Source organism: Argiope bruennichi, chromosome X1 (genome assembly GCF_947563725.1).
Source record: "Argiope bruennichi chromosome X1, qqArgBrue1.1, whole genome shotgun sequence".
Lineage (NCBI taxonomy): Eukaryota > Metazoa > Arthropoda > Arachnida > Araneae > Araneidae > Argiope > Argiope bruennichi.
The window spans coordinates 73,373,445-73,517,623 of NC_079162.1; the positions used below are offsets into that span (position 1 = coordinate 73,373,445).

The following is a 144,179-nucleotide window of genomic DNA, read 5'->3' on the forward strand; positions in this document are numbered from 1 at the left end:
TCTAGCTTTTTATGTTTTAGACTTTCACTGTTAGACACTGTGAGTTCGTGACTGAGAAGTTCCAAATAAAGAAGTAGGTTCCCTCTAATTTAGTTAATATAGAAGTCGCGTTAGGTTGAATAACCTCCACTAAAAAAGTGGATCATCTCTCCTACGGGAGGGGTTAGGCAGTGGCCGGTGAACCCAGCTGGTGTTCCAACCGTGGCTATTAAGGCTTCACCCTCAGCCTCCCTCTATCCACAAGCCATCATTCAGATCACCTGAGATGCCTAAACAGGGCGTGAGTAAATCAATCCTGTTTTACCCTTTTTTTCGTGTTTTTGAGAATTTTATTCACACTTAAGTTCACTGAGGGACAAGCTTAGATCTATATAAAAATGGAGAGAATTATCGAGATGTCGAGATGGCATTTTCTGATGATTAAAGCATTTTATCTATAATTCTTTTATGAGAAAGTAAAAACAGCATAGGCATATTATTAACAAAAATACCTGCCATTTAATATCCTAAAATTTGTTGGAAGGAATGAAATTTAAAGCAGGGATGAGGAAAAATTGGTAAAAAAAATTACGTCCCAAACGACAGAAGGTTGGCTGCTGTAGCAGTACTTAATTAAGGAACGAGATAACGTAAATCTTTATACATTCTCAGCAAGATTTTAAATTTAACTTTGTTTTAAATAATACTATAAAATATATAAGTCGTTATTGTAAGGGCATTTAATGTGAAAAAAGGAATCTCATATAAGAAGCATTTTAGCATTTGTTTGAAATTTCTGTATAAAAGATACAAATATCGTTATTGAAAAATATCTGATATGAAAAGTCAGATCTCAAATAAAGGAAATCCAGTAGTCGTAGCTACACTCAGTTAAAAAAGAAGGATAAAAAGTTAAGTCACTCAGTTAAAAAAAAGGATAAAGCCGTTATAGCCTTCCATTTAGTATTTAACTTTCGTTTTAAATTTTTCTAGAAAGGAATAAGAAGTTTTTACCAAAATGGCTAAGAGTCATATTTGAAACCAAATATTTTCTTCATTCTTGTTCTTGCAGGTTCTGAATTCATGCATGCTTCGGAGAACACAGACCTTCAGAGCTTGAATTCCCAACATACGTCTCTCAGTCACGACTGACTGCCTCCTAGCAGGACTGACTAGTTAAAAACTAGTTAAATGCTTTCCCTCCGTTAAGTGAAATTCATTAACAATGCTGGAAGGAAGAGGGGCAACTTCTAGCGCGGTTCTCTACCATTGTTGTTCCTTGGGAAATGGAAATACAAATAAACGAAATTAGGATGTTAGTCTAGCAACAAATATTTCATTGTAAACCGAAGCAGAAAGAGTTAGAAAAGGAAAAGACCCCTATAATTATAAAAGAAAGAAAACTCAGGAGTAATGTATCCTCAATCTTAGAATTGTGCAAATTCATTGTGCAAACTGGTGTTTGAATATTTAAATTTCAGTTGCTTACGGATAGCTTCTTAAGAACTAGGACACGGCTTAGGAAGAAAATCTTTGATATCGGTGAAGACTTAAAGTTGTAACGGTGTTTTCTATACATTTATTTCCTAATCCAATGGTTCAGTTGCTTTGTTATTCATATATTTCCGATATTTAGATCATAGTTTTGTTTTCATTTTATTGAATATTTAAATTGTTACTGTTTGAATATTTAAATTTTAGTCGAGTTTGCACGATTCCTAAAGAAGTGGGTTCACATTATAAGAAGAAAATTCTTGCTATCGTTGAAGACTTAAATATTAAATTAAGTCATTTTGTTTGTAAAAATTAATCGAATTATTCTACTGCGATGTTATTCATGTATATTTGATCTTTACATCGTGGAATTCGTTTTCGTTTTAATCAGTTCATTTGTGAAACGCAAAGTTTAGAACGTTTGAAGAAAAGAAGCTTCATTTGCATCAAAATAGAATACGAAATTATTCAATAATCTATACTGAATTTCTTCCATAGAGGTAAGGAACTTGTAGATTCTTATGAAAAGGTAATATTTTGTTCCCCTCTTTTTAGCGGTTTACTGTCATAAACTGCTTAAAATTTGCTTAAAATTTTATTTTTAAACTATCATTCAATGAAGCACTTTTAAAAGGCATTTCATCGTTTTTTAATCATATGAAATTTATTGCTAAGTAGTCAGTTTTTAAGTAAGAAATAGAAGAAACATTATTTGAAACGTTTCTGTGAACTATTCAGTGACCATAAAATATTCCACGAAAGTTTGTTTGTATTTTTTATATTAATATTGAGATAGAGAATGTTAGTTTCTATCAATTTCACAATTGTTTGGATACAAAAAGTGGTAAGTAGTCTTTAACCCTTTATTTACCGACGGTGCTTTAATGTACGCAATTCGAATATTTAATTAATAATAAAAAGATTTTTATTGTTAATTAGCTAAATTGTTTTAATTAATTAAAAAAGTTTTTTTTCTTTTCTTCCTGGGTTTATTATGTTCCAAAACTTAACTAATGGTTCAAAAATAAATTTGAAAAATTGATGATAAAATAATTTGATAAATTAAGGGTTAAGCAAAAGCAATTTGTAAAACTTAATTGTAATAATTTTAAGATACATAAACAATTAAATTTCTTTACTTCACCCACATACCTTATTATTTCCTCTCCCTTTCAATAAACAGAATAAGTTTTATGAATTTATAATCGTACTGTAAAATAGTTTTTTCTCTCTCGTACATAGCTGTGTAAAATTTTAATAATATATTTTTTTTGCTACTGAAAAGCCAGATGAAGTCATATAAAAAGTAATTTAAGCTGAATATGTTTTTTTTTTAAATTTCATTTCAATAGGTAGAATAGATTTCTAAAATTCAAAATTTTTTTCCATTTAAAGAACTTTTCCCTGATTTCGTTACTATGGATACCAGTAGCACTATGGATACTAGTAGGGATGTGAAGAAAGATACTAGTAGGGATGTGAAGAGGGATACTAGTAGGAATGTTTTGGGATTCCAATAACTTTTGCGTTCATTGCATTCCTTAATAATTGTCCCTCATTTGTAAACAAAAAGCATTAAGAAGGTCGTTTTGATTTAAAATATTTCATCAACATTCATGAATGTTTATTTTAAGTGCATTTTCTTTTCATTATCATAATTAATATTTTATTTGTTACTTATTTGAGAGACACATCAAAATAAAAGGGAACTAAAATGACTGGGATCGCTAAAAAGTTTCAGAAACTTTTATTCAAACCAAAACTAAGACTATTTGTTGCAATTTTCAACTTTTAAACTCGCTTTCCTGTTTCAGATGTTTTTATACTTTCTTTTGACAACTTTTTGAGTCTTATAAAGATGGTAGCTCCATTTACTTAAAATTTTCAATACATGTTTAAAAAAATTAATTTATATATATGCTTTCTAATAATATATAAATGTGAAATTCTGGAATTTTTCAACAACTGCAATAAATATCATAATGATATAACATAAACTAAAAAATTCACAAAGATTCACACGATCGTTGATGAAACTTTTATTTTGAAATTACAACTCAAAGAAGGTAGGTAGGTTTGGCTAATTAATTTCCATGTATTGTGTTTGATGTAAATTTGGAAATTTTATATAATTTTTTAAAGAGTTATATCATTTTATATCTGTAAAAATAAAATTAATTATGAAACTCATGTTTCAATTGATATTTTACGTGTTTTAAAAGCATATTATTAAAAAACAAAAACGCTTATTACCTAACTATTTTTTTAAAAAAAATCACCACTGTAGGTGTTTATAATTTCTGAACTTTCTGAAAAGTATGAAAAATTATTCAAGAATTTTTAACTGTTTTATTTGTTTAAATAATTGATATCAAAACAATAGAAAACTTTATTTAGTAATTTAATCTCTACAGCATATTTTATTCTTAAAATAATTTTTTGCTTGCAGATTTATTAATAATTTTTTTTTCTTTGTGATTCTTTGCGTAATTCTAATAAAATTTATTTTATTACAATAACGTCTTATGTGCTTGAAGTTATTGCCATTTTATGATGTTTTTTTTATAGTTGAAACATAGAACTCTTGGCAAATTTACCTCCTTAACTAAATTGTTTACGTTTGATTTCATTAATTTATAATAGAACAAATATTCCCAAGATTATTATTGCTAATTTCTTTTTACTTTTTTTTCACCCTGTGTATATTTATGTATTAATTTAAAATCGTTTTATTTGTAAAATATCTTTACGTTACATAATTTTCATAATTTTTTGACTATTATTAATGTGTTTGCTTTCTGTTTTGTTCTTGAACATTATTTGTAAGCGAATAATTAAATACATGTCAATTTGAACAAAAAAATAATTTTTATTTATAGAATTTATTGTTCCCAATTGTCTCCTTTTTGCATTTTATTTATCATAGTCTCTATTCAATGGTTAATTTTTTCATAACATTCAATTAAAAATTACTGCATTTACAACTTAATTACGTATGTTATTATCGAGCAATTCATGTTGATTACTAATTAACACAAACAAATAACAAAGGGCGATTTTTTTTCTTATTTTTATTCAATAAATGTTTAGTTAAAACTTCTTTTTTTATATGATAAAAAGGGAATTTTTATAAAGACTGTTATTATTATTCCATAGCCGCAAAAAATTGTTATTTATATACTACTAAATATATTTATTTCAGTTTCTGTTTCTCCCGCGATTAATTTTCTTGTTTGCATGCTCTTAATTAAAAACTATCAGAAGTACTTTTTCTATTAACAATCAAGTCTCTGAAATACGATAGATTTATATAGTTTTACATGAAACCGAAATTCCGTTAATAGGATACTTATTAATTAATTTCAAAAATTAGTTTATTGTATGTTTTTTTAATGCAATAATTTTATATTTTATTTCAATTTTATGCTTACTTTAAATAAAAGTAATTAATTATTAAATATAACAGAAGAAATGTTACAATATTGAGAAAGAAAGAAAAAAATTCTTGTTTCACATCGTCATTGTTATATCAAAATGTCTTATACTGATAATCCCACATAACAAAACATACAGAATTTTAATGTATTATAGGGAATATGGGACATTTGGCATTTTGTGGCAACATACAACAATCACACAACATATGCAGAAATTTGAAAATAAACAAAGCCAGCAAGTATTTTGGTTAACGAAACATGATTATTTTGCATCAATGAAATGACTTGGCAAATGTGCCATGCGACATTTTTATATTGGTAGTGATATATAATTATGATCTTCAAGCTAGTTTATCATTATCCTCATTCAAATAATTGAAATCATTTAGCAGCTTGCTAACTGTATTTTACTTCATCATTGCAATGACTGAAGTAAATCTTTGAAAATGAATTTACTTCATTTATCTTAAAAAAATTGAAGGAAGATATAATTCGTTTTAGAGAAAAATAATTTCAAAGTACTATCATAAAGTGAAAACTGAAAATACTTTAGTTAATGAAACTGAAGTCGAATGATAAACGAAATTAATTAAATGTATAAAAAATAAAATAGAACTTACCGCACTTTTAAAGTTAAATGCTTATATAATTGATTCCTCAGTAGTGAAAAAAATATCTCAAAATATCTTCATTGTCTAAATTCCTACTGAAATTGATGAAATTATTGAATTAATCCCTACTCTAAAGTTTGTTCATAGTTACTAGAAACGAATCCGGTGATAGTGAATCTTATCAGATTACAAAAAATGCACCTGAATTGGCATTCTGCTCAACAAACTTCCAAACCGCATCAAAGTAATAGCAGAACTTCTCAACTCGGTATTTGATTTAATTTTTTAACAATTACACGTCTTTTTTCATCGTTAAATAATAAAGATCTGTTAATCTTTAACAGCGCATACCGTCGTTGTAGGGTTAATGAATACTCGTGCGTATGTGACTTCCTAGAGAAGATCACTTTTTGATTTTACGTTAATTCGCATACGTTGGAGATTCTTCCTCCTCCCCCCCCCGGCTTTTTAGGGCAAATTTGGAACCCTTCGAGATACAGATATCGCTGTTTATTATGTCGCTGTTTATTATGATCGCTGTTTATTATGTCTTCATTGTTATACAGATGTTTCGCATGTCAAATTTTGTCAAAGCATTTTTATAATTAGTTACATCTGCTTTCAAACAGTTGAGCAACTGCTGGATGTCGCAATTGGTTCCAGATGTCACATCGAAATTTCGCGCTTTTATCTGTGAGGGAATTTTACACATATATTGAAATATCGGCGACGATTTGCAAAGGATTAGCTTTTTAATTTAAAGCTTTCGATAAACGATGCGTTTTCACTGGACATAGTAACCAGCCCATTGGTTGGCCTCTTCATTAATATTGCCGTTACCATGCTTTTGAAGCACTGCTTGCCATCAGCAATTATCTGCTTGCATTCTCATGATGCTGAAATTATGCCATGATTTTAAAAATACCTGCGGAATCAAATGCCAAATAGGTAATCATAGGATCTTTAAAATCCTGTATTATCATACGATTCAGCGCTCATGATTCTAGCCATTTCCAGAATCCAATGAGACTGGGTTGAAACTGGTGCTGTTGGCAGATTTCACATCAAGAGAATCAAGCAAGAAAGTGAATCATTATTATAGAAAATTATAACAAAATTTTGTAGTAATTTTTTTTCTAAGAAATATACGCTGTTTCTTTGAAATGAAGTTACTGTATTTCAGTGTTGAATATTCATAGTTGAAGAATTATTATGTTTTATCTAAACGTATATAGTAGCTGTAAGCATAAGCATTTCCCTATTTTTGTTGAGATTTTATAAATATTTCTAAGACTACTTTCTACAAAAATGAAATTAATTAAATAATATAAGAATGGCAGACGGTAATTTGGAAGTACAATAATTGTACAGGATGCCTGAAAAAGGTTTTCATACTTCAATAGCTGATAATCCCCAGAAAATTTTTTTAAGTTAAACCTCTGATAACAACGAATAATTTGAAAATAACAACATATAATTGAGTTTTGAGCAAACTCAATTATATGTTGGAGGTCTTTTGGGAATACAAAGATGTATTCCCAAACATGTAGAATCCTTTGAGGAATCATTTCAAATATATCTGCGCACTGTACTTACCATTAGATGAATTAAAGCTGAGTTTGAAGCATGTTCGTAAATTAAAAGACATTAATATGTTACGAATAATCAAAGAAAAAAACATTTCGAAGAACTAAACGAGATTATTTTTGATGTGTATATTTCTATCGCTTATCACTGCCAGTTAAGTTTAGACAAAAATGGTTATCAATCTGAAAGCAGCAACTTAGTAAAAAAATATAAAATGCACAGGGAACTTTTTTAAATGATAAATTCGATTTGCATGCTGATAAATATAAATCTCAGAAGCAGATCCATAAACTAAAACCATTGATGAATTATAAGTAACCGTTTAAAAAGAATGTAACCCAAGTACTACTAAATAAAGGGATTTTTGACATACATTTTTTCATCGCTTATCGCTGACAGTTAAGTTTGAAAATGATTTTCAGTTCGAAAGCAGCAGCTTAGAAGAAAAGAATATGGAATTTATCAAAATAAGAGAAATACATCTTGTATGGAGTTAATCTTAAACGTTGGACTGGAACTGCATGTTTAAAATTTCTAGTGATAATTCTAAAAAATTGGAGTATAATTTTATGCGCAATCTTTATTGCTTCAAATGCAATTAACTTATTATAATTCAAAATAATTCTGATTTTAGATTCCCGAATTTTAGCATCCTTCTTTGTTTGTACCCGATAATTTCAGTGACTAAAAATTTTGAAAAGTTATTAAAAATTACTATTTTACTTACATTATTTCCTGAAATTACCATCATACTCATTTAAAGACATTCGTTATAGTATAATTTTTTGATTCCCAAAGTTAAAGAAGAAATATTTAAAAGGGATGTTTTTTTCTTTCATCAAGTTAAAATAAAAATGTTTGGATTATAAATATTTCGAAATATTTATTCATTTATTTAGATAAACAATTTAATAACATAAATTTCGAAATTTTATTGAAATGGATTTCTAAATTTCAACTTAACTAAATGGATTTATTTTAGTTCATTTTTTATAGAACCAGGACATTGTGAACTTATAGCAAAGTTAAGAATTAATTAAAGGAAGAATTATTTATAATTTTGAAAATTCTCTAATTATGCGAGTTAAAATTACAGTGGTATAAATCATTTCTTTAAATAAAAAAATTAGTTAAAATTGTAGCCAATGTTCAAATTTAATTAAATCCGTTTCAATAGTTTTGAACTATGGGATATATTATTTTCTGGGGTAATATTAAAAAAATATATGGCCTACATCTCCACATTTTTAACTCGTCCATTGAGATAAATATGTTGTCAAAAAAAAGTTTCGTTTATTTAAAACACTATTTTTAGGAAAATAAATCTGCAAAAGTTATTAGGAATGACTTAAAAAATTTCAAGAACTAAGGCTTTCGATGAATTTTATTCGCTTAGTTTTCATCTCATCTTAAACATTTTGAAGTGTATCTTAGACAATTCAATTAGCAACAGTAAAGCTTTTACTTTTGAATCTCTAACCTTTTTTCTGTAAATTTCAAATCTATAATTTGCCTTTCAAGTAAAAACTTTTTATAGCCTTATCTATATAAATATGTATATTTTCAATGATAATATTCAGATTTATATTCTCACAACAAGCATTCAAGTTTATGTCTGTAATGTTGATTTTAAAATATACAACAACTAAATAAAATTAATACAAATTCCATCTTTTTTATTATACAAATTACTATACAGATTTTGAAATGACTATCATAATAAATGTGTTGTTATTTTTAGTTCATGGCTCCAGAGATTGAGCTTTGGACGTCATAGCTTTGTCTCCTGTTTCATACTAAAAGATGGCGCAAGAGACTTGCAGCGGGTTCAGTTGCCTTTTGACTGAGGCAGGTGTTCCGAATCCCCTAGCCACCTACAGAAGGAAACAGAGCTTTAAATGACTTTGTATTCAAAAATTGTCAAAGTTTTCTGTCCTGTTTTAAAATAAGAAATTTACTGAAGGATCTAATGTTAAAAAGTGTATTTAAAAAGAGATGCACATAATTACATGATGTTTTCTATAACTTAAATAATTTAAAGGGATGATTTGAAATCAATAAAAATTGACCAAAAACGCAATTCTTGTTTTAATATTTTATGTATAAAATACTGCTTATATGTGAATAAAAACAGCATTAAAATACATGTTAGTTTAAATTGAATAACTAATGTTTTTGGAAGGTTAATATATTCGTCTTTGTAATACTCCGTGTGTTTTTATTTTTAAAGAATTTGTAATAAGAATTTTTCTTGAGTCTTAAAATAAGTTTTTATGTCCATTTTATGTTTCGACTTAATTTTGATATTTGAAAATTAATGATAGTTAAGAAAAGAGCGGAAATTTAATCAAAATTATTCATGCTTGAAAATATTAAATTATAACTGAATGCCAATCGAATATACTAATTGAATGCCTAACAGAATATTCATGCCCCAAAAATTAAATTCTAACTGAAACAACTAAACAATTTATTTTGTTGTTCTGTATGTAATCTTAAATAATAATAATAATAAAATAAATAACCTTAAATAATAATAATAAAATAAATCATCTTAAATGATAATAAAATAAATAAAAATTGAGATTTAATGTGCAAACAGTATTAGATTTGTAACCTAGTCTTTAACAATACATTTAAAATGTTTTTAAAAATTAAATCATTTTAAAACATTTAAAATTATTAATTAAAAAATAAATTAAAAATTAATATATTTTAAATTAATAATTAAAAATTAAACTATACTATAAAATATTTTTTTAATTATTTAATATAGTTATATTTCAATGTATGCGCTTTAAAATTTCCATAACTGTTAACTGATAAACAACCGCAACTACTTAATAAACCGTCACTTTTATGTCATGAAATATGGAGGGGGGAAAGTCTCAATAAAAATACAAAAATGGGACTGAGTCACGTAGGCATTAGATTAAGTGAGTGAATTTTAATGGATTAAGGTAAATTTCTTAGTCAAATTATGGTATAAAAGACCATCATGCCGTGTGAATTGCTCTGTGGCTATAGAGAGATTAAGGGTTGGGTCCTTACATCTCTGCAATCTTCCGTATATTAAGAGTTGTTTTATAAGTTTTTGGTATTTTAACTATTCTGTGCCATTTTTTTTATTGTTTTGAAGAATCCATTTTTAGGCATTTCTCTGCGGAACTGCTAACATCTTTCCATGGGATCTCAAATTTTCTTAAGTGCCTTTAAGTTTCTTAAATGCCTTTCTTCTCAGCTTTCTTAGGTAGAACATTCCTAGATTGAACATGAGATAAATACTAAAAATATGCTATTATCTTTTCGTGACCTTGCTGTTTCAATTAAGCTATGTATTTCATGCCGAAAAATATTTGATTTAGTGTACTGTATCCCTTAAAATTTTTTCTCTTTTTCTTAAAACCCCTGCATATAAAATCAATAAAAGAAAAATTGTAACAAAATGGATTTTGTGTCTTGAAATCAATTATATTTTTGTATATAAGCTCGTTAAAAAATATTTCAATAAACGGAAATGTTCCCTAATTCTTAAGAAAGGCACAGCCTAAGCCCAATATCAAAACATTCAGAGATATTTCTAAAGTTAGATATTTGAAAAATGTTATCACTATCAAATATCTGAAATAACTGAAAAAAAACATACAACTAAGCCGTTCAAGTACGAAATTAAATTATACAATTAAAGAAAAATAAAAATAAGTAATTTTTAAGCAGATATATCGAATTTATAGTCACCCATAATTTTAATCACACGGATTAATCCATTTTGGGATTATTAATTTTACTAAATGTGCACACAAGAGAAATTAAAACTCTTATTTCTTACTATTACTTTAAGAAATGTTGGAGAAAAAGAAGAAAGATCAAATTTTATATAATTGTAACATAAAATGGATCGATCCAACCAGTCCTATCTCAGATGAATAATAAAAGACATTAACGCAAACTGGATCTACAGTTTCTTTTAAATAAAGGTTTATTTAATACAATTTGGAGAAAAATACATTTAGTAAAGAAAGCGCCTGACTTACAAGTTTTACAAAATAACAGAAGAGATTTCAAACATTTTGCCGTCATACTCACTTCTTTCAATGTCCCAGAAACTTCATTTGTATTCTTATAATAAAAATATAGATCAAAGTACTTACCGATTATTTGCCAAGGCACGCCGTGTTATAATCAGTCTGTATGAGCAAAAATCAAAGCAAGAAATTTTAATGATTTTTTTTAAATTTAAATTTCTCTTAAGTTGGAAAAAAGCATCTCAAATTCATATATAATAAATGCGAAAACTTCGCGAGAAAAAAATACAGTTTAAAATTTCTGATTAATTATCTATCAAATAATATATAAGGTGAAGAATGCCGCCAAATTGAAATCTGTGATGACGTTTCCATGAATAGGCAAAATAATAATAATCATAAAACGGATAAATTTTTTTGAGTAAAGTAAGCAATAAATAAAATAATTGGATAAATTAGACTGCATTAAACTGTAAAATAATTGGATAAATTGGACTGCATTAAACTGTAAAATAATTGGATAAATTGGATTGGAATGAATAAAATTGTAAAGTAATTGGTTAAATTGGACTGAATTAAACTGTAAAATAATTGGATAAACTGGACTGAATTAAACTGTAAAATAATTTGATAAATTGATTGGACTAAATTTAACTGTAAAATAATTGGATAAATCGGATTGGACTGAATTAAATTGTAAATAAAGCCAAAAACGTGGAAAATACATCAATCAAGACTGGAATAAATAATAATAAAGTTAATAATGCTAAAATACTACACGGATTAAAACTGCAATTAAATGTGAATTTATGCATTTGCACAGATAATTTAAATTTTTCTCAGAAAGCCGCTATTTTCATGGGAAAAGTTTTCATAATTCCACTTTCATATAAGAAATCTTCCCAAGAAGATCTCAGAATTAGAATGGTTAATTAAAATAATCCTTAATTATTCATAATTTTAAAGAACCTAAACTTATTAACTATCCAAAAAATTTTTAATCAAACACTTTATTTTAAACGGATTTCCTTATTTGTGCTTAAAAATATTGCAAAAAATTTGGTGGAAAAAACTTGTAGGAAAGCTTTCGAGACTTTTTAGGTTTTTGAGATTCTTCTTGAAATCTTTCTCGAAGTTTAAGGAAAGTAGTTATTTATTGGGAGGTGGGTTATTATAAATTGAGACTGAAATATATAATTGAAAGACTAAGACAAAAAAATGGTCACAACAAATTACTTTTTTAAAACTCAAATCTATAAAATTTTTTGCTTCCTAAAATAATTTTTTGTCAATGTGAAGAAAACTTAATCTCAAAGTATCTGATTTTCTTACATGTAGAATATTGCTTATAAATATGAAAGAAATATTTTGTTTATTAATTTCTTATTTGTATCATGTATTGTCCATTTGTGTATATATTTCCACTTACATTTAGAATGCTGCTTATATACAAGCTTGATTGATTTCAGACTTGTATTTTGTGTTTCCATGAGTATTTTAAACTACTACGCTTAAGAAATTTATCTTTATTTTTTACAGAACACTTCCCGAAAACCACTTAATTTTCCAAAAATATGGAGCAAATTTCAACAATAAGTGAAATCTAAACGTTGTAATATGATGAAAATTATAACTATAATTTTTATATACGTATAATACGAATATTTTGTTTTTTCGCCAATATACGTTTTAATGCTATTTTTTTTTTATTTAAAGTTTGTGTTTATGATGCATTTTAATTATAAACTAAATTTAAAAAATTCTCAAATAATTACATACGTTCTAATGATAATTTTAATTGTTACGGAAGAATTAAACAAAAATAGTTTGATTTGTATATTTTATATTTCTTTATTTCAATAGTTTTATATATCCTTACTTCAATAGTTTTATATATTCTTACTTCAATAGCTTTGTATATCTTTACTTCAATATTTCGATGTGAATATGTGACTACATGATAATAATGTTCTAAACTTAGATAATCACAGGAAATAAAACTTAGCTAAAAGCAGGAAGAACATAAAAAATTAAAAATCTAATAAATAATTTAACCTAAAATTAATAACATTAGAGCTTTCGCTAATTTTTTCCCTCTCCACTGGAAATTATATTTTATTTATTAGCTTATTTATTGAAATTTCAACAAAAAAAAAAACTGAATATAAGTTTACCTTTTGAAAGTTTAAGAGATTTAATTATGAAGTCTACATTTGGTAAGGAAAGATGTTGCGACAAAAATTTCATATATTAAAAAATAAAACTATCTTTTGAAATAAATTAATCTTGCACTCTAAAAAATTAAACATTTTTTGAACCCTTATAATTTTCACGCATCTGTATAAGAAATGAAGATTTCGTTATTTCTATAGATAACTAAAAATTACATGAACGAAAGACAAAACCGATTAGAAACTTTTTTATGCCTCGAATTCATCACATAATTAATACATTTTTGAATATTCATTTTAGATTTGGTTCATAAAAAACTGTGCTAAAAGTTCCCTTTAAAAAAAATTCTCGCCACACTTTTTGCTGTATTTCCCGTGAAAAAAAATTCATTGGAAAACAAGATGCTTATAAAGTTAAATATTAAAACTTGACATACATGTCTACCTATAAAAAGAAGCCTCCAGAACTGTTTAAAAATTTACCTTTTTTATAGTTTTCAAAATTCGAACAGCTGAAAGAAGGAAAAAAAAATGGAAGTCTTTTAAATATAATTTGAATAACACGCCATGCTGAGGCGATGTTTTCTTAATGTTACCATCCTCTATGTTTGACAGGACAAAAAACTGTATATACTGCGGAAAGATCTTTTTTTATTAACTAATTATCAAAGTAAACTTTTCTTCTTTGTAATGATCTTTAAAAAAATGCAATGTAAACATTTGAAACTTGGTTTTTGCTTCTTAGAAACTCATAAAATAAAAACCACCATACCGTAGATTTTTACATATTTTTTTTAACGAACCCTACGTATTTTTGCTGATGAAAAACACCACCGTTAATATTACTTGGAAATTCTTGAATATATTGTGTAAGATGCATTTTTTATGCGCTTCTTAGCAGTCATGACTTAATAGTGAATGATATGCATTTATAAAGCGATGTTTAATTGATTAGAGGTAAAACAGAATTTTTGACTGAAAGCAACAAATTTAAATTTTGATGCTTTTAGTCAAAGAGAGGGACTTTATTATTTAAAAAATTGTATATCTTAATCTAAGGGAGCGTGATATTATGAAATTATTTTATTATTTACATATAAAAATTTCTGACGGCGTAATGGTAAGGTCTTGGCTTTAGGCCTAATGGGTTCCTGATCCGATACCCAATTCCTCCAACTATTTGGAGAATATGTAGGCCTAATGCATGTTGAACCTGATGCCGAAAATCAAATGTCCACTTGCCAATGTGGCTTGAAATTTTAGAGAGAGGTGTTCTATATGATGTGTCATCTTTATCATCTAATCATAACACAAAATTAAGAAGTTCATCCAAGAATAGATTCCGAATTATTTCATATTAGGATTTTTGTTAAGCTATCCGAGAATAAAAACATAAATATGTTCGGGCATTAAATAGGATAATAACGAATTATTGGAACTTCCCCATAATCATTTTTATTAACTATTAATTTGATTCCCATAGAGAATAAATATATTAATAAAGAAAATGAGGAAGAAAATCAAATCTAGTTGAATAGAACTTCTTAACATTTTTCTCCCGAAATTCCTTTCAGAGAACTTATTTTCTAAATTTCCACTGTTAAATACTTTTAAAACACTTTCGTAATTCTAGGTGCTTACATAAAAGCGAAAATAAAGCACTCAATGCCCCATTAACTAACATAATGTTATATTAGCTGATTAAAGATAAAAAGGAAATTAATTAAAATGCCTTAATTTGTGCTATTTTAAGGAAATGTTCCGTCCGAAGATGGATCTGGATTTAATGTTTCATCTCAAGAATATCAATCTGATACAGTTTTCGTGACCCAAAATCATCGTAAACAAGCGCCGTTAGATGTCGGGACCAATACTTTAAGACGCCATGAGATAGATATTCTAATAAGGCATTAAAATAGCTGGACAAGAGCACCAACAAGTAAAAATTAAATAATTCAATAATTCGCATTCTTGATACTACTTGAGCTTATAATAATCAAATATTTACCAAAAGAAAGTACCGAATTTAATTCTAATTTTACCTAGAAAATTCTAAATTCTAATTACTTATACTTCAAAGACCATTGAGATAAGCATTGCAAAAGAACATTTAAAAATTCAGGATAAAAGTAATTATAAGTTTAGATTATATATTGTATTCCTGATACTATTTTAATTTATCAAAATAAAATAATTGCTAAAAGCCTATAGCCAAATTTCATTCTAATTCAAATTTAGAGCACTCAAATTCGAGTTATCCATGATTCAAATAATAATAATAATAATAATAATCTTGCAATATATATTGCAGAAAGATATCAAAAATCACAGTACAAAGCAATAATAATATTATTCTTGATATTATTTTTGCTTAACGTAATCAAATATTTGCCAAAAGTCTGAACCGAATTTAAATCTAATTTAGAACTCGGTAAATTCTAGTTATCCACACTTCAAAAAATCCCGAGACTGATATTTCAACAAAATAATAAAAATAACGTTACAAAAGTAACAATAAGAATAATTATATAAATCACATTTTGATATTACATATATCTATCAAAAGGATCAACGAATTCTAATTATTAATTAGTTCTAATTTAGAAAATTTTGAAATTGGATATCGGATACAACACAATTTTCAACCAAGTGCTTAAAAGATTTATAAATAAAAATTGATTAGCAATTTGGAACAATAAATTTTTTAGATAAAGATTTCCAAAAATCACTTTAAATACTTTCTCTATTTTAACTTATATAAACCGACTTTTAACTCAAGCTGCCCCTACTAATTTCATACTAATTCCAAGGCGTCTTAATCCTATGAATTCGAGCATTTTCTAAAAATGTTTTGAATAAAAAAATTTTCAAACATTCCTTTCTATGTCGAATCTTCGGAAGGGGGATGTCCCCTTGACTTTCTTGTGTGTTAAAATATGGCGCGTTTTTAGTTTAACTGAAGAGAATAGAATAGGTATTTTAAATTTCTATCCCATTATTGATATGTGGAAGACATCTAACAAATTTAATGCTTCTAGCCAGGTGGATTTTTTTTTACCTGCTGAACTCCCATATATGTGAATGGACAGACAGACTTTCCTTTGATGGAATTCGTACAGAATTTGACAAAAATCTACAATTTTGGTCGAAAGACCAAATATTAAATTTCACATGCCTGTCTAGCTCTCTAAAGTGTAAAGCGTTCACTAATTGAAATTCTTCATTTTTTTTTAACTCAAGGAGGTCTAAAATTAAAACACTTAGATTCATTAAAACGCTTCTCTTTACTTTATATACGAGAAAATACATGAGCGTATTTTTCTATCTGAAATATCTTTCTCAAAGCTGAAAGTCATCTGATTAAAACAAAGGGATATATAAATCAAAACGAACGCAGAAAATTTCTCGAAACATATATTTCTTAACTTTGGAAAACATGTTACCGCTTTCGAAACTGTATATACTTATCATAAGATTATATTGACAAAAAAAAAATGGTCTATTGATTCGTTTACATCACCAAAAATGTCATCATGCGAATTAGACATTACGTCTGATAATGATTGCAACATATTTTCGAAGGTACGTATAAATTTTCAATTGACGTAAAAAAAAAAGCATTTGCAGATATTCGCGAACTTACTTTCGCAGACGATACATTCAGCCGTATTTACGAACGCAGCTGCTACTTTGCAAACCGATTTCAAATTCTGCTTCCAGAGTAGAGTGTTTTCATGTGTGAATAGTTTCAACGATTTTTGTTTGTGTTTAGCACTCTGCTTTATCACTTTCTTTTTGAAAGATGATGTAACCTAATATTTGAAAGCAGATTTATATTTGCTTCTTATTTTTACAATCTTAATTTTTAACTCCTAAAAATTAAAAGCTTCAGCTTTGAAATAACAATTGTAGATAGTCTATGACATTGATTATAGCATATAAAACTTAATAGCTGCAAATATTTGCTGTTTTTTTACATTTATGAAAAGAAGTTCATAATACTCAAAGAAGAATTATCTATTATGTTAAAGTCACGGATTGAAAAAACAGTGGAGCTATTTTGATATGAAAAATATGTATTATTTAAAGGAAATAATGAAATTCTTTAACTTTTGTATTGCTCTATTTATGCAAGAAACGCAATAAATTATGCATCGTTTGATGATTTTAAATTGAAACCGTGCCTTAAGATTCTTTCATGTTTCTGTGCGAATCTCAAAACCAAAACGCTAATTCCAAATTTTATTAATTTCAATTTTGGAATGATTAGTATATCCTATAATGAATCCCGTTTCAAAAGTACAATAAAGCCAGATGACGCCTAGATTGCATATTCTAATATATGGTGAATTTTGAAAAAATTACTAAAAGCCATTTTGTGCCGAAATTTTTCATCGTACAGCTCTTTAATATCCATTGTGATTAGTCCTCTTCCTAATTGGAAATGAAATCTTGCTTTATGACAAGTTTATCTTTCGATGTCTCTTAAATTGTAAAATAATTCATTTCTTTGGATTTTTTGTCGTGCAGACATTTCTCAATTACCAGCAGAATTGGCTAGTGTAAGCTAAATAGACAAACGAATTCTGCGCACAGTATTCAAAATGAACGAAAAAAGACACAAATCAGCACAAAAATGGTTTAGAACAATTTTTTCTTAATATTTGGGAGCTTGCAAACATAATTATGACTTAATAAACAATAGATTTACTGGACTTACAAATGCGTTCATTTATTTTTTACAAAAAAATTGCTAATTTTTTCTGTTAAGTTACATCTTTTTTTATTGTGATTTAAGTATTTATAATTACATTTTAGGATTAATAATCTTGGATAATCGAGACTTTATTATATGCCTTGTTACTACGAAAATTTGTATACATTATTTGTAACATCATTATCAAAGTAATTCAACATTATCAAAATAATTTTATAATGTTAATAATTTAATGATGTAAACATTACAAAAGAGTGATGGGTATAATTCTTATAAGTGTTTGAAGCATTTCATAGTTTACACATTCAGAAAGGTTTAGTTATATTGCTATACTTCGAAAGTCATTTGAAATTCTAATCTAATGAATAAACAGCACGCTGTTTGATGAATTAGATTAGAATCTTGATTTGAAGACACATTAAAGCTGTTGGATCGTAAACCTCATAATTTTGAACCATCGTCAAATGTAAGAACTGATCAAACTTTTACATTGCACCCGGGAGAGAACATTTATTCCCGATTAATTGCTAAACTTACGTGGCTGAGTTAAGTTGGAATAAAACCGCGGAAACAGTAAATACAATCAGAACTTGAGCAGAGGTATCCAAAGAAAGGTATTTATTAAATGAATGGCTTCAGTTTAAAAGGGAAATTCAACACAGAAAAATAGTAAGAATAAATTTATCGTAAATTCTGTAAAATAATTTATATGATGGATTATAAGGTAAAGATCAATTTAATATTTCAGATTCTTCATCTAACAAATTATTAAAAAAGAATTTACACACGTTAATATACATTCACGTATTTTGCAATGTTTTATGCTCAAAAACAGGACTTTCCATTATTTCATATATATAGAATATCCATTCTAATCGTAGCACAATGGCTGTTTTCTATATTGATAGGGATAGACATATTCTTCAAGTTAGAATGGTGCCATAAATGGCTTAATTTTTTATTGTATGTCGCTTTAGTCAGTAAATTTGACGATAAAAATATATTAAATCTAAATTTTCATAAGCACCCTTGCCCTCTCTGTTATATTTAGAAAATACATTTTTCTGCGACGAAAATTAAGTTAAGTTATCTCAAGAAATCCGCCAATTAAAGGGACCATGTTTACCCGAATGAGCCTTTGATTGGTTTTATAACTCAGTTTCGTTGCAGAAAAATTGATTTATTTTTTTAATAATATTAGTATGTGAAGAATACCTTCCTTAAATGTAACTAGCAGGACTGAATCCTATATAAAAATTTAGCACAATATAAAGACGCTATATAAAGATTTAGATTCGCAATTTTTTCAGCTTTGCATTTATTGACTCCAACATTTATAGCCCTGTCTCTATCGATTTAGAAATTAGCTCTTAGGTCTAAATTAGAATGGATACTCCTTTATATATTTGTATCTACGTCACATTTTAAAGACCCATGCAATGACCTATTAGGGATGAATTTCATAATTTTGAACCGTAGTTAGATAATTGGGATCCATCAGAACCACCAGTCCTCTCTCCAAAAGAGGATTGTTAATTTTGAAAAAAGCTTCCGAAAACTTGAGAAGCAAATTACAAAGACGGAATTTCTCATTAAAACTGAATAAATTACGCCTTTATCTCGGATGATACCAAAATTTTATCCTCTTTTTGATTTAATATCTCATATATAAAAAGCACTTGATATTCTTCAGTTTACGTCACAAATTGCAGAGACTAATTACGAAACTCAAAAATTTGAACTTAATAGTTTTGAATCATTGTGAAGAAAAGAAATTATTTTGACGCAGCACAACTCAGTATTAATTAGATAAAAGAAAGTATCATATGAAATAAAGTAACCTACATGTACAAATGCAAAAAGGATATAATTATGAGAAATTACTTAGATATAATTGAAAAACGACGTTACATTTTTGTAATTAACAAGACAAAGGATTGAGTAGATGAATTGATTCTTTCTTTAATTATCTGACTAGTGACACTATAATAAAAAGAAAATTAATTGGATTATACACTTCTCTTTTTCATGTGTGAAATCTTTGAATGGTGAATAATTTATTTTATTAGATATTGATACTGAATGTATAATTAGGGAACATTCAAATTTAAAAATCAAGTCATGTTTCCTCGAGTTAAGCGACATTAATTTGCTAGTTTAATATACCAAAACCTTTTCATTTGCCCTAATTAAAAACTAAAAATAACTCTACTGAAAAAGTAGAGCTTTATTTTATTAATAACTAAGTCATTTCTGATATTAACATTTTAAATGCTTCGCAATCTGGAATATATAATTTACAGAAAACTTGTCAGCGATGGAAATTTATCATATGATGATTGCCGCGACTTAAGAAAAATAATTCCAGCTTGAGAATATTTTTTGGTTAATTTTTATTAATCAGCAATCCCTGAGAGTCTTTATTACATGGATATTAATCTCGAATATTTTAAGGCATTAATTATTTTTATATAAGGACATTTAGCGTATACTAAGCAGAAAACATAAATTTAGTCAATAAAAATGTAAAACAGAATCCAGTCATCGAGGTAAAAGTGTTATAATAGTTAAAATAAAAATTTAATTTGTTCTTTAATTTTTTAAAAATCGTTGTGCGATTAAAATCAAATCTGAGGTAATATTTTAGGTGAATTCCAAGCCATTATTAAAAATAGGAAAATACAGCCCACGAAGTTGCGGTTTCATCTGTGAAAACGAAATCGAATAAAAGAGGAATTAAAATTTGAAGACCGATTTATATACTAACAAAATGAAAAATCCTCCAATTTAGAAAGTGAAATTAAAGAATTGCTTATTCACCAATTTTAATGAGGCTTCCAACTTTAGTCAGTAGGGAAGATCCATCTTAGAAATTGAAACTTATTTGATATTGAAAGGAGTAGAATTTCTTACTCTTACGCATATAAATTTATTATTAGTTTTCTTTCTAATAAAAACTATTAAGTATGTAGGTATGAAAATTATAAAAATGCTCCTAGATAATTAAATACATTTATTATGTACACATTTGCATTATTTAAGCATACAAACTGTAATTTCACTGGAAACTTAAGTAATCAGTAAAAGTTTATTTAGTTTTTATATTTTTAACTTAATATTTGGATCATGTTAAGTTTGTTGAAGGGAAGGGGAAAGTGCATTGAATTTCTTAGGTTTTTAATGGAATAATCAAAAATATATATTAAAGCATTTCGTTAGCTCTGATTATAGTATGTTTCTCATTAGTTTTAATCATTTTAATTTCAAAAATAATTATTGTTATATTTTTGAAATTTAATATTATTTTATTTAATATTTGCTGATAATTAAAACGCATTGAGCTCGGAAATTTTATTTTTATGTCTTAAAATACAAGTACATGGATATTATTGAAAGAAATTAAGGATTCGTTGCATGAAGAAAATATTATTGGCTTTTTCTTAGCAAAATTACTTTGTGTACTGCATTTTAATAAATAATTGTTATTTACGGTACAACATTTAATAAGTCATAAATTCAAAAAAGGGAGTTCGTCTAATACTAAATATTTATAATATGCGAATAATAAAAATGATGATAATGTATGAATAATAATAATGATAAAATAATGATAATGTATGAATAATAATGATATTAAAAGGATGATAATGTATGAATAATAATGATAATAAAATGATGATAATGTATGAATAATCATGATAGTAAAATGATGATAATGTATTAATAATAATGATAATAAAATAATGATAATGTATTAATAAAAATGATAATAAATGATGATAATGTATGAATAATAATGATAATAAAATGATGATTATGTATGAATTATAACAATAAAATATTTTTTAAAAATTATTCATTTCAAACCAAGATCCCCGATGGGCGTCTACTGAGCCTTGCTTTTTATTTAATGAAAAAGAGAGAATTTATTAATATTATAAAAACTTTCATCAACTCAGTATTTGTAATTTGTTTTTATGCAAGCTTTATAAGATTAAAAAATTAATAAGTAATAACTCAGCTTAACAATGCATAACAAGCTTTAAGTAAACTTATTGCTCAAGCATTTTAGGGTTGCAAGAACTCAGTGAAATGAAACAATTTTCATTTTAATTGTAGAGTTTCTAACACAGTATATTGATTATTTTTGTTTAACATTAAATTATGTGAAAATCTATAAATTACTTGGGGATACAATACTATCAAATTCGGAATATCTTAACAAAGCAGTGATCCTCCGTGTGACTCTTCCCATACTGTCAAAATAAATTGTCACTGATTTTAGAAAGATAATATAATTTTACATTTATTTAGTTTGGGAATCTTCATTTATTTAATATTCACACTCAGCTATAAATCACTTGACTATTGAATTATTTTCCATCCTGAAACAGTCGTAACTATCGAATGTCACATTCTTGCATCAAGTCTTAAAATTGCAGAACATATATAAATTTACGAAGTTACGAAGGAATGCAGTGTTGTCAGAAGCGACAATTTACGACTAGATTAAATTCAACTTGAGCAATCAAATCTCAAGATAGAGTGAAGGAACATTAAAAATCTTGAATCTCGATAAATTAAGTAAGGAAAATCCTCCGTAACGCTCAATTTGAATCATAAATCTCTGTTTACCACCCGTCGGCTACTTATGTTTATAGACCTCAACATCCTAGTATAGACTTAGCGATGCCGTGGCCATGATAACGGTGTGAGACAACACTCTGAATAAGAAAGTAAATAACAGAGCGATTGTTTCCCTTCTTCGCATTTCCGAACTAACACGGAATAGATTCATATTAATAAATAGATCGAAAGATATTAGAGATAGAGGAAGCGTCTGTTTGGTCAACAGATAATTTTTACAGCTTCCACAAACAACACTTTTCCTCTTCCGAAGTAAATAGTTATACAATAAGTTTGTCTCGAAGCTCCAATAGATTCGTCTGTAACCTCTTCGAAACTCTAATCTCATTCATCGTTTTCAAATTGTACCAAGATTGAGTGATATTTGAAATCGGAGGAAGTGTTTATTTGGTCAATAGACAAGTTTTACAGCTTTCACAAACAACACTTTTCCTCTTCCTCTTCAAATAGCCTTAGAGCGGATATGTCTCTGATCTTCTAAGCTATTTCATCTATATTTCTCCTTAGCCTCTTTAAGGTTTTAATTGCAGGCGCCGCTTTCAATTTGCAACCAGCAACTGTTCTTTGAAGGAAAAGGTTAAAAGCCTTCATGAATGAATGATTCTCATCTTAATCAATGCAGAAAGTTAAAAGAGTCTGCTTTATATAACGTAATTAACCTCTCATAACCAACAATTCTTTAATGTTGCAATGAGATTCGCCATTCTTTGATGTTTCATTTTGATTACATTAAGTGGTATTTAAGCTATATAAGATTTACATGGCTAGTAATTTTCTTCCATTATTTCATGAATTGAAACAAAGCATGGATTTCATTCTTCAGCTGCATAACATTTCGAATCCAAGTTTTTGAAATTCAAAAGATGTTAATTCTTTAAAAGGCCATTTTTTTTCTTATCATGGTGCATTAAAATATTTTTAGGATTACTAATGGCTTAATAAAGGTGATTCATTTTGCTTATTAGGAAAATTTTATTTGATTAATTCATTAATTTTGTTGTTTAATAACAAGTAACAAATCATGACACACCAATTTGTGCGAGATAAGGTATTGAAGCATTAATTAGGATTAAGAATCACTTAAGAAAAGTGGTTTCATTAGATAATTTTTGATTAATTAATTAATTTGGTTAATTTATAACAAAGTATCAAACCAAGATACACCAATTTGTGTGATAAGAAACTGAAGCATCTAAGTTTCTGTCTTATTAAAAAATTCGTTAGAACTTATGCAAACCTACATAACTTCATATAAATATTGATAAATTTAATTTGGTGAGGAGCCTACTTCCCATAGCCATAGAAAGAGTTAATGTATGAACAAAATTCTGCAAATCATACGAGACCCAACATCACCGAGAAACTAGCGGGTTTTTTTTTTTTTTTTTTTTTTTTTTTTTTTTGTAAAAGTAGAATAAAATGAAACAAAGCAAACATTTAATTCTTCAGTTGCATAGCGATGCGAATGGGTGGCTGGAATTCAGAAGACATAATGTATAAATAGGGTTTTGTTATTGCATGCAAACCTCTAACTGAATAATAAAGTCAACGAATTCTTCATTTGCATAGAGGTAAGAATAGATGGTTGGAATTTTAAACGTATTAAGGGATGAACATTAGATGAATTCCTAATCTAACGTCAAAATCTAATCTGACGTGTGTGTGTATGTAAATAGGTGATTTTATGATAAGTTACTTGTTGTTAATTATTCACTAAGAGCATAAGAAACAAGAATTGGAAAATAATGTTGACTCTCAAAACATCTCATAAGCCTGCGCTGGAAGCAAAATGATGCATGTGAACACGTATCAAATTAACTGACAATGTGAGAAATAAAATTAGCAAATTACATAATATACTACTAAATTTAATTTTCTGATCAATTAGTAAATAATAAACTAAGACATTTTTTACTATTATTAGTTTACTAATCAGAGTATGATTTAACTGGATATTTAGCTCTTTTCAAAACTATTTGAAGAACAACAATTTATTTATTATTTGGTCTCAATTATTTATAATCAATTTATTCTCCATCAAGAAGATCAATTGAATACTCGAAGGTAGATATAGCTCATAATTTTTAATCTGATCTGAAATTCTAGAGCAGATGTCTTCCTTATCAACTCGATGTTACTATCAACAGTACCCTTTCCGATTACCTACGTTTCGCTTGAATACGGGACGTTGATCTAACAAACCAACCCAAGGCGGTTTACTAACACCTTCAACGAAGTCTAGTCAAACTTCAAAACTAATTCTTTTTAAACAATGTACCTACCTATTTAAGAGTAAAGAATCGTTTGAAATCCATTTGACAGATAGGCAGACGATGTCGCCAGTGAAATGCGGTTGGAAAACTGGAAACGAAAAAAGCAAAGAAGAAAAAGACAACATTAAAGATATCGGCCTGCGTTGTTATAAACCACTTATTTACACAGCTCTTGAAAATCAGCGGAATCTCTGCACTGGAAATGAATCGATAATCTCCAGCCATTCATGACGGAAAGATTAAATTTCCGTTTAACAGTTGCTGTTGGAAAGGAACAAAAATCCTCTCGTAGAGTGACTACTTACTCCCACGACACCATCTTCTTTCTCGCGCACTCCAGTCGAGATTAATTGGAGACCTGGTTGAGAACCTTCACCTCCAAAACTCGCACGTCAATCAATGGGCTAGAGTTTCTTGGTCTCACAGCTCTGTTCAATTCAGTTTCACATCTGCTTCGACTTTCGTTCAAAAGCGTATCAACAGTCTTTTTTTTTTTTCAATTTACAATGAATATATTTTGATAAAATTATTTTAGGATAAGAATGAGTTATGTTATTTACTATAAGCATCTGTTTCCGTTGTTTTTTGTTATTGTGTTATTAGTGATTAATTCAACTGGCAATTTTTGATTTTAAAGTCGTTTGATGAAAAGTAGACTCCTGTTTTAACTTTCTTTTAAAAACATAGCAATGCTGATTTCTGTTTCCCAACCAACCGAGAATATATTTGACTACTGATAAGACTCGTTATAAGACTGTGTAATGTAACGCAATATTTGTATTTGCCTTTGCTGAATTTTGTTTCATTTGTCATTGCATTCATAGCACTATGTTAGGTTTCCGATTCTTATTGTCTTAAGCAATTGGTGAATTTTAGGCATGTTCTTTTGACTTTTGCTCAAAAACATAATGCCGGTTTATCCTTTCATCTACTTTGAATATATTTTGACTATGATTAAAGGGAAATATCTGTCGAAAAATTCAGTTCTGTATTATATTATGGGAATTTATTTATACTCATTTAATGACAAATTTGCTCAATTGCATAGTTACTAATCAATTCAGTAATAATTCTTAATAATTTAGTGATCAAGTAATAATCTGTCTGTTTTAAGTTATATATTGAGTTCTAAAAGTTAAATTCAAACCAATATTCTTGAAATCAATACGACTTGTTTAGTATAGATTAATTAAAATTTGTAAAATCAAAAATTGGTAAATTTCCTCTTCCTACAACCGTTTCAGCTGTTTGATATTGATTTATTATTTTTAAATATCTTCGTTTTATGTTTGAATCTAATTTAATCCTGAATATCAAAGAATTAAAATTTATTTACAGTTAATTTTAAAAAAATAGTTTATTTAAGACAATTAAGTTTTTTTATGCTTGTAATTAGTATTAAATTGATATTAATAAAAAAATTTTATCTGGAAATTAAAAATTAATTTATACAAATTATTTTCCGACTTTTTTTATCAAATAATTAAAACAGTTATTTTTAAAGTAGTTTCGCTTGTTATTATAAAATAACTTTTTAATAAGTAAGCATGAGCAATACAAAATCATAATTTTACATAAACTCACATCAAAGTTAGCAATCATTATGTAATATTTATGAATTATTTAAGTGGTTTTGACAGGAAGTTTGTCGAACAGTTTGATCCCTTCTATTGCAGTTTAAATATCACTATTAATACCTTTCTCAATATTAATGCTAGAGGGACTGAGTAATGGTAAATGCTGCCGTCCCAATTTTTAAGAATTAACAGTTTTTTAAATGTCGCTGTAAAATTTCAATGCAAAATGCACGAATACTGTTCCATTTGAGATTTGAGTCTAACACTCTCTGGTATGCGAGAGTTAGACAATAAGGTTTCAATAAAAACTAGACTATGCTTTCAATAAAATTTTCTGACATTAATTGCGAATTTTACTTGATTCTTACACTAAAATAGCTTTTCCTTCTGCCAATCGTGATTTTATGTTTGAATATCTATATATTTAGAAAACTGTTTGATTTTACACTTCACTATTTTTCAATATTGATACACTTTTTCGATATTTTTATACTAAAATTTTTCCTTTTGCTTTTTTGACTTCTTTGTACAGGCTCTAATCCTTCGAAGGGCGCAACTGGGTTTCTCACATTTTGTTTAAAAGCAGATAATTTGTATCTAAATGTACAAATATGTCTGAAATATTTTTAAATGTTTTTAATATTTCAGATATATGGTTAAATACAAATATTTATACGCATTCACTTTGAAAGTTAAATTTTCTAACAAGAAGCTTCAAAGTTAAATTAATTAGGCACTCATGAGATTAAGTAACAACAGAAAGCGAATTCCATGATGCGATTTGTCTTATTTCGATGGTTTTCGAACACTAAATATAACGTTTGATTAGCAGCTTTTTAATTTTCGACAGAATGAAAGATTATCATTTACTCGGTTTTTTTAATGTTGTAGATTTTTTTTGTCATTTCTTTACTTACATGTTTCCGATCAATATAGGCTTTATATTTTAGGCTTTAACAAGAACCTAAACTAACCTTACCTTATAAGTGTTTACAAATACATCTTTTGAACTTTTTTAATATCCGTACATTTTGTATTTTTTATATACTAACTCATGTTCAAGATTAAATTGCACTTGCTATCGCAAATTATGATAAAAGTAGTTATCAAAGACGATTACAGGTTTGTTAACGGAATAATTAAAAAAATTCAAATTTAATTCAACACGGACCATTATAGTTATCTTGTAAAGTTGACTATCATTATAATTGAAAGCCTTATTAATATTCATTATTTAAAGAAAAAAATCTGGAAAGTTTAAATTTGCAATCTAATAACATTAATTCAATTCAAATTTCAAAACCAGATTCTAAGCTCTATATTTCTACAGCGGATTGGAATCTCAAGACATGAATGAAATGCAGAATTCCAATACAAGATTAAACGCTTACCCAAGACCGTAAGATGCATACTACTTTTTTGCAGAATTTACATGTTTTACAGAAATTTTATGAAAATATTTTAATAAGTCATCTGCAAACACATTATGACAGTAGAATTACTTGAATAATTCAACTTAATACTGTACGATTACAGACTTTTTAGTATTTATTACGTAGAGCTTAAAACCAAACCTCGCGCATTTTTCCTATGATGTATATCTCCTATTTTCAAAATTCTTTTCTTTTTTTAGCACTACTCTAAATAATTTACCCCGCTTTGAGAGGGGACAGCACCAGGAACCAGGTGCATTCTCTTGATCTCTCCAGTGAAAAAGTCAGAAGAGCTGAAAGAAAACCCACCCTTTTGTCAACACGACCACAAAGAAAATGGCCGACATGTCTAAATGATTGCTGCCAGCTAAACCGATCTGTAAACACAGTGCTTCCGCTTATCAACACCTGGTCGAGGGAATCAACCAAAGACTGATGCTGGCTTAACTTTATCGGACACAACCTTTGACTTGTTGTAACTTTTGCAGTAGAAGCAACCTTCTATCATGATCAAAGCTTTGTCTAATAAACAAATATTGTTTATATTGGATTCGTATATCTGAATACATGGATGTAAGACCTTTGATTGTTTGTAAATTTTATAGATAAACTGTTGTTAGCTATGATTTGAGCTTGGTGTAACACACTAATAATTATGATGAATTCACACCATAAGATATAATTTTTTTTATAAAAGAAGTATTGCATAACTTTTAAAGCAGAAGCAGGCCTCCTTCAGCAGACATGTTTTGTCTCTCAAACTTATATTGTTTGTTATAATACATGGATATGAGGCTTTTAAAAAATAAATTCATTACCAAAGTTTCAATTTGTACATTGCTAACTACAATAAATTTGAAAAATAGAAAATCAATCATAAGAATAAATCAATCAATAATGAAACTATTCTAGTGTTAATTATACTGCTAGTTTAATTTTCATTGAAACAATAGACGATAAGGAAGCTTGACGTTTGGCAGTAGTATTTTAGTGACTTAAAATTATAGTGTTGACTGCATTATCATTTACAAAAAGTTAAACATAGAGGAGTTGAAAATTTATAATGCCTTGGATGTGAATTAGGCTTATTAATTTCTAATTGTATTGCAAATAAAAAATTCCTACATCCAGCGCTGCATATGAACAAATCGTTTAATTTTGATTGCATTTTTGTTATAAATATTTATTTCATGTATGGTAATATTTGATAAGTATCAATTAATACATCTTTCAATTAGTCCATTAATATGTCTAAGAATAATTTTTTTCTATTATTTTGGGATATATTCTTTTAGAAAGTTCTGCCGTTATTTTTAAAAACTATTTTATGTTTTATGTCGTTTAATTTTATACTCGTTATTTAATATTACGAAAATAGAAAACGTTTTGATCTAAATTATGTTTAAGATTTTTTTTAAACATTTACTTTAATTCTAAGATGCTCATTCGAGTGGTTAGGAAAGATTAATTGCCTATAATTTTGCGGTGAAAAAAAATCTTTTCTCTGTTGAAGAGTTACAAAATACGAATTCAACATGTCTCGTTATGCTCTCTGAAATAATAATGAAATGCTTCTCAAGATTATAAAATCTCGAGAATATCAAAGAATTTATTATCATTTCCGATGATAATACTAATAATGAAAACCTCAAAAAATCAGATATGATAATATTCAATGATGCAATGCACGAATATATTAAAATATAGGTATTTATTAATGAATGATAAGGCAGGAAAGCTATGAAAAGTTTAGTTAAACATACACATTTTCACAATTCCATACTTTTTTGCTGTAGAGTGATGCAATTTATCATGCCATTCTATGATTGAAATCTATGATGGCATTCTGTGATTTGTTGAAAGTTGGAATAAATTTGAAACGAACAGAATTTTGCTGAAATGTTGCATACAAGATACTTTTCAACTTTTTGTAAACTTTTTTTTTTTTAACTTTAGCCCTATAAATCAATGAAAAGGAGAGTCGATTCAGAGCATTTAAGAAATATGATGCAAAAATATTTCATGCATTTAATTTGAAACTAAATAAATTGTGTAAAAAAGTCTAAATTATAAATTTTATGTTTAATTAAATAGGTATTACATTAATCTATTCGTCATGTAACATATGGATTACGTAATCCCATAGGGCAAAATTTTACTTTGATATTTTAAAAATATATAAACAAGGTAAAAAGTCGAGAACATATTTACTAACAAAAGAAAAAATGCCAATATTAATGAATCATTACCTTTACAGCATATTTACTCACCGTTGTTCACCATTGTCGTGTGTTCACTGTGGTATAATGTGTCATAATTTCCATATAAATATAATTCAAATCATAAACAAAATTCTTATTAGATGGTATTCAATTTATAAAACGGATTTTTAAGATAGAAGAACTTAAATTTTCATGAAATTAACTATACACTCAAAATAAAATATACTTCACAACAAACAATAATAATTTAAATGCAATCGAATAGCTACATAGCAGTAACTGCCTGTCAGTCTATTTTTATACACTTTTATTTAACTTGACATATTTCACGAATGTAATTTGGAATCTTATACTCATTTTTCACTCACCTCCTGAGGTGCTAGGTTTTGAAATTTTGAATACTTGCGAGTTCTTTATAATAGTACTCTTATTATTATAATATTTTCAAAATTTAATTAGGAATTAGATGTTAATCTTTAATCTAGTTAAATTTTAGCTTCTTACGAATGGCATCACTTTCTAGTAAATTAGAGAACTTGAAAAAAAAACTGATTTTATGATTCCATAATATTTATAATAATAAATAATGTATTCAAGAACAAAAAAATACGAAATAATTAAAATAAAAAGAGTTCTAAACTTTAGTGCATTAATAAAACAACGTTTTTAAATACCTTTTTTATATTAAATAAAATTTAATTAATTAACTTAATTTAATTAATTTATTCTCAACTATACTATTAGATGACGCATTCTGCTTGAGAATGTGCTGTTGTTCTGACTGAGCTTGATCAGAAACGTGCATGGATTTTGCATGAATTTTTAATGAATATTAAAGTGTAATAGCGACATATTTTATTTAATTAGTTTCATAATTTAAAATGCGATAATTTGATTTTTAATCAGTTAAAAAAATTCTTCATTCGATGTATATGCCTAATTCGTCAAAACTTGTTAAGAAATCGAAGCATTGTAGAACAGAACCAGTAGCACATACAAAGAAGTAAATATTACATTACTTGCTTCGAATTAGAAGAATGTGATAAAAACATCGATTTTCAGAAACTTGATCTTGCGGAGTCTGTAGACATATCCTGAGGGCTTAGATTTTGGCTTCTTTATATAAACCAGACTAATGTCGTTTTCCCAGATGTTCAAAGGAAATACTTACATGTTTTCTTTCCAAAATTATTTAAGCTAAAGTGGTTTTTCCACGTTGAAATAAAGTGTTTACTTATTGTCCGTTCCAAAATTAATTTCCTGCCCTTTTCTGCATTGCCACGGATTTAGACAAATGCTGCGGGCTTCGATTTTGGCTTCTTTATATAAACCAGAATAATGTGATTTTCCCACATGTTGAAATGAAATATTTTCCTGTTTTCTTTCAGAAATCATTTAAGCTGAAGTGGTTTTTCCCTTTGAATTAAAGTATTTACATCCTTCCAAAATTAATTTTCGGCACTTTTCTGACTTACCGCGGATTTACCCAAAAAATTGCCGCCAATTGAAAATATAATTTTACGTAACAGTGTCGAATACATATTATATAGTGTTTCTGCCAAAATTCTTTGTCGGTTAAATTCCTCGTATCAGCACAATTTGAAATTCATTAATCTTCTTAAGAGCGACCTTGACGATTTCGTAAAATACCTCCCCAAAGAATTATTCTACAAATTTTTCTATTTCTTTTTTCCGAACCATTGTTGTTCCGTAACCGTCAAAAGGCGGTCTTATAACAACTTCCTTTATTGCGTTATTGGTAAAGGATACATGTATTCATTGTTCGCAAAATTCGGTTACGTCTACGGGTTTTCCAACACAATTCATTAGCACTGAGAAATTTTCAAAGTCTAGGATTTTACCTTTTATAAATAAACACTTTATAATTGTACCGACAACATAAACGCCCAGATGTCTAAGAGAAATCCAAAATTCTTCAACATAGAAACTAAAATTAATCGCCGCATTTCTTTATACGAAAGAGATTAATTATGTGTATTGTTTATTCTCACAATTTTCAAGCTATGGCCATTAATTGAGTGTCGTTTTTAATGATATCATTTAAAAACGAACCCACTTTGAAAGCGCGCCGATGTAAATATTATCTTAAGCGCTGCATCCTATTGTGAAATTTAATTATAGTTTATATCCCGTAATTTGTTTACATTTTGTTTATTTATTGTTGTCACTAATTTACAAATTAGTATACTGCATATTTTCAGGTACTTTGCTTATTTTGATTTTAGAAGTATTGTCTATTTTCAAAAAATAGAATAAAAATTTATTAAAATATCATTGTTTAAATTTATCAGTGAATAGCTGTTAGTCTGCTGCCTTTATTACGTTTATGGATTTTTTAGATTTGTTTTCAGTCAGTGAGATTAAGTTTATGAAGGGTTTTTTTTTTTTCTTTCCTTTTTCCTCTCAAAGCGATCCGGTAAATAGACGATCAGGATAATTGGAGTTCGAATAATTGTATTTCCTCGGTAATATCACTGTGAAATCGTTAGAGCATATATTCTAATCGCCATATTTTTTCATTCAGAATTTGTCATTAATACAGAAACTAAACGCAAATCAATACACATTTCATTTACGTTTGGTAGAAGGCAGAAAAAAAAAAAAAAAATCCCACGAAAACGCTTTTAAAAAAAGTGGGTGATATCGGAAAACGCGACTGATGAGAATGAGTGAGGGAAATCGAGGATTTTATAATTGAATAACGCTTCCGTACTTGGCCCCTTAAACCGCAACGTCGACTATTTTTTAGGGGAGAACGGATTTCAACCTTGTGTATCATTATAGTGAAAAGGTCCCGGGTGGTCGGGTGGCAATTTGTCGGTAATAGAGGGGGCGGTTAGAGTCATTGTGATTTACTTTTCAGTCACAGCGGGTTGCCACGTTGAAAGCCCCTTGTAACTTCTGTGGCACGTTTCCCATTTTTCATTCACCCCCTCCCCGTTTTGACTGAGGAAAGGTCCAGTGGTGCACAACCCCATTCTGTGTAAATGATCTGTGACTGTCAGTTATCACGTGGTGTCATGTGAATGAAAAGTGGAATGGGAGAGAAGGCGTATAGAAAAAGAAACTTTAAAATCCCATGGATTTTTGAATTATTTTCAACCACCTAGCGATTAAATTCATTCGAGATCGCTAAATAGAGACATTTGAAAATATATAAAGAAGCAAAGTATTTAAATCAATCATTAAAATGCAACTTGAAAGCACATTTTTTCATAATTAAGACAGTAAGATTTTTACTGACAAACTGAGGACAATTTTAAAGGCGAAGTTGTAAAAATTTCTTCACTTGTTCAATTCATTCCATATTTTAAAGAAAATTGATATTTTCTTTACAGATGCTGAACCACTAATTTTCTTTTCTCTATTTACAGACTAGTATAGCTATTATTTCACTTTATCACTCTGTTTACAGGCTGGGATAGCTATTATTTCAATTTATCCTTAGCGTTTCCATCCATTCTTGTGCTCTCACAACTCTTTAGAGGGTCCATTTTCCTCGAAATTTTTTTGTGGTATTTAAAAGTTATTCATTTAATTATAAAGACCATTAATCAAATTCATTCCAATTGAAATCAAGCGTTATTTAAATTAATTTTCGAATATTCCTAATTAATCAATTTTTATTTCATTATTATTTTATGTAATTCTATAATTCTAAAAAAATGTCGTGTTTTATATTTAAAAAAAAAAACGTCGGCTCTTATTATTAAATATTATTTAGACAGTTTTAAGAAATGTTTTGTCATTTAAAAAGAAATACTTTAAGTTTCAGTTGGGATTTTTTTTATATGCTATGTACAGTAGATTTATGTTACTTTTTGGTAAGTGATCTGCTATAAAGCGTTTTACTATTTACTATTATAAAGCGTTTGTCAAAATTCTCTGCTTAAAACAACTTAAATAAAATTGAAATTGAAATCGATAAAAAAAAATATTTAGTTTTGGAAGTTTGAAAGGAGAAAGGGGTCCCAAGATTAGCTTTGCTTAAGTCCCCATAAAAACCTTAATGCGGTCCTGCATTGGTGATACAAAAAACTCAGTAGGTATCACAAAGAAAATGCAAAGAAACGTTCACCTCGTCAAATGACTTTGCATGGAGAAAAAGCAAATTGCTGATTTTTTTTCCTTCTTTTTCAAACTTCTGTTTTCAGAATATATTTGAAATCGTCTATTCATAATAAAAAGTTCAAAAGAGGTCAAACTGCAGTTATCTTGATAATTTCCAAAAACATCATTTTAAGGGGATATTTAAAATTTTATCTTTCCGTAATCAAAAGCTTAGAAGATATGAGAATGAATACAAAATACTAATATCTTTTCAAAGAAACACTGTGATGTTAGAATTTGTTTTTAATTTTGCACAATTTCGTGCATTTAATTCTTTTATTCATCGATTTGGCACGATTTGCAACACATTAAAACCGTGCAAAGTGAAATTTAGGAGAAATAAAAATCGAGAGTATTCCATTTCGAAATCGTGTTAAAGAAGTATTGTTCTTAATCGAAACCATCCTGGAAAAAAATTTAAAACAACGCAATTTTAAAAAATGTGTTTCATATTATAATAAAACCATTTAATGTATATAGTGCAGTTATGCAAAAGCGAGGAAATTGTTTTATAACATGTTTTCATGCAAGAAGTCATAAATTAATTGCTAAGTTCTCATTCATATGAATTACATCTGGTTTAAACAATAGAAAGACAAGTTCAATAATCCGACCTCCTTTGTTTTTAACGTTTTTGGTTTATAAGGATTAATGAAATCTATCAATCTGAACATTAACTGAATGCAGTTATTTTAAGAATGCCGAATTAATGCAGTTATTTCTTAAGTTTCTTGATACTTCTTTCTTACTTGCATACCTTCTGGATTAAAGAATTTTTGAAAGTTTTGCAATAAAGCAATTAGCTTTGTACAAAATTATTTGCATGTACAATATGCGTACTTTCTTAATTCTCTTAAATATTGTCTTTCCACCGTTTTGAGTTGAATTGAAATTTTTTACAAATCATTGTTGCAAAGGGACAATTTCCATTAGCAGCATTTCTGATATTGGGGAAAAAATTACTAAAAAGTATATATGAAAGAGAAATGTTACTTGTAATAACAGATTTACTAGTTTCAAAACTCAATAATCGGAAACATAATTTTCTTGTTAGTAATAATTATTATTTAGCAAGATAATATCTAAATAAGGATAATTTAATATTTAAGGAAAAGAGAGAGGAGATAAATTATTTAAGTTGAAATATTTTTTTAAAGCATGGATATATTTTTAATTACAGTTTATATTTAAACTGATAGGTTTCAATCAAGATTTGAAATATGTTATACAAAATTATTTTTAACTTTGGCTATCTAGATTATTTATTTACTATTTTAATTTTTGTTTATATAAATTCAAAATTTATTGAAATAATTTTTTTTAATACAGATTCCATATACTAGGGAGGTATCTAACCTTAGTATATTGCGCTAAGATCTTTCTCAGTAAATTACATCATAACGTTTTTTTAAATTCCTTAAATATATGAATAAACGATTCTCAATTAAATTATATCCATATGCCAATTTCATTTTACTTCTTTATCCTGCTAAATACGTTTCGCATGATTATTAGCTGAGTAGAAAAAAATCACTAGTTTCTAAGAGAATACTCGCAGTATGAAAGAAAAGTATTCCTTTTACATGGAAGTGAGAAAATGATTAAATTTTTCACTTTAATATATTTTCTTTTAATGGCCCTATGTGATCTCATATCAAAATATTTTTTTGTAAAATAAAAGATGCATACAAAAATTAAAAATATTCTTTTGATTCTTTTGCACAAATAAGAAGTATTGATTATTTTCGTTGGCGTGTGTAGGTATTTCCCAGTGTGAGAAGAAACAAGTATAAATATTCCAAATAAGATACCTCCACCCTGCCTCGGCACCAGGGGAAATCTGAATGAGTTTTTTCGGAAGCGCAAACGGAACTGGGGGTTGGAGTTATAACGACCAAGTATACCATGATCAAATCCCTTCTGTAAGAAGTAAGAGTAGAAGCAACCCAATCCCACACTACGAATTGCTATACTAATCAAGAGAGAGAAAACCTGTTTATTTATACAACAACTTCTAATAGAGAAACCATATGGGAGAATTAAGTATAGATAAATAAAAGAGTGAAAAAGTACAAAAGATTACTCTGGGTGAATTTATTACTAAAAAGTTAACCAATAATTTCTTTTTCATTCAACCGTAAATTATATACTTACGGATGGTCGTAATAATTTTCATTTGTGTATGTGTTTCGAAAAACTCATTATCTCTGTATTAATAAAGTATATTTGACGTGCAAATGCTTTTATGTGTGTATTCGTTTTATTTCGATTGCCGAAAAATAGTTTTAAAGCTTTCAGAATTTAATTTTCATTCGCACATTTTGCTTTTAAAGGTCTTTTTATTTGTTTCCGAATTCTAAAAATAATCATCAGTTGCGAAACGGATTATATGGTAAATTTTCATCTTACAATATGCTAACATGCTTTTGAAAGGTGAATTCATGAATATTAGATGTATAAAATTATTTACGGTTTTGATTTATTTTTAAAAAAAGAATTAATTCTAATAATTTCAATTTTGCATGTATTTTTCAATATTTATACAATACTTCACTGGCTAAGTGTTATAATTTTTCCATAAGCTCTAAATTACAAGTTCTTTTTCTTAATTATATTATAGGTTTGTTTATGGGATTCAATCAAATAAATGGATAACCGTTTTTATAGTAATATCAAATATAACTAGTGTGTATGTTTTTCTATAAGTAACTAATTTAAACTAGTGGGCTAAAATATTTGTTTTGGACAATGCGTACAAACTATGCTATTTGAATCAACGGAATGCAGTTGAAAATATTGCGGAATATTCCTAACAGTTATCTAGTAGCATTGACTTAGATTCGAATTAAATAATTGGACAGCAATGCCACTTAATCAATTTATTTACGACGACAAAGTTACGTATTATTTCCATTACATTGTTGAGCATAGTAATTGCTCAATCCAATCTAAACACAATATTACGTAACAATTATTTTATTTATTTTGCGTGACTCAAAACAAATCTGCTATGTATATATTTGCTTTGTTAAGCAAACTGTATTCTTGATATTTGTGTTTATACTTGTGATATAAGTACAAACGCAAATATTCGCCCTTTCTTTTTTCTTCTCTTGTTTTATAAACCTCATTCATTTCAAAGTTTTAAAAATAAAAGTGAGTTTATTCATCTTTTCTTATCATTTCCTAGAAAGTTACGTACTTTGACTTCTGATTGCAGGACGCAGAAGAAGTGTCTGAATTTCTTTCGCGAAAGATAAAATACGTTGGTATTCAGTATAATGCTACCAGCGATGACGTTGTTGGTGAGTGGCGTAATACATGTTAGAGTTAGTATCCTATTAAGATCACCATGAAATGATGCTACTTTCGTTTTGAGCTCCGCGCAGGTCTTTTCATTCGCAGCCCAATTATACAAATCTGATTATTTGCACCGATTTTGTGATAGAAAAAGAAGAAACACAAAATATCAGTATTGGAGAAACAATAATGGGTGCAGTTTATTCGTTTTTTTCTTATCATTTCCAAGAAGGTTATGAACTTTGTCTTATGGGGCAAGGCATATTATAATCAGAATTTCTCAAATAAATGATAACTCAAGTTAGTTATCTGTAGAATGCTATGAGCGGTGACGTCACTAGCTTCACTATTATCCTAGAAATAGCTTCGAGAAATACTACTACTTTCGTTTAAAATATAGTTGCATTAAACTTATCTGAAGCCCAATTAAATAAGTCGAAATTTGGAAGGAAGAAAAAAATGTCCAAATTGGAGAAATAATAAAGGGAACATAATCTACAAACTTGACAAGTCCTTTTCCAACTGAAAGAGGTTATTCTTAGCAACTAGAACTTATTACTTAACTAAAAATAAAAACTTCAGTATAAACTTATCTTGTTGCTCACATGTAATTTTAAAATACATGCGGATATGTAATGAGCCTTCAAACACAATTTAATTTGTGGCGGGTTTTCTTTATAAATCATGCAGCATTGATAATTTTTTATAGCTCATGTCCTCTAAACTAAATTTCATGAACTGAAGGGTTATCTTTTTTTATAAAATTTCTGAGACTATCTCTATCTTCTAAATTAGCTCGATTCTCGATTATTTAAGATAACGAATTTGTTTTATTATATATTATTTTATTACACAGAATATCGCGTAATGGCGTTTAAAATGAAAATCTATTATCATATAACGAATATTTTTTGGAACATAAGATTATATTCAAAACTATTTAGCTTAACGCTATCGCTTAACATTATCCATCCCATAATATCAATTTAAATTGCTCTTTTACAAAAATTTTATTATCTTCATCGTTCTGCACGTTCTTATAAATGCTCATTTCTTCATGAAAAGAGCCAGCAGTAATGTTATTTCTCTCGATTTTCCCTCTCTTTACAACATTGATCATTGCGTGTTTCGTATATAGCGAAGACAACAGAGTACAAGCTTTAGACCACTTCCGGTCTCACAATATAGACTCACAATACATCAAATTTGATTTGTCAAGCTCGTTGTGCTTTTGCGTTATCTCATTTACATATACGTGAATAGACAGATCTATAAACAATCAAATCTTCGAAAATTCGAATAGATCTGCAATTTTTAGCCTTTGTCAAATATGTGTTTTGTATAAAGATTACATGTCTTATTAGAAGTGCTATTCAAAAAATATTCCATCTCAGTTTAGTTAAATAAAATACTTCAGTTAGATTGACATCGTAATTTCAAATGTAGTCCAGGTTTTTAAAATATTTTAAAATGAGGTTTATAGCAAATTTGTTAGGACTAAAAAATGAAAATTAACAAGTCTCTACAATAAAAGTATCCACCCATTGAATACATTTAGACAAAACTGTAATAATTTGGATTTACAATGTTAGGATAGTATTTCAGTGAATTATTAAGTCAATTAAATTGTTCTGGATGTTACCATATGTATATTAAGATGGTACCTATATTACGCAGACTTTAATTTCAGATCTAAATTATCGTTATTCTATATAACCAATCGCTGGATTTAAAATAAAGTTAGTTAAATCCATAAAGCTTTTTGTACAGCTTTAATGCCCATAAATACAAATCTTAAGTCATTCACCAGAAATATGGCCGCTCGTTGGTAGCTATCAATGCAGCATCAACTTACGTTGTCATTGGCTACGTTTTTGCTTTACGTAAAGTACGGTATAATCCTTATTTAATTATCGTTTTAATATTCATTCGGTGAATATTCACTAATCTTTCTTTGTATCTGATAAATCTTTTCCTTAGTATAAATCTAGTTCGGGAACCATTTAAAAAATCAATAATTCAATAAATAGGTACAATTCAGAAAGCTGTTTTTAATCAAGCATTGATGGAATCAATGTAGCTATAAAAATTGACCTATTCATCAAACATGGAAGTAGAATTTATTTTGAATTTTGGCTTTTTGAACCTATATAAAATGCTAACTTCCACTCCGATCAAAACACTATGTTTCTGATCAAAGGATTATATAATCAACATTATATTATATATCACTCTATCTACGAAACAGGTAATCTGCAATTACTTTAAATGTTGGCCTTAATAAAGTGCTATCTTATGACAAAACACTTTTTTATGCCTGAAATTCATTCTATATTTGCTAGGTCCTGCTCTTTCTTCAAACATTTATCACATACGAGTTTTGTACTATATTTGGGAGCAAGTCCGATAAATAAGAGAATATAAATATTTACTAAGAAACCTGTTTGTTATCAGATAAGAAAAACGGCAATAAATCTAAGTTTGATGGATAACACCTTTAAATAAACAGTAAAATTTCGAAACAAATATCTAAATCGGCATCAAGTACAACAGCCATTAATTTTTTTAAGCTTTATCATTAATTTTCATCATTTTAATAATTTTCAAACAGGCAAATATTTTTAGCGATTAACAAAATGTTTAAGTTATTTCGATGTATCTGTATTTTTTGTTACTTTTTGCATGTGTACGGCAATTAGTTTTGTACATGAAGTTTGCCAAACATGATATCTTGATGCATATTTAATTAGACCTCAAATCTGCCTTTTGAAGAATTACATTAAGCCTAAATTTATAACAATCATTTCTTTTACTGGTAAATTTTAAGGGTTTTTTTTTTACTTTATTTAGCATCTTTTAATTAAAGAATTAGATTAGTCATTTGTTGGAAATGTCAATATTTTCACTGCGACAGGAGTGTGTCATCAATTTTTGTGCTTTATGATTAAGAGAAATATTTGATACACGAAAATGTATAGGTGATCCATAGATGTTATTGAGTTTATTGGAAGCTTATAAAAATTTAATCCACTAATAATTAAATGGCTATCAGGTTTTCTATTTTCCTATTTTAACCTGAGTCTTATGAAATTCCGTGAATATGATAAACAATTGTAAAGAATTTATTGAAAATTGTGATAATTAACATTCATTATTTCATTTGTGAAAATGTATTGCTGCGATTCATTAGTGTAACTTTGTTCAAAACTGATAAAACGTTTAATCCACTCATAATCAAACGACTGTTAATTTTTTCCTTAACTTCAAACCTAAAAAACTTTATGAACATGAAATATAAATTGTAAATTATATATATATATATATATATATATATATATATATATATATATATATATATATATATATATATATATATATATATATATATATATATATATATATATATATATATATATATATATATATATAATGTTTAGGTGATATTTCTTTATATTTTAAGATAGTATAATTCATTAAAGTACTTTGAAATGATGTAATTAAATAGTAATTGAGCGTCAATAGCAAACTGCCGACCTACAGTATATTGTCTAGACGGCAGTAATTATTTATATGGATTGGAATGTTATTAAAACGATATTTTTAACAACATTCATGTCATAAAATAAAATGGAAAATAAATACTTCTATATTTCATGTTTCAGGCAGCATAAAGAAACCATTTATTTAAATCTTTTAAGGTAAGTAAAGTTATCGACCGAGCTTACATTGAAGTACTTAATAGAAATAGAAATTTTATGAAGCATTTCTTCTGAAATTATTATATGCATCATTATTTTTGCTAGAAAATAGATAATTTACCTGAAGAAGCATCTGGTAGTAAAAATTTACTCTACATTTTCTTTCAAAACATATTTGATGACTCATCAAAGTCCATAAACTCATAATAAAGGCAGACGTTAAGAAACGGAAGAATTGTTGTCAATAGTTTTTAAAAGATGAATATCTTACCTTTACCGCAAACTTGAAGATTAATCTCAGTCTATTACACGAAGATCAAATAAAAAAACAAAGAGATCATAGTTACTCACCTAATCAAAGAATAAATTTTATTTGACCAGATTAAAGACTCGATAGATTCTGTCCAATCTGTTTAATAACATACACAAAGGAAAAAAATACTTCAAATACTTACACATTTAAATGTTACACTAGAAAGGGACACAATTTTTTTTGGCTGAAATAGGTTTATTTCGTACCTAGCAGCCTATAAAAACGTATGTGCAGCATTTGAAAGAGTTCATCTCTATAATAGTATATATAAAATAACAACAGAAAAAGATGATTTGACTGAATTGAGTTTAGATCTTTTATGCACAATATTTCTCTTATGCACATAATGTCAAATAATGTCTTTACTGTTTGAACAGCAGGTTGTCAGGCAGACGGAATCGTAAGTCCGTTTTCCCTTGCTTAAAGTCCAGAGTCTCAGTATTTGAAAGGACAAGGTAGTTTCAGGAAAGATGAACCTACCTTGAAGCAGCACTTGGGAAGTATGGCACAAAAGCTAAGTGTCCAAAGAAGAGGTCTTGCAGAAACAGGTTGGCATAGTTACCTTCTGGCTTTGAGCGTTCCCAAGAGCCGAAGAGTTCGAGACACGGAGCACGGGGGAGTTGAAGGTGTCTAATGTTTTGTTTGCACGTGAAAGAGAAGACGAAGATGAGGAGTCTTTGTGGTCGATGTTGGCTGTCGTACTCTTCCGTCCGTCTGACATCCCCGGCTGTCACTTCTGTTCACCTGAAGGTCAGAAGGGCGTGCATTCTGTATTACTTGTTGAAATGAGGCAATTGCAATTCAAGAATAAATTATTTATTATTTAATCGATTCAAAATAGGAATTAGTTTTAAAAATTCTTAAGAATGAATATGAATATATAGAGAATTTAAAATTATACAATTGCTAAATGAAACAAAATATTAATTAAAGCATAATAAAAATTTATAAGTTCGATAGCAGTAACAAGTTGGATGCCACGTGAATCGTATATGATTAACACTTACTTTTCCACCAGATTATTCCATTTTTACTACAGTTAAGAGATAGCAAAGAAGGGCTCATCTAATTGAATAGATGGTCTGAAATATAGGACTGAGTCGTGATAGCAGCCATGTTAGAAGCATTCAAAACAAAAGTTTTGTGCTATTTGTTTTATTAAGTTAATAATAATATCAAAACAAATAACAAAAACATTTCTGTTATATCTTATTATTGTTATGGAAATTAAAATTATTAATATATTTTAGTCAGTATTTTGTTTTGTTTAGTGGTAATACTTAATACTTTTGCTCTTAGCACAATTTTGAAAGGCTTATGCATTATTTTAAATTCTGTAATTAATCTGAGTGTATTTTTGCTTTTAACTTTTATTTCTTGTATATATGAAATGATTATGTTTATTCTATATCCTGTACTTAATTCCATTCGATGTATATATCTTGTCTTATACATAGTTTTTGTGAATCCCAACCCTCGGTTTAAACGAATCTTACTTCCTTTTGGAAGAATAGACCCGGCGAAGGTAAGATAAATAATAAATATGCTTGTAAATAATTTGAAAAATTGATGGTTAGAGGATTTTTCAAAAAACTTATATGTAAGATGAATTCTTCCACTCTAAAAATTGATGATTTTATATCATCAAGGATATATCAGATTAACGTTATAAAAATATGATCAGAAGATATTTTTTTCACGCCATTAAGCCACCCATTTTTAGAGTGGAGGAATTCATCTTATAAATAAACTTTTTGAGTAGTAAGTAAATATGTTTTTATAATACAAAAGATTTACAATGTTCTATATAGGATGCAAAATATGGAAATGATCTACAAAAGAAAATTATTTGATTTTATTTTGAAAAACTGAAAAATGAAGGAATGGTTTATGAGGTTGTTTAAAAAATTTGCACCAGTTTCAATTGCTATAACCTCTTTGAAAACACCTTCCCTTCTTTCTTTAAAAGAAATAATTTTATCATAAAATAAAATGAATTTAAAATTTTTGTTTACATACGGAGATAATTGCCCTGTGGTACCTCTCTGTGTACAACATCTATACAATTACAACAACATGAACATGGTTTACGTACAACATCCTTGCAGTAAATATTCTCTTTGCGTCCCTTAAGCGTATTCCCTGCTGCATGTTAAGGTTATTTTAAATATGGATCTATGACACACGACAATGAAATGAAGAATCAAGCAGCAGTTTATAATGATTTATATAACCATATGTTATAACCATTATATAACCATATTTATTTTTTTCCCAGATAAACTTAAAATTTTTTTTATCAAAATCCCTTCTGGACCTTAATAGGAAGGAAACTTTAAAATTGTTCAAACTGACTTATCTAAACAAGACTTCAAAATTACTTCACACACGTACACCAGTGTTTTTGTGTATCTTAAGAAAGTTATATCAAACAATCCTTCAGTACGTCAATGACATTGCTACTCATATTGTATTAAATGCTTTTAAACTTTATAATTTGCATATGGTACATTATTAATGCTTTTTTTTTTCTTATAAGAGGTTTTGAAAATTAGATGGAATTTCCGAAATTTATGTACAAACAATGTAGGGGAAAGGTAAAGTTCTAAGAAAGTGCAAACCTAAGCTGTTACTCAATTCCATTGGGTTTATTAATTAAATAAACATGTCTAGACATAACACAAACTCCACGTGTACAGAAAAATCCTTTAACTTCCAGATGTCTGAATTTAGATTATATGCTTGAGAGCATTATCTTACATTTTAATGGATTCTTAGCAATATCAGTACTATTTATAATGTATTCATTCGGTTTTTTAGAATAAATATTTTTATCTTACATTTTGATTGAAATTTTTCTTAGGAATATTTAAAAGAAAATTTAAATAAACTGTGCGCTTATAAATTTTCCCACATGTTTTATTATATAATAAAAGTATATTTAGCTTCTTTGATTTCAAAATGTACAAACTTTCAGTATAATTAATTAAAACTGAAATGCGTTTTATTCGGTCATAATTTCAAATAATCCTTATACATTATTTTCATAGATATCCTAAATAACTAACATTTGCACAAAATGATACAATTCATCAGTTTTATTAAAAGAGGAAGTGACGAAATCATTTTATTACCAAGCCATTGGCGAATCCAAAATAAAAGCCAGACTTATATAGGTGCTCAGCTCAATAATGGCTTAGAAAAAGGATAAAGAAAGGATATTTATCAGAAAAAAAATCAAAAAATTGTTCCTAAAAGCTTTTGCTAACGATTTACCTTATTCCGATGTTCAGAAGATGATGCTTTGACAATCAATAGGAAGTTAATCAGTTTTTGCATTTCTCAATGCAAAAGGGTAATGACAAGGTCTTTTGATTAGCAATCCATTGCCCCATTTAAAATATAACCAGGACTATACAGATGTCCAATACAATAATGACTTACCGAATGACGATACCGATGGCAAAATTTTCAAATTGCATCAATAAAGAGAGAGAGAGAGAGAAAAAAAGCAACGAATGACTTGCCTTATTCTGATTTTTAAGAGATGATTGCATTGATGATCCAAAGGAAGTCGGTTGAATTTTGTATTTTTTAATATGAAAAGGATGGAAAGGTACAATAAATGTCTAGAAATAGGATACAGGCGATGAAATTTGTCAGTTTTATTTTTAAAATACTAGAACTTATTGCTTTTTTGTTTTGACAACTTTTGCCTTATACTTGGGATGATTTTTTGACTGTTCGGGGGAAATCAATTGGTCTTTGCATTTCACAACGCATGGAAAGCGAATAAGCCTTGTGATCATCAATCCTTTCCCAGGTAAAAAATAAAACCAAGATCGAGGGAATAAAAGATATAAAATATAGTTATCAGGTATGAAATTAAACCAAGATAAACTAATGCCTACCCATCAATGGTTTAAATGCAGAATTCCACTGAAATTTTGCCAGTGGTCTACCTATTGGGGCAAATGGAAAATTGGAAAGTGGGCCATCCAGTTGAAATGTACGATACCGTCCGAGATATGCGTTTTTTAGTGAATAATGTAGTTACCAACAATTGTAAACTATTGTCCGATTATGCATAAGCAAAACATATCGTTTAATTTTTGCATTTTCATGGGTCACGCGTTTCTTTCGGCCTGCATACAAAGTGAAACAATTTTTTTTTTTTTTTTGTAAAGTGTTAAATGCTCATAACAGATTTGGGGTACAAAAGAAAATAATAGAAATACATATTGATAGAAACATCGCAATAAGTAATCTACATGGCAGTGGTTTTTCATTTCCATTTAATTTATTATTATACTTGAGATATCAACTCCCGTCTGTATAAAATGAATGCAGCGCACTTCATAAAAATCTGTTATTCGGTCGTATTTTAAAAATCTAGAAAGAAATTTTCTTGGAGCTTTCGTTAGAGTATCAACCTATTTATGCAGTTTTGTTTCTAAAATTATTTTCTGTATCTTTTATGATATTATTTAAAATAAAAATGTCATTATGACATGATTAGATTAAAAAATAATTGAAAAGTTTTTAAGGCATAGTCATTACAAAGTACTAAAATATATACTTTTATTTTAATTAGTTTCTACTTTTTAAATTTGAAATTTATATTATTTCTCAGGCCTACTACCAGGTGAAGCCCTTAGAGCAGAACCAAAATTTACTTTAATCAATTATTAATTGATAATTAAGCTCTGAAATATTAAAATAATGATTTTCTTGTTGAAAACCACTATTTTAATATTTTGTACTAATGTATACTGATATTTAGTCAGAAAGATACTGATATTTAGTCAGAACATTAAGAAGCGAATGAAAAACCGATTATAAAATTTCATCCTGACAAATATGAAAAAGTTACATAAAATTCTAAAAATCAATTTAAATCACAGAATGTGTTTTTTTTTTCATAAAATTTTGCATTCCTTTTTGCATTTCTTTATGCTCAGTTGAGAAACTTTATTAACGATTCATTTTTGTTTTATTAATGGATTCCAAAGAAATTTAAAAGAAGTTTTAAAATATGATCATGAAATCATGATATTAACCACAAAATTCACAGCTTCAGTTTCTATGAAGAATATTTTCAGGCATTTTTTTCAAAGCAAAAGAGCCATGCACAGATATAGTTAAAATATTTATTTAGTGGCTAGTTTAAAAGTGAGCTATATCAACGGTTTAAATTAAAATACAAATAAACGCAATTAAGGACTGAGGTTTCTAAAACTGTGTATTCATAGATTTCTTATTCTGTATTATGTACAAATGGATATCTTAAAAATGCAGAGAAATTGAAGTCTAAATCAAACATCTAAACTGAATTGCCTTAAGTATATACAGATAATCATTATTTGCTTTGCAGATTAAATCAATAGGAATTTCGATAAAGAATTTTTATCATCAAAATCAAATTCTTTAAACTGCATTTTCCGATTGTTTCCAAATGCAAATAAATGCACTTAAGGTTTTAGATTTTTCGAAATGTAGTTTTTATAAATATCTTATACAGTGAGATATATAAATGGATATTTTAAAAATAACGAAGATACGGTAATCTGTATTGAACATCTACAACGAACAGAATTAAGTATATTCTGAAGATCAATGTTTAATCAACAGTAATTACTAGTAAAAACCTCGTCACCCCATTTTAGAAATTCCCTTTCATCCACAGCTACAAGGCAATTTTACATTTATAATTGTAATGTCATGTCATCACTAGAAAAAAATGCAAGAATTCTTCAAAATAAATAGCCATTTTTATTTTAGAAATGGAGTTTTAGATTTACCTATTCTTATTCCTCTGCATTCAGTAGCTGAGAAATTTAAGTTTATCAACAGAGACTCGTGAGATGCTAAAGAAAAAAATCTTCCAAAAAGTAATTATGGAAGTGATGACATATTTTTTATCTTTAATGTATCAACTTGAAAGGTTATTCAGTATGAACTTGAAAGGTTTGTAAGTTGTATTAAGATCCAGTTTTGTATACATAAGAATGCAAATGATGAGCATTAATGATGAGCATTCATGATTTAATTATATGATGAGCCTGTATTACACAAGAATGCAATACAGGCTCATCATATAATTAAAATCTGGGTAAATAAATAAGGGAAAGGGTAAAACTAAAAGAAAAAGAGGTGGAAGTACATAAAGATAGCATCCAGCATATAACATATTACACTTTTTTAAATATCCAATTTTTATACAATTAGAGGCATTAATCACAAATAACTAATTATTGCTTTCATTTTATAATCGTCTTAAATTGATTTTTACGATGCCTCATTCTGTAACAGAATTTCTAGAACTTTTTAAATTTTGAACGACAAAAATAAGAAAATACGTACCATCAGAATACCACCGTCTGAAATATATGTACCATCATCATGAGTAAAAGGTGAACTGGCTATATTCTGAGAAAAATCTACAAGTCTTTTCAATATAAACCTCAAAACAATAACTAACAGATATCCAATAAGGTCGCCTCAACAACTGCTAATTTAAAAGGGCGCCAAAATTGAAATATAGGAAATCAAATATTAAAGATTAAAATAAAATGTTATTTGGAGAGCAATTTTTTCGTTCAACAAGAACTTTCATTAAAAAATTTTATATAAAAACTGTATCATCAAAAATAATGTGATGTACTATTAGTATAGTTTAAGAATCCTTGTTGAATAAAGTTCCTATATTTCTATCTTCGGAAAAAAAAAAACAGTATGTACCAAAATTGTCTTTCATAAAAGCAATTCACTTCAGAGTAAGCCATTTAAAATACAGAAAAATAAGGAAGTGAGGGAAACATTGTTAAATTCTGATCATTAAGAACCATTTGCATTTAGTTTCCTTTCACAGCTTTGATTTGGGTCATTAATTGTGGTAACGTAATCCTATCCTTTCTTCCCACGCTCTTCATCTATCATGGCGATATTTGTTCAAGGCAACCTAATTGCTGAATTGAGGTAGTTTTCAGAAATGTGAGCATTACTAATGGATCCTTAAGAAAATATGCAGTTTAAGTAATGACCAATAGCAATTTATCAATAGTCATGATTAAGAAAGTCAGCTATGCTCTAAAATCTTTGAATAAAAAAACTTTTACCTTAAGATGAGTTATATGTAAAAAAAGCAATATTACCGTTTTAGTTTGAAGTTATTTGAGGGATATTATGGGAGATATTTCGTTATTTTATATCTTGTCAGATGACGAGGACGACGCCTGAGACGGCGTTCCATTTCCGAACTATTGCAATGCAAGAAAGTTTGGTCTACAACAACCGATTTCGTGTGCACCTTGCAAACATATGAGATGTTTTCGCTGGAATCATATCTGATATCTCCGATTATGTAAATACCGAAACCAATACCCTTAACGCTAGGCTTATACTTACCTTAAAATTCAGGTTAAAAACTTAAATAAATAAAAATTGCGTTTCTCAAAATCTATATTTTTGCATTTTTATATACAGTTTTGAAAAGAAATTATGAAGAAACCATGAAATTTAAAAACATCGAGGAATAGGCAGGTCTATGATAGCTCAAAAGTATCAACTGGATAAAATAAATGCAAGAATACATAGCTTACAGAGTTCATTCATTTAGTCAAAACACTTAAAGATGTTCTTATTGACTGGAATTCAAAAATTTGAGAATTTTTAAATCTTTCCAATCCAAGCTACACGACAAGATTTGAACAATCTGCTTTTAATAGTCAATAGATGTATCTAAGTATTCATATTGTAATTAGATAGAAGTATGAACTGGATGATAGTCTGAGTGGATTTAATTGTTTAATTCAATATTGGAATGAAATCCATAATTTGAAACATGGCTATTTTTTTCTAACAAATAATAATTTAGATGGAAGGATTTAATTGGATCTGTTATTTCATCCATAATTAAAAGAAATTCCCAAGTGAGCATTTTCTAAAAATAGTCGTCGATTGTCTAAAAAGTTTAACGTCACAAATTTTGGAATATTAAATTAAGACAATATTTCAAAAACTGATTTTTAAAAACAGAAACATAGCTTTGAAAAAATTTGCTTGCTATAAATAAACCATTTATAACAGATAAGTAAGCGATTAAATATTTGCTCGCGAACGATTCATAATATTACCATGCTTTTGAAAAATATATATATTTCAGTAAAGGCCTATAAAGATTAATTTCAAAGGCTTCACAAATGAAATCAATTAAGTATCGCAAAATAGTAGCAATGAAAAAACTGTAAAAGAACACATACACACACTGAAATTCGCACATTATCCAACTTATTTCACTTTTTTGTGTGCTTATATTCATATTAAAAAAAAGATCAGTTACAACCAAAAAATTTAAAGGAAAAGAATGCGTTTTCTCGATAATCCCAAATCCTTTTATTCATTCTTTTTCAATCGTAAGGCGATTATTTGAGAAGAATGCATTAAATCATACCTTGATTCTTTCATCCTTTTCATTTTTATATAATCATCCTTTTCATTTTTTTAGACAAAGAAATGTTGGTACTAATTTTTTTAATGGATCAATAATTTCTGAATTTTAAGGAAAAGCTCTGTATCTTTAATTGATCAGTTTATAAATTAATACGGCTTTGATAGTTTTTTAATTACTTTCATATATTTTTACAAATCAAATATTTTAATATTATTTTATTCCTATTTATTGAAGAGTTTCTAATCTATGATGCAAGATTAGAAACTTGCATCATAGATTACTTGCAACTTAGAGAGAAATTCCTGGGATCAATAATTCATTATAAAGTTTCCAAATTAAAGTAATTAATTTTGTATAAAACTTCTCCAATAAATGTAATATTTGCGAAATCCTAAAAGTATAATTATCTGTTTGTTAACGTTAACTTAATAAACGCATCTGTTTAAAAAATAATTAAAACTGTTAAATCTTTTGTTTAATAAATAATTTAATTGATTGCAAACCATGCGGTTATTTTTCAAAAATTATGCTTATAAGACAAATAAGGATTAAGAATTAATTATGAAACGTTTCATTTGTTTATTTTATTAAAACTTTTTCGATTCATTTATGAATTTTTTAATACATAAAAAAAAGAATATGAGTAATGCGTAATCACAAATTGTTAAAAGTTAATACACAGTTACGAATCATAATGGTTTGATACAAAAACATAATGATTTGATATATAATTCAAAATCATAGTTATATTGTATATAAATTTGAATCTTTAATTTACGAAAATTTAATTTATAACTAGGAATTATAAATTGTAATAGATAATTAAGAATTATTTTACGTCAGCTACTTTGAAATGCATATTTAAAAAAAACGAATAAAAAATTGAAAAATATATAAACCAGAAATTTTTAGGAAAGTTAATTATTTTTTAAGTAATGAAAGGCAGTTTTTGTAAAATAAAATTTGAACGAAATTAAACTACTGGGTCATCCCGGAAAAAAAAATTAATTCTTCAAATATTCAAAAAATATATATGAAAATAAATAATCGACTAATTATGAATTTGTTATTTTATTTGAAATCATGGTTATTTTTAAAAATTTCGTTACATAAACTATGATTATTAGGAAATATAATTTTATTTGACAAACAGGAATTAATAGTAAATTTCGTATTTGCGCATACTTTTTCCCAGACATGAATTATTTTTATTCCATTGGGTTTCATAATAATAAAACCCATACCATCGAAGCTCTTTTAAATCATCTAAAACTCTAAACGCTGTTTTTAAAGCTTTTTGGATAATTTTCATCTTTCCTGTTTCGAAAACTCTTGTCACATCACGCGATAATTCGATCTCTGTAATAAAGTCAAAGCAAAACAACCCGATTAGTTATGTCAGCGAAAGTTTTGAATACTACATCACGCGAAACATCAGCATTGACTATTACTTTGAGCAATCGCACTATTAAAACTCTATAGCTGTCCCAAATTTGACGTTTGTGTAATACAAATATTTTCTCTTTATTTTTTCCCCCGAATACGGCCGTTATGAAGTAACTTGCCTGTACAATGCTCTTTCAAAATGGTAAAAGGCGATGCCCGACTAAATCTCTCCAATTCCGGTAAAGGAATAAAATGCACAAATCGATAGAATAAACTGGAATCACGGGCGATAAATATTGATGAATCCAGAGCTGTCTGATTGTTGTGAAGCAATGAATAGACCAATTGATTTCAGCTGGAAAGAGTATCGATGACTTTTCGTTACAATACACATGCAAAATCGATTTGGTTAGAATTGATAGTAATATCCCGGTTTAAATGTACATTGAAATGCTTAATTGTTGAACATGTATGCTTAGTTTAGTAGGAAACTAATAGTTTTAATAGAGCCATATATTTAATAATGTATGGCTATGATATTCCAATAAAATTAAGGACATGTACATAAAGTAAATTTATATTTTCAATGAGGTATTTACCAACTTGTTTGTTTTGGAACAATGCTTGCTAATTTTTATTAAAATCATTGCGGCACTTGAAATTAAATTATACTAAATAAAATCAAGTATTACATTTAAAATTCAAACAAGCCAACCATTATATTACATGACACTAGACATTTCAACAAAATTAAGGGCATATGCATTGACTAAAGAAAAATTTTCTCTACTCATTTCATATTTTGCTCATTTTAAAAATATAGTTTCCAATTTTTATTAAAATCGTTGTTATTTAAATTAGAAATATACTTATTATACTATACTACCCCATGTTAATGCATTGAAAATTCAAGCAAACTAGTCATTATTCGATATAGCACTAGACATTTTAATAAAATGAAGGGCATATGCTTAGGCTGAAAGTGCACTTTCCATGACGCATTACATATAATAACTAAACTATGTACATATAGCGAAACTGTAAATATGCTGATCTTCATGATACATGATTTAGAATTGTGATTTATTTTCCCATTTTGTTCATTCTAGGGAGATGATAGCTAATTTTTATTAAAATGGTTATTTTGCTCCAAATGGTTACAATTAATAAACTAGTCCATGCTAATTCGTTAAAGATTCAAAAAATATTCTCCGCCTTTTCCCCCCCCCCCAATTGTTTCGGTTCTTACATCTATGTTAACATCTTATATATGTCAAGCACGCATAATTCATTTAAAGAAATAGACAGAACTTCAATCTAGATATACATGAAAAATGTATCAATTCAGATTGTTTTAATTTTTAAAGCATTTGTATCCATGACGCCAGTTTTGAAGGAACACTAGGATACTTGAGGATTGGTTTCATATTTTTGAACCATCGTCAAATAAGGACATATAAATTAGAAACAAACCCAAGTTCTTTGCGTCTCCAATGGAACCATTTTTGACCCCGACCGATTTTTTTGTTTCTTAATCATCTAGAATTTGTTCCAGATCCCCAGACTTTAACTTATACTCATTCCACATGCAAAATTCTTTCCAACTGCCTTACATTTGAAAGCGTTGTCGTCTCAGAGTGCTCTTATCAACGATATATTTTCCGATGATTTATTTACATGGCAATAAATTACAAATTATATTTGCGGAAAAAATTATTGGCTAAAACTAAATGAAAAATAATAATTAAAAGCAACTTTTTAAACTATGCAGAAGTTTTTTTTAACCTTAATGTAAGATTTATTATTGTAAATAATATTTAAATTGGAATCAATTGTTTATTGCATTCTCCACCAGGTGACGCCATATCAATGGAATTGGAAATTAAATTAAATTAAAGGATTAACTGATTAATAAACACTTATTAGATTATAATTGTGTTATTTAATTGACAATGCACTAGTGTCGAAAATTTTAAAACTCTAATACGCCCCCCCCCAAAAAAAAGTTTAACAACGGTCGCAAAATTCCCTTTTTATAAACAAGCCAAGTTAAACACATAAAATCTAAAAGTCATACAAGTTGATTATCGGTAAATGCTTTACATTAACTTCAGAGATAATTTTTATTGTAGTTTAGTAATTTCTTTCATTTAATTTGAGCAAAGATTAGATTTTAAAATATGTTATAACTTTTTAAATAATAGAAAATAGATATCCTGTGTATTCATTAAAATAAATGAAACTGAACCTTTCTGAATTTTGTAAAAGAAAATAAAGTATTTTCTTATGTAACAAAATTTGTCAGGTTTTTTTAAAACTTGGTATTGATATTTTACAAGTCTTACTTTTTTTATTTGAAGAAAAAATGATATTCCTTCGAGTCATCGGCGCACTAGTAAAGAATCTGTCTCGTGCTTTTTTTTTCTTCTCAAAATGCAAAGAATCGAAACTTTTGAATTCAAAAAGATTTTTTTATGTCTCTTTAAAAGCTAACAAATTCGAAACGCACATCAAATATATAAATTCCAAATAAGTAAATCACAAGTGGGTTGAGTGCTAAAATCTGTAGCTCAAGGTGTTTTATTTTTGAAATCGTGAAGTGTAAAAACAAGTGGAAGCGTTTGTTTGAATGTATATATCGTAAATAATGCATTATATCAAAAGTTTTCTTTAAAGTGCTGTCGATTTTGCAAGCGAAAAGAGAGTATTCTTTCGGATCAGCCGAGCCCTTTTGAAAGCTTTTGTTTTTCTCTTGTTTGCGAAATTCAGTGAAGAGCTACTTCCCGTACTTTTAATATATTCTTGCCACTTTTTTACAAGACAAATTCAAAGAAAAAAAATAGGATGAGAGTTACTCTGCTATTTAAGGGATGAAAGACTTCAAATTCTTTAAGGTTTTTTTTGTGTTTTTTTTTTTCGCTACTTCTAAAAAGTTAAGAATTCTAATGGAAATGAAATGCTCATTAGATTATAAATTCTTTGATCTCTTCACTGTTTTTAACAAATTTAGAATTCTGATGCAAATGAAATATAGATTAAAATTAAAATTTCCAATTTCTTTAATTTTTCAATAAGATTAGATCTAATACAAATGAAATTTGCACAATGGCTATCAAAATTTTGCTACTATTTCGAATAATTTTTGCTTTTCCAGATAATAAGAGAAACTATTTTAACTATCAAAAAATTCAACCTCGAGATTTTGATGAATCTTCTTATTTTATGAATATGAATTATTCCTTGAACATGAACCTGAAAACAATTTTGTTTTTGCTACGATTTCGAATAATTTTTGTTTTTCCAGATAGGAAAGAGAAACTATTTTAACTACCGAAAAATTCGATGTTTGAGATTTTGACGAATCTTCAAGTTTTATGAATATGAATAATTCCCTCAACCTGAACCTGAAAACAATTTTGTTTTCTGTGAATATAATTCCTCAAAAATTGAATAAACAAGAAGGATGGAATTTCGAGTATGGTATTAACACCAAAATTGTAGATATCTTCAAGTGTTTGGATTTAGTCTGTAAACGGAAGTCAGTATATATGCATATAATAAATTAGATTAATAAAATATTATACATAGTAATATTGTTGATATTAATGTAGTATAGTTTATTGATTGCATATAACGATACTGACTATAATATAATTTAATATATTGTTTTATCACCCGAATTTCAAATTGCAAGCCATACTCTAGTTATTAAAAGAAATTATTTCGTTTAAATGCTTACATCTTTTTGATAATCTTATTCAAAATCCTCTACAAGAACACTTCTTATTGTTTTAAGAATTACGCATAGGGAATCTTTGTTCAAAGAAGCATTTAAAATACGGTGGTGAAATAATCATTTACAAACTCAGAACAAGGCTTTAACCTTTGTTTTACACTTATGCTTCGCAATCATAAGCGGTACTTCAAAGAATTCCTTTAAAGAAATGGATCTTGTGGATGCTGTATGGTAAAAGGAAGTGGCTTGCTTGAATATTGAAAGGCAATTCTATTTCATTTCAGAAAATTAAAATAAATTTTCCTCTTATAAAAATTTATATTTAGGTTTATCAATATCATTTGCTTATTCATCACTTAGGTGAAGAAAATACGTTAGGAAGCCGAAAAAAGTTATTTTTCCTTTTAAAAAATGTTTTCATATTACTCCTTATTACTCTTAAAAATATTTATTACAGATAATTCAGAGCGGAATTATGACCTTGAAAAGTTCTTACTGAAAGTCAAAAAAAAAAAATTCAAATTACAAATGATTACTTTATTAGAAATGTAAATTTTAAATTACCAAATGTTTATATCTAAAACAATTAAGGATGTAGAATACAATGCAATTATGTTGAGGCTGATTAAATTTTTATACTTGGAAAATTTTAAAATCTATTTAAAGAACCGAAAATAGCAACGTTATTTTATAACAAATCAACAATACTTTATCGCAAAAGTCTTAAATATTACAAATATTTGATATTTTTTGCAGCATTCCTATTCAAGTTTATTACATTTTTATTTCAATTGCTTCTCATCATTGAAAGATTCAAGCAAAAAAATGTCATTATATCATATCAATCTATACTGTAAATGTTTCAATATCTGAGCTCTTTCGGGATTATTATACATCAATCAAAAGAGAATTATATCGGTTACTAAACTCCTCAAAATCAGTTTTAAAAAACACTTTTATTAGTACACTTTAAAGCAGAATTCTTCTATTTTAATCACCGTCATCTTTCGTTCAATTGCTGTCTTTAAATTATTATTCATTATTAAAAATAATACAATATTTTAAAGCAAATTTATTTTTAAATTCACTTTCAGGTGACGCTACCGATATGGAATAAGAATTAAATTAAATGAACCAATTTTAATTAATAATCATTTTAAAAAAATATTATGATAACTTATTATCACAGACGATATAAAAAGTATACAAAATTTCAAATCTAGTTTATCAAAAAATGAATGTATAATCGATTACAAAATTCCATCTCTACAAACATGAAAAAACCTTGTATAAAAGTGTTAAAATAATGAAATACCTATTGTAAAATATTTATGACATTTTAAGATATTGAGACAATATTTTAAAATGAAATAATATTTAATGAAAAAATACCTTCTTAATATTAAAAAACGCAATTAATATTCACATTAATTATGACATTTTAAAGATTATTTGAAATGAACTCTTACAATAAACGCTAAAAGGACTTTAAAAAGTTAAATTATATCTCATTTCATATTGCTCCTTATTACTCCCAAAAATATTTGTTACAGGTTATTCAGAGTGGAATTATAGTCTCAAAATTCATATAAAATTCTGTATTTAATAATTTTGCGTTAAAACTTTTAGAAACTTTTCCCCTTTAAAAAAAATCAATAGAAATTTATAGTTTTATCATTTGTTAATTATTTTGTTGATTGAACAATTTTTGAATGCAAAATGTTTTTCATTCAATTTTTTTTTTGAACTTTACCTAATTCAATCAATATCAAATGTTCAAAAAAAAATTTCTTTATCTTTTTCAAAATAAAATTCAATTTACTAGCATAATGCTATTAAAGGCATTAATTTAGGTATATGGACGATTAAAATAATTGTTTTAAATATTAAAAATTCCTTAGTAAGATTATCCCCAAGAAAATCGAAGTAAATTTGCATATTCAATAATTATTCTTGAAGTGCAATGCAAGATGCCTGTAAAAATCTCAAAAATTGTTTTAAAAACCGAACTTTCGCCTATATAGATATATTTAAAGTAGAAATAGAATTTTCCATCTTCTACTTCGCCATGAAATTGCACAAAAAAATTGAGAGAAAAAAGTGAAATAATTCTATTTCTTAAAGATATTTTGCATTCTAAATATAAGTATTGTTTTGTTTAATTTAATTTCAGAAAAATATGTTTTTTTTTGTTTACTTTCTTTGCTGGTAATTACATTGTTTCCCTGTTAGAATTTATTTTTAAAATAATAGTTTTTTCAAACAAAAAAAAATCGCATGCAATATTGATGTAAACATGAGAAATGCGATAGTATTCAAATGCAATTGTTTCATGCTCAGCATATCAGAATTGATAATATTCAATACAAAAAATGTTAAGTGTTCAAGCCCCTTTCTATCAATATTGGAAAATGACTGATAAATATTATTTACAATGGCTGACAGATATATCAAACTCGATGAACGGCTTTTAAACGATAAAGTTCAGAAATTCATTTTTCTGCGGAAAAGCGAAACTTTCGTTAAATGGCGAAATGAAAGCAAGTTTCTTTATGTTAGCTAACTAATAATACGGGAAAGACTGTTGAACATTAGGAAATAATTATTGGAAAACAATGGAATTACTCTTTTGCTATTATTTGACTCAGATGACCTTCTTTGAATGAATACAATGTTGTAAAATCTATTTCATTTCTTTTTCTTGGTTCCAGATATCTTCATTTTTTTGGATTTTGCATTAAAATCTGCAGTTAAATTCCTAATATATTTTTTCTTTTCTTTTAATTATTATCTCATTACAGATTATTAGCTTTTATATTAACGGAAACTCTCATAAGTTAAGAAGAAGAATTTAAGTTTTGCATTTAACTATTTAACTATTTTATTTTTACCAATGATCTTCTTTTTGATAATTTGTAGAAAAAACATCTATACTGCGAAATTTATGAAAAAATTTATGAAATGGTGCCATAAATTTATACCGATTTGCAAGTGAAATTTCCAGAAATTTTGATTTTCACAAACCTTACATTTTTATCCTGGCATCTTCATTCTTAGAATATTTCTTTCATATTTATACTAAGTCGTAATTAGATTCGTCTCTTTTGATAAAGAGGAATTGATATGATTTTTTACAGGCATACTGTATAGAACACATTTTCGATCTAATAGGATTTAAGAACTGATGGAAACACTCGCACAACACATCTTAGAAGACATTTTTACCATAACACGTAAGGAGAGTTAGGACAGAATAAGCGTTTTTAAGAACAAAAAATATTGCAATATCATGTAAAATAGTAAATATGTTTTAGAGAAAAAGCTATCTAATTAGAAATTATGAGAAATTTGAATAAAAATATTATAAAATTATATATTATATAGGAATATATTTTAAATAAAATACATAAAATTAAATATTTTTAAGGAACAAACGGTTTGTTAAACAATATCAGAAAACTCCTTGAATAGTACCATAATAAAATATTTTAAGGGCAATAGATTTTTCATTCAAAATTTGAGAAATTAGAAAACAATAATTGGAATAATAATAAGGTGTGTGTTTTTTCCTTTACAGTAAGAATATACAGTTTGAATTTCATATAATGAAACTGAAGACGAAGATATTTCAAAAAGAAATGCCCTCTGTTATTGGCATTTTAAACTGATGAAAAATATTGAATGATTATTAATATATCACACGTTTTGTAAAAAATGCTATTAATAGAATTGTACTCTTTTTCTTTTCTCTTGATTTGTTTTATGTGGCACAGCGCTTGTAGGAACCTCATACATGTAAATGGCAGATGCTGTTTAATGCCAAATTCATATATCCATAAAAGGCGTATATGACACAAAGATAAAAATTGGCTCAAAAATCAAGGATGCATCAGAGGAATGACTATACGTAAATAAGATTTCAAATAATCCTGACAAACACTTGTCCATGAAATCAGAACACTGAAAGGCAGGATGCTTTTATATAATGGACAAAAATTGGGAGGGGAGTCGACAGATAGCACCAATTGTGCAATTCTTCGATAGAAAGGAGACAGAAATCACAATCCCTATTTTTCTGCGTCTGTGTAATTTCAAAGAAACCGCCAATATATTAAAAAATATTTTTCGGTTTTGAAAAATATCAGTCATTATATTTCCACCCATTAACATTTTTTTTTGCTGCTAATGTAGCGTTTTATTTGTCAAATATTGAAAGCATTAAAGACAAATTAATTTTCATAAATGAGGAAAATGTAACACTTTAATATTCACAATAGAAAACATACCATTTAAAACCTTTATTTCAAAGGTCTTCGTTTTTGTTAAATTGTTAAAATTAAAGTTAAATTGTTATAAATTTCTTTAAATTTATGATGATAATGACATTCCAAATTATAATATTTGCTTTCAAACTCTGAGTAAAAAGACACTTTAAATTCCGTTGATCTTCATATTGTTCAATGCTCTAGAATTTTTAATGTTTGTTGTTTATGACTTTTTTATGAATTAAAATAGATATGTTATTCTATTTTAATTCATAAAAAAGTCCTTTGAAATCGGTTTATCAAATTTTATAAGAATTAGTCTCATGGGAAATTTTAAATGCACCTTTCAGCATGTAAATTGTATATTGCATTGTAGACTTATAATACTTGACAGTATATCTTCAACATTATTTGTGTTCTTTATTTGTCTAAAAGAATTGGAAAAATTGTGAGAATAAAAAAGAAATTATATTATATATATATAATATATATTGGGTCAGATGCTTCTCAGACTCACTGCCAAATAGAACGCCACTGTCATAAAATCGAAATTTAATTGTATTAATGATTGATAGATAAATAAGTTCTTAGAAATAAGTATTTTGAAAGTGGGGTTTTGTCATCGGAACTACAAAAAAATACAGATTTGGAAAATGAGAGAAAAATTGGTAATGAAATCTTATCTTCAGAAGCATGAAAAAATTCAAGTTAAATAAAAAAAAAAGTTAAAAACGGGGAAAAAATTCCGTTCAGAGCTAATTGTTAAAATTAGTGAAAATAAAACCCGATTTAAATAAGTATTTTGAAAGATCTGTCAGAAAATGCAACTATTTTCGTGCACAAATTTTGTCGTAAAAATTGTACATCAAATGATATCAACTCTAATTGTAATTCTTGTTTAAAATACGAAATCTCCGGTCGTTGTTTTTGACGACAACGACAATGTTTGAAGTATTAACATTGCCGTAGAATATGATAGATTACATTTTTAAAATTCCTTTGAATTTTGAGCATATTTTAAAAGAATTTTAATAAAATAGTTTTATCTAAATAAAAATTATTGTGAAGAAATAAGTCTGTCTTAGATTAAGACGCAAACTTCGACTTTTACGAATTTCTTTTTTAAATTTTCATTTTATACATTACTTATTTCACTCTGTCGACATTATGAACAGACTATTATTTTTTACGGCTAAATAATAAAGTTAAAGTTAAAGTAAAAGAAATAAACAAACCTTTATATAATTGTAAAATAATAAAAAGTTTTATTTCCGACGTCTGAATAATGAAATTAAAATTTAAAAATTAAATAATTTTTATATAATTGTTAAGAAATAATAATTTTACTTCTTTAAATATTTTTTTACAAACGCTATTCATTTCTAAATTATTATCTTTTTTAAAGTTAATGGAAAATATTTTTTCTCTGAAATATTGATTGCAAATTGTATGCTTGAGAAAGCATTTAAGCCTGCGTTTGAATCTCTTTGATAACTTGTGGTTCATTATTTTTCAACTGAATAAAAAGGAGCATGAATAAATAATATTTTTGAAAAATATTCACGCATACTTCCTTATGAATCAAAATTTTAAAATGATGCCAAAAAATATTCTCACGGAAGCATAAATACTAAATTCATTCGCTGCCATTAAAAAACATAAAAATTAAATGTATACAGAAACTTCACTATTTGGAGGAAAGGAAAAAAACAAAACATGAAAAAGTTATTTTTTGTAAAGTGTATATATAACATAATATATATATTGATTCACTTTTATTTGCATTTTCCCTGAAAGAGATTTATTTTTGATTTATGGATTTAAGATTCTCTTTTCAATAAAAATAACTAAACCGAATTAAAAATTATGTGATACACTATTTTTATTTTTAGAATGCTCACATTCTGAAAAATAATATTACACTCAATTAAAGGGCACACTTTCTGCAACAAAATATTTTCTCGGAATAAATTCCTTTGGATGAGTTGTTTTCAACTAAATCAAAGTTCGTAAAAATCCCAGAACATTTGAATCCAAGATATTCATTTAAAGAAATGCTTTTTAAAGTTCTTGAACTTTTCCAATATTCTCTCGGAGTGATACGATGCAGAGTCATTCACGAATGGATCAAACAAACAAAAAATATCTTTTAATCAAATTAAATTTACTTGTTTTGAAACTGCTTTTGAAATTCCTTCATTTCTATCAGAGTTAAAAAGGGAATCGATTTATTCGTATTCTCCAATTCCCATGCCTAAACTTTCTAAAAGAAGCTTATTAAAAATGTCTACAATAATCATGTAGAAATTTCAAAGGGATGGTATACGCACACCATTAGCTCAGCAAATTATCAATTAAATAATTTTGCGCATCAGTTTAAATTAATTACAGGTTGAACAAATGAGGAAGTGCCTATTTAATCTAGACTTTTATGCCGAATAAAAATATGAGGTATTATAAAATTGCATTAATAAAGCACAACCCAATTGAAAGGGCTTATGAATAAATTAAAAATACTAATAATTTATCTTAAATTAATTAATACTTTTTGTCAAATTAAGGAATCTGAATTGAAGTAGCTCCGATTTATTTGAAATTAATTAATGCTTCTTCGAACGATACAATTCTCCTTTATTAGTTTTAGATATTGAAATAAAGCACATGAAGCACAATGAAGTATTTTCAAATTCTGTTTACTTGTTTTTATGTTTAAAGTTATTTATATTTGTTACATTTATCTTTTAAATTAAATTATGAAACTTTTGATAATGTTATATTTTAATTTTCATTATATTTCCTTAAAATTACGAATTTGAACCCTTTAAACATTTTTCAATGTACAGTATTAGAGGAGTAATTTAAAAAAAAAGTAATTGAAGCTTTAGGTTGTTTATTTTTCATTAAAATTGTTGTTAATTCTTTCAAGAAATCCTTTTAAGTAAAAAAAACAATAACTTAATAAAACTGCATCATCAGTCGTATTATATAAATCGGTTTCAAAAATTCAACCATCAATTTCTTTAAAAACAATGATAGGAATATACATTTAAAAAAAAAAATTCAAATTCACAAAACATTGACTATTTTCTTGGATATTCTTGCTGTTCAAGATAAAAATTCTATTGATTTAAACCATTTAATTGAGGCAGCTCTTTATGGCCCAAAGTGACTAATTTCTGGACAGTAACAAAAACATTGATCCAACTTTATGATAAATATGTCTATAAATTTATTACAGTAGTTGTATCCAAATCTATTAAAGTAATTATTCCTTTCTGTAGATATAATAACATATTTTGCTTCTTATTTTAAAACTTTCTATTGACTGTTAATCTTTTGTTAAAATATTCAATTGATCAAAACGTTATGTAATGTACACGGGTTTTTTTATAAACTGATTTCATAAGCCACATTTACATCATTGCAATGTAAGTTGCCTGTTTTAGGCCAACACACTTAATAGAAGGATGGCTATCCAAAACAGGCTATCCTCCTTTGCATTTATAATGAATTTTCTAGAACTATTACATAAAACTGGAGAGAATATCAAGTTTATATTGGAATTATTGTCCATTGTTAAAATTAAACTGATGATTCAGTTTCCTAATCAAATAGAAGTTGATTTTATCAACAATGATGGGCTTATATATTGTTTTAGAGTTTTATCTAATTCTATGAACCTCAGAAAACTATTAATATTGATAATTCATTGACTTTAATTATTTTAGTACAATATAAAAATTTATTATTTTAGTGCAATTTATTATTTAAAAAATAGATTATATTCAATTATTAAACTTAATTATTAAGATTATTTCGTCGCGATACGTTTTCATCAAATATCAATAATATGCATTTTTCTATAAATTCCTGCTCCGTGCTACGTGATGCTTGTGAAATATACAGTGGCACTTTAATTTTGAATTTGCCTTGCAGGAGGATATCACATCAAAGCATAAGATAACGAGTACTTAGATGAAGTAACCAGTAACGTTTCTTATGTGCTATGACGTTAAGTAAACTGAATCCATTGTACTTAAGGTTCCGGAAGTTGTCAAGAATGAAGCGGGAGAAGATCCAGTTAAGATTTCATTGAAGAATCATTGCAAATTCTGAATTTATGATAATTTTTTTTAATTCATGGGAAAGGTATTTCTGGTCCTTTGCATATTTAGCCACTGCTTCATAATATTTTGACTTTGACTTTAAATAAATTGATATCATTATGTAATGCAAAGCTTTATAAAAGTGGTCTAATTTAAAACCAAAGCAATAAGTTTTAGTTTCTTATATGAGGGATAGCTAATTTTTAAACTTATGATATTGTATTTGCATTATTCAAAAGCTTATTTCTCGTTCATTATTTATTTAGTTACAGTTTTTAAAATATCAATAAATGTTGACAGCATGTTCAATAAAAATAGTTTTATTTTTCCAATACTTTGCCATAATATTTTATAGAAAATGAATAAATCCTACTTAACGATTATCTTTCAATCTTATAATTATACTGAAAATTTGCAAGAACCATAGTGAAATTTTAAACTTTCGATACCATTATTCAATCGCTAGAAATTTATTCCTTATCTAATATCTGTTTGATTAATATTCCAAAATACTGAAATATATTAATAAAAAAATCAGGAAAGTAGCCTTTCTCTTCATGCTTTTACCACTACAAATTCAGAAAAAAAAATTAAAATATACCCTATAATACAAAGTGTTCGGCACTTTTCATCTCCATTAAAAATTTATATAAAGATTATTATGAACTTTTAAATTGATGTTACTACTTTATATCAATTAAAAGTTTATTTTCATACTGCATTTGTTTAGTTACAATTTCAAAATTCTGAGGTTATATTAACGGAAAAATTAGTAATAAGGGCTTTCCTATCTAATATTTTAGCATTTTAATTTTTTTAAACATCAATTCCTTAACTATAATACCTCAACTTTTTCGTAGTTATTTCTAAAATTCATATACTATGATTCGTTACGTAAATTTGAACCATTAGAAACTTATTCTTTTCCTTAGATTTCTCTTCAAAATATGAAAATATGTTAAAAACAAATCCGCTAAAAAGTTTCCCTTTTATGTATTTTAGCATCATATTTTTTTAAAAAAAATCAATACTGTTTAGCTATAATATCTCGACTCCTTCGTAGCGTTTGAGAAAATTCATATATCATAATTAATTACATAACTTAAAAATATTTTAAAAAGTTTTCTCTTAAGTATTTTAACATCATATTTTTTTTAAAAAAAATCTATTCTGTTTAGCATAAAATATGGACTCTTTTGAGAAAATTCATATACTGCAATTCGTTACGTAATTTTTTAACCATTAAAATATTATTGTTCACCTTCGATTGATGTTCAAAATAGGAAAATATGTTAAAAGCAAATCCGCTAAAAAGTTATCCTTTTTAAGTATTTTGGCACCCTATTTCATAAAAAAAATAAATAAATCTTCCTTAACTATAATATCCCACCGTTAAACGAAGGGTTCGATCCACGTCTCCCTTCAGTTCTCTTCGAAATCTGATAATAGAATTTATTACAAGCGGGGACCATGTAATTAAGCTTTCCAACGGCGGAAGACGACAGAGATTTAAAAATAATAAGTATTAGCCAAACACTTTTATACCACATTTTCTTTACTAAATAAACAGAACCGCGAATTCCCCTTCCCCGGGGTTGGAAAAAGAGTTTTCTTTCGTTCCAAAAGCCGAGTACAAAAATTAGCTAGCTAGCTTATTATTTTTCCTCTTGTTTGCCTTAGGGCTTCGGATACAATTCAAACCTAACTTTCGATAGAAGGAAAAAGTTCAGTGAAAGGTTTCTTTAAAAGAGAATTCTCGTTCACATGAGCACTAATAATGAGTTAAAATGTTCCCACACTTCACTCGGTTCGGTTTTTCGGGAAAGATGTATAATTTCTTATTAATTTTTTTTTATCCTCACTTAGACGTCAAAGATGTCTCACGTAGAAAAGAGTACTGTCAAGATAAAAACATGCAGTATAAACTTCTCCATTTAGTTTTAAGATTTCTACCTTTTTTTATTGTGCGAGAAAATAAGGAAATTATTTTTGAAATACTGTTTTGAAAAACGTACTGTCGTGTTTAAATTGAAATAAGCGCTACGCATTTTCCCCTCTAGGGAGAATGGTAGATCGCATTTTTAACTATTTTATCAGTTCAAGTCTATTTCATTTTTCTTCTTCTTATATTTAAATAAGTTTTCCGAGCTCATTACTTTTGGAATATACTGATAAGCACATTTATTGTTAGAGATAACATGTAGAAAGTTATTACTTGATATGTTTTAATACATATTTACAGTTTTAAGTAAATATTTCTGAACATTTGTATATTTGATTAGGCTGGTGTTAAACAGACCTTTTATTTGTAAGAACTATGAATAATTAGCAATAGTATTAATTTTATTATAATATTATCACGAAGTTCAAAAAGTTACACAATTAACACGAATTACAGCAATGATTCGACTCAAAATTTTTTTGATAAACTGAGTGTGATTTGCTTTTTTAATAGGAAAATTTTCAGAATAACTTTCTGAAATCCGGATGATCAAGTTAAAATCAAATTGTCTTCAATTCTCACATAATGTAATATGTTAAAATGCTTTTCACATTTATTATAAGTTTACTAATCCCCGAATTGTTAGTTGCAATAATCAAAAATATTTTTTTTATATTAATAGCATACAAATCTTGTATTTTTAAATATTTTGTATTTAACTACATATACTAAAAAGTGCTAATAAGAAATCAATCAAATGCATTTTTAGCATAAATGAAATCGAAACTTTTTACAAGTATTCAAAGAAGAAATCCTTCAATCTTGAAATATTAAATAGACTTATTAATAGACTTCAATCTTGAAATAGACTTATTAATATTTCATATTTGAAAAAACGAGTGAAAAATCATTATAATAGTTTACGACATTGTTTAACAATGTAAATGAGGATTTTTGAATAATTATATTTGAAGTTCCTTCTATTTTTAGGTACTGCTGATGAATTGATTAGTTTAAACAACCAAAATATAAGCTTGACAATCATTTAGTTAAATCACGAAAAAAAAAAGAAAGAAAGAAAGAAAGAAAACTGTTGAATATCATTTAAAAAATTATTTCTCCTCACCTGAACATTCCAAGAAAATGATGCTAATGATGACAAATGATAAACAGATGAAACGGAATCCATCATTTATATCAAGTAGATCTATGCACAATAAACGCATGAAAAACATTTTATTAAAAAGAACTCCTCTTTATTTTAATAAATCGATTAATTAAAAGTTTTATCAACGGAAACAATAAACTGCCTTGATAATATTTTTTTTATAGTCTTTCAGCAAAACTGAAAAAGAAAAAGATAATGAAAATAATAATAAAAACATTTGCATTTGAAACCTTCTTAAGCCTCCATTCTTCCAACAGAAATGCCGAAAAACAATTGGTAGCGTTGAAGTATTCTATTCTTAACGCATTCATTAGACACCCCCTCCCCCCCTTTTTTTTTTGAAAAAAGATCGCTCGCATTCTTTCTTTTTTTTTACACCACGAAAGTTATCCATATTAATGATTCCTCTGAAAATACCTCATTACAAACATAATGATTTCGTTTCCTTAGAGAAAAATAATTGCTCTCTAAGATTCCAAGATCAAACAAAGCAAGCCGGCGAGCAAACAGTTACTTGTACATGACAAAAGCGAATCAAGTCCGTAAGCAATGCATAATGATTCATTTTGAAATTCATCGAGCACTGATTCTAATTCCCTTATTCGATTGCGAAGAAGTTAATCTACACAGCAATAATCGAGTTTCTTCGGGGGGTTCTTTTTACATTCTTTTGTTATCTTTTATCTTTTTATTTTTTTATTTTTGTCATCTCTAGTTAGAAATTTCAAATTTCAAGATGAATGTTTTAAGGTGGCCGCCGCGAAAAATAAATGCTTAAATGAAAACCAATATTATATAAATTTATGTTTAGAGAATCGGAAATTGTCTTTTATTTCTTATATCTTTCTTGAAAAAGAAATTATTTTGATGGGGATGTGTTATAGAAATCTTTATAATTGCAGAAAATTGAATTGAATGTTTTTTTTTTCCTTTTTAAACGGATGATTTTTAATCTAATGCGATTGCATAATGAATATACGGTTTTGAGTTTTGTTTATTATTTTGCACTTAAAATAATTTTTGTCGAGTGTCAGATTGTTTTGACGACTACTTGTTGTTTAATTTATTTTGTTTGAATTTAATCTATCTTATAATGTTTTATTGAAGCTTTTATATTATACAATAATACTTTTTTTAAATATAAGCAATACTTGTTTCGGTAAAAGAAAGCTATGTTTCACTCTGATCTCCTTTATTATATTTACGTTACAATTTTTAAATTATATAATATTACTTTAAAATTATATAATTTTTATATTATACAATAATACTTTTTTAAAATATAAGCAATACTTGTTTCCGTAAAAGAAAGCTATGTTTCACTCTGATCTCCTTTATTATATTTACGTTACAATTTTTAAATTATATAATATTACTTTAAAATTCAGATAATGCTTCGGTAGCTGGCGGCTTGTGTTTCCGTCTTTCCTCCTTATTTTTACTATACTGCAGTTTTTTTATTAAATAATAATACCTCCTTAAAAACAAACAATGCTTGTCTGAAAAAGTAATGTTTAATTTTAGAAAAACTTTTTAATTTTTAACATTAACCGGAAATTTCTAGATTATAGTTCTAGATTATAATTCTGAAAGATTTCCAGTGAAATAATATACAATAAATAAAAAGAAAGGAAATAATTTAATATTTTCAATATATATATATTTATATAAATTGCTACTGTTTCATTTATTACCCAATATAAATTATAATAATAGTTGCCGATAAAACAAAAGTTCGTCCCTTCTATCATGATATTTAGAAACAAATTTTTAAGAAAGAAATTAAAACATTTTTTTAGATAATATGCTGAGATGTACATTAAGAAATTGGTTACACATCCACTGATAATATATTTGCTTAATTAGATTTACATATTATCTTGTTAATTTTTATTGTTATATATAGGTATAAATGTACGCTCACTCATTTTCCCAACCTGATACGAATGCAAAAGAGATAAGATCAAAATTACTTTGCGGTATGGGTCATACTTTTGCTTCAACTGAAACATTTCTTTTAGGTTAGCAAGAAGATGAAGTAAAACCACTAATCAGAGCTTTCCAATAAATAGTCACAAAAATAGATTAAAAAGCAGTCGAAGTCAGAAATTGTAAATATCATTTTCCATCCTTAACGTTTCACTTATAAAGAATTACAGTTATCATTAAACTTCCAGTACAAAAATTATTCGCTATAATTAGGTGATAATTTATCGAATTATCGTTCTATTTTCAATGACAAGGTATTTTGAGGCAAATAAAAATCTTACTCCAAGACAATTTCCGTCCCCTTTTGAGCTAGATGACTCATCTACGAATTCGGCCGAGAGATTTCGGATTCTGAGAACCATGAATGGTAAAACTCTGCTGAAATTTTCCAAAGTTGCGTCATGAGAACTATCAAGATAAGTAATAATTCCTACAAGGAATATACTCAAAAGTTAATTTTTCTCCATAATTTACTATTTATCTTACTTATTAAATATCTCTATTTGATACCAAGAATTTAAAATTAGTTGCCAATTTTTTATTCCTATGATGTAATATCATCCTCATTTTCTGATTTCAAAACAAATTAATTACGCCTCTTTTTCTATCGGTTGATTTTTTTAAAATTTGAATAGTATATTTTATTCATTACATGTTTATGTATTTTTATCATATATTTTGCCAAGTGCGGGGAGAGTAATGATTAAAATACCCACCATCTTCATACCGTGGGAAAAATTTTCACACATTTATTAAGAAATTGGTGTCTTAATATTCCCTTAAGAGTTCTCTTTTAACCACTTATGATCATTTTCCAAGCAAAATTTTTTTATAATGTCAGTTTTTACAATAAAAATTTACCCGTGACCCAAATTAGTAAAACAAATTTACTTAAGAAAATTAAAAAATGACATTTAAAAATGTCTCAAACAATTATCTAAAATTACCATCTATTCTGTGATGAAAAAAATGTGATGAATTAAGCTACTAAAATAAGAGGGAATCTAAAGAAGTACCAAAATTAATATTACATCGAATGGATTTATTTCTGGATTATTAACTTATTGTAAAAGCGCAAAACGCAAGATTTCATTAACTAATAGTTCATTAACCATTCGGTCTGATAAGTGCTCAAGCCTTACTAAGAGAATTATATATAGCAAGAAAATAACTGCATAAACCGAAACAGTTTTCACAAGCGCACATTTAATTAGTTTACTAAAAAGTAAATATCTTTATTTTAATTGTCTTCTACATTTTAGTCTTTAATTTATAATTCATTGCTACGAATATAATGGAATAACCATATTATCATTTTTTTTTTTCAAATTCGGTACCAAATGACGCGGTTAGCAGGGAATAAAAATGTAATTTAATAAATGAATAAATTGATAATTAAAATAATATATTGCCAAAAACACACAAATATACAGAATTTTTTGTTTTCGTACATTAGGATTTGAGCGAAAAATCGATTACACATTCTTTTTTACTAGCATGAAACGAGTCATGTTAAATGAAAGTGGGCGAAAATACCACCTTTCTCCGTCAGAGGAAACTTCAAAGTTTATTTCAGGTTTCCCCCATCTGAAATCACCAATTTCTCTTCCAGAAAGAAATGACTAGATTAAGAATAAAACTATTTGATGTTCTTGAATAAAGCATGATTATTTTTGAAGTTTTTTTTTTCCCTTAATAAGAAAAACCAAGAAGAAATTTGCATTTATACATTATTAACCTCTTCAAACCAATTGTAATCACGATGTTTTTAACAGATATCAAACTTCATGCATAACAACTTTTTATCCTTTGTTTGATTTTATTTCAAATTAAAGAAAAATATTTTCGGATTTCAGAATTTAAGAAATTTGTCTTCCTAACTTTTATAATGTTATGAATCTAACTGCTAAAGAAAAAAATCTTAAAGTTATTATTTTAAAAATCCTATTGAACATGTTTACCATTTTAAAATACATAAGACTTTTCGCACACATAAAAAACTTTTATGCATCCTATATTAAGACGAAAACAGAAAATATTGACTTTCATTGAAAAATAATACCTTTAAGTTGTCTTTTGTTCCAAAGTATAATATGAAAGAAGATAAACGATAAAATAAGGATATAAAATGTAAAATGCAGTAATAATATATACTATAACATAATATTTAATTTAAACTCAGTAATATAAAATATCATTATATACTATATAAAATATCGTTTGAGTTAAATATAAGCAAATATTTAAAGTTCGTAACTTTACAAGAAAGTTGGTTATTTAAAATAAAGATATACACTCACACAAATTAGGATGGATTTAAAAATAAAGTTGAAGCGATTTTTAAAAAAAAATGTTATTCTTTTCATTAAACAAGAACATCAAAATTATATTTTTGAAAATGAAGTTGAAGCGATTCAAAAAAAGAAGAAAAAAATACTATTCTTTTCATTAAACAAGAACATTAAAGTTATATTTCATAGTTTGCTTTTCTGATGCTCATATTACTAAAAGAAAAGTCAAGCGTTTATTTTTCTTAATTTGTTTGCATTCATTTTGAAAATAGCTTCTATTTTTTGTATGCTGTGTTTTTCTCACCTTTCATATAGATATTCAGAAACATTCCATCAGTTCACAACGTAAATATTGAGCATTGAAAAAATGAATAGTATCGATTTCTTTTTAAATGCTTTTGTCCATTTTTTTCCCTGAAAATCACTAACTATTCATCAGATTTTATTTTCAAGTAACTGTATCAAAAGCAACCTATTGTAAATACTTAGAGATTTTTTTTAATTATTAATTTTCTATTCCACAAGAAAATATTGTTGTCACGATTATGGGGCAAATAAATGAGATTTTTAATTTATATCCCAATTTAAATGTGAAATAATACATAGTAAGTACCTAAAATCGGACACCTAAAACTGTAACTACTAATTCTCAAAAATCAGTTTTTTACTTTTTCTCTGTTATAGCGAAAAATAGTTATATATTATTTATTATATGCTCAAAATTCTGTGATATGTCATTAGCAGAAATATCTTACAAACGAAGTGTATACACTGAAATTCACTTAATTTGGCGTCCTTAAACACAATTCGAAATACTTACAAATCTAAAGGCATTAAAAAATCAACAGAAAAAAGATTTTTTTACATTGAATTCAGTGAATAAAAAGCATAAACTGTATCAATTTGCCAATCTAAACCTTTGTTGCAGAAATTGCACCACTAGATTAGTTAGATTATATAGTATATATTCTATTCAAAATAACATAACCTAATTTCTATGAATTTCAATAACATCAAAGGAAAATCTAATCATAAATTTGCCAAAAAAAAAAGGCCTAATTACTAAAACTAGCGTTTGGCACAATTAAGGGGATTTTAAGAGTAATTTTCATTTTAAGAATTAATTATGGTAAAAAAAAATTATTTCTGATATGCAAAAAGATAAAAAATGCAACTTTTTGTGAGGTTTTATGAAGCTATATAAAGGAATAACAATTCGCAGAATGTTAATTTATCCCCCTCCCCCCCAAAAAAATTTCAATTCAATTCCATGCGGAAATTAAAAAATAACAAATAACTCCTAACGAGTAACATTATTAAGACTTCATTAAATAAAGTCTTGTTGAATTGAGGTACTCAATTCAACAATAAAAGGCTCTATTAAAAAATAGGTCGCTTGAAATATAAAATCAAGGCAACATGAGTGATAATACTCATTAAATATAGTGAAAAAATATATGCTGATTAGATGCATTTAAATATAGCGAAAAATTCATAGCTATAGAATAGATATACGAAAAAAAAAAAACTGAAAAAAGTAACTGCATGGTAGCTGAATAATTACTTAAGTGCCATTACTAATTTGAACTTGGTAACAACTAATCCGTTCAGCATCTTGAGAAATCAAAATTTTCGTGCATAAAAAAATTTTCTTCCCTATATATTCTTATCTAATATGTTCAGAATAATTTTTTCTTATTTTATTTTTAAAAATTGCTGAAATTATTTCGTGGGACTAAAATTAAAAACTATTTGAAATTTTTTAGGATATTTTGTGGAAAACAATTCGAAGCTTTTTCTTTTACCAAATATTAATCTTAAAAATATTCAAAGGAAAAAGCACTTTATACAAATGAGAGCAAAAATACTAAAACACTTGCAAAATTTCTAAAGAATTATTTTTTGAACATTCATTTTATGCTCAAAATTACTCAGCAGTGTTGCTCTATTCTTTGTTTAGTTAGTAGAAGAAAGAGTAACACTGTTTTCAAAACCATCAGTCCTTTCTTAATGATCATAACATTCAAGGTCGATTTGCGAGTCTGCGATGCTCCTTTTTCTCAGCTATTAACCTTCATTTTGAATCCTACCTTCAGACTTGACTAAATTAGAAAAAAACGACTTAGAATATTTCTATTGTCTACAGGTAGACCGTTTCTTTTTCATCGTTCTTTTTAAATGTAATAGATTTATTTCTAGTTGTAGCGCTCTTGGAAGCATTTGAACAAAAAATTATTGATTATCACTATTAGTCTGCCTTTTGCGAACCAGTTTGAACGGGTCTGTTTATGACAAACATTTTAAAGAAATGACTATGATTTAATTTCTTTAAATGAAAGAAACAAAAAGACCAATTGACTTTATTTTTCCAAAATAAACTTTAAAGAACGAATCAAAATATTTACTTCTTTGAGAATATTTCGATATTTGCAGACTGGATTTGACTTATCCGCGCGTTTTTATTTGTTATTATTTTTTTTTCTCTACATTCTCTTATCCTTCCGTTCTTTACGATAACAAGAATTTGCTCGCTCTCTGAGCGTGATAAAAAGTTATCACGATTATATTGGACAGAACCAAAACGGAGATGGCTCCTTCTCTCCCACTCCCTCTCCTTTATTCCAGTAACTAGACTAAAAAGCCGTTGACGCTTCCCTCCCTATATTCTCCTTCAGGTGGTAGAGGTACAAATTTTTTTTATAGATAAAAAAAATAGGTAAATCTTAAGTTTTCTTGAAATAAATATTGTGCAAAAAAAAAAAATCTGTTAAATTCGCGACCTACAATAGCCTTTTCATGGAAAAACTAAGACGATGGAAGTCTTATTTAAGATTTCACAATTTCTACTTGATTTTAAAAAATATGAATGAAACAAAAAGTTTTCATGTTCAGATATATTGTATTGTATTAAAGGTAAGCGGTCAAAAAATTTTTTAGCTCTAAACAGGATTTTTCTTTTTAAAAATTCCTTATAAAAATAAATATAGCAAAAAAGGGGAATCTGAAGCAACGTTTGCAGGCCTATATCGATTCTTTTTTTTTTTTTTAATAAAAAATGAACTAGTAATAAAACGCGGGATCCACGACGAATAACTTTGAGACCCGGTTAATAGCCAAAAAAATGTCTGTGTTTAAGTTTCATAATTTAAGCTTAATTTTCTAAATTTTGAATTATATGTAATTATGAATGAAATTTAAATGGATGTGTTGTATATCATGTCTGTATAAAAGATTTTGAAATTACAAATTGAATTTTTTTAAAAAAGTCGCAAATTCTAAATATTTGATAATATTAGCGTATCTAATTATATGAAAGTAGAGATGATTTAACCCCAGAGACATTCTTATGATAAGATTAATTCGATAAAGTTGAAGTGTTTTAATTTTGTGGTTACTTCACCGATTTGAAAAATCTGGAAATCTGCCTATGGAATAATTTTATTATTTTGAACTGTTTTTCGGTGAGAATTACTTATTATACTTTAAATAGAGAAAATTATTTTCTAAAGAAAGGTGTCCTGGAAAATCAAAACTTTTTAATCATTTACTTAGTTTCAATTCTAATTTAAATTTTTCCAATGAATAGATAGTAGCAAGGAGGGGCTCTATCATACATCGTTTATTAAGCCTTTAACAAATGCATGCGACTCGCTTGCACTGTAATTCAGCGAACTAATGTGGAATTATTTTTATTATTTAATTAGAATATAAATTTCATTTATAATTGTTATTCTTTATTATGCATATTTTATCACACGTTCTTGCAACCTGTCATTGAATTTAAAAAAAAATAATAATAATTAGATTGTAAAGGAGAGATAATATTTTTGGTAGAAATATTACATTTTAAAATTTTTAGTATCTATTACTAATATAACTACCGAGAGAAACTTTGTCCTGTCTTAACATAGGACCTATTTAAAAATAGATCACCATGACAATAAGAAGGATAATTGTTATCTGTACATAACAGCTTCCATTACTAGCTCCCATGCAAAAATTTCTCCTTTTGGAGTCAATCGTTATGGTCCCGTCAAGGAGACAATCGTTACTCCTTGAGGATTCCCATCATCGTCATGTTCCCATTTATGAAGCAAGGCTATCATTATTGTATTATCATGAGAAGTGAGAACCTGTTTAATATATCGAGTAATCGATATTCACATAAATTGTGCTGGCCCGTCAGGAATGGGTTAATATAAAAAATGAAAAAAATTGAAATACAATTAAATAGCTAAATATCAAGTGTTGATAGTTTTAAAATAATTATCTCTGAATTTTCAAAAAAAAAAAAAAAAAAAAAAATAGTTTATGCTTACTGTAATGTGATCTTTTGTTCTAATCTAATTTAATTACTTATTCTAAATAATTAATTGCTTATTCTTCGCTTTACGTTGAAATTCATGACTGTATATTTACTCACAATTCCCTGTTCTAGACAGCCTTTAATGGAAACAGGTAAATTCATTGATAAGCCTTCTGAAATGTTATGTAACACGGAATGCAATAGAATTAAAATATTTCATCTTTCATTCATTGTTAAAATTATCATTTGAAAAAAATCTAAATAAAAGTCTTCAATTCCTGGAAAGCAACGATTAAAGATCTGAAGCAGGTCATACAAAATAGGTTTTTAACAGACTTTTTAAAAACTAAAAATATTTTATAATATTTCAAATGTTCCACCCCATTAAAAATGAAGATTTTAACTATATACATTCATCACTATATATTTTTAAAACAAGAATTAAATAATTGTATAAGCTGAAGATATGAAATTGGTCATTATTTTTGCTATTAGATAATAATTCGTTTAATATTGTCTAGTAATTTTTTTTAAAAAAAGAAACCATTTTTCAAATTAAATATGCTAACAGCAAGCAATGATATTTAAATAATAACAGTTGATATTTTTAATTTTTATTATTCATAAAATAAAAAAATGAATTAATGCAAAAGCAAGTTTTGCATGATTTTCATCGAATTCCTAAAATTAATGAATAACGTTAAAATTAGATTAATTAAGTTAATAAAATTAAATAAAAAGGTTGGAAATCAAATTTAAAAATCAATTAATTAAAAATTTCTCTCTTCCGTCTTAGTGAAGAAAAGTAAATATGAGATATCAAAGAAAACATTGGGAAATCTTCCTCACTGATAAGCACTCATTAGGAAAGTTTCTTAATTATTTGAAAAGTCGTTTACAAAAAGCCATTTTTTTTTATTTAAAAATACTTAAAAACTATTTGAAACACTAAAAATCTTCTGTCTAATCTATTTAAATATTATTATAAGCAAGCTATTAATTAGCAGATGTATGGGCAGTTAATTAATTAGAATAATTATTTAATTAGGACGAAAAAGGCAAATTTGGTTTGAAATAAACAGAGATGAAAACTTCAAGAACTGATGCATACTTTATCATTCAGGAAATCAGCTTATTTATAAGCGAATACATAATTCATTAATTAATTGATATTCCTTTCTAAAATAATTTCGGTTTCCCTCCTTGGTTATAAAATTTTCTCCAATGGAGGGATATTCATTCACCCTGACCGAATATTTAATTGTTAGTATTAGATATTAAGTTAAGTATCAACAATAAAATCTGGTTTCTAAATATAAAGAAAACAAGAAAACCGAAGCCAAAATTCATGTATAATGAACTAAAATATTTCGATAATATTCACTCCAATTTACAACAAAGTGCATGCATTATGTAATGATTTTAATGTTGATTAATCTGAACAATTTCCCAAAGAAAAAAAATACCGCATTCGTTAATAATGTATATATTTGTGTTTGACTGCGGGCATTCATTCGTTGTTTATAAAAGCATTGTGGCTCTCGAGTTTCGAATTAGTGGAAACATTTCAATAAAAAGCTTCTAACAATATCTTCTCATGATAATGCGCTTATTGACTTATGTGTGTGTTTTATTTGTTTACAATGGTGATTCTTTTTATCTTCTTTTCATAGCTGTTATCTTTTTGATATTTGATTTTCATTGATAACAAACTATTCTTGTTATACTAAAAGCAAGAATTTTATTCTAATTACTCATCTAATTCCCGTGAGATTTTCTCATTATGTAAAATACGTCTGCAGTTCAATTTTCATAAGCTGCCTCTGTCTGCAGAATAATTCATCTTTTTAATTTAAAAAAAATATAAATAATGATAAATATAATTATTTTATTACTGTGTAGGTTGTGTTATTGTAATTTTCCGATTATGTTTGTTATGCTTATCCTTAGATTTATTAAACCCAATTAAATTATTATCTAAACTTCAATTATGCTGTTTGCGTTGTATTGAATGACTCAAGTTTCAAAAGCAATTATAAACTAAGCAGTATTATCTGTATAATAGTAAGTAAAGAGATAATGTGCCATAATATGCATCGGAAATTAATAAGCCTTATTATAATCACTGACAACTAAGTTCGACAAATCTACTACAGCATTCTTTGTGTAAAAGCTAAGTATTTTGTATGATACATGTTTCAAAAAAACTGTGAACTAAGTAGTACTATCCGTGCAGTATAAGATAACGATATAATTTATTATGAATTGATAGGAAGTTAATATGCTACATAATTATAACTAAACTTTATGATCAACTTAGCAAATCGATAACTATCTAATATTTATAATATCAAGCTATTTAATTATAATTTAAATTTATATTATGCTATTTTTATAAAAATTACGAATACTTCATGATATATGATTAAAAACTTATTATATACCAAGCATTATTAGTGTATACTTAGCAATAAAATGGCATAAGAGTCGCTTTAGAACTGAATCCCAGTTTATGTAAAGTTACTGCTCGAAATGCCGAATCTCAGCACATTTCGGCAGCGTACAAGTATTCACATAATTGTTTTATAAAACAAATCATTTTGTTTTTCAACACTAGAATGATATTAAATCGCTATACACAATTGAATTTTATCAATAATAATGCAGCTTATTAGCTTACTATCCAAATTATGTGGCATTATCATTTTAACATTTACTACATGGTTAAAAATATACTGTTACGCAGCTGCCAAACAAAATAAGCTATAATTGTTGATGCGAGCCGAGAAGCGATTATTTTCTCTTTATATGCCAAATGAATTTCATCTTAAAAAATTATATATTTCTACCTATATTCAAAACAAAATAACATTTTTGTAATTATAATGAACTATATTAAATTTCCATGACGGTTCGACATTGATTAATACCTCATTTGTTACGTACTTGTTAATTAAAATGAAATTATTACATTTGCATAAGAGAACTAATAACAATTTTAATTATATCTTATATACCAGTTGATTTTCATCAAAAGAATTCATGAATTCCTGTCAATTTTTAAAGCCAACCATCATTTCTTTTATTAAAAATATTAAATCGGCATAAATAAGTTTTAAAGAAATAATCTTAGGAAGGGTCAATGAAATAAGCTTACAAGAACATTTAAAACTTTTTTTCCCGCGAATGTGAGAAAACCAAATCGCAACATACTCATGTCAGAGTTATCTTCAATAATAAACTCAGAAGTTTGGCATTCTTTTTCAGTCAATTCAAACCAGTTTACTAAATGGGAAAATGAAAAATTCACTACGTCTGCTCCCAAACCCGATTTCCTTTTCACAGATATTGAAGTTTTTTCAGGTGGAATAATATTATGCTTTTTGTAATTTTTCTTGTATTGAAGAAATTTGATGCTACAAATATCGCATATAATTCTCGGGGAATAATTTACCAGCTTTCTAGCAAACAAATGTTAAGAAACTCTTTGAATAGAAATGGAAGTTTTTAAGCAATAATAAAAGTATTCATTTCAATAGCACGCTGAAAAATTCGCATTTCAGTTACGAATGTTAAAGAAAACATTTCTTTGCCACGTATAAGTATAATCAAATAAGTATTAAGTGACAGGAATTTTTATTTTCGTATAAATTATGGATTGAAATTCGGAATGACGTGGATAAAAAAATATGATCAATTAAGATCGGATAAGATCAATTAAGAGTTTAAATGTTGTAAGAAATTTAAATCAGAATATATACTTTTTATTAAATTGGTATTGAATTGATGAATGAAATCATAAAAATAAAATTAATGTTTGTTAAGCTGCCTTATTTTTTAATTAATTCCTGAGAAGACTGATTTATTAGTTGAATTATTATTAAAAGACCAATTAGGAAGAGTTTAAATGTTAGAAAATTTAGATCAGAATATATCCTTCTCATTAAATAGGCATTGTATGGATGAACGAAATCCTAAGATTATTATTATTATCGTATTTAATTATTATTATTATTATGTATTAATTCTTGAGAAGATTGATTTATTGTTTAAATTATTATTAAAAGACCAATTAGGAAGAATTTAAATGCTGTAAGAAAATTTAGATCAGAATATATCCTTCTCATTAAATAGGCATTGTATGGATGAACGAAATCCTAAGATTATTATTATTATCGTATTTAATTATTATTATTATTATGTATTAATTCTTGAGAAGATTGATTTATTGTTTAAATTATTATTAAAAGACCAATTAGGAAGAATTTAAATGCTGTAAGAAAATTTAGATCAGAATATATCCTTCTCATTAAATAGGCATTGTATGGATGAACGAAATCCTAAGATTATTATTATTATCGTATTTAATTATTATTATTATTATGTATTAATTCTTGAGAAGATTGATTTATTGTTTAAATTATTATTAAAAGACCAATTAGGAAGAATTTAAATGCTGTAAGAAAATTTAGATCAGAATATATCCTTCTCATTAAATAGGCATTGTATGGATGAACGAAATCCTAAGATTATTATTATTATCGTATTTAATTATTATTATTATTATGTATTAATTCTTGAGAAGATTGATTTATTGTTTAAATTATTATTAAAAGACCAATTAGGAAGAATTTAAATGCTGTAAGAAAATTTAGATCAGAATATATCTTTTTCATTAAATAGAGAATTGATGAATGAAATCATTAAAATAAAATTAATGTTCGTTAAGCTGTATTATCTTTTAAATAATTCTTGGGGAAGATTGATTTATTGGTTGATCTATTTATGAATAATGATCGCAAAATTAAATTCCAATTAAATATCTATAAATTTTCTTTTCTTTAGTGTTTAAATAAATAAATTATTAAGCAGATTTAAAAGTATACCGAATTCCTCAAACTATTGTTGATTTATTATTAATTCAACATTTTTATTTAATTGGAGCCGTTTTCCCACTAAGAAAACGGCAGACTAATTTTCAAGTAAAGAGATCATGCTTTTAATATGTTTATCACAGATTGATTTATAATTAATTTAACACTTTTTATTTAATTGACGCTGCTTTCTACTAAGAAAAAAAGAAGACTCATTTTCAAATAATATGATCATGTTTTTAATATCTTTATCGTAGATTAATTTTTTTTTCTTATATGATCTACCAACTCCAGAAAAAAGCGCAATTTTCAAATTCAATATGCATTTATTTATGTATTCTTGGCAAAAATTTAACTGAAGACAATATTTTGCATATACATCACATTTTTCTATTGAAATAAGTATTTGTGAAAATTCCTCATATGTGTCATCATTGCAATGATTGAAGCGCTTTCTAATTATTATAAAAATAATTTCATCCGCATTCAGCTTATAACAAACATAAAATGAATTAAATGAGAGAAAGGATATTGTAAATGATAATTAATTAATGAATTAAAAGAGAGAAAGGATATTGTAAATGATAATTAATTAATGAATTAAAAGAGAGAAAGGATATTGTAAATGATAATTAATTAATGAATTAAAAGAGAGAAAGGATATTGTAAATGATAATATTTTTGAAACAAATAGCTCTTATTCTGAAAGAATATATATTTAAGTATTTGTAAATTTATATGTTTATAGGTTTACAATTCTATTATGTATTAATTAAAAAATGTAATGTTTAAAAAATGTAATGTAAAAAATAAATGTTTTTTTTAAAAAATGTAATGTAAAAAATAAATGTTTTTTTTAAAAAATGTAAGTAAAAAAATCAAAATGCTTACTAAAAAAGAATGATCAATTCGATGGGGAAGAAATAAAGTTTCTATATTTCCTTTCACTCGCTTCGCGAACGTTGCTCATTACCTTTCCAAGGCTACGGCTATGCAATTACTTATAATGCAACTGCACTTAAAGATTATTTATTATCTAATATAATAAAGTGTCATCCACTGTTTTAGATAAAATTATTAAAATGATAGCTAGCAATTTTTAATGAGAAATCAAAATATTTACTAAAAAAGAATTATGAATTCAATGAGAAAAAAAAATATTAATGTTTCTATATTTCCTTTCACTCGATTTGCTAACGTTGCTCATTATCTTTTCAAGGCTACGCTATACTATCACACATTATGCAACTACAGTTTTTTTATTAAATAGTTTCTTTATAGTTTCTTTATTATCGAAGGTAATAAAGTATCATCAACTGTTTTGAGTAAGGTTATTAAATGAATGTTTTTATGAGAAATACCTAGTTTCTGAGTGCCAATAAAGCAAATGTTTGGAAATTTGTGTAATAAATGCAAAAAACATTTCTCCATCTACAAAAAACACTCTTTCTCATAATTGGGAATATATTAAAAAGTTTTTAAAGTTCGGTTAAAGTATACGTATATACAGAGTAAGAACAATTCATTAAAATCAAATTAAATTATGCCAAATGTAGTAAAACTAATCACTTTTTATAGAATATATCTAAAAGCTTTCATTTTATGAGAAAATTCAATTATGTTTAAATATAAATAAAATTTTGGAGGAAATATAATGTGGCAAAATCCGAATCAGCTTTCAAACAATTACTGAAAAATAGAAATCCTGGCTGAAATCATTTGAAACAATGAAACAAGATTTAATATCCTACATAAAACAATTATGAAACGATAATAGAAAAATGAAAGGTAAAATTCCCCGAATAAAAGCCTTTCATTGTTTGTCAGGAGCTCAAATTAATTCGCTGATTTTTTTTTTCTCATGATATAAGTTAAACCAGAAAAATCCCTTTAGTACATTTAAGTATAAAAATATCAGGTTTTCATGGGGAAAAAAAAGTTAAGAAAATATAATAAATAAATAAAGTAAGGAATAAAAAATAAATAAAGGATTTAATGGAAAGTAAGGGATTTTGTGAGTTTTGTAAAATGTAAAATCAGAAAATTTTTCTGTGTAAGAAATACGACGCTCTGTTAAGATTATTTTGATATTACAAATATATTTTCTTTTGAAATAGAGACATTTCCTTTGAAATATTGAATATTCCCTGTGAATATAAACGATTCGATGTAGATTATTTTGAGGTGTTATGAAGTTAATTGTGAAAGAAAGTTGAAGAATACAAATTAGTGTTCGCTATTAAATACGATTGCATAAATTTTACAGGTTTAAAAACATGAAAAAATCAATGAATAAAGATTATTTAATATTAGCTTATTTGATTATTATATTTTATATTTTTGTTTTATTAATATTAAAAAGATACAGTTGAAAAGTATGGCAAAAAGTAAAAAACTCCTGGCCAATTTTCATGATTAAATTGCTCAACATTTAAGCAAACAAAATGAAGAATTTCTTTCTTGCATGTGGAAAAAAGAGGCATTTTTTATTGTCTTCATGCATTTAAATGGTTACCGAATTTTGACTTCGTAATTTTCCATTTGATATTATTAATGAGAAATACGAAGCATTTCATTTTGAAATAAAATTATGTAATCAATGAAATGAGAAGTTACATTTGAAAGTCAGGGCGAAGCATTGATATATTTGTAAACTGTTACATCTATTAAAAAAAAAATTCTAACATCGGGCTTTCAAAAAAAGTATAATTTATTAAGAAATCAAGAATTCTTGAAATAACCATTAAATGGGAATTTTATAAAAATCCTTATTCATTTCATCTTGCGCTTTCCATGGGAAAATACCGAAATCACTAAAATAAAATTTCTGCTTTGATCTTTGCTTTATCATAAAGATTAAAAATTTAATTTAGTTTGAAGAGGGGAAAAAAGCAAACAGACATCAAAAAGAATTTAAATTGAAAAAAGCAAATCATCAATAACATTTTTTCCACTTAAGCGGGTAATTTTTTCATTAAGAAACTTTTATTTACAGAGAAAAAAAAAATCAGGATTTCATAGCATGCACAAGAATTGTAAATTTATTTTATTTTTAATTTCAAAAACAGTAAACGCTAAAAATTAATTGGATGCAAATTCAACTGTAAAGTTCTTTTGGAAGTTAAGATAGAATTTGAAAAACAAGAATTTATCAACTTCTGGATAAGTAAAATTATGAAGTTATAAAAACATTTGTTTTTGTTGCTATACAATTCTTGTGTCTCGGATATTTTTTCGGTTAATAGATATAACTGAATTTCAATGGTCTATTTAAATAGGCAGTACAATGTTATTTTAAGTAACATTAAAATCGCAAAATATTGAAATTATTCTAGGAAGAATGAAAGATGTAATTGAATCCATTAAAGCAATTCTTAAAATATAATTTTTCTTGATTCAAAATATTCTTTTTTGGGGGGGAGGGGAGATTTACACAAATTAATTTCGTGTTAAGGTAATTTTGCTCAATACGTCGGGTAATATAGATATATAATACGCTAGCGGCAATTTTATTTTTTAAGGTTTTTTTCAAATACAAAGAAAACGAAAATAATCTGCGCACATACAAGTGATTACCAAGTTTATTAGGCGGAAGTTTTCTCGCATTTAATATTTCTTTTCGCCTAGTGTGATAAAAAAGAAGTGGCCTCAATTTATTTTTGACTCAAGTGTTTCATTTTAAAAACTCCTTTTTATTCATTTTGTTTTCATTTCAAATCCAGTTTAATTCAATTGATTTAAATACTAATCACGCATCTGAACGTGTTATAAAAGTAAAATTTTTTCAGTGAATTGTATTAATAGACGCATTACTTATGAATAAAAATTTCTTCGATGAATTAATTTTAAAATTCAAAGAAAGAAAAGATTTCATTCATAAATACTAAGGATTACGATATACAAGGAAAGGAATTAAATAAAAGAAAATCTGTATTTATTTTGAATCAATACAAATAAAATTTTGCCAAGACATTTTTTTTTATTTAAACTATTTGATTAAGATTTAAATTTAATATTGTATTCATATCGTAATGTTAGGTATGAATTGACATTGTTTACATTATTAACATGTATAAAGTTATTTACATAGGTGCTAGAAATTCACTCGCAGAGATTTATACAGCTGTAAAGCAATGTATAATTTTTTTTTTGAGAAAACAATTAAATTTACATCTATTGCCCTAGTGTAAACAAAAGATTAATTAAATCTGAAATATAGATCAATGTTTATTAATGAAAAACTTTTTTAAAATTTTATTATTTTTATCCAATATAACAAAGTGTTAAGCGTTTTTTTTAATACTTTGAATGATTCGGAATTATTATTGCTATTATTTTCAGTATTCAGTATAAAAACTCATGAATTGCAAGCCATTTATCAACCTATAAGTTAAAATTATAAATTAAAAATAATAATAAAATCCAAAATTTATTAATCATTGGTTTCAAAATTTCACTATTTTTTTAAAAATTTAGAAACAAACAAACAAAATTATATAGCGGCAGTTACATAATTTAGTTTCTATTTAAAACTAATAGAAAATAATGACGCAAATTTCAAAATATTTTCCAAAATGCTTGATAATTTTTAATAAATAGTAATAAACTTGCGGAGCGTTTCGGGCTGAGAAATATTTCATTCCATTTAGCGACTCGCATCTCATGCATCATTTCGATCACTTAACGGAGAGATGCTCTTCCGGTGCCGCAAGGGGAACATTAATGATGGGGAAACAAAATTTGCACTCACCGAAAGTTTTCATCTATGTCCTAGACAGATGAATTGCTATTTTAATGATAATTTATATTAAAATGTAGTGATTGCAATCGTTCGAAAATAACATTTTTAATGATTTAAAAAAATGTTATTTTCGAAACTAATAAACGTGATTTTAATATACAACAGATATGTTATTAATAGAAATTTTTACCCGAAAATAAATGTTAATAAGCTTTTACTGTTTAGAAAACATTATTTTCATGACCAATCATAAAATATACAAAATCAAATAAATGATAATTAAATTGCAATTTATAAATAGTTAAAAATAATCGTGCTTATTTATTAGAAAATAACGGTTACATTGTTTATTAATTTTTGTTAGAAGTATGAATTTAAACGCACTTTCGAAAGCAAATTATTGGATTTAATAAGTTTTAATGGGCCAATATATTTAATTAATTCCTTAAAAGAAATACTGATGAATTAATTTAATTGGAAAGATATTCAAACATTAATTATGTTTACTATTATAACTTTTTATGTAATAAGTGGATTTATATACTAGTTCATACTTTAGTAGTAACGACATATATTCTAGATATTGGCTCGATCTGTTATGCATTTTAAGCAGTGGTTTTTTTTTTCTTTCTTCTTTTTCTTTCCTATTATATTTAAAAATAGAAATCGCATAAAATAATTTAACAAAAATGTCTCAAAAATATCGCAGAAAAAATTCGCAACTAAAAATAATTCAGTAGTAATTTATAAAGAAAACATTTCTGTTCTCAGTATTGGTGCAATACTAGATCGCAATGTATTACGCATATGTCCTGATTTGCTATAGAATTTAAGCTATTTGGAAATAGAAATAAGATAAAATACTTTAAAGAAATTTATCTTTAAAATGTCACAAAAATGATTCATTGATCAGCGCGTTTTAAACAAAGCAATTTCTCATTTTCCTTGAATTAAGAAATCGCTCACTGCATCGAGTTTGCTCGGCAGCTTTATCCATTGTTTAATTGACCTTGAATTAATGAACAAGATGTGCCGGCCTATACAGAGAATTTAAAATTGGATTTTTTTAAAAACTATCTTTGTCCTTTTTCATTGTAAGAAAAACTTTCTATTATGAAAGCCATTTACATAATGTGCGTTATAAAGCACTGTAAAAATTACTCAAGGATATGCAATCTACACGCTCCCTTTCTCCTGGACCTTCATACCCTGTATATATACATCATTTTGAAAATTAATAATAGCTTATTTAATCTATGGAATAAACATTATGAATAATATGTAGATACCTTAAAAACTGATTTAAATACTACTATATTTAAGTTAGTTGAAAACTGATTATTATTTTATTATTGTTATAAAATTATCAGGTTACAGAAATGCTTTGCCGAAATTAAAAATTCCTAATAATTTGTACTCATGTAAAATTATGGCAGCTTAGATTTCGAAAATAAAAATAGCTGTTTCAAAATTTATGAGAAAATAAGCGCCAGTCTGAAACTGAGAAAGATAATATATTAGCATAGTTTTCAACTAAGTATTCCTAGTTTAAGAGAATCAGTTCCAGTTTCCAATTGAGAAAGGTAATTATATTATATTAGCATAGTATTTAACAAAGCATTCACAAAATTCAATTCATAGCATGAAACAAAATTAATTAGTTTGCATTCATGTCGTCCAATTTAGATTCATTTTAATGCTTCTTTCACTATTCTTGCTTCTTGAAATGTAACATAAACGTGTCAATACGTATATTTCTTATTTTTTTAAGTTTTTTCTGGTTTAATTCTTGTTCTGTTATGTATACAAGATATTTAAAACCCTTAACAATAATATACAAGCAATTTATATAATCTGCGATATTATCTAGTGTAAATAATAATTTTTTTCTAATTATTCTAGAAAGAAAAAAGTAAACTGTAAGTCAACAAAACTGTATGCTAAAAATACGTTGAATATATATGGAATCTTTTTACAACATCATGATTTTTCGCTAATAAAAGACTACTTTATTTTGTTGGCAAAATGTATCCAGTAATTTTTTCCCCATCAAAATGTTAACGAAGACTTTAATTTTGTTTCAAGAATATGCGAAATTAAGAATATATTTAAAAGAAATAATTAGGAAAATACAATGATGGTATAGTTGAAATTTAGCTATAAATGATTTCGGAATTTAAGAGGAAATAAATTTAAAAATTTTACTCAAACTATTTGAATTGGTTTTTCATACATATTTCTGTTTGTAAAAATGAAATAATGTATCACTTTTTAATAAAAGTTTTTACTGTGATCTATAAATAGATAGTGAAGCAACTTTAATCTGTCTCAAAAGTAGATATGTTTAGAATATAAATTAAACGAGAAAAAGCATTCATCTGCTATTTTTAAGCGATTTTCTTAATTTGAGAGATTGTTTCTCAACTTTCATCCGAACATTTATTATGATTTAAAGGATTCTAGTATATAAAAATTTGTTCTACCACGATTTTTACTGTTAAAGAAAACTATTACTACATATAATTCAATAAAGTGAACATCAACCGTTTCATAAAAACAAATGCTAATTTAATTACTTACAAAACTTAAAATATCATTATTAATGAAATGGTTTATTTATTTTAAAAACACTTCAAATCTCTTTACTCTTAATTCAATAGAACAATAAAATATTTTTTTCTGATGATTTGTGCCACATTTTTCTTAATAAGTTATCTATTTGAAAAATTTTCCTGTGTAAGCAATTAATAAGTTATTCATTATAGGCATTATATATATACAGCATCTTAGTATATAACTTGATTTCTGCTATTTTTTCATGAAATTTAATATTAACGTTTTTGCATGTTGGCTAAGCAGTTAATTATAGAGAAAAGGCGTAATAACTTGTGTCTAGTCAAAATACAAAAACTATTATTCTAAAGCAAATTAATATATAGAAACTTTTTATTTACAATTTCCTGAACTTAAAACCTCACTTTACAATCAGCTTGATTTTATATACAAATAACATAAATATTGAAGAAAGTTCTTTAACTAATGAATGGGAGTTAATTACCTACATGCCAGAGGTCGTCGACTGGTGGACAGAATACAGTGACGAGTGGTAATACGAAGAGGCATCATTGGGCAAGGAATGTTGTCCTCCTGGGCCCACGGGGGATAGAGGAGCATAAGCCCCGTACTGAACCATGTCGTACAGTTTCATATCGGCTTTGTTCTCGCTGGCGATGATGTTGTTTATGGAGAAGGGATGATTAGAAGGGTTGAAGTGGGGGTCCGTTTTGAGTTGTCCTGCTGCCAGCATTCCTGAATGAAGGACAGCGGCCTCGGTGAGATTGCGAGGGTGGATGGCGGCCAGTTGGTGCTCCAAGGCGGCGTGATGCATGCCTTGACCATTGATAGGAGGGCTGCAACACGATGGGTCTTCTGCTTTGCATGCTTCTACAAGGTGAGAGTGGGCAGACATTTGGTGACTACCATACCCCTGAGCGTTCATACCATGAGGGCTACTGTTCGGAGTCCCACGCTGAACATGAGGGTGTTGCTGTAGATGATGGGGTGGCGGTGGCTGCTGTTGATGGGGATGCGGTGATATGCGACTGTCACTGCCCCCTTTCCCAGCAGGGGATGGGCTGCTGTTGCTGCTTTGAGAGCTCTTTGTGGCCTGTCGGACGGCTTCTTTCTTCTCGCACTTAAACCTTTTTTGCCTTCGGAGGTAGCACCCGTTCTCGAACATGTTGCCGGAGTCCGGATGCAGCGTCCAGAAGCTACCTTTTCCGGGCTTGTCAGGAGTTCGCGGGACTTTTACGAAACAGTCATTGAAGCTGAGACTGTGGCGGATGGAATTCTGCCATCGCTGCTGGTTTTGTCTGTAGTATGGGAAGAGGTCCATTATGAACTGGTAGATCTCGCTCAGAGTCAGCATTTTACTGGGGCTGTTCTGGATCGCCATGGTGATTAAGGAGATGTAGGAATAAGGGGGTTTGGCGTGGGAATAACTCCTTCGGTAGGTTTTGTCGGCTCTGGCTCTTTGGAGAGCTGCTGTTGCAGCGCTGGCGGAACCACCGTCGACTGAGCCACCATGACCACCAAAATCACGTCCAGCAGCAGCGACTAGAGGAGCGTTCATACCACCCAGTCCCGTCATGGAACCCATGCACGCCGGCGAAGTCATGCCGTTCATACTCTGGTTGAGGGAGTTCATACCCCCAAGAGGGGTCATGGCCGTCATCGTGGGAGACATACATGTTCCCGCTGTGCCGCCCATGCCCATTCCGGCCGTGGGACCCATGCCACCCATGGCCGACGCTGACATCATGTTCGTACCAAAACTTTGCGGGGAATAGTTCATACCCGCCATACTCATGGACGAAGCGGTAGCACTGTTCATACTGTAACTGTTACTCATCGCACTCATGGGTTGCATCGTACCCATACTGCAGCTCGAGTCCGGGTAGCCTTTATGGCTCAGCATCATGATGAAGTCAGTTCAAAATCACAACACAGGGAAGAAAAAAAATTAACGAAAAAAGGCGAGATGTTATAAAACACACAGCATCTGTCTTGGAAAACAACACTTAATTCAATCAGTGAGCGTGGATCCGACCGGTGACCTCTCCGGTCCTAGGTCGAGACCACATGCGCTTGGCCGTGTAAACACTCGAGCGACAAACGGAGTGACTTTTCCAATCCTGGGTACTCGTGGAAGCGCTCCGGCTAAACTCCGTCCGTGGAGTGTCAGCCTTAGGTAAATATGGAAAAGGCACACAAAACCAAGTTCTCACCGCTCCGGCATAGAACTACGCCCCTCTGCATGCAAATCCTCCTCCGGATCTGCCCTGCCGATCACTAACGACATCCACAAACCCGCCCCCCAAGCGTGACGTAAGCGACGCTCCACCAATCGCTGCCCGCCTCCAGTCCCGCCCGGATCACGTCCGGGGCGGGGTTAAAACCTCTCCTTTTCCATCTGAATCTCCTCGTAACAGCTCAATGCTCTTCTCTTCGTTCACTCGCCGTCTAAGAGCCCGATTAGGCGTTCACCTAATTATCAGCTTGTTAGACCAAGTCGGAAGTCAACACAACAGAAGCACAATAGAAAATGCGCGCCAGCTCTAAACTTTCCGACCAACAACTGCTACTCAATCAGGACCGCGTTTTTTATTTTCATTTCATTTCTCCCTTTTTATTTTTCTCCTACTTTATTTCTTTTAAAGAGAGAAATGGGGAAAGGAAATTAAACTATATAAGCCGAGTGTTTTTTGATTCGACAAATTCTTTTTTGTTTACTTTCAATAAAACGGCGAAATTGATTAATTCTTTTTCTTTTGCCTTTTTCGCTCTCCCAGTCGTGGGGGCAGAGTTATTTATACATTTATATCAGTACTTCCGGAATCGGAAATAAAAAAGCACTATGAAATGATGGATGACTGATTTGTATTCAGTGGAGGTAATGAAACAAACTGATGTTGAGGGATCTTTTCGGGAGGATTGCTTTTCACTTAAGAAAAAATTTATCAAAAATAAAATATATTTTATTTTATCGGTTCATTCATTTTTTAAATATTATTTTGTTGGTGCTTTTTTGGGAGTTCCGTGTTTTATTCGATAAAGTAATTTTTAATTCCATACGAAGTTGGACAATTTTCCGGCAAATTTCTTAGAATAATTATTTATATATAGTTTCTGAATTTCTCCATGCTTATTATTATTTTTAATTATTTATATATTTCTTTATTTTTATTTATATATTTCTTTATTTTTATTTATATATTTCTTTATTTTTATTTATATATTTATTATTTCTTTGTATATATTTATTACATAATAAGAAATTCCTCAGTTGTATTGATCATATGAAACTGATTTATGTTCAATGCAGGAAATTATGCAAACTGACGTTAGGGGATTTTTTCAGGGTTAATTTTTGCTTTAAAGTTAAGAATAGTCATAGTGGTTTGAATATATATCACTATTTTTTTGCTATTTCCCTCGGAGCTCTACGTTGCATATCATAAGTGTTATTCCTCTGAATAAACTAACCCAAATTTTAGCAAAGTTGACAGTGAAATTTTATGTCGAGGAGACAAAGTTGAAAGCAGTTTTCTTAAAATAACTTTTGTTGATTATAAAGTATAAAATCAATGTGCTCATTACTGGAGCAATCAAAATAATATGATAAATGTTAAAATCAAAGTTAAAATTAACATTACCAAACCTTGGTCAAGAGATTCGAACCATTCATCCTTTCTGTCTAACATTTAAACGAACTGAAAGAAACTTTTAAAATGGTGGAGCAACAAACCAGTTGCAGACAGCTAATTCCTCTTCCGCCTCCACCGAATATCTTAAATCACTTCTCATATTCCATCTAAAAAAGTACTTAAACGAGGCGAGTTTAAATAGTAGCCAAATTTGCATTGCAGTTGCTGTCAACCACAAATCACGAAACTAGCAAAAAAAAAAAAAAAAAAAAAAAGTCGGGTTCGAATCGGTTTTTTTACTTGAGATCATGGCGCGGAATTGGAAAAACGCAAGGACACCATAAAAATTCGGATCCGAAATAAATTTCTGTGTGGATCTTTTCCAAATGTCCAACAATAAGTCCATTAACATTTAAACTTCTTAGGTATATATATATATATATATATATATATATATATATATTCTGACTTTTTGAATAATACTTTTCCCGCAAAAATAAGTATTTTTTCAGTTGTACTGATTAAACATAACTAATTTAAATTCAGAGGATGTGAAGCAGTCTGTTGCATGAATTTTATTTCTTTATGATAAATGTTTTTCCTCTGAAAAAAAAAAAAAAAAAAAAAAAAACGAAACAAACTCTGATTTATAATAGCTGTTTAATTATTCATTTATTAATACTCACTTAATTTTGAAAATTTTCATTTTTTTTCCAGAGCAACTCTTAGACAATTTTTATTAGATATTTTTCGATTTACTTATTAATTTTTTTCGTGACAATAAAATGATTTTTCAGTTTCGCTTTTTAAAGACTATAAGCAGTAGTTTAGTCAATTTAATCGGCAAGGAATTTGAAACTCAAAAAAAAAATCCTAACTTTTATGTTATTAAATATTATTATTTATTTACAACTTTATTAAAATTATTATTATTTATTATTTATTTATTTAAAATGTTATTATTTATTATTTATTTATTTAAAATGTTATTTAAATTTATTGTGTTGTTTAAATGTTATTTATTATTATGTTATTATTTTTTTTTTCTTTTGTTAATTTTGAAGCTTATTTTGTCCGATTAAAATTTTGCTATTAACATAATTCTAAAATTACATATTCAAAAGTCAATGCTTTATTTCATTTCATAATGTTAAAAAAATCTAAGACATTCAATACAATAAATCTGAAAAAATAAATAAATTAGGGCCTTTTTTTGCAAATGTCCAAAAATTACCACTAGTTTCTTTCTTTTTTCTTTCCTTCCGTGGGTAATTCTTTTTTGTGAAAAAAGAAAATTACCCACGGGAATCGCATCAACACGAACATTAGATACATACAATCCTAAACTAAATATTTACTTTTGGTTATTCAAATGAAAGTATTTGTTTAACATCATAAAATTAGGACACATTTTTCATTTCATTTTCAGATTTCAAAATTTTGAAGGCAAAAATTCATTCCTCGTTAACACTTCGGAAATATGATGGATTAAAAATATATTTGCAGTTTTCATGTTGAAGTTATGAGTAGCGTGGTTTTGTACTCAGTTATCTAACAAATGAAAGGACGCTAACATAAAATGAATTACTGGGGAAATTGGTCCAAATGATTATCTCTCACTCTATAACTTTAACTATTAATAGCTTACTTAGATATTATATATACATTTGCTATTCAATAAGCATTGCTATATTCAATAAGTAATGCATTAAAATTAAATTATTATTTCCAAAAAAATTATTATTTCCAATTAAAATTTCCAAAAATGATTCGCATTGGATACTTTATTTCTCGTCATCAGTGATTATGGATTTGTAATATCCACTAAAATATTTTTAATTGTTCCATGAGCAAAATTGAATATCTGGATTTATTTTTGGAACTAATAAGCATTACAATAATTTTATACAATAATAACATAATAACAACATGTTAAAATTCACCAGGTTAAACTTTAAGGAATGAAAAGTACATGTGGTTGATTAAAACCCCTATTTACAACGCTCATACGTTTAACGTACCATTAAGTAATATTGTGTATAAATATTTAAATAATTTAGTTTTGATGAAACAATTTTCTCTTGGCATTTTGTACATTGATAAGCAGAGCTATCTGTGAAATCATTTTTCTCTTTGTTTTTCTTAGAAGTGAAAATTTAAAACGTTTCATGTTCTTAGATTTTTTTTTTTTCTATTCCATTATTGTTCACACAATTTAAAAGTAATAATCAATGAAAGCGCTTTCAATTACGACTTCTTGGTAGAAATAGAAAGTCATTGTTTTGTGAATGAATAGGGAAAAAAAAGTTTTACAAAAGTGGAAGTGACGAAATTTTTATGAGACGGTTAAAAGGAAAACAAGAAATTCTGCGGAAATACGTTTTTTAAAGGCGGTATCAGAAACTAATAAAAATTACTCCTGTACTATCAAAGGAAAATAAGTTTTCATGAGCGTATTTTTTACCCCACAGAGATTCGTTGCAAATCGCAACAAGAATAAAATGTCGTAATATCTGATAAAATAAAAAAATAATTAAAAAAAACTTGTTATAAAGAAATGAAAATTTAGGTAGGTGTAAAATCTTCTGAATTCTTCTCCAATCAAAAAATTTGAAGAATCTCTAAAAATTCTTTTTTTTTTTTTCACAATTCGTGTTCAAAATATGAAATATGTTGATTAATACTAAATAGAATGTCAACTTTTGCGCTGTTGACCGATCATCCACTATTTTGCACGTTGCCCAGTCTTCGATTATTTCGTCCGATCAAAATCATTTCCAACAAAAATAAAATGTCCTTCTTATATCTGATTGAAACAAAAAAAAAAAAAAAAAAAAAGCGAAAATTTAGGTTGGTGCAGATTTTTCAAAATTTTCCGCCAGCCAAAAATACCGAAGAATCTTTGAAAATTCTTTTTTTTTTTTTTTTTTTTTCACTATTCGTGTTTAAAATATGAAATATGTTGATAATACTAAACGGATTGTCAACTTTTACGCTACTGGCTGAGCACACGATTTCGCCCTTTGCCCAGTATTTGCTTACCTTCTCCGATCAAAATCAAATGCAATAAGAATAAAATGTCCTTCTTATATCTGATAAAAAAAAACCTTGTTGAATTAAGTAAAAATTCTGATTGGTGTAGAATTTTCTGAATTCTTCGTCAATCAAAAGAAAAAATCGAAAAATCTGTGAACATTCCTTTTTTTTTTTTCCTTCACAATTTGTATTCAAAATATGGAATTTGTTGATAATACTAAATAGGATGTATACTTTTTTGCCACTGGCTGATCATCCCCTAAGTCGCACGTTAGATTCGCTTAGATTCTCAAAATCATCTACGATTTATAGTTCCCACACTCAAGAACTGTGATCTTTTGATCATCTCTCATTGTTGGGTATTTTAAATGCCCTTTTCTTCTTCATTTCCATTTCCTCCTCTTCTCGCAGTCAAGATCATACTTCTTACTGTTTGGCCCTCATCTAGTTTCCTCTCGCATCAATGCAGTAATTGGATAATTGGAATAATCTGCATTGCAAACTGTCTAAACTAAGGTGTTCACCCATTACAGCCGAGGTGAATCAATTCTCCTGACCATTTCCAGGTCATTCATCGGTGGGAACATGCTTATATACTATGTATATGTTTTAAATTGCGCTATGGTATATTATCCTGTTCATTATCCCTATAAAACGAGTAGGGTTTTAAATTACGCTATGGTATATTATCCCGTTCATTATCCCTATAAAATGAGTAGGGTTTTAAATTACACTATGGCATTATTCAGTTCCTTATCCATATATAACGAGTTGGAGTGATCTTCGTAAAAAGTTTTCGCATACTCTTAAATAAAGGTGCCATTGCATAAAATGATGTTCCTTGGCATCATCACCAGGGCTCAGATTTTTATTTCGAGAGTTTCGCACTTGAACCTTTTATGCTTCTTAATATTGGAAAGAACACCGAGAAAGCATTTTGGATGTCTTTTTATCGACTGATTGGAAGTAAAATTTGACATAGAACTAGAATGTTAAGTTTATATACCAATTTTCATCCATCTAAATCTTTGAATTTTTCTGTTATTACGTTTATGCATACAAATGTGATCTACTTTAAATTTTGAAACAGGTGTACTAAATTTTATTCATTTAACTCTTTCAGTCTCTTAGCTATCATGGTCACTTATATTCGAACAAAGTATTTCTTCTTTCTTCTTAATTACGTTTTGAAACCATTAAAACAGCGTATTGTCTCGAGAAAACATAAAAGTAGAAAATTTCAAAACTCTGGCCTGTAAAGAAATGAAAAGGAAATACATTGCAAGATTTCATCTTTAGAAACATGGAAAATCAATTTAAAAGTTTTGTAACAAGTCACATTAAATTCAAGAGTGAAAAAAAATAGTGGTAGCTTAAAATAAAATTTATTATTGGTTTTATAAACATATGATTATTTTAGAGTCAAAAGAAAAATTTATATGTGAAAAAAAGAAAGAAAAATTACAGTTGGAACTTAAAAAATTAAAAACCGGAATTGCTTGAATATTTTTTTAAAAAAATCAGTAATTTTTGCAATGAAACTGATAATAAGCTTTTACTTCTATTTTGTTTCATAAGCGCCATTTTATTGCTACTGATTGTGTTTATTATGTATGAATTTATATAAATACAAACATTTTTTGAACTACTGGAACAGTGAAATGAGAAACAATCAATTAATAGATGCTTTGATGTAACATTTCTATTTCGTATTGGATTTACGGAACTGTTAAGCGGAGCTTTTTTATCACGTTATTTTAAGTAACTAACAGTTTTGCGGCTTCTAACACAATTTTGTTTGTTTATTATCAAATAATTAGTAAATATCATTTCGGTGTTTTTGAAAAGTTTCTGATTTAAATTCCAAGAAATTCTTTCATCATTGTTGGCTTTTCGTCATTTGTTGTTTCATTGTTTTTACTGGTTCATCGTTAATTTGTAACATCTAAAAAACGGATAAACAATAGAGAATAAAAGAATGTCATTTATTATGTGAAAACATAAAGGATCTTGAGCGTGCTTAATTAAAAATGGAGAATTTAATTTGGCACCAACTAACATGAGGCAATACATCCCCCTCCTTCTTTTAAACAAAATCTTGATTTCTGTGTAGGTATGTATTGCTATGAAAGACCAATATATGACAACTGTTAATATTCTCCTTTGACAGCCAACATTCTCATAGTTGTTTGTTGTCCGAAATATTTGTTAAATGTCATTATTTCAATCTCACATTGGCAAATATCGACATCCACCATATACTAATGTTGTATGTTGAAAAAAAAAAATGTTTTATCATATTATGACAAAACTGAAATCATTCTTAAATATTAATCAAAATCATTCTTCATTATTACTTCAAATCATTCTTCTTCATTAATTAATTATTATTAATCTTCATTAAATATTACTTCAAATCATTCTTAATTATTAAAACGCATTATATGGCATATGACAAAATAATAGAAAAGCTAAAGTAATAACACATATAAATGAGCTGTTAAACCTAAAACGAACAGTTCAGTCTAGAATTCAAGAAATTTACAAATGTTTCAATTAATTAATTTTAAATAAACATTGCAGTTTATTATTACAACTTTTGCTATTTTTTCCGTATTTCTTACACTCTCCATATTTACACATTTTTTTTAAAAAAATAAACAATCTAATAGCATAGGGTTTGAGAAATATCTCAATGCATTCAAATGCAATAAAAAAAAAACATCACTGAGAAATCAACTAAAAAAAATGCATAATCTCAGTTCTTGAAAGGTTAGAAATATATTTGCCCCAAAATTACAAAATAAATACAAGAATAATATCACCGTTTTAATAGTTTGCAAATCACTTTTCTCATCGTTTCTTTGTGCCGGAAAAAAATTGCCTCACATCATTATTTCCTACTACAATTCATTTCTATGCGTTAATTTCTCCAACACAATGTAAGTCAACATCAGGAGCAGCACTGATTCTTTTCTTTCCCCATTTTACATTCAGTTTCAAAACTGACGTGAAATGAGTCTCTGATGATCCAATAAGTGACTTATAAAAACAAAACCAAAGAAGAAATCGAAGAAAAGAAAGAAAAAAAGAAAAGAAAGAAGGGGAAAAAGAAAAAAAACAGATCCATTAATCCCAATCGAACGAAAGAACCATTGAAGTGGAAAAATCACTCAGTGTTGCATGAAAAGAAAAGTCTTCTGAAGAGAGAAAGAGGCGAAAGTATCTGTTTGAGATTCGGATTCAGCTACTAGGTCTGAAATTTCATTGCGTGCGATGCTGCTTTAAAAATAGTTCCCGCTGTGGCTTCATCTACTGACTAATGTCTTATGAGCCTAGCTAAAAGTGAAGGTCACGGAGTGGTCAGCGCCACCCTCTGGTTTTACTAACTTCTGACCTATCACTGCCTTGAACGAATGTCAATTCAAAAGTGAACCATTTTGACGGCCTCGCAGGGTGCCTGAATTACTCAATTCATGACACTAGGACGCTGAGGCGGGGCGTTGAAGGTAATGGAAAGGGTACACAGTAAGGGAGCGTTTACAAATTGCTCTTCGTTCATGAATGTAACCAAAGTAGTGTATAACATTATAATGTAAATGCATTCATGGCAGTAAAAATGTAAAGGACTTCGCATTGTAAACAAATCATAATGGAGTTAAATTGCGATAAAAAACGCTAAAAAGTATAAAAATACAAAGCTTTCTTTTTTTCTTTCATTTTTATTTAGAGCTGTTCTTAATACATAAAAATACATAAAAACATTTAAAATACATAAAAACATTTATGTTACGATCAAGGTGATTAACTGTTTATTGTTAATACTAACCACGATAATTGTTAATAATAATCATTTTAGAAATTCAAATAGTATTAATGACTATCGGTAATCATCAGTAATAATCAATCAATGTGACGAATCGATTAATCACTTTTATTATTATTAATAATAAAGAATTAATAACTATTATTAATAATAACGAATTAATCATATTTACCGTAATGTGTACATAATTTGCAATGTAAATTAATTCAAACAAACGTGAAAAACATTTAATAAATTTTTTTCTGGGATTCTTGTTCCTGTATAGGATCGGACATTTGCTGCATATGTGTGTAATAATCTCTAATACAGTAATGTCCCAAAAATAATTTCCTAATCACTCGAACTCTGTCTTCACTGTAATTTTAACTTCTAAATTACATGAGTGAATTTTTCTTCCAACGAAACCAAAATACTCAGTTTGCACATTCTTTTCTAAAAATATATAAGCCCAGGATACGTCCTCACACTTTGTTTTTCCATCTTTCAACTTATCTATAGCGAAATAATAAATAAAAAAATAATAATTAATACTTCTAATGTTAGAGTATACTTTGGTGCTTCTTGAATATCTACAGCGAAATAAGAAATTTGTATGATCCAGAGCCTTTATAGTGTAATATCGGGGCATCTGGAGGTAATACAGTGAATGCTACTAATATGCTTAAATTTTTACTAAAACTTCTACTGTCTTGAAAAGAATAGTAAGAAAATACAGAAAAAGTGCGGCGAATGGAATTATTTCAACAATTCCTTATGGACGAGGAAATCTGCGTTATGCTCTCTAGAGTGGTAAGTTTACATCTTTTCTGCGCATTGATGTTATCTATTATTAAGCCTGATAACATTTTTAATATTTCCCAAATATAGAATTAATTTTCTCAAAACTTACATGTTTCTTGTATGAATCACAGAAGATTATATAAATCTAGCTGTAGAGAAATAAGGTTCCCAGGGGCTACAGTATATCCATGCCTTTCATGTCTGAAATTTTACTAATATTTTTCAAGCAGATTTGAAAAATATAATACAAATCACATTTGACATCATTTCCATGTTTAGAAGTTCTTGCAAAGGCGAGCAATTATTTTCAATGTGAAAGAAAATAAGCATCCTATCAGATCAATGATTATCGAGATTTATAACTGCATAGAAGAGGTATCAAGTGCTACGGCCTTTCCCATAAAGGCTTCATGCTCCGTCAAAACAGGAGAGTTACTAAACTTAAGGGATAAAAATATAAAAAGATGATTTTTTTTTCAAAAGCTCTAGAAAGAAATTTGACGATGAAAGAAATTTCATCAAAAACGATGAACACACGTAGTTTTGTGTGAATTCTTCTATAAAAAGACACATGAAAAGAAAGTATATTTCTCACACTAAATGTTACGCTATTAAAAGTGTTTCTATATCGCATCTGTTATGCTAGAGATTTTCTGTGAATTCGCTTTTTCAGAACTAACTACATGCGTGGGAAACACTTTCAACTTCTGCGTTCCCTACCGAAAGCTCGAACTCGAAATTCACATCAGTGTATTTGTTGCGAAATATTCAAAGTCATTCAGACACACGGTTCGAAACTGCTATAGATATTCTAACTTGGAATTCTGTGTGCTTCTGTGTGTTTTTTGCGTGTTGACACTTTAGATGCTTCGTGTAACTTTTTTTTTCTATCGCTTTTTGAGTTTTAAAAATACTTTTGAAAATGTATTTCTGCTGAAAAACTAACGTAGAAAGAGCGCTTCATTCATGTTCTCTTTCGTTTCAATTTGTTTTATTCGGGTATATTTTGAAGACGCGTTTTTGAAAGAAAGTAGGAAGCTGTTTTTTACTGCGTCGTGACTGTTTATAGAAATAACGAACATAAAAAAAAAGATAAAAATATTATTCCAATAAAGTAGATATTATATAAATATAATTTCATTATAAAAATTATATGTATTTATATTCATATAATTATTTTGTAACATTATATGATAAAAAATAATTTAAACGGGCCAAATTTAAGTATTAGGCACTTTGAAGTTTGAAGATGCATTTCTGAGAGAAAGTAGGAAGCTATTTTTCACTTCGACATGAGTATTTATAGAAATAACGAACATCAATAAAAAACAGTGAAATAGTCTGTTGTTCCAGTAAAGTAGTTATCGTAAAAATATGGCTTAATTATAAAGATGATATGTATTTATATCCATAAATTATTTTATAACAATATATGATAAAAATAATTCAAAAGGGCCGAATTTAAGTATTAGCCAATGCAATGACCCACTTGAAGATGTATTTTTAGAAGAAAGAGGGGAAAGTATTTGTCAAATCCATATGAGTTTTTACTAAAATAATGAACATTAAAAATAAATTTTGAAAAATACTTTGCTATCCGAATAAAGCAACTGTCGTATAAATAGGATTACATTATGAAAGATAAAATGTGCCTATACTCCTGAGATTATTTCATAACAAAGTATAATGAAAATAATTGAAAAGCGCCAAATTAAAAAATTAATCAGTGTAATAATCCGCTGGGTAGTTCTCCACTCGATTTTTTCATGTATATACATAGCATGGGGCTTTAAATTTATCTTAACAATATAGATAATCAGCCGGCGTCCTGACATAGGGGTAGAACGTCTTCCCCGTGATCTGGGAGTCGAGGGTGCGACTCCGGTTAAGGCATGGTTGTTCTGTCTGTGAGGTGTGTGAAAGTGCTCCCCTGTGAAAAGTGGTTGCGCAAGCGAATGTGACGCATGAAGTAGTTTAAGTCGCACTCTTGGTCCTAGTTGGCGCTACTGAAAAAACAAGAATGCTCACTCGGCTCGAAAAAATTCACAGTAAAGCAATCCAGTGGTCAGTACCAAATGTCTTCCCATATGTGCTTGAAAAGGGAATGCTAGCTCAGATCTTGTTCTCGTCATCCTACCGGGGTTAAAAATTTCAAGTTAATTCCCTCAATAACCATAGTGTTGTTTTAAAATGGTACTTTAAAGTAGCTAAATTAAATTTAACCGTATGGTAAAGAGCATAAAATATACAGTATGGATCTACAGCTAGCTCAGATCTTGTTCTCGTCATCCTACCGGGGTTAAAAATTTCAAGTTAATTCCCTCAATAACCATAGTGTTGTTTTAAAATGGTACTTTAAAGTAGCTAAATTAAATTTAACCGTATGGTAAAGAGCATAAAATATACAGTATGGATCTACAGCTAGCTCAGATCTTGTTCTCGTCATCCTACCGGGGTTAAAAATTTCAAGTTAATTCCCTCAATAACCATAGTGTTGTTTTAAAATGGTACTTTAAAGTAGCTAAATTAAATTTAACCGTATGGTAAAGAGCATAAAATATACAGTATGGATCTACAGCTAGCTCAGATCTTGTTCTCGTCATCCTACCGGGGTTAAAAATTTCAAGTTAATTCCCTCAATAACCATAGTGTTGTTTTAAAATGGTACTTTAAAGTAGCTAAATTAAATTTAACCGTATGGTAAAGAGCATAAAATATACAGTATGGATCTCTTTCCGCTGATCGATCGGGTATAAGATTTTATACAGATATACAAATTTGGTGTCAAGACAACAAATTAAATTTCATTTATCTATTTTTTTTTGTGTTTTTTAATTATCGTGTTCCCGTGCGTAAAGACGAACAAACTGACGGATAGTATATCTTTTAACAGATTTAGTCCAAAATTAGATAGAAATCTACAGTTTTAGTGTAAAGATAATATAATTTTAAAATACAGCATCTTGCTTATTATTATTTAATTATCATATTTACACGGATAAATAGATTTTCAGATAGTGAAACTTTTGACTGATTTGTTTTGACTGATTTTGTTATTATTATTTTTTTAATTATCACATTTACACGGATAAATAGATTTTCAGATAGTGAAACTTTTGACTGATTTAGTGCTTAAAATATATACACCTACAATTCAGTTCAGTTATATTAACGTCCTGTTTTAAAACAACACTAGGGCTATTTTGGGATGTAATTTTCAGATTCCGCGGTCAGATGACGAGGACGACACGTGAGCTGGCACCACCTTTCCAAACTTCCGCATTACACCAATGGTATATGCATCGACAATCGCAGTAATAACATGTAAAGGCACGTCTTTCTAGATAGATGTGGTTTGAGTTGTGGTTTCTGATTTGCCAACACACTGGTTCTTTTCTTTTAGAGTTCCATTCAAGGCAGTATTATTCGTTTTTCTTTTATTCATAAAACAATGAACAAAATGGATTTTTGATTTTATATCAAGCAGCTCAAGACCTTCTCAATCGCTTATAGAGGAATTAATAGCGGATTGAAAGATAAAATGAGATAAGTCAAGGCGTAGAGCATATGTTCTACTCCTATGAATGCTCATCAAGCAACATGCAACAATAAAATGGATTTTTTATTATAGGATATATCCTATAATAAAAATTCCATTTCATTGTTGCATGTTGCCTGGTGAGCATTCAAAAAAGAAATAATATGCATCTATTGAATCATGAACAGTTATTGCAATAAAATTTCTGTAATCATCACTATGTGTTTCTCTGTTACTTAAAAATTTCTTGAAATATCTTGAAACTTATAAATGTTATCGAAAGCATTGTAAGCATTTTAATATACTGAAATCATTGCGAAATCGCAAAACTTAGATTCATGCCATAATAATTTACTGCTAAGTAAATATATCTATTTTGAACCAAGCTTCGACAGTACGTCTTTTTGGAGTGGGTCTTTCAATAACGATGTAATGAATTTTAAGTGTGTAGAGTTAATTTTAAATTCCGATAACAGGTATTCAATGTTTCAAAATTATGTTCAAAATTAAAGTAATTAACTTCAAGAATTCTTCTATAACTTAATACAAGTATAAAAATATGTGGGGGATAGTTTTACTATTATGTGAATCTAGGCAATCGCTTAGCATTATCTTGGTTAGCAAATGAAAGTGTCATGAATTCGCTGTTTTTCAGACTCTCGAGGTTAATATGGATAGTAATCTGTACTATTATTGAAAAATTTATGAAATCAAATAACTTTCCTTTTGAACATAATTTTACTACCCTCAATGTCTGTTGTATTATTAATATTTAAGAATTTCATTTCAATACCTATATGCGCCTAAACCTTACTACATCGTTGATGGACCCTCTGCAAAGCGATGTATTGTCGAATCTTGGAACACAATGCTATAAACTATTTAAATAGTAGTATCATATTATTATAAAACACTATTTTTCAAGAATTCATAATTTTTTTAGTATATGACTTTAGTATATTTGTTATAGTGTGAAACAATATTCATAAATTTGAAATATTTAAAAATTATAAAAGGAAGCTTAAATTTTTCTTTGTCTAGGTGTGCCAGAAACCCTCACTCTATTCTATACATGTATGACTTCCCTTTCCGGTGATGCAATCATTCATAAATAAATTACAAAACCCTGCATTTTTATTAGAGTTATTTTTACAACCAACTCCTTGTTTTATATATAAAAAAAGTCCAGAGGCAAATTTTGTGGAAAGATCAACAATTAAACACGGAAACTGTGTGAAAGGAGACATTTCCTTTTATTCCTGTGGTGCTTTGAGAGATTTGGGGGGGGGGGGTCAGGGACTCTCCGCCTCGCTCACGTGATTAATATTCTTTTGGTTTCCACAAATCGATTACGCTTCTTCACTTTTTTGCATATTTTGTTTTTACTTCACTCTTAGATCAACATACGAGCCAGGAGAGTTCTCTCCTTCTTTTTTTTTTTTTTGTTCTTTCAAAAGAGAAAGAGGGTCTTTTTCGACTGCATTGATTTTTCCTTACCCAAATCGGCACTTCTGTCAATAACGTAACCCCAGCCTTATCCGTAGTGAAAAAAGTATAAAAGATGTATCTATGACGCCTAACATACGTTTCGTAGTACTTTTTCGTTTTTATTAAGATGAAACAATCAATCAATTCTTAACTATGACAAAAATAATTCAAGTTGACAGTCTGAGGAAATATATGAGATGCATCATTATAATCAATTAAGTAACCTTGAATTTAATCTCACTATATATGAAAAGAACCAACATAATGTAGAAGAATTTAATTTAGAACTAACATATTTTAAGAAAACCAACCGATACTCTATGATATAAAACATATTAAAAGGAAAATAAGCGTGCACTTTACCGAACTATATTAATCGGTGTTTAACAATGATAGAAAACAACTCAAGTTGAAAATGCGAGGAAGTATATGAGATGCATCATTGCACTCTATTTAATATTCTTGAATTTGATCTGAATGCATAATGGAAGAAAACAACCCAGTTTGAAAGTATGAAAAAATATATGAAATGTATCATCACTGCCTGTTAAAATTGATCCCAATGCATAATGGAAGAAAACAATTGAAGTTGATAGTATGAAGAAGTATATCAGATGCATCATTGTGATCTGTTAAATAGTCTTGAAATTGATTCCAATGCATAATGGAAGAAAACAATTCAATTTGAAAGTATGGAGAAATATATGAGATGCATCATTACGTATGTTAAACAATCTTGAATTCAATCTCAGTGCTTATAAAAAGTAACGAACTTTGGCAGAGAAATATAATAATGGTAGAGAAAGTATAAGGAAGTATATCATTACGCTCTATTAAATAGTTCCGAGTTTGACTGTAGGGTCGCGGTCGTCTGGTGGTAAGGTCTCGGCTTCGTAACCGGAGGGTTTCAGATTCGTGACCCGATTCCTCCAATGAACCGTCGTGTAAATGGGTTTGGTGAACGTTAAATCCATCGAGACCAACCGTCCTCCCCCTGGTGTGGTGTGGAAGTTTGGAGAGGGGGTGCCAGCTCAGATGGCGTCCTCACCATCTGACTGTGGTTCAAAAGTACGAGGTCCGTACCAAAGTCGTCCTAGTATTGCTTTAAAACGGGACATTAATATAACTGAACTGAATTTGATTGAAGAATATTCAAAAATAACTTGCATATTTCAACAGAATACATTTGATGCGCCAGTACATATACTTGTCATAAAACTCTGTATTTAAAAACGCAACTTCTTAAATTTTGTGGAAATAGTTTTATGTATTTTAGAAAAATTAGAAAAATTCGTGATGCAATTCAGTGCTGATGCGAATGGTCGTAGCTTTCTGATTATAATCAATACTACTATTGTTGAATGTGCAAACTTATATATATTCAAATTCCGTTAATTTGAACTTCACAGATATCGTTGAAAAGGTACCTAATTTTTTCATGGTGGATAAGTTTATCTGATCGTTTAATGCCTCTTCATTTGTTAAATAAAAAAATTTCTTGTATACTACAAGCATAGATTAATTATATTGTGCAAGTACTTAAGCTATTATTTAAATGAAATTTCTTCATTTATTTTAAATATTTTTCTCTTTTAGCTAATTTATCCTATAAGAAATCAATATTTACAATGATTCGAATAATACGGCAAACATTTCAAGGCAACACAATAGGTAGTAAATCGAACAAAATGAAGCAAAGTATTCCATTATAAATACAGCTATGAAAAACACAACAGGTAATATATTATGCAACGTAATTTCGAGACAAAATTTACCTAAAATCCTAATGATGATAAAACAATATGTTTATTTCAGAAAAAAAAGCGCTCTGTATAAAAGTAATAAAAAAACAGAATTATTATATGTCTTATAACTATGCAAATAATTGACTTCCCTAACGAGGCAAATTGTATATTCGTCGTTTTGAAGTTTACCTTATCTAACGACACAAGTAATTTTTGATTTTTTTATGAAAATAACAATAGTGGCTATTTCTTAACTTGAAAACTACACAGTTTCCTATTAGTATTTATTTTTAAATTTTATTGTAGGACTTTGCATCAGTCATATTTTAAAATTTTTTTAATTTGTCCATCTTCAGAAAAAAAGACGAAAATCTTTCTACTTTTTAGGAAACTGTGGTTAATTTTTTTCGGACATAAGTAATTTGGGTAAAAGGCGCTGTAAAAATAAAAATCTGTATGTTTTAGTAAGAAATTTGTGAACCTTTAATTCTTACATGGAAAAAAAAATCTACTAACGCAGTAATAGCCGTATGCTCAGAATTAAACTGGAAATTTAGTTCATATTATATACAGAGTGTTTCAAAAGTTTGTTGGCAAACTTTAATGGTAGATCAAGCATATAGAAAAAAGTCATTTTTATAATAGAACTTGATATCACAAAAGCAAATGGCGAACGCTGTTGGAGGCTCATTTTGTCCGTAAATTAAATAAAAAGAAAAGATAGATCAAACAAACTCCTTGACAAAAATTCAATATAATAAAAATTCGTAGTAGAGTAACAACAGTTGCATAAATAAGTCCTTTACAAGTTGCACGCAACATGACGAATACAACTATACATTGGATGCACTGTCAACAACAAACTTTTGGTGTAATTAAAGTAAGAGTTCAAAGGACTTGTTTCGCTAGCGATACACGTTTTTATTTTCATTATAGATGTAAAAGTTGTAAATGGTTATTTGGTATACCTTGTATAACAAAGTCTCTAAATATATGGTCCAATATTTTATTTCCCCAGGCAGTGCACGGCATGGAACTTTTTTGTAATAAACTGATCAATTTAGTTTCATGCTTAAACGTATTTTTAAATCTAAAACCATGTTAAAGATTTCATTGAGGTTGATTTATTTTATATTAATAACTTTATGAAGATGCACATGTTTTATTTATTTATTTACTAGTCGCCTCAGATGATCAGCTGGTTCGTCATGAATATTGGTTATATTTGCGTTCAGATATATCATAACTGGAAGATATAATTTCAATATTCATGATTTCGGCAAATAGCCTAGCATTAAAGATTTGCTATATTTTAATTGTCTTATTTAAGTTCTGTTTATTATGTACATGAACCTTTCTAATGGAGCCTAGTCCCATGACATCATAGCGCTTCTGAAAACGTAAATATCCTGTTCATCTATCTTCTAAATTTCGAGATATTATGCTTTCACCTTTTTATTTGTCTTGTAAACTACATAGATATAAACAGAATCCTTCTTCTTTAGCTTTCAACAATGGGAGAAAATCACAGGTTTCAATATTTGATGAAACAATGAGAATGATTTAAATTTCAAGTTAACAATCTAACCCATTGCTGGAAATGAGAAAAAAAAAATATTTTGTAAACAATTGCCAAAATTTAGAAAAAATTCACACGGATACTAAATTGGTATCATTAAAAAGATAGTTTTTAAAACTTTGATCCTTATCTGTGTAATAATATTTTCTGAAATCATCGTGAAAAATGCCAAAATTTCGAAATAAATTAATTAAAATGCCGAAATTAATTAAATTTTTAAAAATAATCGCTCCGAGTTATATAGTGCCAAATTTGGTAACTCTAGGTCAAATGGTATGGCTTGTAGAACGTCAACACACACACACACAAACACGTTCATCTTTATTATTAGTAAAGATTATGACTCATGATTACACTGCATCCATGTCTGTAAACATTATTAAAGAAAGCGCCCAATGTTTATAAAAACTGTAATAATTGGTAGAAAGTGTTGAAACTTAACCCAAATTGTTAATATTATTATAACACCATGCTATTTATAGAATTTGTATATATATATTTTTTACAAATTAATATCTTTGGCTACTCTTCTAATAATGTACACTTAATCGACCTGTCTGAGACCCCCCTTCAACCCAGCGGCGAATCTCTTCAGTTATGCAAACCAGACAGCTGTCTAGTTAGAAATCCGCCAGTGCACCGATGCTGCGCATGCCATATATGCCCGCCATGCTGATTTTCGGGACATTTGAACCAGTTATGCTAGATTAATGCATATGGATGCTATCTATAATCAAGCCAAATTTTTTCAAAAATTTATTTATTTATTATTATTATTATTTGTTCAAATATCCACTGGGAGTTTGATTAAGAATTTTTAAAGTCGCAATTATCTAACCAAATGTTTCATTAAATAATTTTAAATACGTAAATGTTTTTTCTTTATTTATTATTAAGTAACCCCTCTTTCTGTTTTTATAACTAATTTTGATTTTACAGAAAAATTTTCAAAAAGGGATCGCGACATTTTTTTTTTTTTTTTCGAAAATTGTTGTCGAAGCGTGAAAAGTGTAAGAAGCCAAGATTTATCTATCCTAAGCAAGCTTATGATATATTTCGAGACTAAGATTTTCGCAACTGAATGATGTATTTATTATTATCATTATTATAACAAAATAACAACAATAATAATAATAGAAATGCTTATAAAATTTTCGCATGGCTGATTTAGATACTTAAATTTCATTTAAATTAAGTTAATACTTATTTATTTACCGACAAGTTTCAGAAAAATCTGCAAAAGGTTATGTTTAATCATTATCACACTATTTATTCACTTCCTTTCCTTATTAAAGTAAGTTATTTATAATGCTCGAACTAATTTCTGATATAAAGGTCATTAGAAGAAAATTTCGCGTAACATTTTGTCAAGTAGAATTCTCGTATTTGATTTGTTCAGTAAATATTCAAAAATGAGAGTTTTTATTCATCAAATATTATTTTCAATCAATTTTATTTTTTGAGTAAATAAAGAAAGATTTAATCATTACAACAGGATGTTTAATATTTTTGTGTAAAGATTGTTAAGTATGCATTGTTTTAGATAAACTTCTTTCATTTTTTCTTTTAATACAGAGAAAGCTAAAGAAAATGAGGATTTGATATTAGTAATTGTTATTAGTTGCTCAGTGGCAGTAACATTTTATTTTGCTTCTTCACACAGGTAATTATTTAATTATGGGGGAAATTTAGAAGGCTAATTTAGTAATGCATGTGTTACTGAATATCTGATTAAGATACTGCATTATAATTAAACTATTATTTATTTATTATAATTAAGATAATTATTTAATTATGGGAAAATTAAGATAACTAATAATTTATCTTAGTGTATGTGTTACTGAATGTCTGAATAAGATACTGCATTATAATTTGGATATTATTTATTTATTATAATTAAAATTTTGTTCATTATAATTAAGATAATTATTTAATTATGACGAAAGTTAAGATAGCTAATTTATTAATTTATGCTTTACTGAGTATCTGATTAAGATATTTTATTATAATAAGGATATTATTTATTTATTATAATTGAAATTTTATTCATTATAATTAAGATAATTAGTTAATTATGGGAAAATTAAGATGTCTAATTTAATAACCTATGAATAGCTAATGAAGAAACTTTAATTTTATTCAGATCGTAAATATAAATATTGAGAAGCAATAAAGAAATAAGAAATCCCTCCCGCCTCTCATTCACGACCAATCAAAACTAAGACATATTGAGCCAAAAATCGAGACCAGTTCGGTTTGGCTCGAAGTGGTCCTCTGAATATCCGGCATCCAATATTAATTCATCCGGACGCCCATTCAGATGGTACCTTTATTAGTTAGATATTCCTTTATTAGTTTAGATAGGCCTTGAACGCGGGTTAAAAAATAAAACTTATTTAACATGTCACAAGAATAGAATTATCACAAGAACAGAATGACATGCCGAATGACTAAAGAAACTTACATTTTTGCTAAAATCTAGCCGAGAACTATTGTTAGCTATGTTGCTTGCAACAGCAAAGCCAAATATGGCTCTTACACCAACATTTCAACAATGAACCAACCAACCTATTCAACATGAACAAGTGTCTATATATTTAAGCAAAAGCTTGCATATAGCTTCAATGTATATTATACCACTGAACCAAACAGGAAAATTACGCACATTTAGTATAGCTGTCAGTGGAATTCTACTAACTTTCATCTTAACTTTGAAAATTCGAAATCTGGTGTTGGATTTTATATTCTAAGAGTAAAATCCTATAGCATGAGTATTTTTAAGCAAGTTTGATCATTCATCAAATAATTAATTTTATATATAAACACTGGCTATAAAAAGCCCTTCTCTGAGTGGGGGCATCTGCAATTAAAATTAATGAGCAGAATAAACTCAAATTCATAAGCACGCCGAGGAATATATGAGGCGATGAATTTATCAAAAGTAATAATAAATAAATAAAATTTTAAGAATAGCTACTTATAAAAGAGATTTTAAAGCTGTAGGAACGAAAACAGGTGACAATAAACGCGCGGGAAATGGATTATGATAATTTCCATTAGTTTTCTGGAGATGAAAAATGCATATACAGAAAAGAACGGCATACATTATGAAATTCACAGAAAATAAACTTTTTTAAAATCAACATTCAGGTCCCCTGGCCCACGTATGACATTTTCATTGCTTTGATATTCTGTACAAGAATTATAAGTGGCAACTTTAGGAACGATTTTTATAAGGAATTCATCTTCATACCGCTTCCATAGTTTGCACATGAAATTTAGATTCATTCCGTTTATTGGTTTTGACTCCATTTGCCTGTAAACAGTGTGGAGTTATTTTATGGCAACTCTGTAGTTTTGAGTCATTTCCTAGAGCAGAATAGACTATGTTGATTTATATTAGAAAAACATCATTTTCTTAAAATTTACTTTGGTTGAATATTTCTCTTTTGACGCCGCATGATTTGTTTCTTGGAAAGAAAAGATTCTGAGCCCACAATGTGTTTTTTCCGTGGTTTTTAGGAAGTATCGAAATTCCCCTTCTTTGAAATGCTTTTCTTCTTCCACCCCAACCCACCCTTCCTTTCTTATTTCTTGATTCTAGGAATTTCGGCATTCAGAAATTTTTGCCTATCAAAATTTTTTCAACGCTTTATAGTAAACAGTTGTGTACTCTGTCAACTCTAACGCTGAAATACTTTTTCGGAAAATTTCTATTCTTTCTTCCTCTCTCTCTCATTTTCATATTGCTTGGTTTTTCCATTTTCAATTTCTGCAGTTTTTAACAGCTAACTTGTTTTTAAACTTTTATAGTTTTTCCTTATAAAATTTAACAATCATACAAACTCGCTAGCATTCTGAATTAAGTGAATAGTATTTTTCGTTCAGAATGATTCTAATAATATCACATATCTTTTATGCGCGGAAATAAAATCCACTGACGAAATCTTTTTGGAATGAACACTTTCAGCGTCAGAATTAAGCATATGCAATAAGTTCATATATTTGAAGTTTAGAACAAACAGATCTGAAATTTTTGAATGGACATGATAACACATCAACCATATATTTTTTTTCTTCTTTTCCTTATCTCTTTTAGATATATTCCTATAGGAAGACTATCTATTGCAATGGTTCTCATGACAAGACTTCGGGAAAATTTCTTCACCTCTTCACAGATCATGGTCTCTAGAACTCCGAAATCATCCTTCGTTCAAAAGCTTATATATATAAATATATCGATATGCATATAATGCTTTACCCAAGTTATCTTGTGAACAAGATAATTAGAGTAATTTTGTTTGGATTTTAACTGCCTATTTTGTTATAAATGTAAAAATCTCCAACGAGTTCGTAAATGGCCCATATAGCTCAAAGAGGGTGGAAATGATAGGGTGTGGTGAAATTTTCATTTCATTATAACTTTTTTAATATTGAAGATAGAAAAATAATTCCAATTAGCCAAATTAGTGCCTCATTAAGACGAGCAACTTTTGTATTTAAGGTTTTTCGTTAACTGCAATGTCTTAGGTCAGGGGATGAAAAGTGATTTTCAGGCCCTAATTTTGACTATTTCTAACATTACTAATTAATCCTAAACAGTAACTCAGATATAAAGGAATTTACCTCTGCCTTCCAGTTTGCCGACAGGAATTTTATTCCTTCCATTTCATTTTCAAAGAAATCCTGATGGCACAGTCACCTAGCAAAAGTATAACATGCTCGAGACCCGACACTTAACAACTTAATCAGTCAATTATTTTCAAATATATGCATACATATATATGAGGGATTTTTAAAAATCACTAATTCGCAAAAGGATGAAGAAAAGACGATATGAAGAATGAAAATGAAACCAGAAATTACAAGACACACAGTTTCGATTAAAATCATCTAGTGGCTCTATGATTATTGGAGATGTCTTCTGCATATAAAGAAAATACTAGTCGATATAATTTCTATGTTCAAGAACACATCTGTCAAACAAAACATCAAGGTTTTCAAAACGTTAAGAAACATTTCTATTGCTCATGGCTTGTCCTATTGCCAGAAATGTAGCTTAATACTGTGGAAAAGGACGGTTCCTCATTTGACAATTGAGATTCTGAAGGGGACGATATATTGAATATTTGCAAACCGTTCTCCCACTTATTGTCTCATTATATGTAACTCATAATTTTCTCTGTTACAAGAAATCTTGAGGATTAAATTGTAAATCACGTAAACCATGCTCTCAGTTAAATTCTGTTAAATGGTGAAAAAAATCCGGTTTATTACCATCTTTTTTGGACAAACGACATCTTTCTGTCATCATTCCTTTGTAAATTTGAGCACGACGGTTCTGAAGTTACTTCAGCTTTCTAAACCAACCTGTACGTAATTTTTGGCTTTAAAGGATATTAAAAAATGAATCGATTCTCCACGTAGTAGCAAACCCTCCCTAAGTTAAATATCAAAAAAGAAAGCATCGCACGGTTTCTGCGAGAATAAAGTAATAACATATACAACCACGAATGATGCTTGAGGATAAAGTGTAAAATGTGTCTAATTTCTCGTCTCGTATCCAAATCCAGAAATCGATGCAAACCGTGGAATCAAAACGAGCCTTGGAGGTTGAACGTGCCGATAGCCTGAAAGTTGTTTGCTTTATCAAGACCTGGCCACCTTTGAGCGCTTTCTTTCTCCCTTAAGAAGGGAAAAATTACGGCTCTTCAGAAGGCAGCTGTTTACCGATTGGTTAAAGTGGCGCCCAAGGTTAAAGTAGATTGGATTTTCCGTTAGACGTGAAAAGAAATTCCGGAGAAGACGACGAAAATCATCACTGTTAGAAGTTGTCATAGCCAATGACTGTTCAAACTGACTGCAAAGGGGATAAATGCAACGTGGTGTGTCATTACGTCTAGTTAAATAGTCCTGAATGTGATCCTAAGGCACTTAAAAGTAATTACCATATTTGAACATAATTAGTTTTAAATGCTGGCAATCAATATGCTGTCTAATGATAAATGACAGGTGTTTAATTCCGTAGAGCGAGTTTTATTGGTCTAAGACTCATAGGAAATATGTCATCCGTAACATGTTTTAATGATTTAATTTAGCATTCTACTTGGTGCACCATTAAAAATTTGGTTATTGACAGTTTAAATATTCCAAGAAATCACATTGGAACCAATTTTAATTTAGCAGCATCATTGCAGTTACGTCTGTTACACGTAGTAAATGGAGTTCCATTTCCACCGGAAGTAACATGCTTTTCAAGTGCTCTTTGATCTCCTGAAAACTGTTCCACTAACTATGAAAAAGTTTCAAGAAATCCAATTGAAAGCAGTTTTAACCGAGGTGCATCATTTCAATTGCAAGATTTAATGGAAGTTGATTTCCATGCGGAATTCGACCTAAAATTCTCATCTTGAATTCGCCAACACAGAATAACCAACCTATTTCTTCTTTAATAATAATGCCTTAAAGAAAGTGTTATAAATGCGAAAATGAAAAGAACAGATTTGATTTTGGATTTCTAATAAAATGTTATAATGAAAAATCTGCTAATTTAGTTTTTTCTTTTACATTAAAATAATCAATTCTATAGAGTAATTTCATAGAAATAAGAACGAATCATTTTACTATATCTTCTAAAGGATCAAAAGTTGTGTGTTTGATATAATTTGAAAGCAGGATCTGTTCCATAGAAGCAGCGTTCTCTTTAATTGACTTACTGCTAGCAGAATTCTAAAAGGTATTGATAAACACATTTACCATCTGTAGTTCATTTCGAAATCTTAATCATGGAACTCTGGTATTGCTTACTAGTAAATGTAAATTACTGAATTGCTGTTATTTTTCTAGGAGCCTCAAGCTTCAGGAACATAAATCAATGCAGTCCCTTTGATTTTAACATCAGGCTATTGTATTTTAGTAATATATTAAGAAATTTATTTTGCAAGAATTCATGAATCAGTTTTTTAGGCAACAAATTTGTCCACAAAGTTTGCTGTACAGATTTTTTCTGGTAAAGATGTTTAAAATGTAGGTCATATATGAATGCTTATAAATTGTAGTAAAATTAAGGTGAGTGCTTTTCAAATTATACTTTTTTTAAAGTTAATAAATTTAATGTCTGCAGCATTAGAAAATTGTTGATGTTTCAACGATAAGCGATATTTTGCCAACTATTTGCTCGTTTCAGGAACTTGAGACAAGTATTTTCGGACAATTTAACTCCACTGAGGGGTGATACGCAATAAGAAATGCGCATTTCCAAAAATTTTTTATTTGGTCTTAAACTTCACTTTCATCCCATTGGATGAGACTTTTCTTTCATCTCACTCCTATTTTAAAAAATAAACGCATGTACAAAAAATACGAAGGATTTCCTTATCTGAAAATTGGCAGTACTAACATTTATAGTGTAATTAAATCTACTGTTGAGATGCGTTATTTCAGCTTATATAAAGAACAACCCTGTTTGTTTGTTTTTTAAGTACGCAGCCCTTTTAATGAATTCTTGAGTAATAAAGTCCAGCTGCAGTCTGTTATGAAATGTGGGTGGACAATTAGCGGCGACCAAACGCTGATTTACAGTCAGCATGTAATTGACGATAAAAAAAAATTGTCCTAAGCCACAGTAGGCAATGTACATGCTCAAATTTTGGAAGAGCTTTTATATAATAATGCATGCCTCATATCAAAAATTCTTTGAGATGTGTGATTTCGCCATGGGTTTTGATACAATGTTAGATTAACAAGTGCTAAAACCCAACATCTGATATAATCTACTAATCCGAATTTTTTTTCTTTCCTGCGTGTTCGCATTTGGCTAATTTTGATAACCTCTAAAATAATATGCATTTATTCTTCCAATAACTAACTAAATAAGAACTATGTGCCTGATGTGCATGTTCTCTGTTCTATGTTATGCATGCGCCGCCGCACCAGAGCATGATGAAAGCAGCACCAATTACTAGCATCGGGCACCAGAGTGTGAAGAACTAATTTAGGCACTTGAAACGTATCAGCCTAACTTTATAATAAAAATGACTTGTAGAAATGTGGCATTATATTGGTATCTCACCATTTTACTAACCAAAATGTACAACGAAACAATAAGACATCGCCATGATTCTTCACAATACAGGTACCTCGAAATAGGAAAAATTACGCTTTTATCTTTGATAATGTATGCATTATTAGTTACCATGTATTTGTAAATGTCAAACTTAAAAAAAAAAAAAACAGATTATGATGTTTTGAATAAAGAATTATTTTGTACCATTGCTGAACATGTTAAATTACACGGTTTAAAGCTTAGATATTGAGGCTTTTCAGGATTTCCAATAAAAATGTTCATTCGCAGATTTCAGGCTGGAATGCGGAAAACACTGATCAAGTTGAGTTCAGAGTTGGTCCTTTTGAACAGTATCAGGATGAAGAGAGATTACCGAAATCCTTCTTTGTGAAGCATTGCCGGTGAAAACGCTTTCCTGCGATAAACTTAGAAGTTCTGATAAAATTATCAGGCTTTTCATCCGGTGTTGGGTCTACAGCGGCTTTGCTCTAGAAGATCCGTCACCAACGATAAGTGATAACCGATTTGTAACTGAAAAATTCGTGGGTTTTTATCAGGAATCGTTAACTTTTCCTACTTTTATTTGTTTGTTTGTTGCAATGAGTAAAATCAAAACAACCGGATGGAAAACACTTAAGATTTTGGAATTTCGTATTAATTTTCTGTCCTCCACGATCAGATATGTTCATTTTGAGACATATTGTTTTCAGATTATTTACTTTTTATAAACACTTTTATTTAATTCGTTTTGTTTCATGTTTATAAAGATATAATTTTCTTATCTATATTCTTATTGCGAAGCGAAAGAGGAATGTTATTTTGTTCATTTGTGTGTTTTCGATGGCAATGTACTATTTTAATATTTTCAGAGTTTTATTATTTGTTAATCGTCAATTAACGGGAATTTCATTCTGTATCAGTAACACCATCTGGTAGTAAATTTCAGAGACAGCAAACCTCAACACTGAAAAATAAATATTTAAAATGAAAAAATTCTGAGATTTATTAAATTAATGAAAATGTTTTTTAAATAGAATGAAAATTATTTAAAATGAAACAATTATTGATTAGCACTCATTTAATAAAAACTGCGAGTTTTTTTAAAGATAAGATACTCATAATTTGGATAAAGTAAGGATAAATTTTTTAAGGCATAATTTGCTCGCTCTCATAAAATTTGAACGAATTTTCGTTACTTTTTTAGCATTTAGTGGGGGAGGGGGAGGGTAATAAAAGGCAGGATTCGACGAAAATAAAAAAAAGTATAGACATGAAAAAAAAAAAAAATCATTCGTTTTACCATGAAAATAGTTATCAAGATATACGCCATAATGAATCCAGAGTTGTACTTGTATTTTTATGATTCTATACAGGATAATATAAAGCAGAACTTGAATAATTCGAAACTGAAGCTAACCAAATAGAATTTCGATTTATTCAAAAAATTCGTATAAAAAACCTGTATCTAAAAATAGGTACAACAAAGAGTAACCACGATTTTGAACTAAAAATGTCATTTAATATTGAGTAGTTTAAATAAAAAGAAGCCTCAAACTTTATTCACTTATATTCCAACCACAGACGGATCTAACAAATGAAAAAAAAAATTACTGTTTTTAGTTTTGTTTTCGAATTTACCAAAATAAATTCGAATTATATTCTATATTTCTGCCTTATATTAATAGCATTAATAGGAACTTTAAGAGATTAGAGAAAAACATTTTAATAAACAAAGCTTCTCAGTATATTACGTCAAATTATATCTGCTAAATTGAAGAGTCGTCATCAAGTTATTTCATAGCTCATCACTTACTAAACATGAATTAGATAAGCCTCAATGTTTAACCAATGGTTCACTTGTGGTTTCTTGCAAAAGTGGCTTCTTAACAAAATGCATCACAATTTTTGAAACTTTTTGTTGCTATTTATTATTATTTTCTAATATATAATCATAGAATTACACTTTTTTTCCTATTTTTTATTACACCCATAATAACAAATATGGAAAAAAATTCATATGTTCATATTTACCAGAATTTATATTATCGCAGATCATTTATATTATATTGCTGATAAAAAAAAAACGTTTTTTATTGCTCTTTTCTGTGCTTTAATCATAATTCATTTTTTTTTATTTAAGTCTATTTTAATTTATTCTTGTCTTGCAAATATCACGCAATTACGAAAGGATGATATCTTCCTTTTCTTATTCTGGAGAATCTTGATGCAGCTTCTTGTGTGTAATAACAAGAATAAAAGTTAAGCTTCAGGGAAGATAAATGTCATATTAAATACTAATATTAGCAATATAACAATGAATTAATTGGAAAATGTGTCATATATCTGTTTATTGAATCATCTATTGAAGTTACGAACAAAATATGCGTTTAGCAAGCAAGAATTGATAAATATTGGATACTGAATAGACTGAAATGAACCTATTACAAGACAGATTTCTTCATGGTTTTCCAAAGGTTTATTTTTGTTTATTGTTTTCATTTGAAACAACTAGAAACTAATTAATTTATAACAAAAATTAGACACTTAGGAAAACGATTGGGATAGATCTTTGCTCCGGATTTTAAGCTGCTTCAATGGATGAACGATCTTGCTGGAAGATGACTGACAGCTGGAGTTAATGTCACGACATCAATAATTTTTTTGTAAAAAGAGACGAAATATATTGGTATTTATCCAATTATCATGCGCTCATAAGTTTAATATCTCAAAAATGGAAAGGAATCACTGTTTCTATTTTTTTTTTAAATCTCAGAGCTAATAATAAAGATATTATTTAATGCTACAAATTTAGAACCGCAACTAGATATTAAGGAAGACAACTGGGATGGATCCTTGCTCCTGATTTTAAGCCACTTCATGAAAGCACGGCCGTGCTGGGTGATGATTGATTGCTGGAATTGATACAACGACATCAATAAATTTCTTTGTAAAAAAAGACGAAATACATTGGTATTTATCCAACTATCATACGGTTCGTTAAGTTTAGTATTCAAAAATGGAAAGGAAGCACTTTTTCTATTTTTTTTAATAATAGTATAGCTAATAGTATAAATATTTAAACAAACTTGAATTTGGTAATCTCAAAAATAATGTTAAATTCTAGATACATTCTGTCCAAAAAGTTTATAAAATCTTATATTTTGCTCATATTTTTTTTGTTGTATCTTATGTATTTTGGCTTAATGTACTGTAGTATAGGTATGCTATGTTTATTACATCTAAAAAAATATCTCTCATATATTTAATGTCAGTTTCTAAATTGTAGAATAAAAAGAAATAACCTATCTCAAAAGTTTCTTTGCAGATGCAATTTTATGCAAATACGGTATCGGTAATCATGAAGTCGATTCAAAACCCAATAAACACGCTGTATGAAAAGGAAGGTGGTCTGCGCTTCAAGGTGCCCAAAGTTTGGAAACTCTCTAATGAAGAAGTGAGTAAAATTCTGAATTTCAAATTGTTCAGTAAAACTATTAAAGAAATATCGAAACTTTTAAATCTTTTTAAAAGTACGATTTATTATGTATTATCTCGTAACGCCATAAGCGCTAAAATCTCGTTCGGGAAGATCACATTCGACGGATACAAAGAATGGTTTCAGGTCAGAAAATGCCGGTTAGTGAAACTTCTAGGGCTTCTCAGCTGCAAATGTCTAAGAACACTGTTCATAGACGAAGTAATAGAATTTGGTTATATGATTCATGCAAAAAGGGCTCTCAGATTACCACTTTCAGAGTTTATAGTGGGCTCTTAATCATTTACTATATGGAAATAAATGGATGGCTGTCCTTTTCAGTGATGGAAAAAATGAAATCAAGGTAGACCTGACGGGAATATAAAATATTAACATGATTTATGAATAGATCAAGTAACTTTTCAGTAGGCAAAGTGATGGTGCATCTGTAATGGTGAGGGCAACTTTTGAATTCAATGGTCAAATAGGTTTGGCCGTTTAAAATGGCCAACAGAATTCTTCTAAATATGTAGAAACAATAGAAAATCATCTTATCCATTTGCAGAAAACAGAGAGGGAAATAGCATGATTATACTCCCATGCATACTTCCAATGCCACGAAAAATGATTTAAACTGCTTTTGAGTGGCCACCGATGAGCTCCAAACCAATCCCAGTTGAGAACGTGTGCGGTATTATATCTCCGAAGACTGAAACTCAGAATGGAGAGCAATTTTTTTCAATGAATGCTTTGAAAAAGCCATTGAAAATACATAGTGCAACTTAGAGCCAGATATATTAAAAACTTAATTATGTCGATGAAAAACGTATATACGATGTCATATTGAAAAATGGAAAGACTTTAAAATATTAAAAACATTGTAATGAGTACCTTTCGTTGAAATGTCATCTATTCTCTAGACCTAATATTTCTAATTTGTTATATAATTGAACTATAAATTAGTATTTTTTATGAATGATTCATTGAATGCGAGTCGCGTATGGTTTGAATAAACATATTTGTAAATGTTTTTTTTTATGTCTTTCCGTTTTGTTAAAATATATATTTTACTAGAGTTTATAAATTTTTGGGACAGAGTGTAGAATACTAGGAAGAGGGGAAGTGATAGTGGTGTTATTGGTGAAATTAAATTTTGAAGAATGTAAGTTATCCAATTGTTTTTCTTTATGTGCTTAAAAATAGGGTGCTGAAATCACTCATACAAATTCCATTACTCTTACCTCGCTTGCGCTTACAACTCATTATGAAATGAAAAGTTAACTTTCGCAAGGCAAACGAATTTACTGTTTCCTTTAAGATTATAAATTACTGATAAAATAACAAATCAAGTACCCCATGATAGATAATTTTGCACTCTACAAGAAAAATTTGAAGTTGCCCGAAATAAACACCGCAAAAGTTCAACTGATAAAGGTCTAACTGAAAAGTGGACCGAGATAAGGTTATGGCATTTGACATTTAGTAGTTGATAACAACTACGAAGGTGGAATGTAACACAAAATAAAAGCTTTTGATACAATGGATTTACGTAAATAGATGTTGATTCATATTGTACTTACTGCAGTTATAACTAAAGATAATGACCAGAGAAGATTACTAATGTTCTGATTTGCCTTACTCCAGAAGATGAAGCAACTTTATGTATGCCTTTGAACTGCTACTTAGAAAGATCTTTTAAACAGCATTTGCGTAGTAATTTTCAACTTTGCTAACTAACCTAATAAATGAATTTCATGTATCTGTTAGACTCTTGATTGGTAAGGTTTCTTCGGATGCAATGGTGGTATTCTTTTCATGTCATTTAAAAGTTTAGGAAGAAGTTTAGATCCATAAATAATATTAGAAAATGCATAAGTAGGCTTATATCTTTGATATATATAAAATTTTCCTGAAATATGTAATATAAGCAATTAGAACGATTTAGAGCAATTATAGCTTTGTGTTAAGAGTTAATTCGCTGAGTTTAAATTTTATAATGTAAAAACCACTTTTGGCCATGCTGCTCCAAAAATATGCTGAAGAAATCTCAATTTGAAACTTGCAAGGAATAAAAGGTGGGTGGTGCTTGCCCCAACTACCGTTCTTGAGGGTCGCAAGTTCGGGGCTCACGTATTGGTTCAACGTAATCGTTAATTAAAGGAAGTGCTTATTTAGATGCCTTCCTTGTCATATGACCACAGCTCAAAATTACAAGACCTCCAAATAGTCCTCTTGCAACTTCAAAACAACTAACTATAATAAACTGTCTAATTTAAGATACAGACTGTCCAGATTGGTTTAATTTTTGATAAAAGTAATTAATATACCTAAGATTAGCTTCACTTTCTTAAAATAATTTTTGATAGACTATTTGAAAGTTAAAAAATAATCTAATTTATAGCTGAAAAAGAGGAAACTGGGCCTTAAGGATGTATAAAATAAACAAATGGAACTGTCTATTAAAAATCACTTATCTTCGTGTATATTATAAATTTTGAAAAGGGGTAGAAACAGTTTTAATATAAATATAAATAAATCTATTATAGAATTCTGTAACATAAAAGAAGGATTTCCATCATTTAGAGACAATTATAAATTTATTTCAGTTTCATTAAATTTTTAATTTGATAGTAAAATATGGAGCGAAGTAATGGGTTCCTTTGAATAAGAGGCATTTTACATCAAAATGGAAATGGATTGCTTCGCAATGGAAATGGATTTGCGAATTATTTCATATCTTAATCCAACTGATAAGTAATTTTAAAGAAAGGAAAGAGTTTAACAAATCTGATTTCTATTTTCAATTTTAAAAAAGAAAATATTAATTGGTTCAGATGCTGCAAATAGAAGAGACGATGAATGAATTATAATATACTTCTCTCTCTCACCCTCTCTCTCTCTGTATATATATATATATATATATATATGTATGTATGTATATGTATGTAGGTATATAAAGATGAATGTTTCGTTTACATAAATTTTGCTCTTTTCTTTTATACAAATATATATATATATATATATATATATATATATATATATATATATATATATATATATATATATATATATATATATATATATATATATATATATATGTATGTATATGTATGTAGGTATATAAAGATGAATGTTTCGTTTACATAAATTTTGCTCCTTTCTTTTATACAAATATATATATATATATATATATATATATATATTCTATTTAGATAAAATTTAGTTCACATGTTCAGCCTTCAAGACAAGAATAGTGTCATTGTTACAACTTCAAAGTTCAAAAATTTTTTTACCGTAAGCGTAGCTGTTAAAGTTTAACTTTTGTTTTCCATATGATTCTTGAGCACATATCCCAAAATTCCTTAACTGTTGCCATATTTTATATATATATATATATACTTCTACGTAAATAGTCGCACCAATTCACAAGCGTAGCACTTAAATAGCGAATAAAAATAGTCCGACGTTAAAGCGCTAAATAAAATTATCCACCACCTTTCCCTATCATTACTATTCTAAGTCTCCTATCATATACTATCCTAATAATATGAACCTTTTTCTACAGGTGCCCTTACAGAAGCCAAAATTCTATCCTCACTGTACATTCTAATACTTTAACTAGTATTTAGAATAAAAGAATTTCTTTTAGGAGGAACTTTTAGTCTTTTTTCCCTCGAACCCTATCATTGTCAGTTTCTGTGAGTTGCAGAAAGGAAATTACAAGTCTTTTTTTCACATCAATGTCCTGTCGTGTCCGGCACAGCACATGTGCCAGGTGGATTGAAACGATCTCTGTTATAATGCTTCCTTATGACATTTATTTTTTTGTTTGTGAAGGGGGGGGGAGACAAAAAAATGGACTATTCTAGTGGCCAGCTGTAATTAAATCCGCTTTCCCCCACATAGTGAAAAAAGCTTCATTTGATTACACTATTTGTCGATCATCGGTTTTGAGTTGACTTCCTCCCCCTCAACTAATGCCCAAGTGTTTTTCATGGTTAGGTGACGCTGAATTGACGAGGAATATCCCGAACAAAATGATGTGACATGGAACCGGGCTTTTAGTGTCACGGTCTTTTAATTCCGAAGCACGAAAGGATTTGACATGCTACGCCAGCTGACTGGTGATCCGAGTTCTGTTGCGGATGGTTTAAGGGGGGGAGGGATACCTTCATTCTTCCTTTCGTTTTTGTCATCATACACTTTTACATACAATGGAAAAATCGATTATCCGATCCTTTATCAACCGAGGTATCTGAGCCGCATCGAGAAAATCAAATCGTAGTTTTAATAAAATAACCGATTTTTTCTGAAATGAGCATTTTAGCGTAATTTTACGATGCGAAGACAAAACTAACAGCTTTAAATTCAATCCCTTTTGACCAAATTTTTGACTATCCGAAGGGATTGTAATCTCAATCAGCTCGGATAATCGAGTTTTTTTTTTTGTAACTTGATTCATCTCATGCTTGCAAAACAAAATTTTGTAATCAGTTTTCCATATACTTTTTAATGTGCTAGCGTTTTGAAATTTTGTACATTTATGTATTCCCTATAAATTCACTATTTTAACATTTTCAGAAATTAATTGACAGTCAATCGATTAATATAACAAAATGTAATTTTCTTACTAGTTGTAAATCGTTGTACTAGTGCTTACTAGTATACATCGTTTTAAATTTAAAAATCATTTGAGTGCAAATATAAAAATATTACTATCTAAAGCTATGTTTTAATATGAAATAAATTAATACAAAGAAGCCTACCTTTTAACAAACCAATAAAAGTGCGTTTTTAAAACTATTTTCTTTTTATATATTTACTATAAAATACTAACTGATGTGGTTAAATATTTTAACTGCCAAAAATATTTTTTATATATATTTCATATTTATAAACATAAACATAGTTAAAAATGTTTATAATTGTTAAATATATTTACATATAAGTATTAAAATATTTTTAACTATCACAAAATTTAAAACCAGCACTCTGCAATAATTAATATTTAAGCCAGTGCCGTTTTTGTCTTTTTTTATTTAATTGTAAATAATTTAATAATTAATTTGTATCATTATTCACTTACTAATTTTTTAAATTGAGAAAGAGAAGTTTTTTAGTAAAAGTATCTTAACTAAACAATTTTTTGTTTGAAAAAAACTATCTAAAATTTCTTTTTATTAATTATTTTATTAAAATATTAATTCTAAATTAAATATTTTAATAATTTTTCTTGTATTCTATGCATTTGTTAACATATATATTTACATAGCGTTAGTTCAACAATTAAAAAAAAAAAAAACATCATGCATTGTCGGCTTAGCCATTTATGACAAATACTAAAAGGAAACAGCATTAAAAATATGCTCATGTATTAACTACTATGTATGCATGCATTAAAGTAAAAACACTGTTTAGGAGTTAAAATTTTAAGAGAGCGATAATTTTTTCTTAAATGTTTAACAGTCTAAAAAAATGTGATAAAATGATTTGATAAAACGAAGAAAACAGTATGAATGTTGCTAGAATGATAAAAAGTATATTTCTAATCGTACTTAAAACTTAATGCTTAAAAATTTGTAACAAATGGAGGAAACAATCTATGACAATCAAATCGACATCAATAAAAAGGTAATTTTCTGAATTTCAAGAAAAAGTATAAATTATTTTTCCAAACAAGTTGTTGCCCCAAAAAGTCAATATTTTTTATAATATAATTTAAAATTATATTTAATTTCAGAAGCATTATATTTATGTATACTCAACGATCCTTCACTTTACATTTGAGATAAATTGGATAATTCTAGATATTAAGATATTGTCTAGTTCTAGTAGTTCTAGATATTGTCTGATAATTATGTATAGCCATTGGTCTTTGGCGTTACTAAACGTCTTTCTTGATCTTTATGGTAGCTCATGTATTGTCTATCTTAAATTTAATTAAATATTCTGTGCATTGATGCTTTCTTGAGAAAACCTTTTGTAAACTTCAAATAGTAATCATGTCTAATTTGGTCTACAAGAATTGGAAATTTAATAATGATAACTTCATAATTACAACTCAAACTAATACCAGCTTGAAACATTTATAGCCTTTTGATGTAGTCCTCTGTGCTATGTACAACTCCCACGTATATCCTTTCAATCGACAATTTTAAGTTCGGGGATATTCTGTGGCGAAAGAAAGAATGTGCTATGTGCTTCCAATGATGTGAAAATCCAATAATACTTGAAGCAATATCATTTCTGTTGCTAGATCAGATAAAGAAATCTACAAATTTAAAATTTGGAAAAACTTGCAGCTAGTGACAAGGTTTCTTTTCCTCTTGGTCACACCTTTGTAATTAGGATTTGAGCCTAAAGAAGAAGGAGCCAATGCGTGTTAATCGCTACAGAGAATCTTAAAGCGACAGATAGCTCCATCCTACCCATCAACACAATTATTGCTGCTTCGGGTATTCTGCGGGTATTCTCTTCTCTTTGAAAAACAAGTTTTGCACAAAGATGCATCGAAGTACTATAAACCTTTCAAAATAATACCTATCTTGCATCGAAGGTAATTATGCCACTGCTTAATTTCTAACTTTTATATTTTAGGACTTTAAATCTGTCCTGTTCCTTGTAGCATAAACGCACCGAATCGCCAGAATGGGATGTTAGCTTAAATTCGCACTTTAGTCCCATAAAAATGAAGAATGTCACGAAATCCGTTACTAAAGTTGACTGAGATTGAATATGTTTTTAAAGGAATAGAGAGAAAATAAACAAGTGGAATCATGTTACAAAATTTGTATGATAATTTTGATTAAAAAAATTATTGGCAAATTCAAAGACGTACTGAGTGTGTGTATCGTGAAACTCAATAATGTATGATTAATGCAATTTGATATTTCTTTGTATTGCCATTAAAACTAAAGTTTTCATGTGCTTTTTTATAAAACATTTCGGTTGAAGAATGATCTTTAGTTATACCAACTTTCAATTATAGTTATAAACATATTTATTGAATTTTAATATTGGTAATTTCAATTGATTATGTTTAATAGATACGCTAACTCACCTAAAACTTTATTCGTGAATCCTGATATAAAATTTGTAGAGAGAGAGATAATCCCCTCTATTTTCTAATTCATTAAATTATGATTTGATAAGATTAAAAATGGCATCGACATAGGATATTTTTTAGAGGACTGGTTTTAAGAAATGTGTTAAAAATCAATATTATAAATGTAATGAACTCTCTATGAGGAATGTATTTTATAGATGAGTCAAATATGTGGAACGTAGTTGACCTACGTTTAATTAAGAATCAATTTTCACTTATTCATTCAAACGATCGTCTTAATGTAATTGCTGTGGTAATACAAATGGAATGTCAAAATGAGAGTTATGTTGAAAAGTCAAAGGAATAAATAAAAATTATTTTAATATTTTATTCATCATTCATAGATGTGGTAAAAATTTTGTTCTAAAATGGCTGGTTGCTTATTCAATTAAAAAAAATTAGCAAAAAGCATTTTTTTCTTCTTTTTTTTACGAAAATAGTCTGTGAAGTCTGTAATAATATTACTATTTTCAAAAAATATTCTAATACAAACAGAAACAGAAGAAAACAAATACAAGAGTTTCCTTACAGACGTTTATTCAATGAGAGACAAAAAGAACTTTTTTTCACAATTCAAATTCTTTAAAATTTCTTATTTTATCAAAAAATTTTTGAAATAAGGGTTAAATTAAAGGACCATGAGGGGAATTTTTATTTCACTATATATAAGTTATTTGCATGTGTACATGTGCTTGCATGAAGATTAAATAAAAAGAACTCTTCATTGACTTTTAGCTAAAGAAAACATTTACAAAATGCCTGACACTAGAAATTTCCATTAAAAACATCATAATGCCTTTAATGCTTAACTTCACATTTTCAGCTGAACACAAAGATGTTAGGGTGACCAATAATAACAGCCTTCTTAAAAACCCTTTGAATCTCGAACAGCACGTGCTGCATGTCAGTGGGCTGACCATCTATGCCCTAAGTACTCATCACCTTTGACCTACTCCACGACTTCCTCACTCCTTTGTGAACTCCAGAGCTCCATTCTAGGTACATGGGGTTGACAGCCATCGTGGGGGGTCAGCCGATTTGGAGAATGGCCTCTACTATTCGCTTAGGAACACCTGCGACTGCCTGATGACAAACTTTCAATGGATCACGCCTTTCTGCTTGTGGCCACCTCGCAGGTGACTGAAAACAAACACTGACCACAAGACTTGTTTAGTAGCGCCCTTTGACCCGGTTAACTGTGGGCAGTTCCAAGATGATGTCACTGGAGGTAAAGGAACATTTTTATCAAAGTAGCTCACCTTTAGTACTTGGACAGATTCCTAGACGGACCTTCGACTCAAGATTGTTTGCCCACTTGCAATTTGTCAGGATTTTCCCGAATTTTTCAGACCTCGAAGAATTTCGCTAGGATGTGCAGAGTTTGCTCTGCAGATCATCGAAGGTTCAAAAACAGGTGCACCCTAGAAGATGTTTACAGAAAACATCATGAGGTATAGATTTTTTCCCCATCATCTTCGCACCTTGACTTTGCACCCTTTCTTAAAAGATGGTGACATGTCGATGGTATGATGTGCTTTGCAGATTTCTGCAGGAATTTCAGAAATTCAAAAGGAAAAGGAATGACATTTTTTATAGGGCGATAATCTTCAGAATGACTTTGAGAAAGAATTTTTCATTCAGCTGCCAGATAATTCTAATAAGATTTCCAGATTTCTGTTTTGATCACCAGGTGAATTTCAGCATGTTTTTAGCATTTCCTATTCAACAAGGAAAAAAATATCACCATAAAATATTTTATTAAAGCAATCCAATAAGCAAATAGTATCCACTGAGATAAGATATTTGTTCGTTGCGAAAGAAACTGAAATTTCTCTGCATAATATTTTATAATATACAACAATTTGTTTAGATAAGGAAATATACATATTGTGATAAATACTCGTAGAATATAACAGTTAATTTTACATATCTGTTAAATAACATTTTAACTAGACAAAGCTTTGAAAAAAAATATGCTTGTTGATTTCGTATGTAATTTACACTGATTGACAATTGCAACAAATTTGATAATTCAAATATGAAAATAATATCGCGATTTTAAACGAATGCAAATTTGACAACATTCAAAAATTGTTTAGGATTAAATTGTTAAGATCAAAAATTGTTTACCCCGAAGAAAGTTATAATGACAACATTTTAACGTGCCATTTTTTTATTGTTGACAGTTTGATATGCATGGAATAGTTATATTTGCTTCCGAAACTAAACATACAAGAAAACATTTTAAACGAAAAAATGACTGAAAAGAACTCGCTAGGTTTGTTGTACTCGAAATGGATTTCGAAAAAATTCTAAATGAAAGAACTCTGAAAAAGTTAAAGATTACCCTATTAGAGCAAATCGGAAGAAAAATACATATTTAGATTTAAAAATAATTAAAATCCTGGACATTTTCTTATAATTTTAAATAAAAAAATGTCCATTGATCATTTTCTCAAAATTTTCCTATTTTAAACTTAAAATAGATTCGTGTGGAACTGACCAATACTAGTATTTCATTTCTTGCAATGTGTTTGCTCGGATCTAAATGAAATGAGTCAAATCCAAACTATTATCCAGCTTCTCCCTTCATAATTTAACAAAATGAGCAAGAATTAAAAATAACCAAAGTTTTTAAAAATTGGAAAATATTTCGCTACAAGGAAGAACAAGAATAAATGCAAACATAAAGAGAGGGAAAAAGAGCTGTGGAATTTTAATTCTCATTTTGTTTGTTTCTTTATTTTTAGAAAAAATACAAAAAAAAAAAAAAAAGCTATCCGACCTCTAATTATGTTTTTGATAGATTAAACGTGTCATATCTGAATAAATGAGAATTAAAATTGTTTGGGAAGTTAATTTTTTGGGAAGTGAGTTTTTTTCATTTTATAATGAAAAAAACTCACTTCCCAAAAAATTTTCACACACTTTTTAAAGATATTAGTCCTTTCCCCACTGGACAAAATGATTGATATTGGCAAGATCGTAAATGTCTAGCATGGCATTGGCAAATAGTAAGCACTAAATACTGATCTTTGACACGAATCTAAGATTTTTACTAAATGGATCAAGTGATCTTTAATGATTAATATCTAGCATGCGGTTAATACACAAATACCTGAAAATTGAATCGGTATTGTGGATATCGTTTGCTCATCCAAATGAAATCAAAATTTGACATAGAATTACCATTAACAAATTTTATTTTTTCATGTCATTACGTTTTTGAGATATTGTATTTACACGCATGCGAAAGTACGACCGACAGACTGTCAAGCCTTTGACAGATTTGATTCAAAATTTTATAAAACTCAACATTTTCGATGCTGAACTTGTGTAAAATATTTTATATATATATATATATATATATATATATATATATATATATATATATATATATATATATATATTGGAGTTATTGTGTTCAGTCGTACCAGATGAGCAGATTTCCTCTTAATGGATTTTGTTCAAAATTTAATAAAAATCTACAATTATGGGTTAATTTTATATATTAAATCTCATCCGTGTACTCAAAGCGTTTTTGACATATCGTGTTCACAGACAGATAGACATAATTAAAATGAATTTGTGTTTTATGGAATCAAGGAGGTTGAGCAGCAATTAATAGAATTAATAAAAACAGTTGTTAAATGCATATGTTGATTGAAATTGAGGATTTTTTTAAATTTCTTCTGTTTAATCTTTTATTTTTAAGCAGTTAATATAAATCTTAAAATCAATTTTTCTTAATTTCATCACCAGGTGGTGTTTCTAGTACACAATCAATCTCAATTAACTGATAGTTAAGTTTTGCGACTATTCGAATAACGTACTATCAACAAGAACAAGTAAACGTTGAAGATTTCGAAAATCTAGCCTATAAGAAAGTGAACAGAAATCTATTACAAAAACGTCAGAAAATTTCATTTCGAAATAAATCGCCTTAATTGCGAATGGGGAGCCGATCAGCAAATCAAAGATCAATAAAAGTATTTTGACTAATCGCGAATGGGCCATTTACTTCAAAAAGTAATGCGAAAGAGAAAAATTAATTCTAAATTATTAACCAGAGCTTGTGATCCACTTGCTCAAAGTTCAGATTTCTGATCTCTGTAAGCTGAACCCTATAAGCACAAGGAATATACTTTATGCTCACAGTAGCATCCGGAATGAACAAAATTATAAGAAGTATTAAGAATAAATTTTAACTTTGTGGACGATGTATAATGCCCTCCTCCCAATACGAGCTACCCGTAGATGATCTCTCAAACAAAGGTACGACCCGTCATCGGCAAGGGGCACGTTAAGCAGACAACATCATCATTAGTGTATCTTCCAGAGAATCGAAAACTTTTCCTCATACGGCATATTCTCATTCCTATAATTGAGGTCCAGGTAAATGGAGAATGTAATGTTTATACGGAAAACAATAATAATCGTTGAAAATGGGAAAGTAGATACATGATAGTTCTACGATATATACATGCAATAGTTTCAGTTGAATATACTAACTGCATTTACCAGGTACACGTTCAAAAATAAGGAAAATAATGCCATTTCCCTTTATTCACCATTAATTCATAGTTTCTTATACATTTTTTTTATTCTTGATTTCTGCCAAAAAATATTTTTTGTCATTAAAAATAGTTTAATTAATTATTTTTATTAAATTAACTTTAATAAAAAAAAGAGCATTAATTGATGAAAATTAAAAGTAACTGAAAAGCTACCAGCAAGGAGCTAATATGACGCATAATCATTCGACATAGATGACAATGTTTCTTAAAATCAAATTGCCATTGGCCATTCAAAAAATTTTAATTAAAAGACTGAGTATTAATTGATAAAAATTAAATGTAAATGAATTGCTACCAACAAGGAGCTAATATGCGCATAGTCAATCATTCGACATAGATGTTGATGATTCTTGAAATCTTCAAAACTACTGATACTGACCGGGATTCGATCCAATGGCAATGAGCATGGGAAGCTATCACGAAAAACTCACACCATCGAGTTGACTCAGTCTTAAAACAAATATTGTAACTCAAATAATATTTATTAAAAATATTGGATTCTTACAGATCAAGGTCTCAAACATTTTCAATTACCGACCTCTTTCTAGTTGAAGAATTTCTTGCAATCCCTTTTAAACACGAAAGAATTTTTCAGTCATCCTAAGTCATTGAAAATAATAAAAGGCAGAATTTATTAATTATAACTAAGAGGTTTCATTAAACTTCAACTTCAGAAAATAATTAAAAAATTATAACTAAGAGCCAGTCCATCTAAAAATAGATATTTAAAGAAAATTTTCAAGTCAATGCGATTTCTGCTTAAAAATATTGTAAATTTTCATAGAAGAAGGTCCAGGGAAGATTTGACCGACTCCCTTAGACACTTATTACCATATTCGGGGACACATAGCAAATTTAAGATCTCCTGTTAAAAATAAAATAAAAAAAAAGCCACTTATTTCCTGATCCAATTTATTGGAAAAGTTGACGATAACCAAGTTATCATTCGATACAGATAAAAAAAAAAAGTCGAAAGGAATTTCTCTGAAGAGGTGCATAATCCTTTCCACCTCATCCATAACCGTCGTCTTTCTCCTGTTACAGCGCTGAATAATCCTCCGCAACAAAACTAAAAAGCGGAGAAAATCGCAACCAGAAACGCACATTAATGCCAAGGCACGTATTATTGCTTCAGCGCAGCTGCGTCCGAACCCTATGCCTGACGCGCACCCTCCCTCCACCCAGAGATTTATTTTTACTACTTAAGTTAACAATCTAATCTCAGTTACGCCCAAAGTTAAAACGGACGCTTCTGTTTTAGTTCGTGCCGAACACTTTTCCCGGAAAAAAGACGACTTTTCCAAGTGCAAACAGTCTGGTTAGACGTCGGAAGGTTAAACGCAAGGTTTGACATCTGTGGATTTGAACCTAACGTGAAATATGCTCATGTTTACATGCTGAGCCTCAAATGAGAGGAGGATGATAAGATGCCTTAAAAATAATTTCCCTTTTGTAAAACGAAAATAAAAAGCAGCAGTTATCATTTTATGATGGAAATTTAATTTAATCTTATTTTGAGCAAAATTATCATTAATTCATTTATTTAACAATAGGTTACTCATTAATAATCAATTGTGATTAACATTTTGATTGTTATATTTTGATAACTATTTGCCGAGAAGCATAATTTTTAAGAGGTACACAATCAATTTTATAGGGTACAGTGAAATCATTAACCAGGTTTCCCAAAACAATGTGTTCTGATTCCAACCATGACAGCAACTCTGCAGTGCACTGAGGCGATATGATCGTGCTTAAATTGTATGATTATTTCTATCTTAACTGTTAACTGGGTAATTAACTTATATTCCGTTCGTTTTACATTGAAATATTTCGTCCTAACCAGCTAACAGGTTAAAATGCAGTTTCTCAATCACTCTCAAAATTAATACGAAACAGTTTACAAATATTGTTTGTTTTCTGATGTCTTTCAACAAAATATTCCGTACGCATATTTTCCAAAAAATCGCAAACACTAGGATAGAAACTTATGAATCATAAATCAGGTTTTCCTAAGCAGTGAATTCTTACCCTAACTAGGATCGTATACATGAGCGTTGGTATCATGGAAGTATTCATAACTGTTGATTTTACAATCCAATAATTTATTAATAGTTAATTATGATGAACATTTTGATTATTATAGATATTTTGATAATCAGTTGGCTAGAAAGTATAACCTCCTCTTTGGTCAACATATTTTATTTAGCTGTGTTCTGAATGCAACTCAACAATGAATTGTAGCGTATCGATGGCGGCACATAAGTGGAGCATGCACATCCAACGTAGAAGTAGTCGGTGAAGTCGAATATATATTTAATTTAATGACAAGGGGTGGGGTACCATGCCTCTAAGGGTCACTGTCAGTACATAATGATAACAATTCAATGTGTCTACTCATTTTAACATTACACATTCAACTTTACTAATTAATTTTAATCGTAGCAAGTCTCTCCAAAAAAATTTTTTACGTTTCTTTTTTTCCGATGATTTTCTAATTTCTGAAAACTAATACCACAATACCTATATAGCATTATGGTTGTATTTATCTTTCCGAACAGCTTGCATTAAGGGATTATCCAAAAACAAGCGGCTTTTTTTTATAATCAATCGCAGTAATCAGGCTTACTCAGTTTTTTTTATTGATAAACTTTCAGTTTTTAGTTAGTTTTTTTTTTTTTCATTTAATAATATTACTCCTGAAAACCCACTACAAATCATTTTTTTTTTTGCTCCGCACCCATTTTATTTTAGGAGAAGGCGATGCAACGGAAATGCCTACTATGGGTGCACGTTACACGAACTCAGAATCATTGTATAAAGCAAAAGATTTGACATTGTTTGTTTCTTAACGAACATTTCATATTATTTTGCCACGCCACATAAGACCGTTTGTTTGTTTGTTTGTTTCTTATGGCACTTGCCACTGACAAGCCCACTGTTACGAAGACAGCGATTTAAGCCTGAGGGGAACGTCTCTTATTTTTTATAGCAGCGCCAACTAGGGCCAGGAGTACGACTTTGCCACTCACGCATCACTCATTCGCTTGCACAACCCCTTTTTACAGGAGGGCACATTCACACATCTCACAGATAGAACAATAGAAGAACAACCATGCCCAAACCGGGACTCGAACCCGGGACGCCCAGATCACGGGGAAGACGCGCTACCCCTATGCCAGGACGCCGGCACATAAGACTGTTTGACGAGTATAGAAATACTGTGCGAACCATACGATTTACCTTATTTCTTAATGGAACCCTATATAATTTAGAGACACCACATATGGACGCTTATAACGAATTCAGAATTATTTTCTGATAAACAGTAATTTTTTTTTTTTTTTTTTTTTTTGCGACAACACATGAGTTCAAAACCATATTATGAATGATAGGATTTATCCTACTTTATTTTTTGATGGAAGCAAACTCCCCTTATGCGCGAAGGTCTTATCAAATATGGTTCCGGAAACCACTTACCCCTTAACAAGTGGTATTTACAGTGACTCGGAGATAATCTTATATGATTCTGACAGTTCGTAAATGCAAGTTTGTTGATATAGGTAGCTTCAGAATTTGTTTCCGCCAGTGAACTTTGAACGCTCTCCTCACGCTATTCCTAGATAGATTCTCTCTGGCTCGATAAGTGGTAGAAGATATTTTGTTGAAAACTCTAGTATTCATTTGTGATAAAAAGTAATTTTTTATTAAATAATTATTTTACATGTATTGGGACTCACCAGATGTTCGGTAACTAGTCATCGGTTCAATATAAAAAAATTACACATTTTCGGTAAAATATAATTAATTATATGTCTTTCATTAACATTGCCGCATTTATTTATTTTCTCAAGCAATAATACTAAAATGGATTTTTGGAACTTCAAAATCTTAAATCGATAATTTTTTAAATTAAGGTAAAATTATCCGATTCATTCCATTATGGAATGTTAAGATCTGTTTCTTTCAAAAAGGCAGATGAGTCATGTAAACCTCCTCACTGAATGATTTGTGGTGATTCTCAGTAACATTCACTTTCCTGTGAATAAATACATCGAATGCAAATCACTAAAATTAAAGTTCTATTAAAATTTATGATTATAGTTATGATTATTTAATTCTTTATACCTTAAAATGTAGTTCCTCAACCAATCTCGAAAGTAATATCCCAAACATTTGCAAATACTATTGTGTTTTCTAGTTTCTTGGAACAAAATACGTCCAGCTCATATTTTCCAAAAATTCGCAGATACTAATATAGAGACTTCATAGCAACCTCAATAAACTCATAAACCAGGAATCAGGTATTAGTCAATGAATTCTGGCAACAGCTATGGTCATATATATGAACTTTGGTACCATGGAAATATTGATAAAATTTGCTTTCACTCTATTAGCAAATGTATGTAACCAAAAGTTATCCAAAAAATTTTTGTATGAAAAATATCATTATCATCATCAAATGTCTTTTTAAAGACAATTAATGAAATTGCTTTTTGTTCCCTTTCTGTTGATACTTCATTGCTATATTTTATTTTTCTTCTTAGAAGCGTGTATGAGCGAAAACCCATTGCGTGCACAGATGAAGTTGCAGAACTTTTCGAAGACGGTGGAGGCTTCACTATTAAAAAGAATTAAAGATGTCCTGTCATTAGACTTTGTGTTTCCAACATTAGTCTGGCATTCGTATAACTTACTGGCACTTCAAGAGACCACCATCCTCCAATGAAGACATCTGATCAAAGAGAATTCAAACAATCTCAAGTCACGAACTAGGCTATGACTAATACGCTTTATATCAGAAATGTAATACTAATACATAGAGATAACGGACAAGGACAATACTCATTCTTAATATTAATAAGAATGTGCCTCATCTGCTTTAAGAATGTGTATACTCATTCTTAATAGAATAAGAATGTGCCAGGAAAAATTTGCTCTTTTGATTTCAACTTCTTTATGTGTGTGTGTCCAATTATCCATGTTTTAAAGATAATTATTTTCTTATCATTCGAACTCAGGCTTCATTTTAATTTTAATTTCTGAGATGGTCGGATTCTTATTTTCTAGCATTAAATCTAATAAGTGTGTGGGGGTGGGGGTGAGGGGTGTAGACAGATGAATTATCATACAGTTTTCCAGAATTAAACAACGGCAAAGTGAAATTCAAGCAACGTAGAAAGTAAACAGAAAATAATAAACATCTGAAGAAAACACTCGGAAGTAAGGGAATACATTTTTTCAATTTTCGGACAAACCCTTTTTTCACGTCGCAGAAAGTTCATGATATTTATCGCAAATATCACCGCGAATTTTACAGAAAACACCATGAAATTTTTTCTGGTTTTTTTTAATTATGTTATATATATTATAGCGTACAATTTTCTTATCTGACTTTTTGGCCGATATCCTTTATTTTTTTTAATTATTTTTTGTAGCTTCCTTATTTCGCCGCTAGGGGAGCAGTAACCTCTCTCAATAAATTCAATATAATCAGTTTACTCTATGTACACGCTACTTTCTTGGTTATATGAGATGCCGTTTTTAGTCTTAAAAGGACTTTATCGATCACCCTGTATACTAAGTGTATGGAATCATTGGTCTTGAGATTGCATTCTCATTTTTGCATTTTTGTTGTTATTAGATACGTCTTTTTATTTAAATATTTATTTTCATATCTGTAACTCAGAGCAACGTAATTCAAGATATTAGTATTCTAATTAACCGTATATATGGTTCCGAAGGAAGTAGAAGGCAAGTAAGTGTAGTTCCTCTTGACTGCATTTTATGACCGGAAACGGATCACTTGGCCTTTGAAACGGAAGTTGTGTACAGAGCAATCATGTATTCAAAAAATGTAGAAAAAGATTATTTTCTGATTAGTCCATTATCAGAATTAAGTGTATCTAATATGCAGTATTCTTTATTAATAACATTTTTTAATGAATACATTTTTAGGGGGCATTTTTAGTCTTTATTTTTTTTTTTTTGTATTATTCGATGCTAAATTTTGTAGACTTAAACTTGAAATAGATTTATCTAAACGAGCAGATGAGGATTTTAATAAAATAAGTGCCTTGCCATAGTTGAGGTGTCCCTAACATAAAGAATTCTGCAATAAGTGTTCTCTTTAATAAATTCAATGCTTTTAATAAAAATTTAGTAGCCTTTAGTTTTATTTGTTACTGATTTTATAAATTTAAAGCTGAACTAGAATCGCCTCAGCATGAAGCGAAGGATTTTAATAAAATAAATGCCATACCAGGGTTAAGCATGAGTAACATTGACTAGTCTTCATTATTAAATCTATTTATTGAATTAAGTACTTCCTATAGGTATTTTCAATGTATAACACTATTTATATTATCCAATGTCATTTCATAGATTTAAAACCTTATAGAATATTATGAATGAGCAGAGGGTGATTTTTATAATTAAATGCCTTTCCAGAGTTCAGTGCACCTGATACAAATTATTCTTTAAAAACTAATCATAATAAATCCAATATTTTAAAAGACATTTTGTATATTCTTGATTTATTTCACATTGATTTTATCGATTTAAACTGAAATAGATTTTCCTGAACATGCAAAGGAAGATTTTAATGAATTAAGTGGTTCGCCAGAATTAAGTATGCCTAATACTGACCATTCTTCATTAATAAATCTTATTTATAAATCCAAGAATTTTTTATGGCATTTTCAGTGTACGACTCATTTTGTATTATTCAATGTTATTTTATAGACTTAAAACTTTATAAAATATTATTAAGGAGCAGAGGGTGATTTTAATAATTAAATGCTTTGCCAGAGTTCAATGCATCAGATACAAAGAATTCTTTAAAAAAATAATCTTAATAAATTCAATATTTCTAAAAGATTATTTGTGTGTTCTTGAATTATTTGATATTGGTTTTATCGACTTAAAGTTGAAACAGAATTATCTGAATGTGCAGCGGAGGTTTTTAATGAAATAAGGTCTTGCCAAAATTGAGCATATGATACTGATTACCTAATACTGAGTATTCTTTATCAATAAATCTGATTTATAAATCCAAGAATTTTTGATGACATTTTCAGTGTACGACACATTTTGTATTATTCAATGTTATTTTATAGACTTAAAACTTTATAAAATATTATTAAGGAGCAGAGGTTGATTTTAATAATTAAATGCTTTGCCAGAGTTCAATGCATCAGATACAAAGAATTCTTTAAAAAAATAATCTCAATTAATTCAATATTTTTAAAAGATTATTTGTGTGTTCTTGAATTATTTGATATTGGTTTTATCGACTTAAAGTTAAACAGAATTACCTGAACGTGCAGAGGAGGTTTTTAATGAAATAAGGCCCTGCCAAAATTGAGCATATGATATTGATTATACTGATTACCTAATACTGAGTATTCTTTATCAATAAATCTTACTTATAAATCCAAGAATTTTTCTTGGATATTTTTAGTGTATGACACATTTTGATTTATTTGATGTTCATTTTGTTGATTTAAAGTTGAAATAAATCTGTCTGAACGAGCAGAGGAAGATCACCATAAAGAAATATTCAATAATTAATTCTCTTTCTCAATTATTTGATATTGATTTTATGGACTTAAAACTGAAAAAGAATTACTTAAATAAGCAGAACATAAATTTAATAGAATAAGTGCCTTAACAAAGCCTAATACTGAACATTCTTAACAAATTTTTTAATGAATCAATGCTTTTTAGAACATTTTCAATATATAATTCTTAAATCATCCAATCTTGATTTTGCCATCTTGAATTTGATATAGACTTGTCTAGACGAGCAAGGAATGATTTTTATGAAATAAGAGCAAGTTTTGAGGCGAGAGTATCCATTTCAGCCTTCCATACTGATCCACCTGCAAAACCTCTTAATAAAAGATGCCTTGCCCTCCGCCCACCCAAACTAGTAAGAACTCACATAAACACAGCGGGAGAAGGCGGCAGATCAAAGAGATCGCACCTTGCATGCTTTTTGTCGGAAGTCCTACGTAATCCCTACCATTGTTTGAAAGCACACTTCACGCGCCGTCCTTTTATATTACCTTCGAATATGTCCACCGTCACGATGTTATAAACTAGCAGGTGGCATTGCGTCTTCACCATGAAATTAATTGCAGGTGCGTACCCAAATAGGCATTGTTACAAGTACAAAATGCCACGAGCAGCTCGTTTTGTTTTTTCGTATATTCGCTGGTTAGATGAATAGCACCCCTCTTAGTTCTTTGTTGATGGAGTGCTTGTTATGATGGTGTAATTTATCTATGAAGTGTTTTTTTTTTCTTTTGAAAACTTTACAGATACTGGTTATATTCGTATGACACGATTGTGAGATTTCTAAAATCGTCGTTATATAATTTTATGTCATTTTTTAAAAATTAATTCTTCTTTTATTCATTTTTTTTTTGATAAACGAATCGTTGTTATATGAATTCATGTCACTTTTTTAAAAACGAATTTTTCATCTTATTCATTTTTTGAGAAAATGAATAAAATTTTCATTTTATTCATTCTGGAAAAAAAAATGAATAAAATGAAAATATAGAAAAAAAAAAGGGTTAATGAAGCGTTTAGTAATTGTGAAATGTTAAACATTATTTTATGAATATTAACATGGTATATTGTTGAACAAGACTTTAATAAATTTTTCTATTAATTATAATTTTTATAGTAATTTTGGGACCTATACATAATAGATCTTTGTTTCATTTATTCAAATAACGCTTAATTAATTCATATAATATATATAATTCATTTAACAACCAGTTACACAACGATTATCTGTGCATATCAAGACAGATTCCTCGTGACCCGAAAATCCCCTGAAATTACGCTCAAGAGATATACCATTTTAACAGAAAGGAAATACAAAATAACAAATTAGAAAAAAATAACCACAACAAAGTAAAAACAATAACAATAAAAACAAAAACAGCATTAAAATTAAAATTAAAATTAAAAACGAAAAGGCCAGAACATACCATCCAACAGTCAAGGAAACTTTAAACAATCGATTGTGATTTCCTGTTTTTAAAAAAGTTAACGGTAAATTATGTAAACAGAGGTAGGCACCCAGCGCCATCTATATATATATATATATATAGTATTTAACATTTCCTATACAACTAACTATAGAAAAATGACGATTATTTTTTTTAATTAATAAAAACCATAAGTTACTAAGTTTATCATCAGTTAAAAAACATAAACTATCGAATGTATCATTAAACTAAATTGAAATAATTTAGGAAGTGTAATAACATTATGATTTAAATAAAAATAGAATCATAAATTACAAAATTATATAAATGAGGAAAAATATGGGTGATATGTAAATCTGGACATTGAGACAAAATTTTAAACATTTATAATATTAATGATTTTCTAATTATAAATTATCACTAAAGAACTTTTATGAATGGGCCACAACTTGACCATAGACTTATATGACTAGACTTACTAGACTTATATAAGCAACTAAATTATCCATGTCATTTAAAAAAAATTGATAAAATATTGCAAAATTTCAGGATGTTCATAGCAATCATTCACTCAACTCTATATATCTATTACTATAATTATAAAATTATAAGAATGCATTTCAAGAATTTTAATTTCACATATTACAAACAATTTGAAAAATTATATTATTTGTCTTATATTCTTTTACTTAATGTAAATGTATTTTAGATGAACTAATTAAGTTTTTATATTACTGGATGAACACTGGTTGTAGCTATTTCATGTTCTTCAGGAATTTAAATCTCCGTATTATTGATTTAGTTGAATGAATTTTCAAACTTTTAAGACTAGAACTTTGAGTGCAAGACCTTTTTTTGGTCAATGTCAGCTTATTTTATCAAACTTAATTGTAGATTGTTTTTTATTTAAACTAAAAGCATAAGTAAAAAACCCATTCATTTCTTATTAATTAATAAGAAATACTTAAAAAACAATTATTCACAAAATAAAAATAGAATCATAAATTAATAATATTAATAACGAAAAACGAGTTAACATATAAACCTCCAAAACAATGACGCTATATAATCTAAAATTTTCTAAAATATCAAAAAAAAAAAAAATTCTTTCAAGATGACATAATAATAAAGGTTTAAGATGGTAAATTATAAGGAAAAATAAGCACTTACATAATATGGTCCTGAATCATTTTGAATGCAAAACTCACGCGGCTTGGCAAGCAACTAACTTGACCACAGTTTTAAATTCAACTCGGAGTCCTTATGAAGTTGAAAAGCTCAATTTCACATTTTTTTTCTGCATTAATTTATTTGACTTTTTTTTGTACTTGTTTTAAAAATATATAAAAAAAGATGCTGCTTTAAAGCAGTTAGTTTTATTCTTTACTTTTCATTCCCTGTTTTCGCTCTTACGGGCTTGGTTAAAGTAGATGACCTCATAATTCTACCTACAACAGAAGTGGCTTGAGCAGAATTTCAGTATTTTCCGAGAGTGCTTGTTATCCTATCGCCTATAGAAACAATAATGTTAAGATAAAAATGAAAGTGAAAATATTTTTTGACTATTGAATAAAGTATCATCAATTCATGACTTCATAAAATTAATTATTTATAATTGTTCATGCTGGAAATACAGATATTTGAAATTCTAAAAATGCTGAAATGAAACGTACGAAGTCAGTGAGTTGCCGACCTTAATTTCAAGTCACTTCATCATGATTTTCAGTATAGGGTTCAGGTTCATTATGATTTTCAGAAGCAATAAATAGTAAGATGAGAGGAAATGAGATCATTATTTAATAAAGAATTATCAATTTATCATTTCGTGAAACGGATTATTTATAAGTACTTCTTCTAAGTGACACACGTCCTCCCGCTGGTGTGGGGCGGAAGTTTGGAGAAGGGGTTTCAGCTTAGGTGTCGTCCTCATCATCTGACCGTGATTCAAAATAACGAGGTTGATTCTAAAAAAAGCCCTAGTGTTGCTGTAAAACGGAACTTTAATATAACCGAACTTAAGTTTAATGACACACGAACTTAAATCTTCTCAAATACTGAAATAAAGCACATTAAGTCTGTGAATTTTCTATATAAAGTCACATCAGCAAGCTTTTCAGTACTTTTAAAAAATGGTTAATGTCATCCAATGAAAAAATAAAAGATTAGAAGAGTGGAAATACAATTTTTTTTTTTTTTAAGATTCATCAATTTATAACCTCATAAAATGACTTATTTATAAGTGATTTCCATGCTTCACTTCTGTAAGTTTTCTAAAAGCTTTAACGCCTCCTTCGGCCTGAAAGAGTCAAAGTTTCATCAGATCTGCATACACAGCCTACCTTTGGTAATATTGTCCGCCAGTGAAAAAAAAAAAAAAAATATTCTCCTTAAAATGTAGTCCATATTATTCAGCGATTACAGATGCTTTTTTTTAGCTGAGAATATCGTAATTTAATGCGATATCTTGAATGATTAACTTAATGAGAACAGATTCACACTGAAAGGGCTACAACATCAATCATTCATTCATCACTTACATTTAAGTGCAGGATGTTCCAAAAGTTAAGTACCTATTTTTTTTAAAAAATCTAGTTTTTTTTTTTTTTAAACCTCAAATCTATTAATATTTTTTTGTTGCTAAAAATCCACGAAAAGTGCCCGAAATTTTTGTTTGATGTAGTCCCAAAATCAAACACTTAAGCAAAATAAAATAAAATAAATAAATAAATAAAAAGAAATTATTATTTAAATTGAATGCAAGGAATGCTGTGAGTTAGCTATTCAAAAGATAACCTCTGCATTGGTACAAAACGTTTTTTCTAATGTTACTAGTAGATTTGAAATCTACCGAAGTACTGATAGTGTTTGAAAGTTTTCGATAAATTTTTGACATAAAAATTTCTTCTTTTCCTACATAGTTACTTTTTAATATTTTTGTAATTATACTTGAGTCACTAAAAGAAAAATATATATTTTTATTTTAATCTACAAAAAGATATAATTAATTTTGAAACACTCTGTATCTACAAATATAAAATACTTCCAGCGTGTTTAAAAAATATGCGTAAATAGATTCAAGTATTTTTTTTAAGTGTCTGATTTCTAAAAGTACATACTTTTGAGACACACTGCATAAGAGGAATGAATTTAAAGGAAGAGAATTTAGTTCACCAACACTCACTAAAAGTATATCAATAAAAATTTTCTATTTAAACCTGAATCAAAACCATTAATTGCATGAAAGCTAATTTCAATCAACTGTCAAATAATTAAATCACTTTCCTTTATCGGAATAGTGAATTGAAACAGCAATTTAGTGTAACTTTGTTGTGAATTTTGGGAATAAATATCAGTAAAATGTATTCGCCTTAAGGAAAGACGTACTATATTTGATTTTGAATCTTTTTAATAAGATTTTTGTAACGAATTTTTACTTAAGGTTTTAGTACAGTAATTATTAATATATTTACTAAAAAACTAACGCATTATTTTCTATTTAAAAATCATTTTAATATAATTTATTATATATGATAGCAATGTTATATATGGTGTCCAATCTAATCTTGACTCAACTTTTAATTTTTATGACTTTAGAGATTACTATACACTTTTGATTGAAAAAGTATTTTATGACATAAAATAACGTAAATGACAAAAATAATTACTTTTTATGTTATTTGAGTTAGTAAATGGACTGTTGAAAAAATAACAAATTCTAAGTCCTTTTACAATCTCTCTCTCTATTAATCGTATTTAATAAAATATCGTTAAGGCACTAAAATTTTAAACATAAAAAAAGTCTCTTCTGCGACTAAAATTGACTGCGTTATGAAACGTTGAATGTCACTATTTTAGATTATTTCACCTCACTATATTAGACTATTTTCATATTTGACTAATCAATGAACAGCAGTTTCTCGAAACTAATTAGTTTAAAATAAGGAAATTAGAAGTTTCATAACTCTGTCAATTTTAGTCGTAGAAGAGCGGAAAATTTTTATTTAAAATGTTGTTTTGTCAAAAATATTTTGCTAAACATTACTACTATTGTCTGTGAAATGAACAGAAATAATGACTTTATAATTTTTTCTACAGAAAATGCTTGACGCAAACAATATAAAATCTAATTATTTTGGTCATTTATAACATTTTTTTCAGTTCCGAAGTATATGTTTGTATATAATAATTTAAAAAGTAGTTATTGAACCACGATTAGAGTGGACAACTTTTATATCCGATATGCTACGTATATGATCTGTTTGATAGGACGTATTAGAACATTAATATATTTTTTTCCATATAATTATTTATATAAGTATAAATTAACGTTGCTATAATATTTCAGGACAATGTAAAGCCTAGATATTTTATTTCAATAATGCTTATTAGAATTAAATTTTCTTATTCCAGTCTGATCGAAAAGGCTAAAATAATTATCTATATTATTTCTGGTTTTTTAAATGCATTTCTAATACAATTTTAATTCGATTCTCATATTGATATATTTAACAAATAAACATCGTTTAAATATATTCATGTTAAAAGTATTAGAGCATTTATCGCCATTCATATACAACAAGAATGAATTCAAATCATGAAAAATGTATCAACCGAGCCCAAAATCTATACACGTGTAGACTTTGCCGCGGGATCCAAGTGATTTATTACATGGAAACCGAAATGCAATCGCCACTCATCGGAAATAACTGCGGCATTTTAATTGGTGCGAAGGCCCAGACAAGGAGAAGTCGCCTGGCCTCTACGCATTAACAATAGAGGAGGTTAATATTTATTCAACATTGATATCGTGTCAGACCTTAATTATTAGAGCCATCCGTTCGGCCAATATTTGCAGTGCAAAGGAAGTAAAGGGAACTTATCAC

General features: G+C 28.2%; 1 protein-coding gene across 7 annotated transcripts; it reads right to left on the reverse strand.

The window, feature by feature from the left end:
* Nucleotides 1–8,780: 8,780 nt before the first annotated feature.
* LOC129958591 (silk gland factor 1-like) lies at nucleotides 8,781–89,982 on the reverse strand. Of its 7 annotated transcripts, none has more exons than XR_008783251.1 (3): nucleotides 87,930–89,980; nucleotides 42,178–42,359; nucleotides 8,781–8,982 (listed from the first exon to the last, which is right to left on the reverse strand). XR_008783251.1 is itself a non-coding variant. In XM_056071172.1 (2 exons), exons 1-2 carry the CDS (start codon nucleotides 89,349–89,351, stop codon nucleotides 8,937–8,939), a joined length of 1,464 nt encoding a protein of 487 aa, XP_055927147.1. In that variant the 5' UTR covers nucleotides 89,352–89,982; the 3' UTR covers nucleotides 8,781–8,936. The 7 variants fall into 7 exon arrangements, 2 of the variants coding, with proteins under 2 accessions (XP_055927147.1, XP_055927148.1); XR_008783250.1 differs by having other exon boundaries at nucleotides 87,934–89,979; XR_008783252.1 differs by having other exon boundaries at nucleotides 42,096–42,359; nucleotides 87,934–89,979.
* Nucleotides 89,983–144,179: the final 54,197 nt, after the last annotated feature.

What these genes read in the sequence shown, in the direction of transcription:
- LOC129958591 (XM_056071172.1), bottom strand. Translation starts at nt 89,351, where the DNA reads ATGATGCTGAGCCATAAAGGCTACCCGGACTCGAGCTGCAGTATGGGT. An exon ending in CAGTCGACGACCTCTGGCAT is followed by an intron (nt 8,983 to 87,933) that starts GTAGGTAATTAA and finishes TTCCTTCTGTAG; the next exon opens with GTGGCTAGGGGATTCGGAAC.